The 144,179-nt window shown below is 41.6% G+C and overlaps 1 protein-coding gene across 1 annotated transcript; it reads right to left on the reverse strand.

Moving 5' to 3' along the window:
- Positions 1-16,074: 16,074 nt before the first annotated feature.
- On the reverse strand, positions 16,075-79,316 carry LOC126234652 (proteasome subunit beta type-4-like). Its single transcript, XM_049943383.1, has 4 exons — positions 79,206-79,316; positions 55,420-55,671; positions 39,379-39,607; positions 16,075-16,351 (listed from the first exon to the last, which is right to left on the reverse strand). Exons 2-4 carry the CDS (start codon positions 55,668-55,670, stop codon positions 16,196-16,198), a joined length of 636 nt encoding a protein of 211 aa, XP_049799340.1. The 5' UTR covers position 55,671; positions 79,206-79,316; the 3' UTR covers positions 16,075-16,195.
- Positions 79,317-144,179: the final 64,863 nt, after the last annotated feature.

Genomic DNA, 144,179 nt, shown 5'->3' on the forward strand with positions numbered 1-144,179 from the left:
GAAGACCATGGCTTTCAGTTGAGTGAAGAATTGAAGTCTGTGTTTGTGGATCATTTAACTGAATTCTGTGATTACTTTATGAAGTTCATCAACATTACTGGATCAGGATCCTTCCAGTACAGAATTTCCATATACACTTATCACTGAAGAATAAGAGTAATCTATTGATATATCTTCAGAACTCACATTGAAATCAAAATTTGTTTCCTCATTACTGTTTGAATGTTGGAGCTTGATGAAGTACCGCCGGCCGTGGTGGCCGAGCGGTTCTAGGAGCTACAGTCTGGAACTGCGCGACCGCTACGGTCGCAGGTTCGAATCCTGCCTCGGGCATGGATGTTTGTGATGTCCTTAGGTTAGTTAGGTTTAAGTATTTCTAAGTTCTAGGGGACTGATGACCTCAGTAGTTAAGTCCCATAGTGCTCAGAGCCATTTGAACCATTTTTGATGAAGTAGGAGAATCCTCAATTGGGTAACAAGGCCCTACGCGTTTTGATAAATTTTGCAAGATCCTACTTATGTTAGGTAGGCTTTTCAACATCCGCAGTCATCAACATAAAATACAGATTACGAATGAGGATGGAGAAAGAAACGCGAATCGCAATTTCCGATCTTGCGCCGTGAAGACGTAATGATGAAGAAGCATTCATCCTTCCCATAGGTTTCGTTGCAGGAATAAGACGTAGTAACATTAAAAGTTGATTAAAATGTTGTATGTCAACATTTAATAAAGAAATAACTACTCTTATTCATTTTTTCCCGAACTTAGGTTTATTTACCCCACACCTCGAGTCAGATTTCATGTGCGAAAGAAACCACGGGTATTTCACGTTCAGGTCAAGGGAGCCCATGGACCTGAAAAGGCTGAAAATCACTGCAGTAGACATTTATAAAGCTGCCTAAACCGCCATAGCGCTGCTACCCGATAGACAAGCTACAGCACAGGTGACATGACAATTTTTATGTTCATACTGAAAATACAACGGAAAAAAAGCAAACAGATGCCTAGCATTTAAATGCCAGCATTGTATTGTATTGAACTGGGGACTTAGAAACGACGGAGAGGTTTTGTCCCCGCCGTAGCCTCAGTGGTATACAACCCCACAACAGGCTACAAAAGTCCACTCACCCCTCCGCCACCCCATACCGAACCCAGGGCTATTGTGCGGTTCGGTCGGTAACATGACTGTAACCCCAATGTTTGCGTGGTAGAGTAATTATGATGTATGCATACGTGCAGAAAGTGTTTGCGCAGCAATCGCCGACGTAGTGTAACTGAGGCGGAATAAAGGGAACCAGCCCGTATTCACCGATACAGATGGAAAACCGCCTTAAAAACCATCCACAGACTGGCCGGAACACCGGACCTCGACACTAATTCGCGCTCGGGGCCGCCACGCCTTCCCGTCCGGAAAGTAGTGCGTTAGGACCGCAGGACTAACCGGAGCTCGTCTACAAAGAGAATAAGATGTTGAATGAAACGTCGAATGTGTCGTCTGATGTTACATTCCATCACCCGTCAATAGAAGTGGCATCAAATAATAATCAAAGCCATAAACTAAAACATTTCATCTAAAGGAAAGACATAATTATATAAACTATTAGTTTATTCGGGCACTGAAAGGGAATTGTCAACTGTGCCATTTCCACGATTAGATGTACATTCTCTTCCAGATTTCAGTCCAGATGTCACTGTGGTTATTGCAATAAAATGTTACGTTTGAAATACACGCTCCCTTGTTAACCTTAAAGTCTAGCTCCGTACGAAAAAATTTACAGAGGGACAGTTCTCTCCCCAGTACATTAATGAACATCGTCCGCGGATTGCATAATTTAAGCACTTCCTTCCACTCTCTGGAGAAGATAGTGTAATTGTACTCACCACTACTCGGTACTATCACGAGTTAAACTGACTGTCTTAGATAATAAGTATTTTAAAGTGTCGGAAGCATATTCTGTCGTATTTTTCACGCCCTCTTCTCGTCATTATTCAACTTAACAAAGTCAACATAAATCCGCTGCATCTGTCAGTGAATGCATTACCTCTTATCACGTGTCATGCCGGCTTCATGTATGCCTATTTTTTAGATTAACAACATGCCTCACTTTGCTTTTGAATGCGGAAGTAGTTATCTTGTCAAAAAGCTTCTACATCTACATACATACTCTGCAAAACATGATGAAGTGAGTGAAAGAGGGTACCTGGCTCATGTTATCGTTTCTTTCCTATCCAATTGTGTATGGAGTGCAAGGAGAATGACTGCTTAAGTGCGTCTGACTGCTCTGTAATTAGTCTAGTCTTGTCTTCACGGTTCTAATGGGAGCAATACATAATGGGCTGAAATATAGTTCTACATTCTTCACTTAAAACCGGTTATTGAAGCTTTGTAAATAGGCTTTCATGAGACAATTTGCGTCTGGCTTCAAGAATCTGTCAATATTCTCACTAACTCTAGGGGAGAAGGTTGTACCTGGAGGACAGTGTACCTAGGAACACATAATGTTTCATGGTTTGTGGTTCCCTCTAACGACTGATTTTAGAAGCGCCTGAACGGATGAGCACTAGGAAGCGCCAAGAGCAGTTTCCAGAATTTGTTACTGATTTTGTAGTTGTGAAACATGAGTTTTTTATGCAGCTTTTGTAAGTATTGTGTGTTCAACATGTGTTGTGTAACATACAAGGCATGATCAAAAAGTAACGGGCGTTCCTGTTAAAATATAATTCCCTTCACATAAACTACACTTGTGGCAGCACTTTTTCCATAAAACCTTTCTTCAGCCTCAGCATACCCATATATCAGAGGGTTGGATCCCCTCATTCGAAGGCGCCAGATTCCAAAGCCTGCGCTACTCTCTGGTTGGAATCTCCGCTTTCGAAGATTGTGTTCGTCTGTCTGTCTGCCCGTCTGCCCGCCGCTTACTGTTGTAGCTGTTCGTCCGTCCGTCCGTCCGTCCGTCCGCCTGCCTGCTCGCTGTCCGTCTCCGCTGCTGCCTGCTGTCCGTCTGTTCGCCGCCGCCGCCGCCTGCTGTCCGTCCGTCTGTTCGCCGCCGCCAGCCGGTGCTCGCCGCCGCCGCCTGCTGTCCGTCCGTCTGTTCGCCGCCGCCGCCGCCGCCGCCGGTGCTCGCCGCCGCCGCCGCCGCCGCCGGTGCTCGCTGCCGCCGCCGTCGCCGTCCGCCCTGGTCGTCCGACCCTGGTCTTCGTCCGTCTGCGTCTTCGCCTGTTCCCAGTTTGTGTCCTTTTCGTGCTGTGCGTTTTTTCTTCCTGTCGTCATGTCCGCCCCCACCACCACCGTCACTACTACCACCACCGCTATCGTCTATACATCCCCTTCCGCCGCCTCCACCACTATGACTTGGTGTGCCCAGTCCCACCCCCCTCCTTCCATCCCACCTCTCCTCACTCTCCCTTCACCCTCTATCTTTGTCGCCCCCTCTCCCGCTTCTTCCTCTCGCTCCTCTCGTTCCGATCCTTTCCCCCCACTCCCCCAGCCTGTCACTGCAGCTCCGGCTCGGGTGGTGGCCCGTCGGGCCACTGTCCACGCCCAGCTCTCCCCGTCACCTTCGCCATCACCGCCGCCACTGCCACCGTCATCGTCATCGTCGCCTTCGCCTTCACCGTCACCGTCACCATCTCCGGCGCCGACTCCAGCCCTGGGACCTGCCCCTCCCCGCCATATTCCAGTTGTTCCCATCCCCCACACCTCCTCCGCCGCCGTCAAGCGCCCCAGTGGCACTCCTGTCTCGTCTGCTCCAAAAAAGGCTCCGCCTCGTCCCCCTTCCCCCACCCCTGATGCCATGGTTGTCTCCCCGCCCGTCCCTGCCCCCTCCTCCTCCTCCTCTACCCCCTCCTCCTACCGCTACCCCCTCTCCCGTCCGGATCCCTCCCTCCTTGAAGCCCGGAACCTCACCCTCTTCCTTCGCCAGAATTGTCCTGGTGCCCCCATCTCCCTCCTCACTCCTCGCCGTGATTCGGTACTCATCTCCTCCCCCAGCCCTACCCTCCACACGGACCTCCTTTCCCGCATCCCTATCACCCGCTTTGGCCCTCTTGCCTCTCTCACCCCTGCTCCCTCGCCACCTCCCTCCCGCCAACCCCAACCTCCGCGTCGCCCGCCGACCCTCACCGCCGTGATCACTCGGCTCAGTCCAGTGATCACGGAGGAGGAGGTGTTGGCGGAGCTTCAGGCCCATCCACATCTGGAGGTGCGTGCGGTTCGCCGGATCCATAACGCTGCCGGCCCCACCCGCCTTATGCGCGTTTTTTCTGAGCACGCCCCCTCTATAGACCGTCTCCTGAAGGAGGGTGCCCTCCTTTTTAACCAGCGTTATAAGGTTGACCCCTCCCGTTCCCCTCTTCAATCCCTGCGCTGCCAGAGGTGTTTGCGCTATAACACGCACCCCACAGCTGAGTGCCGCGAGGCCCCCACCTGCCCGCATTGTAGGCAAGCGCACTTCCTCAGGCAGTGCCCTAACCTCCAATCCCCTCCTTCCTGCAATACCTGCAATCTCCCCCATCCCACCTACTCCCAAAAGTGTAAAGCCCGACCCCCTCCAACTGCTCCTGAACTCACCGTCCCTGTCCGTCCCCTGGACGCCCCCACCCCTCCTGGCAATTCCCTTCGTCCCACCCCCACCGCTGAGTACATCATCAGGTTCATCACCATCGTCCTTCAAAATGTTCATCCCTTTCAGCGCCCCCACACCCTCCAGCAGATCTCCCTTGCCGCCCGTTCCATCTTCCAACTCAAGATGTACGCCACCTACTCCAACAACCAGGCCCATTTCACCTTCTCCCATCTTGACACCCTCGCCTAAATCCCTGTCATGGCGCGACAGCAACGTATCCTTTTCAACAATATCCGCTCCCTCTCCGCCAACAAGAACCTCTTCCTGCACACACTTGCCACCCACCGCGTGGATGCCTTCCTCCTCAATGAAACCTTCCTCCAACCCCACCACTCCATCCACACCGCACCCTATCTCCTCCACCGCTCCGATAACCCCCTCCCAATTGCGCGTGGCGAAGTTGCCATTGGTCACCACAGCCAGATCCCCGTTCGGCTCCAACCTCTCCTTCCCGACCCCACCGAACACCTGATCCTTAGTCTCTTCTTCCCCGGCCTTACCGTTACCTGCGCCACCATCTATGTCCGCCCTAACGCCCCTCTTCCCTTCGACTTCCTCTCCCACATTGACCGTACCTTCTCCTCCTATGTGATCGCCGCCGACCTCAACATCCATAGTCGTTCCGCCGCCCAGTTACGGCGGTGGCATCGGTTCCTCTCCACCCTTCAAGGCGACCTCATCCCCATCCCCCAGCATACCCGTCCCGAATCCAACTCCACTCCTGATGTTATCCTCTCCTCCCCCAACCTCCTTGGCCGCATCACGGTGGATGTCCTGGAGCCTATTGGTAGCGACCATCTCCCTGTCCTCCTCACCGTTTCAGACGGTCGTCGCCCTCGCCCCGACCCTCGTACTGACCTTCCCCCTAAGTATGTCCACGACTATTCCCGTGCCGACTGGAATGCCTACCGGGATACCCTCTCCACCCAGGTCGATAGCCACCCTTTCACCTACCACCACCCCGATGATGTCACCCATGCTGCCTCCTTTCTCCAGCAGACCTTGCCTGAGGCCTCCACGGCCCATGTCCCTACTGTCGCCATCCACCCCCACCGTCCTACCTTACCCCCACAGGCCGTCCTCCTCCTCCGTGAATCCCGCCGTCTCTACCGTGCCTTCCTCCACACGCGTGACCCAGACACACTACGTCGCCACCGGCAACTCCAACGACACATTCGCAATTTGCTCGCGGCTAAGAAACGCCGGGACTGGCGACAGACATGCACCCGTTTAAATGCTACCCTACCAATCAACTCGTCCAAGTTCTGGTCAGCCTTCCGTCGCCTTACCGGAGCTAAACCCTCCCCCTACTATCCTCTCCTCCATGATGATCACCCCTTCCCTGACACCCTTAGTAAGGCCAACCACTTTGCCACCTACCTCTCCGATGTATTTTCCATCCCCGATGATCCCCAGTTCGATTACTCCCTCTTCCCGGATATCCGCGATCGAACTGACACCTCTGTCCCTCCCCTCACTCCTGGTTTCCAGTACTTGGACAACATTACACACACGGAACTCAATGCCCCTATCACTACACAGGATCTCATTGCTACACTCCGCACGAAACGCAACACCGCTCCTGGTCACGATTGTGTCACCTACCGTCACCTTCGTGAAGCTCCTGTCTCTTTCCTCTCCACCCTGGCCAGGCTCTACAATGTAGTCCTGTCCACCGGTTACTACCCCGACCTGTGGAAAACCTCCCGTATCCTCATGTTCCTTAAACCTGGCAAACCGCCGTCTCCTCCTACCGTCCCATCAGCCTTACCTCGGTCTTCAGCAAGGTCCTGGAATCTATCCTCACCCGCCGCATCCACCAGCATCTCCGCCAGCACCGCCTCCTTCCTGTTACCCAGTGTGGCTTTCGGCCATCCTTCTCTTCCGACGACCTTCTCCTTCACCTCACTCATCTCCTTTCCGAACAGCTTAATTCCCGTCGCTCCGCAATCTTCCTCTCCCTGGACCTCGAACGTGCCTATGACCGTGTATGGCATTCCGGTCTCCTCTTCAAGCTCCAAACCTTCACCCTTCCCGTTAACTATGTCCGTCTGATCGGCTCCTTTCTCTCCCGCCGTCCTTCCTATGTCACCGTCCATAACACAGATTCCTACACCTTTTTCCCCTCTGCCGGTGTGCCCCAAGGCTCCGTCCTCTCCCCCCTTCTGTACCTTTTGTACACGGCGGACATGCCGCCGCCGTCAGCCCCTGTCCACCTTCTCCAGTTTGCCGATGACACCGCCTTCCTTGCCCTTGCCCCCACCCTACAGCGCTCCCAACACCTTCTCCAATCCCATCTTGACCGGTTCACCGCTTGGTGCAACCAGTGGTTGCTCAAGGTCAATCCCTCCAAAACCCAGGCGATCATTGTAGGCAAAACCACCCCTTCCTTCCGCCTCCTTGATTTCTACATCACCATCTATGGCCATCCTATCGCCCTCACTCCCACCCTTAAGTACCTTGGCGTCACCCTCGACCGTCGCCTCTCCTGGACTCCCCACCTCCGGACAATCCAAGCCAAGGCATGCTCCCGACTCAGTCTCCTCAAGCTCCTCTCCGGCCGCACGTGGGGTCTGGACCCCTCCACCATCCTCCACACTTATAAATCCCTCATCCGCCCTATCCTTTGTTATGCCCCCCCTTCCTTTTATAAATCCCTCCAAATCCTTGAACGCCATGCTCTCCGCCTCGCCTATCGCATCCGTCTCCCCTCCCCTACGCGGATCCTGTACGATCTCATCCCCTTCCCCCACCTCCTCCTTTTCCTTGAAAGGATACGGATCCTGTACACCTCCCGCAAACTCGATCCTCCTCACCCGCTCGTCACCCCAATCCTCTCCCACCCCCGCCCGCTGCCGCGCCTGTATGCCCACGTCCCACCTGGTCTCCATCTCTCCACCCTCCTTACCCTCTCCCAAGGTGGCTTCCGCCAGCTCCCCCTCCCTGATGATGTCCTCCTCCCCTCCATCTACCCCTCCTATCAACTTTGACCCTGCCCCACCCCCCACTTCCGGTGTCCTTTCCTTTAGGTGCCCTCCCTCCCTCCCTTCTCTTCCCTTCCCTTCCCTTCTCTTTCCTTTTCCCCCGTCCCCTCCCTCCACCCCTCTTCCCTCCGGGCTTCCCCTCCCCCTTCCTCCCTCCCCTGCCCGTGGCATCTCTGCTCTCCCCTCTCCCTCTCCCACTCCCCTTCCTCCTCCTCCTCTCTTGGCAGGTCCCCGGACTCGCACACGCATAGCGAACATTCGCGCGCCGGAGATCATCGCCATCAGTGTCTAGTGTGTGTGCTTCGTGCAGTTACAACTCAACTGTTCACATGTGCCGTCGCCGTTCTCCTTATTTTGTGCGCCGTGTCAACAAGTGTTAGTGTTTTTATCGTCCAACGTGAACGGCTTCTTGTTTTTTTGTTTTTTGTAACTACTTTCTTTGCCCGCCATTTTTTGTATTGTCTGTGTCACCTATATCATATTATTGTACCCCATAAGGCTGAAGAGCAGCGTATTAAGCTGCTGCCAGCCCGCCTTGTATGAGGTGATTAAAATTACAATAAAGAAAAAAAAAATCAGCATACCATACACACACCGCCCTACCTCCTCCACAGCTCCGATAATCGCCTCCCGATAGCGCGAGGCGGGGTAGCCATCGGCCACCACTGCCAGATCCCTGTTCAGCTCCAATCCCTCCTTCCCGACCCCACCGAACACCTGATCCTTAGTCTCTTCTCCGCCGGCCTTACCATTACCTGCGCCACCATCTATGTCCGCCCTATCGCCCCTCCTTTTGACTTCCTTTCCCACATCGACCGTACCTTCTCCTCCTATGTGATCGCCACCCACCTCAACATCCATAGTCGTTCCACCACCCAGTTACGGCGGTGGTATCGGTTTCTCTCCTCCCTCCAAGGCGACCTCGTTCCCATTCCCCAGCACACCCGCCCTGAATCCAATACCACTTCAGATGTCGTCCCTCCTCCCCTAACCTCCTTGGCCACATAGCAGTGGATGTCCTTGACCCTATTGGTAGTGACCATCTCCCTGTCCTCTTCACTGTTTCAGAAGGTCGTCGCCCCCGTCCCGATCCCCACATCGACCCTCCCCCAAAATATGTCCATGATTATTCCCGTGTCGACTGGAATGTCTACCAGGATACCCTCTCTACCCAGGTCGATAGCCACCCTCTCACCTACCACCACCCTGATGATATTACCCATGCCGCCTCCTTTCTCCAGCAGACCTTGTCTGAGGCCGTGGCGGCCCACGTCCTTTCCGTCGCCATCCACCCACACCGTCCCACTTTACCCCCACAGGCTGTCCTCCTCCATGAATCCCGCCGTCCCCACACTAGCACACGTCAAGTGAACAATCGCGCGCCGGAGATCATCGCCATCAGTTCTGTGTGTGTACCGTCGTGTTAGTGCTTCAGTGTTTTCACCACCCATGCTCCAGCATTCACGTGTGTCATCTCAGTCATCAGTGTTCATGTACAGTGCCAACCGTTTTTTTTTTTAATTTTACTACACCTGCGAACGGCTCCTTACTTTTTACTGTTTTTTGTCCACCATTATGTTTTGTTTTTCTGAGTCTTCCTTGTTTCTATTCGTACTATCTGTGGCCGAAGAGCGGCGTAATATTGCTGCTGCTGGCCCACCTTTTGTATAAGGTGTTAAAATAACAATAGAGGAAAAAAAAACTATTTTTCCAATCTTTGAAGCACTTCTCGAAGTCACTTTTCGTGATGGTGTTCAGCTCCTTCAGCGATTCTGTTTTTATGAGGGACATTTCATAAATAATGCAGAGGTTGGTATTACTTTGGACTTTTTGATGCAACAACAATGGAAATTATGACAGATGGAGTTGGGAGCCTGAAAGGAAAGCATGTGTTTTTGTTTCTTCGCTGTGTATTCTAACAAAAAATTGGCGAGAAGTAGAAATGGACCCAGGAATAGTCTCAGGTACTGTGACTGTTGAAGACCAGAGGTCATACAACAAGCCAAGACCCAAAAGAAATCCACTGTGTGTTAAGTGAAGCTTGCGGCGAGTTTACAGTGGACCATACTACAGTTTGAGGTTGGTTAATCGTTAGCATCGTGGTCGAGGGGGGGGGTGTGGGGGGGGGGGGGAAGATGGCAATCCAAGACCTGGAAGGCCAAAACTGTCAACAGTTGAATGAAGCTAAAAATTGTGGCAGACACTCTTGAAGAAGAGCGCACTGCAACTTGTGAGGAACTTACTGAAGCCACGGGAATTTCCGCAACGTCAGTATTCTGTAGTCTAACAAATGACTTGAAGAAGAGAAAAATTTCTGCGAGATAGGTCCTACACTGTTTGACTACCAAAGAGATGTGGAAACACCTGGACACTGCAGTCTCACTCAAACAACGATTCGGCATGAATGTCAAGGAGTCTTGTGTCAAATTGTCGCTACTGATGAAACATGGATTAAAGACTTTGAACCAGAGTTGAAATCACAGTCCAGTGAGTGGAGAGCTTCAGATTCTCCACGTCCAAAAAAGAAAAAAAAATGCAAATAGCTTCAGATCGCTGCTCACCCTGGCCGTCAAATCATTTATCTACATACATAACATTTAAATCTATCCTCTGCATACATATGTAGGAGGAGACAATATATTGGTTGACTCTTCTAACAAGGGAACCTATCCATCACACCCACGTCAGATTTATTCGTGAGATGACCAGTGGATAGCCCGTCAAAAACTGAACACAGATCAAGGATGAAAACAGGGAGAAGGTGTACTGAACTATGAAAAAAAGGCAAAACAGAAGCCTACCAAGTACAACATCAAATAACACAGCAAGGCTATGGCGTAGTGGTTAAGTGGTCACAGTGATGCACTGCAGGGCCAGTGAACAGGATTCAAAACTCTCTCGTGCCATTTATTTCTTCTTCTTCTTCTTCTTCTTCTTCTTCTTCTTCCTCCCCCCCCCCCCTCCCTCACAACATTATGAACTGTCAGTCTGGTCATTGGAATGTTTGTTCTCTTCCTGTAGTCTTGGCAGTTGTCATACTATACATTGGTTATTGAATGTGAGATGTGTGGTAAGAATACATTACCATCACAAGTAAATGTAATGAATAGTGAGAGAAGACGAGATACCATATATATGCCTCACCAAAATGACAACAACAAATAAACAGATGTGAACTATGTTACACGAAATGAATTCAAGAGTCAAAACTCCCAAAACAGAACGCAACTTCAGAAACATTAAAAACATATGTTGTGACAGAGCACAGAGAAACTGCTTGATTGTGAAACTGTTACATTCATTTGTTGCAGCTTATGTGCCCGACTATTATGATTTCATCAATTCCTTGGGACGGTGATGACATTCACATTCATACGACACCTAAATCGGGCAAGGAGGCTTATCTCATTCACTCACTAGGCATACAAATTAGGTGCATCGATAAGAGATTCCTATCATATGACACACATACTGTCATTAATGCCATGTATGACACACCAGACTTGTTTTCCAGTGGAGGATTCGGTTGACTTATCACCTTATCATCAAAGGTCTGTGGTTCCCATTTGAAAGCCAGTTCCTTTCAACTGCTAATAGAGTAGTTGTGCAGAAAAATTTTTCATTACAGATCCCTTCCTTACACCTCGGTGTTGCAAATGGGCAGTACATGATGACACACACACAAAACTGAATACAGTGAACAGCGAGGAAGAAAAAAAAAATTAGCACAAGGGAGCTTTGAACACGGCACACTTGCTTTGCAGTCCCCTACCGTGACCACGTAATCATGATGCCATTGCTCTTCAGTGCTGCTCTATGATGCACTTCTCGCGCTTCAACCATTCACTGTTTCTAATTTGCTGTTTATCACATTTCAGTACATCTTCTTCCTGTTTTCCTGCTTAATTTGTGTTCAGTTTATGACAGGCTGTCCACTGGGTCCTCTTACCACTAAATTTGAGGAGGGTGTGATGAGGAGTTTCCCTTGTAAATAGTACGCCCTCAGAACTTTAACAGTGGATTATACCAAGATGCAGAACACTTCTCTTGCCGCGTCCGTTACTGGGAGTTGGTTGAGCATGTCTGTGATGCTTTCAAGCTTACTAAACGAACCTGTAACGAAATATGCTACTCTTCTGTATCTTTTATATTTCATGTATCAGTCCTATCTGGTACGGATCACACACTGACAAGCAATATTCACATTGTTCAAACGAGTGTCTTGTAAGCTACTTCCTTTGTTGATGGACCACATTTCTTGACGATTCTTCCAACGAATGTCTGGCTTACGCTTCACTTGTGATTAATTTTGTGTAGTCGTTCCACTTCAAAAACTCTGTTCACGTACTCTACATATTTTATGGAACTAACTGTTTCCGGTGATTGTTCTGCAATTCATATAATGAAGAGTCCTTCTGTCTATACATTTGTAATACATTACACGTGTTTATGTTGAGAGCCCATTGTTACTCCCTGCAGAAATATCGATCTTCTGCAGGTCTTCCGAGATTTTGCTACAATTTTGTAGTGACGCAACTTCTCTGTATACAGTAATATTACCTACAAAAAGCCTCATGGAACTTCCAGTGTTGTCTATTATGTCATATATTGTGAAAATTAATGGACGTACAACACTCTCTTGTGATATGTCTGGAGTCACTTTTACGTCTGAAGACTTATTTCCATTGAAAATGACTTGCTGTGTTCTGTTTACTAGGACCTCGTCAATCCAGTCACACAGTTTGCCTGATATTGCACATATCCATATGTTGTCCATCAGATGACAGTGCAGACTTGTATCAAATGCCTTCTGGAAGTCAGGGGACACGTCATTCACCTGGGCACCTGTATCTATCAACTTCATAGAGCATGCTGCATCTCACATGATTGTTGTTTATCGACCTCATGTTGGTTCCTACAGATGTTTTGGCTGCCAGACTGTCATAATATATGAGCATAAAATATGATCTAAAATTCTACAACAGACCTTCAGAGATATAGACCTATAGTTTTATGCTTCTCTTCAATGACCTTTCTTGAGAATGGGATTGATCTGTGCTTTTTTACAATCATTTGAAATGCTTCACTTCTCTAGAGACCAATGGTTCACTGCTGCTAATAGAGGGGCAAGTTCTTTCGCATTGAACTGGTACTGATGTCAGGTCCAGGGGCCTTTCCTCAGTCGAGGAATTTCAGTTGCTTTTCCATCTCTTCGTCAGTTACTTTGATACCAGTATTTTCTCATTTGTGAATGATTTAAAGGAGGGACTATAGTGTGATATCTCTCTGTGAAAGAGTTTCTGAAAAAGGTGTTTAGTATTTCTGTCTTTTCTGTGTTATTCTCAGTTTCAATGCCATTATGCTCACAGAGTACTTGGATAGATGGCTTTGATCCCCTACTGTTTTAACATTAAGACCAAAACTTCGTAGGATTTTCTATCAGTTTGGTAGATAGAGTTTTACTTTCATATTCGTTGAGTGCTTCACACATAGCCTTCCTTAAGCTAATTTTGATTTATGAAGTTTTTGTTTGTCTGCGAAGCTTTGGCTATGTTCACATTTGCAGCGAAGCGCTCTCTGCTTTCATAGCAGCTTCTTAACAAGGTTGTCAAACTGTGATGGGTGCTCTCCATCCCTCAAAGTTCTGCTCACTACAGACTTGTCTAAAGTGTATCATACAATCCTCTTGAACTTTGTCCATTGGTGCTCAATAATGTCAATGCTGAACATGAATTTTTCGTGATGACCTGTCACGTAATCTGAAATCTGTATCTTCTATCTCCTTCTAAACAAAAAGATCTTCCTGCCTTTCTTTGTATTTCTTATTTACAATTGTATTCAGTGATGCTGTAATGACCCTTATCATCAATGGTTCCGTTCTACACTAACTGAGTCAAAAAGATCTGGTCCATTTGTTAATAGCAGGTCTACGATGTTACCTTCAATAGTGGGTTCTCAAAGAATACAATAGTCCTATCACACTTCGCTACGACACTCCCTATGACACCACTGTCCCTGATGAACACTCACCATTGAGGACAAAGTACTGGATTCTATTACTTCAAGCCAACTTACATATAAACTATTCCAAATGCTCATCCTTTTGTCAACGGTCTGCAGTGGGCACTGTGTCACACGTTTCTCAAAAAATCTAGGAATACTGTATATGCCTGTTGCCCTTCATCCATGGTTCACAGGATATCATGAAGGAAAAGGGCAAACTGAGTTTCACACAAGTAATGCTCTCTAAATTTTTATCTCATTGCTGTAGCAATGATGATTCTTCAATACTCAGAAGCTTTGAAGCTGAAACTATGCTTTTAAATGTATATTTCACTATTCGATGGAATTATGCACATAATTTTCCATGCATCTCATTATCTTGGGCTGCCAAGAATAGACCCTATAGAGTGGGACTCATATATAGGCCTAAGAGCACACACCATACAAAAAATTTAAAATAAAAATGTGTATTTGTTTTGATACTGTGACGCAGCAACACTTGTAACCATAAAAAATGTAGATGTAATTATTTTATAGACGATTATTCAGCTGTATTTTTCAACGGACAGCTGATATGAAATAAGTCAGCATTCACCTCTCCAAATCTGCACTTTCTCGCATCAAATTCCCAGTGCCAACAGTTCCACTTTATGAAATGTATTTGCAAATTGTGGATATGATTGTATAGTGGCTACACAATCTACTAGAAACATATCAAAATTTGTGCTAGACCAGGGCTTGAACACGGAGTTCCTGCTTTATGCGAGCAGTCCCCTTAACTGCTTTGGCTATCAGTACATGACTCACAGCCGACCCAAACTTCCATATGTCCTTGTGCCTACATCCCACACTGCTCGTATGCAAATCATATGATTCCCATACAGAGAGAGACATTGGGTTTTCTCATCTTATTGTCTTGCTTTAGCATGAAATACAGTAGGGCAGTGTCTGTATTTTACAGTTTCTGTATAGTAGAATGCAATGCATCCTTGTCCAAAGGAACATTGCATCATACGATGCAATGCATGCATGTGTTTCCACATTAGTTGGCAAAATGGCTAAAATTTTTAAAAGAATGGTTAACAAAATTTTGGCAATTTGATGTGAGTTCAATTTCACAGGAAGCCGATTTTTCCATAGGTTATTTCATTCAAACCACATCGTATAAAATGCTTTACTTTCTGTCACCAGATAGAGATTCTTCAGCTCTTGAGGCTTGGTTAAACCATGTTCAGACAATTTTGTTTACAAGATACATCTGCCAGATCGCTTACCGCTTTGTGACATCACAGAAGAAATTTGAAAGTCAATTAACAAGATTCATTACTTTTTTCTTCATATTTCTATCACAGTGACTACAGTACAACCAATTGGAAACAACCCAAAACTTATGTCAACAGCCAGTCAACATCATTATGATGGTTGCACCCATCATTTTAGCACAATACAATGTAATGTCTTGGTGGCTTTATCCATAGTCATAGTCATATAACAACACTGTAACACAAATTAAAGCTACCACTGTAATAAAGCTTTTTTTATTTATTTGTCTGTGCAGTCTATTATTAAGGGACCACCATAAAATACAAACTAATACCGGTAAACAGAAAACATTTTTTTTAATCTCAGTATTCAATTAAACCATAAATTGTGTAGTAAAAGTTTATATAATCAAACAGTAAATCTTATGTTGGTTCTCCAGAAGATACACAACACAGCCATACACAGAAGAGTGCTGAGCTGTGTAGTACTCAGATGCAGCTGGGTCAAGGCTAGTGTCCATGAGAGGTTATAACACGGCAAGGGCCATTTTATTCTTCTGCTACACATCATAGAAATAGTTCCCAAGGGGATATCCAGCTGTTATAAGGAGACGCACGGCTCTACTCCACACAGTAACCACAATGTATCAATGGAAACTCAAGACTGCATGAGGACTATGAGAGCAGTCTATACCAAGTACAGCCGAACTGGACATTCTGCTTGTGATTGTAGTTGTAATTCACTGGATTCAGACTAGAATGATCAGTGCAAGTCAACACTGAACTATTGCCAACACTTTAAATACCACTACTTAGGCTCCAAATTCAAAACTTGCTATTTCTGCCAGTGAATTATTGTAAAATTCCCCCTAGTAGGGCCAGCCTAGGGGTCTATGGATACAAAATATAGCCCTACCTAGAGATACCATTAAATACAGTGAATATATTTAAAGGATGCAAACGAGTTGCACAAAAGAAATTTTATTACTGTACTGGTTTCAGATATCTAGCTTCCTTTTTCAGAAGTTTAGATTTAACACATTCTAATCTTCTGAAGAAGGACAGTCACACAAAAGAAATTTTTTTTCTTTAACCAGTTTCAGAAGGTTCAAATTATTGGACTCTAGTCCTCTGTCAAAGGGCATTAGATGCCTGAAACCAGTAAGGAAATAAAATTTCTTTCATGCAACAGGGTGCTGCTTTTTTTGAAAAATATACTTACAATGCTGAAGATGGATAAAGTACTACACACTAATTACATGTTTTAGAATATTTATCTTATCAAAACACAGATCTGACAATGCCATCTGCCGGGAACAGTCAGACAGAGTGGGCGACCTGCCAGTTGGCATGCAGCTTGCGCGGAGGCTCTATGGTGACTCCTGTGCCATCTACGACTGCTAGCTGGAACTCTTCACAGGAGCGCGCATCTCGTAGTAGCAGCACTCGCATCTTGTCCTCCAGCAGCTTTGCTGCCTGTGAAAACATGTCAAACACATACAACAGCTTATTCCAATACTGTCAGCAAGGGCACTTTTCCATTGTCTCTCACATGTTAACCTCTGTTTAAAAGTAAACTGTAGTAGAATATTTTTGTCAGTGTAGATATCAAATTTGTAACATTAATGTAGTGTTATCAAATATTAAAAGCTTTATGTGCCACAATATTTTTCATGCATTTGGGGCAATGTTGCCCTCACCTGGAGTGACTTCATCCCATATGATAAATTCTGTTTACAGTTAAGCTAAAAATGCACTTATCCCATGTTAAAATGACTAAAGCAGCTCTTAAATTTAACATAGTAGTATTAAACATTCATTTTCCAAAACTATGCTAATTAATTAAAATTTAAGAAACAAAATTATCATAAAATATACTAGAATGTTTATTTTATTACAGTAACCATTAGAAAAGCACAACATAACACACAGTAACTGATTAAGCAAAAACAACTAGTTCTAGGACAAAAAATTAGTTCTGTTTAGGTATTTTTTGTGGTGGGTTAATGTTTGATACCACATACTCTCCGTTACATATCGTCAGATTGTAACCAGAACCAGGTCCAGATCTTAAAAGGAGGGTGATCAGTGAAGTACTGAAAACATGGACGGTTTGATTTGATCTGATTTGATTTGATTTATTAAGAGCACCAGCGTACAATCAGAATAGAACTGACATCCTGTATGAAGGCTGCAGCTAAGTTATACAAACACTGAATACTCCAGAATATAACAGCATTACAAGATAAGAAATTTCGAGAAGCCTCTGGACCTGCTAAATAATAAATGATAAGCAACTGCGGGTTGTTGGGTTGAAACTGTTGAGGCACAACATGCTAGCCAACAATGCTAACCGCTACACCAAACAGCTGGCAGCACAGAATTTCTTGCTCCTTCCCCTTTAGAAACAGCAACCCACTGTTTCGGTTCTCACTGGAGCCAACTACAGCACTCTGCATTTAGATCTTCTCACTACTCCTTTGTATAGGAGCGCGGGCAGCCAAACACAGCATGTCATTGCATCTGCTGTATTTGGTGACTCAGTCAAATACTTTCAGCATTCTGTTGGGTGCACACTATTGTCTCCAGAAAAACTGACGGATGCCTGATATGCAGCTGACTTATTGCTGGAATCCAATGGTATCCTGAAGACATGAACTGTGGGAACGATGTACAGCTTGTATTTCAGTTCCTATCTGTGTAGGCAATGACTTTTATGTTGCCTAATTGGTGCCACGGTGATGTAGATGTTCCAAAGTACCAGATGCCTGCATAATACAACATCATATCATAATGACAATGAAGAACAACACTTAGCACTGAAAGCAAGTTTGTTACAAACACCAATGTACAGCCAGAAAAGAAGTGAACTCCTGGACAGAGAGTGCAGCTATTTACATAAATATTGAATATTCCATTAAATGACAAATAATTGTGGGTGTTGGAGTTGAACTGCAAATATGTGTGATTTATTCTCCTCAAACATCTTTCGGGACAACATTATGTCATTATCAAGTTCTATAAAACAAAGAAGCACAAATCATTACTTAGAATTATTATGTATATTAACTCACATTTAAGTATGTGTGTAAACAGCCAGTATATGCAGTAATATGACGTAATAATTCTTTTGTTTTTTGTTTTTTTATACAATTTGATAATGGGATAATATAGTCCTGAAACTTGTTGTTGTAAATAAATCACAAATTTTTGACAACTGGTGCATAATATTCTTAGCATTGATTCACGGTGGCTTCACAATAGATACTTCTGTTGTAGGCTTGGGTAGGTGTCTACTTGAAACTAGTAATTGCTGATAGGCACAAGCATCTGTGCACCTTTTTTTGCTTTCTCTGGCAGGATCGTCAACTTCTGGAACCTGGCCATACCCTGTCTATTAAAACTAATTCCATCTCTACTAAAGCAGACATGTGATACCATCTCCATGCTTAGCTGTGGCTTTAAGGTGTTGTCAATTATACCTCTTATACTGTATTTTGTTTTCTCCCCTAAAATCCTGCCACAGTTACCAAAAATACTTGATTTATTTTCATCAGGAAACAGCCCGCCCATGGTAGCTGAGTGGTCAGCGCGACGGAATGTCATGCCTAACGGCATGTGTTCGATTCCCGGCTGGTTCGGAGATTTTCTCTGCTCACTGACTGGGTTTTGTGTTGTCCTTATCATCATCATTTCATCCCCATCAACATGCAAGTCACCGAAGTGGCGTCAACTTGAAAGACTTGCACCAGGAGAACAGTCTATCCAATGGGAGGCCCTAGCCACGCGGCATTTATATCAGGAAACAAAGGCAGGTAACCATTCACTGGAATCTGGACACATTTTCAACAATAATTTCTGTTTATAATTTTCATCCAGTTTTGATTAACTACACCACTGTAATCACTCTGCGTCTTGGTCTGTCAGTGTAATAGCCATCTCCAAAGAAGAGCAACAGTGGGCACTTGCTAGCATGTAATCTGGAGTAAAGACTTCCTATTCACTGTATGCAAGATACTCGTGCATTTCCAGAAATGGTTTTCTGTGATTCTGTTCAGTCACAGTTTTAGTGTATTCTGGAATTACATTACTGGGCACGATCTGAAATACTGTGGTGTTTATAATTGTCATGTAATTTAAATTCCTTATGAGGCAAATATCTTCCACTTCTTTTAGCTCAGTGGTGATTTTGACATTACTCTGTAAAGAATATGCGTGGTAATGCTCAAAACAATGCCAAAATTGCACAAATGAAGAGGTTCAACAATCAGTGAACGGTATTGGTAACAAACTCCCTGGACACATCTCTTCTCCCTCACCAACACTACATAATCATGGTTGTTACATATGTGGCCCACATCAGCAGGCACTTCCACAAGGACATCTGTTCCGCCCTTGTATGGCTTAATCACTGCAGTAGCACAACTTTTCTCCACTCAGTGCCCCAGCCTGTTGAGACTGCAGTAGAGCCTGATGAAAATGATTACTTGATGTGGTATGTACACTCTTCTATGCTTCATCTGTAGACTTAAATGGATTTGTGTAAAATACAACTTGCAGTTTCCTGCAGTAGAAGTAAACAATAATCACAAAAAATAGAAATTTGGAATTTCAAGGAAACGTATTGTAAGGAAGTTGCCACATTCTGTAACTTGAAAAGGTGACAATGCTTCTCATAATGTAGGAAAGGAAATATAAATTATACAGTGCTCTGGTGTGGCTGCACAACAGTTTGTCAAACTGTGGATATGAACGCATCTTGATTTAGTTATAAACTGATTCCACTGGGCAATTTCACTGTATGTCCAAGTTTACAACTTTTATCTAGATCAGGATTGGGCAAACAGCAGCCCTCAGGCCACATGCAGCCCACTAATGGTCATTTTGCAGTCCACCACGACAGTCAGAAATATCAGTCTTGGACCGAGCTTTCCTTACGGTGTGCGATCAAAGATTCCCACTAAGGGGCCACATCAATACACATGCGCAGTGTAGATACTATTCGCACAAACCAAGTTGAGACCAGTGCAGTGGCTGAAAGCAGCACTCCCATCAGCAGTGCTTTTCTGGTTGATCTGGTTTATTTCTACTTTATCTGTGCGACAGTAAATATATCATTTCCAACTTCACTGAAAACATGGACCTCTAAAAAAATGTAAAATGAGTGATGAATGTCATATGTTTAATGAAGAATGGACAAACACAATTCTTTGTTGATACAGGGAATACAGCAATGCATTTATTGTGTCATGAAACAATAGCCATGTTTAGGAATAAAATCTAAAACATTAGAAAACTAAACATAGTGAATTTGGCTGCAAACATTTCAAATTAAAATGCAAAATAAAAGCTGTGGAGTGTGTGAAAACAACAAACAGTATTTAGAAAGCAACCAACACTTCACAATGACACTACAAAGGCAAATTCCAGGGTACCCTATAACGCAAAGAATACTAAGCAGTGTATGGGAGAGAGTGCAAGCATATAGTGTCCTAATGTTAGAAGCAAATGTGAAAGGATTTCATTGTCAAGAAAGACTATAGTGTGGCACATTGACTGAATTATTCATGAACTCACAGAACAACAGAAGGCTATGAGCAAAGATTTTCTTTAGTTTTCCTTTGCAGTGGATGAGAGCACAGGTAACAAAGACACTGCATAATGACTGATCTTTATCTGTGGAATTAATGAACACTTCATCATCAATTAAAGATAGAACTGCTGGTCAGGACTTGCTTAAGTGTGCTGTGAACTGTGTGGAGAAAGTGGTTTGCCATGGAACAAAATGGTAAGAATTACAACTGGTAGGGCCAGAGCTACCAATGAGAGAAATGTATGTACAGTAAAGCATTAAAAATCAAGTTAACAAGCAGAAGACACAGAAAGTGATATCTTTTCTTTTCATTGCATTTAGCACTATGAGAGCCTTTGTTATGCTGCACTGGACTTGAAGCATGTGGTGAATCCTGGAGTTGGTGTTCTGAACACAAGTGGAGCCAGGGCACTCCACCATTGACAGTTCAGATCTCATCTTACGGATGTAGGGGCAGAGTAAGAAGATGTAATTTACCACAACAGTGTGAGGTAGTTGATCATGGCCAAACTGTTAAAAAATGTCTGGGAATTGCAGAATAAAATTCTCTTATTTTTGGACATGAAGGAGATAGCTCATGATTTTGTTAAAAAAATAGTATGTGAGGAGTGGTGATATGAGATGATGTTTGCAGATGGTATATTTAAGAAACTGAATGTGACATTTGAGGGAAATGAATTGTCTGCACATGAAATGTGGATGCATGTATAACCCATCAAAGCAAAACTAGGTTTATTTGCAAGGCGAACAGGTGAAGGAGGTTTTTGTCATTTCCCTTTATTAGGAAAACAGAAAGAAACTGAAAGTGTCTCTCCAAAGATTAGGGATCATCTGCAGAGTTTGGTGGATGAGTTCACAAAAAGATTTCAGGAGTTCAAGAAATTTGAGCTGCAGTTTAATTTGTTGTCTTATCCCATCACTTGTGATGATGACATAGTGCCCAAGGATCTGCAGCTTGAACTTACTGATGTGCAGTCATATCATGCTATAAAAGAAATATTTAATGCAGTAACATTGGATGACTTACATATCTTTGTCAGTTTAAAAATTTCCACACATGAAGAAATTTGCTGAGGAATTGTTTACCGCACTTGGGCCTAAATATTTTTGTGAGCAAAGTTTTTCTTGGTTGAAGATCAAAAAGGGTAAATATCAATATTCTTTGACAGACCATAACTTGTAGACTGTGATGAGAATCTCAACAATCAATCAAAAAAAATTGTATAAAAGTATGATAGTATATATTTGTCTCATTAAACTGGTTCTAAAATTAAATGTACTGCTGTAGGTGATATGAAATTAGCAGAATAAATAAACTAAATAAAACTAAACTACTTTATTTATATTTATTGATTTTTATGGTGCAATTTATACCTTTCCTGAAATGTAAAATTAACTAAAGAAAGCAGCCATTTTAGAAGGTGCAGCCCTCTGCTTCCACAAAGTGGCCTCTAAGCCAAAACAACTGCCCCTCCCTGATCTAGACAAATTCTGGGCCTGTGTTACTATTTACAATAACAATTAATACCATGTAGCTTTCAACACGAGATTGGTCAACTTTAGTTATGCCAGTCAGTGCTATAAACAGCACAGGCTGTGACAGAAATACTTTCATTAACTAATTTTTGGAAACAGGGGGAGGGAGAGTGAGGGAAGGTGAATTCTGGGGGGTGGTGGGGAGAGAGAGATTCCTCACACTAAGAGAAGAAAAATAAATTTTGTACAAACATATAACCAAAAATATTTTATATCTTACTTATTAAGGAAAGAACATTTTTCTAAATTCTCAAGCCACACCTGATAGCAAATGTTCAAACTGTTCTACAGTTGACTCAACATGCCCATGCTGTCATGAGACCATAGACTATTGCACACATTCAAAAAACCCTAGATGGTTTAAAACTGAGTACCAGTCCTGGTGGGATAGCTCAGTTGGCACTGCTGCACAAGGCAAATTTCTGGTTTCATGTACCAATCCAGCACAGTGTTTTAAGCTGCTAGGAAGCATCAAAACAGTGCACACTCTGCTGCAGAATGAATGACCTATTCTGGATCCCTGGACGATGTAGGCTTGAATGACAATGATGAAGCATCTCTGAACCAGGAATGTCTGCTGCACAAAGCGACTTAGGAGGTCCCACAGATATTAAACCACAGCACTGGTGTCAGGAGACCCTGCAAACCAAATGACAAATTCCCCCCTACCATCTGGCACAATAGGTATCATCCAGTGTATTTTGAACAGTTGACACACAAATGCATGACATTCTGATGAAGCATCTCTGATTTAGGAATGTCTGCTGCGCAGACCAACTGACTTAGATGGTCCCACAGATATTAAACCACAGCACTGATGTCAGGGATCCTAGAAGCCATGCAACAAATTCCCCCTATCTATCCATCTGGCATGGTAAGTATCATCCAGAGCATTTTGAAGTGTGACAAAAATGTGCTTTAACCTTGTCATGCATAAACCACCATGTTCCTCTTCTTTGCAGGGGCACATCCTGTAAGAAGGTTGTAACAGTGGTCTAAATAAAGTCACTGCAGACAGCACAAGGAAGACACACTCTTTGAAATTGCTGCTGATATTTATCAAAAAGGGTCATAATGGGGCTTTCACTATACCCACAAAAGTTGCGTCAGTGTATGCATATGAAAATGCACGTGAACATATCAAACAATTGTTATGAGCCTCCAATTCGGGAACTTTGTAAAACATTGCTGTGTTAATAATTAAAACAATGAAAGATTCTCAGACATTAGTTTACATGGACATTTATTATTGTTTTGGCACACGGATTACACATAAAAAATTGTAAAAGTATAAGGCGTGCTGAAAAGATAGAGAGAATTTTGTAATTTTGCTTGTTTGATTAGTCCAATTTGGGTGATATTTTCATTGCAGTGTTGGCAAAAATGACTAGAAAGTATATGAACAGTATTAGCCATATGGCATATTTAGCCTGTTTCCAGATGTCAAACAGACTAATATGCTTTAGTAGTATGGTGATCATTTATTTAGTATAAAAAAGGTCTGGGAATTTGTATTAAAATTTGCTATAAAAATGGATTGCAGCAAATTTTTAGAAGTGTTAAAAGTATTTATTTTGGTAGATCTTCTATGAGTAAAAAAAAAGGGGGGGGGGGGGGTTTGAGTGCTGTAGGCATTTCGAAAAATGCTGTGAAGATGAAGATGAAATCGTGGAGACAGGGACAGAAATGATTATGAATGATCACCAATCACAGAGAAATTGCTGATGATGACAACATATCAACTGACTCGTGTGATGGAATTTTTTTGGATGTTCTGGATATGGAATGTGACAGGAAAAAGTACACCTTAAACTGTTGAATTTTGAACGAAAACAGTGGTGACTGCAAGTTTCTTAAGAGTTGTTAGATGAACAATGTTTCAGCATGGCTGAAATGTGTCATAACTGGTGCTGAGACATGGGGTTATGGATACAACATCACAATTAAGGTTCAGCATTAGGGCTCACCAAACTCGAAAAAAGCTCACCAAATACAGTCAAATATGAAGATTACGCTCATGTGTTCTTCGATTACAATGATATAGTGCACCATGAGTTTTTGCCAAAATGTCAAATAATCAAAAACAAATGTCCAAATCTGTGAAGAAATTATTAGTGGCTTTTGCACCATGTTAATGCACCTATTCATACTTTGCTGCTTGTTTGAGAATTTTTAACCATATACAACACTGTAATTATACCCCTGCCCATATTTGCTAGACTTGGTCCTATGTCAGTATTTTTTGATCCCAAAAATAAAGAAAACCTTAAATGACCATTGTTTCACAAGCATAGAAGAGATTAAAAAAGCATTGCTGAGAGATCTAAAAGGGTGCCAAGAATGTTTTGGAGACAGAAAAAAAAGTGCTGACATATTGGTGACTATTTTGAAGGGTATAAAATTGTTGTGGACAAACTATATTTCCGTTATTATTGAACAAAGCTCATATTTCTGATAACTGGCAAAACTGGAAGAAAATTAGTGCATGGCGGATGAAGAAGGAGGGCATAAGAATACTGACAGGAAAATAGAGTATTCTTCACCAAAAGAAGTTTACTAACATCAAACATATGCCTTAATTTGAGGAGGAGATTTTTGAGCATGTGTATCTGGAGCACAAAAAATTATGGAAGTGAATCGTGGGCTGTGAAGTTCTATAAAAGAAATGTACTGTTTGAAATGTACTGTTGTAGAACTGTAGTGTAAATTAAGTGGACAGATAAGAAATGAGGAGATTCTCCACAAAATGAAAAATTTATTATTCTGGCCTTCAGCTAAAGTCAGACAGGGAACTCCTGTCCTCCTCGACATGAGTCCAGTGTCGCACCACTGCACTACATCATGCTGAATAATCAAGGGCATGACTTTCCATATACATTCTATTCCCAGATGAGGAGTTGACACAGGAGAATAAATTTTAGCAGGCCACATCAAACCAAACAAAAGACTGACAAGACAAATATGTAAATATGCTGAACCTTCATAATATTAGTAATTTCATCAAGCAGCTTGTAGATGTCCCAATGAATTTGCTTGCCTGTAGATACTCCTTTTATTTCTTCAGTTTTTTCGGTAATCTGATGCAGCCCATCACAGCTTCTCTTGTGTCGTCTTTTTAGTCAGAGTAGCACTATGCCAAATATCTAGCAGTGTGCCAGACACCATTCACTAATTGTTGGGTATATTCCTAGAGCTGTCTCTACTATGTTTCCCTCTACTACCACAGAAGTTAATCACTGATTATCTGTGTCACAATGTCAGTACAGAGATTTGAAGCTTACAAATTTTTGGCAGTACTTTTATGAACTTAATAATGGGACCACGTCTTCCTTAAACGTGTTATAAGTCACACATTTGGACAACTGGTTTTTCACAATCTCTGCACTTCTTTTCTGTTATCTTAACATACATCCTAATACACTGTCCCTTTTCTACTCAAGTGATTTTCATATATTCCTTTCCTCATCGATTCTGTGGAGCACCTCCTCATTTCTTATCACTCCATTTTATTTCCATTATTCTTCTATAAGACCAACAACTTTCCTAGCAGACTTCACAGCCCACGGCAAGGCAAGCCAGTATGCTGCCAATGGAATATCACTGCCAGGGCCAGAATAATACTGAGGCTGCATGGTGCAAGACATCAGCCCAGTGCAGCACTGAGCATGGTTACTTCATGCCACTCTTGATGCTGCGCTAACTCGGACCCTAGGTGACTAGAGGTATTTGCCACAAAGTCAAGCTCTCCAGGCATAGAGCTACTCCACGCCAAAGGTCAACCCAATATGGGTTACCGAGCCTCATCCGCAACTAGCGACCACCCACCACTAGCTGCTGTTCTACAGGCTTTTCCTTGGCCTGACACTGCTGGTGTCTGAGTGGCTGCCTCCAATTGGTGTGTCCTCCAGACCATCGTTAACTGGCTCCTGGACACCAGTAAAGTCCTGGATTCACAGTCCACGTCTGGATGCACCTTGCAGCTGACCTGCTGCTACTAGCTGTTGGCAACCAGCACTTGTGCCTCTTGCTTCAGTGGAATATCTGACCTGCCCATATGCCACAAGTTTGCTGATGTAGCAACTCCACCTGCTGGCATCTGTGCACTGCCATACACCACCTTGTGTTAATGCTGAGCTGAGCACTGCTACATAGGCTCAACACACACCATTGAGACGCCACCTGTGGCCATGTACAAGTCCTTGTTAAATCAAGTATGATGTTGGTTTTGCTGCATTTCTAATTTCATGACTACCAAGGAACTGGTCCCTCACACACCACACCCTGCACACCTTTCTCGGACACCTTCCTGACTGTCTGTCGGTCCATGCTGACACCATAACATCAGATGTTCCCAAAGTCCATGACTCAAAGTACATTTTTCAAAATTTCTTCTTCAAATTAAAGTATGTGTTTGAAACCAGTAGGACTACTCTATTTTCCTGTGATAGTCTGCTTCCTGCACCCTCCTCGGTTCACCCATCACGTGTTGTTTACCTTCCAAGGTATAGGATGTCTTCATTTCGAATATTACATGGCAGCCAATTTTGATGTTAAATATATTTCTTACCACACTGTTAATAGTAATTTAAATGAGAGAAATGTGTCTGCTTGTGTCTGTGTATGTGCGGATGGATATGTGTGTGTGTGTGTGTGTGCGAGTGTATACCTGTCCTTTTTTCCCCCTAAGGTAAGTCTTTCCGCTCCCGGGATTGGAATGACTCCTTACCCTCTCCCTTAAATCCTTTCGTCTTTTCCTCTCCTTCCCTCTTTCCTGATGAGGCAACAGTTTGTTGCTAAAGCTTGAATTTCATGTGTATGTTTGTGTTTGTTTGTGTGTCTATCGACCTGCCAGCACTTTCGTTCGGTAAGTCACATCATATGATAAAATAAGTTACATATTACAGATATCAGATCACAAACTGCACATATATCCTTGTTTCACTGGAGTTCATTTCAGCAAACAATCTCATAATTCACAGTGTGCTCTTCTAACTGGATTGTGTCAATTTCCAAGCCACAGGGTGGAATGTCTATCATTCTCAAAGTCTGTTGAATCCACCTGAATGGCATGAATTATGTCCCAGTCATGCATCCGCTGATGTCTTCATTGTTTACCACTTCTCATAAATGTCTCAGTGATGAGCTGTACTGATCTGCTGTTTCCAACATGCATCACCAACCATGTCACTGAAGCTGTTGCTGTCTCATAGGCATTCACATTACACTCATGTCATTGACATTGTCTGTTTCCCGATGTACGTCTGTCACATCTCCAACTTTCATTCATTAAATTGCACCCATATGTGGAGGTAGCTCTATAGCTCCTTGTGGAATACAGCATTTGCTATTTAATTTTTGTTCATTCTGAATGAATCCTTTTATCGAGTGTTTTTTCCTGAGAGGCTTAAGGCACGTTTTCTCTGGTGTTTCAGATGATACTTGCAGTTTCAGTTTTGCAATGTGTGGGAAGAACCAGCTCAAACAAATACTCATTACATATTTCATGGGATGCTCTGTGTCAAAGGAAAACATCAATTAGTTTCTTGTCACCAACATTTTTTAATATCTAGTCATCTTATGTAACACACCAAAAGTGGCCTAATGCGATAGTTGATTTAACAATGTGTTAAGAGGGGCAGCAAAAGAAGGAGAACAACCAGTACTGAGCAGCAGTGCTGCTTGGTGGTAGCAAACAGACAAAGTTGTGTGCTTCAGCACACAAGACAGAGCAAGTCAGGCAAGGAAGATGTTGCATACTAATGTTTATGGACATTTTCGTGTCTGCTTCTATGATAAAATGTATTAGAAGCTGACTGAGGGCAAGCAAGTACACAGGCTAATAAATCTGGGACAGTATTACTTTCAAGGTATTTTCATATAGCAGCCTAGTGTTTCATTTTCCGTGTCAGAATCAATCAATATTGAAACTGAGGTGATGTTTAATGGAATGTTTGGGAAAGTGTCTATATTATTACATTACACTAAAGTGTCACTGGTTGAATTTGTTGCAGTCAATGATGATATGAACAGCATTGATTATGCTAGACAAATACACTTTAGAGATCCTTCAGAGGTCATAAAGTTGCATAGGTGCACAAGATGCTAAACTTGACAATGAAATTAACAGTACAGTTCACATTCCCATCACATCTGAAATAAGAAACATCATTAGTATGTGCAGATATTTAGAATCACACTGGAATGAAAAAATAAATAAAACTATGAACAATATCAACCAATTTGTTTTTGCATTGTCTTTTCCCCATCAATCTTTCAACAAAGATTTATTCCTGAAAAAGAATAATATACTGTTGTATACAGGATACACACCTACAAAAGTAAACTTTACATGTACTCCACAAGCCACTGTGATGCTATGGTAATAAATAAGAATAAGTAATTGAAGTGTTTTTGACTTCTATCATTGTTGTAGGGTTTAGAGTTTGTACCTGTTGCCTTCTTACTAAAAAAAAAAATGCAAATGAATTCTCCCTGATATGCAAAATCAGAAAATAAAACTGTTACATTGGTTCATAGGTGCCACATGCAAATATAATTTCCTACAATGAGTCCAAGTTCAATATCATTCATTATTTATTGATTAACTGAGCACAAGAAATGACAGACAGGTGAAAAATATACTCACTGTAGCTAATCAGATCTAATATGACTCGAGTGCCCATGCAGTGGTTAGAAACCCACTATAAACTTTAAATAACTCTGACAGTGCTGCAAAATTATTTAACTCTGAGTAGCAGTGGTTTCTGCCTGAAAAGACCATTTTATTTATTTATTTGAATAAACCTTTTGAGGATATGATAAATCAACTTCTGTTTTGCTTCTTTGTATTTAAATTTCATTTCTACCAGACTTTCTTCATCCTTTAAGAGTGTTGTTCCTTTTATTCCTGTGTCCACTTTCTTCCTTTTGCGGACCTCTTTCTTTCCTAAAATTCTGTCTTTTGTCTTGCATCTCTAAAAAGTTTTGTTATCAATTATGTCCATTCTAATGCCTGTGTTTTTCATATCTTTGTCAATTCTGTTGAATCATGTGGGTTTGCATTTGAAGCTGCTTAGTAAATTGGAAGATCTGCATGGTTATTCTGTTATTATCCTTTCAGTAAATGTGGCCATAAAAATGTAGTCTTCCTTTCCTCCTTACATCAGCTTTCACATTTTCAATTAGAGCCCTCTATCTTGATCTAATTTTGCAATCAACATTACAATAACTTCAATATCCCAGTATTTTCTTTATAATTCTTCTTTCAACTTTTTCCAGTTTTTCAAGATCCCTGTATCTTACTAGTTTAAGTATTTCTGCTGGGTACAATGTTTCAGGCCCTACCACTGTTCAATAGTGTCTTAGTTTTGTGTTCCAGGACAAAGATTTTCTTGTTATATATATATATTTTCTTTTTTGTCATGTGGAATGGCTTTTTCGTTTTATGTACTCTACTTTCTATGGGTGTCTTTTCTTTTTTGTTGCTAGTTATGCATTCTCCTAAATGTTTAAAACAGTTTGTTTTAGATATTATGTTGTTATGAATTTTATGATTTGGAGGGGCATTATTGATACTTGTCATGAAATTTTTTTTTTTTTTTCCAAATGAAATTTTTGGTCCTATTTTGTCAGCTTGTTTCTGTAGTTCTGTGATTTGTTCTTTGGCACTATCAAGTGAGTCAGTAATTCATGGTGTATCATCTGCAAAAGCTACACAAGGTACGGTGATTTTATTTGGGTTTCTTCCAGGCTGAGCATCCTTAGTATTGATGCATTTTCTCCATTTTCTTGCTACCTTGTCTAATGCGCAGTTAAAAAATAGGGGTCTTAAATCATCTCCCTTTCTTACTCCTGATGTCATTTCAAAAGGTTTTGACTGTCCCCCCATAAATTTTACGTTTGATCTTGTGCTTGTTAGAGTTCCTTTATTTCTGCTGGCGATCAGTGCATTTCTATCAATTGAGTCATATGCTTTTTTAAAAATCTACAAAAGTAGTTCAACTTTATGAGTTTTCTCATTTCTTGTATATTCTTTAGATTTAGTATTTGTTCTGCATAAGCTCTTCCCCTTCCTAAATTCTGCTTCATACTCTCCTAGTTGTGGGTCGAATATTCCTTCAGTTCTCTTTAAAAGTGCCGTGGACAAGATCTTATGTCACCGGTAGATTGTATAATTGTTAGATCACTTTTCTTTCCTCTTTTATGTATTGGCTGGATTAATGCTGATGTCCATTCTGATAGTAAGCTGTTTGTGTTCAAATTTCATTAATGGTTTCTGTTAGACATAGAATAATGTTGTCAGTAGAGTGTTTCCATGATTCAGCACCAGTACTGTCTTCTCCAAATGCTTTGTTATTTTTGAGATGTTTGTGATTTCTCTGATTTCCTCTACTGTTGGTGGCTTTGAGTCTGGTTGTATTTGGATTATGTTATCAAAATGATATTCTTCTTTTGGTGGATCACAGTTGTGTAATTCTTTGAAGTATCTTGCAAGTATTCTGCAGTTCTCCATGTCATTATATGCAGTTTTTGGATGTATAAACAACTAATTTTGAATGTTTTATAAAAGTTCCTTATGTTGTTCTGCTTAAAATGTGACTCAGTTTACATTAGCTGTTCTTTTATATGTTTTACTCTGATCTCTTTGAGACTTTTTGATGCATGCTTCCTTCTTTCTATAAAACTTTTCCTGTTTTTATCTTTTGATTTGTGTTCCAGATATTCCAAGCTCATTGTCTCTTTATAATTAGCTCATCACAATCATCATTCAACCAGACATGTTTCCATTTCTTTTTAAGAGGGATAGTTTCTTCTGCAGTCTCAATAATGTCTTTTTGAAGTTGTTCCCAACATTCAGTTATCATTTTTACCACCTGCATTTTGTAATCATTTTCTCTAAATATGAGGGCTATCCGCAAAGTACATTGCGTTTTGGAGTTAAAAATAAATAAAGTATTGGAATTTTTTTTTATTATATACAGATGAAAGCCACACTTAAATACTACTTTTCTACATAGTTGCCATTTAAATTAAGGCACTTATCATAGCAATGGACGAGCTTGGAAATTCCTTCGTCGTAAAATTTGGCTGCCTGCGCCTTCAACCACGTGGTTACCTCTTCTTGAAGCTGTGCGTCATCATCAAAACGCTGCACAGCCAACCACTTCTTCATTGCTGGGAATAAGTGGAAGTCGCTCGGTGCCAGGTCGGGACTGTACGGCGGATGAGAAAGCAACTCCCACTTAAAAGATTCGAAAACTTCACGAGTGGCATTTGCCGTGTGGGTCCGGGCGTTGTCGTGAATCAGCAAGATCTTTGAGCCCAACTTTCCCCTGCGCTTGTTTTGTATTGCTCTTCTGAGGTTGTGCAGAGTTTGGCAATACCTTTGAGAGTTTATTGTAGTGCCTCTTTCCAGGAACTCCAGAAAAATCACACCTTTTCTGTCCTAAAAGACAGTCATTACGTGGTTGAAGGCGCAGGCGGCCGAATTTTACGACGAAGGAATTTCCAAGCTCGTCCATTGCTACAATAAGTGCCTTAATTTAAATGGCAACTATTTGGAAAAGTAGTATTTAAGTGTGGCTTTCATTTGTATATAATAAAAAAAATTTACAATACTTTATTTATTTTTAATTCCAAAACGTAATGTACTTTGTGGATAGCCCTCATAACTTCAGTATGTCAAAACATTATGGATTAGTATTGGTTCTTTTCTTCTAAATATTAGTCTAAGCTTGAATTTAATGACAGGTAATGGTCTGAATTCAAACCAGCACTCTTAGGAACTTTTACACTGAGTACCTCCATTGTGAAATGTTTATAGCTGGTTTTAGAAGCCTCCAACTCATGATCAAGCTGTTTTTCACCACAAATTGGATTTGATGTTACCTACATAGTTTATTTTGTATTGAAGAACATAGATTTTAGTACTACATTATGCTGCATGTGTGGGCTTAAGAGCCTTTCTCCATTTGTGTTGGTTCTTTTATATGCAGGGAACTTTCCTACAATTAATCTATGCTGACATTCTTTGCCAATTTGTGCATTAAAGTCTCCATGCTATAACAGCGTGTTTTTCAATGGAATGTGATCTAGAGTGTTTGACATATTTTGCCAAAAATCTTCTGTTTGCTCTTTCTGTATTCAATCCTGAATCAAAAGGATGTTCATCAGTAAATCTTGTTTCTTTCAGTGCTATTACTATTACATTTTTTCCTTTAGAAAATTTAATAAAGTTTTCCTGTTTTTAAGAGTGAATTTACATTAAAAGTGGCTAGGTAATTCATGTTTCTATGTTTGATTTTATGGATTTGTTGTTTATAGCTGGTTTCAGAAGCCTCCAACTTATTCTTTGCATGATGTTGTAGGCCCCCAGAATCTAAATGCCTATTTTTCACTTCCTTGCAACATCACTGCCTTTAGCATGAAATGAGACACTGATGTACTTCTCCTAACGTAGTGCATTGTAGCAGTCACTTGATTCACACTGAGGAGATCACTGACAGCGAAAGTAAGTATATCTAAAGTTATTGTAATATATCTAAAAACAAAGATGCTGTGACTTACCAAACGAAGCGCTGGCAGGTCGATAGACACACAAACTAACACAAACAAACACACAAAATTCAAGTTTTCGCAACAAACTGTTGCCTCATCAGGAAAGAGGGAAAATTTTAGGCACATTTTTGTTTGTTATTTAGGGCTACAATTTTTATTAGGCATTACGAATTCATGGACATTTCAATATGTTTAACTATGTCTTGGAAAAATATGAATTTTCTTTCAAACTTATCACATGAAATGATGGGTGGTTGAAAACAGTATGTCCTAATGGCTCCGAAGTGATCCCACCTCCTTAAAACAATTGAGTCCATACTTTTTGCCATTTTCTTCTTGTATTCATTAATTACTATGATAAATATATCTAAAAACAAAGATGATGTGACTTACCAAACGACAGTGCTGGCAGGTCGATAGACACACAAACATACACACGAAATTCAAGCTTTCACAACAAACGGTTGCTTCATCAGGAAAGAGGGAAGGAGAGGGAAAGACGAAAGGATGTGGGTTTTAAGGGAGAGGGTAAGGAGTCATTCCAATCCCGGGAGCGGAAAGACTTACCTTAGGGGGAAAAAAGGACAGGTATACATTCGTACACACACACATATCCATCCGCACATACACAGACACAAGCAGACAGAAAAACTTTATCAGTCCAATCCTCCAGCCTCCTAAGAGTCAGATGTAGTTTAAGTTAGTAGTTGTGAGACTGGAGGAAGAGCAAAATACCACAAAGTCATCCACAAATTAGGAACAATTAACTGGGAACTCCAGGTTGAACAATTGACTGAGTTCCTTATTGTGAAAGAGATACTATGAATCACTATAATAAATAGTGTTCTCACTTCCCGTGCACGGGGTCCCGGGTTCGATTCCCGGTGGGGTCAGGGATTTTCTCTGCCTCGAGATGACTGGGTGTTGTGTGTCTTTCATCATCATTTCATCCTCATTCACCCGCAAGTCACTGTAGTGGCGTTAAAGAACTTGTGGAGCGGCGGCCGAACCGCCCCGCGAGGGGTCTCCCGGCCACCAATGCCATACACTCATTATTATTGCTATAATAAAAAGGGTGACACTCAGAATGCTACCCTGAGAAACACCATTCCATTTAGGGAATGGATTGGAGTATGTAGCACTGACTCAATAATTAAAATATATTTCAGCGAGCTAGGACTGCAACAAGGCTGTGTGCGCCGCCTTAGAGGCGGGTGACCTTGAGTGTGCGAGTGAGAGCGTTGCGTAGTGTGTGAGAGAGAGGTGCCGCGGGCCCTAGTATTACTAGGCCCGCGGCGCGCTATAATCAAGTTGCCGTGAATGGGTTGCGCAACATCCGGCCACTGATAAGCAGCGCTGGGGACTGGGCGCGCTTCCTGTTTCTGCGTCAGTCGACTGCAGGCAGCAGCACGCAGCACATAGCCATGCCGTACCGCCGCAGGAGATACTCTAGGAGGAGCAGAATGCCTGTTTACAAGACTGTTTTAAGTTTTGAGGAGACACCAAATGCAACATCTCAAACTGAGATATTAGCAGGGCCAATTACATTTGTTGGCTGTAAGATTACGTTTTCTTGTACTACAAATGAAGTAGTCACAGGCAATTCATGGTTGTCTGTTGCTTTGGTTAGAGGCAGTGACAAGCCTTTGCAGGGATTGGAGGCTTACTATGACAGAGACATTATCTGTTATAAAACATTTGCCATTGGTGTTGTTGGAGACAGAAATTATGGTACTTGTGTTGTTACAACGGACAAGCCATTCTCTTTGTTTGTTATTTAGGGCTACAATTTTTATTAGGCATTATGAATTCATGGACATTTCAATATGTTTAACTATGTCTTGGAAAAATATGAATTTTCTTTCAAACTTATCACATGAAATGATGGGTGGTTGAAAACAGTATGTCCTAATGGCTCCGAAGTGATCCCACCTCCTTAAAACAATTGAGTCCATACTTTTTGCCATTTTCTTCTTGTATTCATTAATTACTATGATAAATATATCTAAAAACAAAGATGATGTGACTTACCAAACGACAGTGCTGGCAGGTCGATAGACACACAAACATACACACGAAATTCAAGCTTTCACAACAAACGGTTGCTTCATCAGGAAAGAGGGAAGGAGAGGGAAAGACGAAAGGATGTGGGTTTTAAGGGAGAGGGTAAGGAGTCATTCCAATCCCGGGAGCGGAAAGACTTACCTTAGGGGGAAAAAAGGACAGGTATACATTCGTACACACACACATATCCATCCGCACATACACAGACACAAGCAGACAGAAAAACTTTATCAGTCCAATCCTCCAGCCTCCTAAGAGTCAGATGTAGTTTAAGTTAGTAGTTGTGAGACTGGAGGAAGAGCAAAATACCACAAAGTCATCCACAAATTAGGAACAATTAACTGGGAACTCCAGGTTGAACAATTGACTGAGTTCCTTATTGTGAAAGAGATACTATGAATCACTATAATAAATAGTGTTCTCACTTCCCGTGCACGGGGTCCCGGGTTCGATTCCCGGTGGGGTCAGGGATTTTCTCTGCCTCGAGATGACTGGGTGTTGTGTGTCTTTCATCATCATTTCATCCTCATTCACCCGCAAGTCACTGTAGTGGCGTTAAAGAACTTGTGGAGCAGCGGCCGAACCGCCCCGCGAGGGGTCTCCCGGCCACCAATGCCATACACTCATTATTATTGCTATAATAAAAAGGGTGACACTCAGAATGCTACCCTGAGAAACACCATTCCATTTAGGGAATGGATTGGAGTATGTAGCACTGACTCAATAATTAAAATATATTTCAGCGAGCTAGGACTGCAACAAGGCAGCGAAATACCCACGAAATCCCCATTCATGCAGCTGATGAAACATGTTGTACTTCCAGGTGGTATTACGGGATTTCTCCAGATTGTAAAAGATACCAATAAATTGCTGTTTGAATAATAATGAGTCTTTTACCACACTCTGTAACTGGAGAAATGTCAAGCGTGGATCGGTATTTCCAAAACCCAGATTGGAAATGACTAGGCAAGACCCTGGTTTTGAGAGTCCACACTAGGCATTGGCTTATTATCCACTGAAGGGTCTTTCCTATGAAGTAGTGGTCACAACACTGAAGGGTCTTTCCTATGAAGTAGTGGGCACAACATTCCTGTGGCTATATAGAGATAACCTGTCCTTCCCTGGATTTGAAGTGATATCAGAATCACTTCCCTCCACAGACCCAGATAACAGCCATCATCCCATACCTGATTGAAGAGACGTAGAACTTCTTTTGCTCCTTACTTAGGTGTTGTAACATGCTATATTGAATACTGTCATGTCCAGCAGTAATTTCAAGCACAGCATTTAGTGCTGACTGTAATTCCCACATGGATAAATGGCAGTTATACGGCTCCAAGTTTTCAAAGGAAAAGTCTAGTCACCATTTCTCTATGTGTTCCCTATGTTGGCAGAATCAAAAACTGTTATAACAGGTAGAGTTCAAAACATAAAAGTGTTTCATCAATATCTGCATTATTTCCCTAGGTGTTGTTTGGAGGATACCATTCTTTCACATGACAAGTATTGAACTTTTATTCCCTGATAGCTTCCAAATTGATTCCCTTATCTTCGTTGCTGGTTTGGAACAGTTAATGGATGTTCAAAATTCTCTCCATGCATTGCTTTTTCTCCTTGATGATATGCCTAGCTTTAGCTCTCACCTAATAAAAGGCTGCAAGATTGTTCCTAAACTGACATAATGCAGCTCACCTGTACCAAATTACTAACTTCATTCCTTGACCCACCATGGGACAGTGTTTCTTCTAGGCTATCTAGAGTAATGGGGGTATCAGCAGCATGTTGCCTCACAACCTGGATGTTGTCCATTCACTCCTGTGTGCTGTCACAGTGTTGTAATATGGCCAGTCAGCTGTACAGTCGCCAGTTCGCCCAGCCGAACAGCCATATAGATGGCCTCTGTTCAGGCATTGCAGTCACAGCTAAGTGAAGCCATGTGAGTCAAGGTAGAGTAAATCAATGGCCTCTTTCCATGTAACAATACCTGCAATGGCAGGAGAGCAGAGGGAAAGATACAGCAAAGGACAACCCAGCAGCCATGCAGAAGTGCATTGCTTCCTCACTATTAAACATGCAGATGTCTTCTAACAACAGCAGCCTCTCAACTGCCCGACCCAAGGGGCAGGCAGTAGATGAGCCCACAACACATCATATGCACTGATGTCACCAAGTAACAGGAACGGGCGAGAGAGTTAGTACATGAGATGAAGTGCTGTACCACCAAGGGGTCCCTGTGGCAGGATGTACACAGAGCACTCTATAAGGCGAGATTGCACATACACTGCCACTGTATCCTCTTGTAACTCGTTGGTGAGGGTGATGGGTGAGTAGCGATGTGTCTCATTGATGAACCTCTGTGCAGTCAGGATTAGATTGTTCTTCCCATGGAGGTTAAATCTTGGTGAAACAGAATTATCCTTGGCCTTGAAGTGTGTCTCCTGAAGGCAGATGCAAGTGAGCCATTCTTGTACAAGCAGTTTTAATTTTTCCAAATGCGTCCAACAGCCATGCAAATTCCACTGAAGAATGGGGTTTAACCCTCAGTAAGTCCTGTCGCCTAGGAGGTGAGATAAAAAGTGGGCAGGAGGAGTAGACAGGCTCAGTGGATTGCTCAAACATACTCATATGTCTAGGTCCATCAGACAGTATTTCCCACCTGAAGTTACTACAGCACTATGGTTAGAAAGTTCAACACCTGCTTTATAGTCTTGGCCTTCCCACACAATGTTTTCCCTTGGATGGTAAAGAATTAGACATAGATGTCTTGTGACCAGATTTCTTTTTTGGTGTGGAAGTCATCTGCTTTTCTTTACAATTTGCCTTGGCAGGCACAGCTACAAGTACCACTAGATGTGCTGGCATTTAACTATGAGTTTGTGCCAAGGCATCAAACTTTGCTACTGATTGTTGCAGATGGTACTCATGCTAGCGTCAGTACTGGCTGTTTGAGTTCAGACATCAGACTTGGCAAGTGGTTCCTTGACAATGGTAGAGAATGAAGTTGCAAATGCTGGAGGTTGCACAGCCTCAAAAATCTTTCTTGCTCTGTGTATGGTAACCACCTGGTGACCTGAAACTCCTGAATCTTCTGTTCCTGCACATAAAGAGCATGTTCCTTTGGTGAGAGTGGATAGGGGCCAGAGCAGTTGACACAACAAGGTGGTTAGGTGCGCAGCTAACCTGGATCAGTAGCATCTAAACTCTATCTCCCCCATGTCAGCTTGTCTTTGAATGCTGGAACTATGTGCCCGAATTCCTGGCATTGAAAGCAACGCATTGTACTGGACTAAGACATAAGAAAGCAGCCTTTATATATTTAGGTAACTCAGGTGAATTACAGGTGAGTATCAAGCAGGGTACCATTCTGTAACCTTTCAGCAGATTTAGGAGCTCCAGCAATTCTCTCCACTCCCTTCTGTTTACAGAATGTGGATTTTCTCTCAGATATGCCCACTTACTGCTTCATGACAACGAATACATTATGCACTGGCATTGTTCTGTTACTGGTATTCAACACTGAAAGAGACGTACCAAATGGGCTACCCACCTGATGTCTCTTTCGCAGTGGATAGATAAACCCTCCAGCGGCCCACCCCTTCCACTGGGAGTTTGAATATTGTTCATGTGAGCTATTTTGGTCCCACCAGTCGCTAGGAAATCATCCGTCTGCCCAGACAGAGCTCTGTATGCCTACGTAAACCTTCTACAACTGAGGTGCAGCAGGTTTCTCAGAGGTTGCCTGTTAACAACTGTTAACAACAGTCATGGATCTTATTGGAACACAACACACCTTAAGAGTGAGGGTTTTATTTAATAAACGTTTGCACCTCCTCTTGACCCAAATGATCAATCCAAGACCCCTGTTCCCAGTGACATATAACATTCCACCGCCACACCGAACTATAGTCACTGAACCATGCCCAGACCTTATGTTTACAGAGATCTGACAATGTTGACTGGCAGCACTTACCAGTTCTCAGATCAGGAAACTCAGGGCTGCCAAGCCCATACCCAGCAAATGAATGCTCTGCTCTCTGAGGTGCTCACCATTTAGAATGATGCAGGGGGCACCTGTGGCTTATCGAGCATTAGTGACCCCCCTGCCCCCATGCTACTTTGCCTGCTGCAGCTGCGCCCTGAGGCAGCAGCCAGCAGCAGATGGCTAACCACAGCAGACAAAGTCTTCAGCTCTCGTGAAATGCAGCCAAGTCCTCCTGTGTCTACACACATAGTGCGAACACCCTACCCATCCTGCTATTAAAATTCAAATGAAAACAGTAGATACCAATAAAGATAAAATCAAGCCCTATCATCTTCCAGACAAAGATTTTTTCTATCAAAATTGTTAAAAACATGAATGCAAGCTACTTGAAAACATACAGCCTAGATCACTACACACTGGTAGACAAAATTTAAGTGAACTACTCTCTTTGTGGTCGACAAATGGAGGCTTGTGCCTGACTGATTTTAGCAGGAAATCTAATTACAGTAACCTAGAAAATTTGTTATATCTAAAACAGTTTTTTCCTAATGTATTTTTAATACGAAATTCTTTTAATATGAAAAAGAAATTGGATTTTCCCCAGTTTCATCTTGAATGCATTTCATTGTATTTGTTGCAGTCTAATACTGTGTGTTCTGGGCACCCAGTTCAGCAGTCACAAAATATCTTTTAAGATACTGAAGATACACTGTCCAACTACTATGATTTCTGTGATTCACCTGGATTGTTTCCCTCATAGAGGTAAGTTACCTGTTGGCGGCTGAGTGAAGTTCCAGCCTCCCGCAGGCCAGGCAATGCAAGATAGGCACCCATGGCAGTGGCCACCGAAGGTGCTGAGAAGGCAGTGCCACGCAGGTCTACGACACCCAAGAATGGTTCCCCGTCTGGCTCCAGACCTGCCACCACTGCGTCCATGCGCAGAGGCCTCAACCGGGTGCGCCGGTCATACAGCAGCCGCCGCAGCCAGCAGAACAGAGACCTACAGCACGTGGTTTCTTCATTTGTATTTCAAGAAGTTCCATAACCATTTAAAACATCAGTAATTCCAGAACTCAGGAATTAAATGTAGAATGGGAAGGCTAATTGATCTATACATAAAAAACAGGAATTTTCATGGGAAAGAAAACAATGGAACATAGTGAATATATTAAGGTTCTTTTTTATTTATTATTTTTGAAAACTGTTCAGAATCATGTACATATTTCTGTACAGTACACATTTTTAAGAAAACCAGATCAAACAGACTTTTTACTGTTTTTAAGTGTTAGAAAAGAGCTGTCTAATACTGAGTTGTTCAGTGTGATTTAAGTCCAGTCTTTAAATAAGAACAAAGAGAGTTCTTATTATTCCTTTTTTTTCATTCAAAAATTTAAACATTCTCTGTCTAAATGCACATACATACTCCACCAGCTACTGTATTGTGTATGGCAGGGGTATCTTGTACCATTTAGTCATTTCCTTTCCTGTTCCACTCACAAATAGAGCACGGGAAAAATTACTGTCTATACGCCTCTGTAAAAGCCCTAATCTCTCTTATCTTCATAGTTCTTATGAAGTACTACTGTTATACTATCAACTTCCACTGCCAGTTTGCTAAGTTTTCTCAACAGTGTTTCACAAAAACTACATTCCCTTCCCTCTAGGAATTCCCATTTGAGTTTATGAAGAATCTACATTATACTCATGTGTATCAGCCCTACTGGTAACAAATCTAGCAGCCTGCCTCTGAACTGCTAGGGTATCTTCATTCAATCTGACCTGATGTGGATCCCAAACATTCAAGCACACTCAAGAATGAATTGCACTAGTGCTCTATATGCAGTCTCCTTTACAGATAACCATACTTCCCTGAAATTCTCACAGTAAACCGAAGTTAACCGTTCACCTTCCCTACTACTGTACTACTGTCCTTAAATGTTTCTTCCATTTCATATTCCTTTGTAGTTTTTCTCCTAGATATTTAATTGATGTGACTGTGTCAAGCAGCATACTGCTAATGCTGTATTCAAACATTACAACATTGTTTTTCTTACCCATCTGTATTAACTTACATTTTTTCTATATTTAGAGTAAGCTCCCATTCATCTCACCATCTCACTCTGCCTAAGCCATCTTGTATCCTGCTACAGTCACTCAATGACAACACCTAGCTGTAGATAACAGCATTATCAGCAAACAGCTGCAGATTGCTCTCACCTTGACTGTCAGAGGTGTATGTATGCAGAGAATAAGATCAGTGCCTGGGGCACTCCTGATGATACCCTAGTCTCTGATGAACACTTGCCATTGAGGACAACATGCTGGGTTCTATTACTTAAGAAGTCTTCGAGCCGCTCACATATGTGGTAACTTATTCCGTATACTTGTGCTTTCATTAACACTCTGCAGTGGGCACTGTGTCAAGCAATTTTCAAACTATAGGAATAAAGAACCAGCCTGTTGACCTTCATCCACGGTTTGCAAGATATCCTTGGAGAAAAGGTAAAACTGAAGTTTGCACAGCAACAATTTCTAAACCCATGCCGAATTGTTGTCAGAAACTTTTCAGTCTCACAGCAATTTATCAGATTCAGTCTGAGAATGTGTTGAAGAATTCTGCAGTAAACTGTTGTTGCATACAAGAATCACCTGGGCTGTTTTTTAGTCCTTTGAGACTTTGTACTTGGTGAGTGATTCACAATAAATGCAAGCTAAGTAAGGGACCATTGTCACAGAGCAGCAATTCTCAATCTATGGGGCACCCCCCCCCCCCCACACACACACACCAGGGGAATGTGATAACACCAAATGCTTTCACAACAAAGTGGCAGAGTCTGAAGCCCTCACTCATGAAAAGCAGTGAAGCTCACATAACACTAGGTACAGAAACCTGAAGTTGATAGCAGTGAGAATTTGGGGAAGATTTAAGTGTATATCGAAAGGATAGACAAATGAGAAAGGGAGGTGCTGTATTTGTTGCAGAAAACAAGAAACTCAAATCCAATGAGGTAGAAATTGAAGCTGCTTGTGAGATTGTTTGGGCAAAACTCAGTATTAGGGGTGAGCATAAAACGATAATTGGATCCTTCTATCACCCACCAGACTCATCTCCTGATGTAAATGAAAACTTTAGAGAAAACCCTCAGTTCACTTCTATTTAAGTTCCCCAACCATACTGGTGGAGACTTTCATCATCCAACAATTAATTGGGAAATTTACAGTAGGTGTGATAAGACATCCTGCAAAACTTTACTAAATGCCTTCTCTGAAAACTACCTAAAACAGACATTTAGGAACCCTGCTTATAACGGAAATATAATGGCTCTAATGAAAACAAATAGACCTGACCTCCTTGAGGATGTCCACATAGAAACTGGTACCATCAGTGACCATAACACGGTTGTGGCAACAGTGATTACCAAAGTACAAAGGGCAACTAAAACAAGCAGGAAGATATATATGTTCAGTAAACTAGATAAAAAATCAGTCATATCTCAATGAGGAACTTGAAACTTTTAGCACAGGGCAGGAGCTGGTAGGGGAACTCGCTCAAGTTTAAAAGAATAGTTGACCATGCACTGGACGGAAATGTACCCAGTACAGCAGTTCATAATGGGAGGGAAGCTCCATGGTATACAGTCACTGTACTCACACATCTAAAAAACAGAGATTACTGCATAATACGTGTAAAATGAAACATATGGCTGTAGATAGAGAGATGCTGAATGAAACACATTTGGCTATCAAGAGAGCAATGCATGATGCCTTCAATGGCTACTGTAGTAGAATATTGTCAAGTGATCTTTCACAGAACCCAAACAAATTCTGGTCATATGTAAAGACTATTAGTGGCAGCAGAGTCAGTGTCCAGCCCACAGTGAATTAAACAGGAACTGAAATTGAGGGTAGCAAAGCAAAAGCTCAAATGCTTAACTCCATTTTCAAATGTTCCTTTACCAATGAAAACCCAAGAGAACTTCCCCAATTTAATCCTTGTACCACTGAAAACGTGAATGAAATAATTATTAGTGCCAGTGGTACTGAGAAAGAGCTGAAATTGTTAAAATTGAACAAAGCTCCTGGGCCAAATGGAATCCCTGTCAGATTCTACAGTGAACTTGCAGCTGAGTTATTCCCACTTCTAACTATAATCTATCATAAATCTTTGAATGAAAAACTATGCCCAATTCTTGGAAAGCAGCAGAAGTCACACCTGTCCACAAGAAGGGTAGTAGCAGTGATCCACAAAACTACTGTTCAATATCCTTGACATCCATTTGTTGTACAATTTTAGAACATTTTCTGAGCTCAAACATAATGAGGTATCTTGAACAGAAGACCTCCTAAATGCCAACCAGCATGGATTTTGAAAACATCAATCTTGTGAAACACCATTTACACTTGAATGAAATTTTCACTCTACAGCAGAATGTGCGCTGATATGAAACTTCCTTGCAGATTAAAACTGTGTGCCGGACCGAGACTCGAACTCGGGACCTTTGCCTTTTGCGGGCAAGTGCTCTACCGACTGAGCTACCCAAGCATGACTCACAGCTTCACTTCTGCCAGTACCTCGTCTCCTACCTTCCAAACTTTACAGAAGCTCTCCTGCGAACCTTGCAGAACTAGCACTCCTGAAAGAAAGGATATTGCGGAGACATGGCTTAGGCACAGCCTGGGGGATGTTTCTAGAATGAAATTTTCACTCTACAGTGGAGTGTGCGCTGATATGAAACTTCCTGGCAGATTAAAACTGTGTGCTGTAAAGTTTGGAAGGTAGGAGACGAGGTACTGGCAGAAGTGAAGATGTGAGGACGGGGCGTGAGTCGTGCTTGGGTAGCTCAGTCGGTAGAGCACTTGCCCGCGAAAGGCAAAGGTCCCGAGTTCGAGTCTTGGTCCGGCACACATTGTTAAAATTAAAATTCACTTTTACAGTGATACAACATACTGATAAATAGGATTTATCAGTACTGGACACTGCATTTAATAATTAACTTTTCAATACTAAACTAACAGCTGTTTTTGTAATTATTTGTTACTGCATTGGGCCTGGCTTGCAGAGCAAAGTTTTCAAAGAGTAGTTTGATATTAGAAATAGACACACTGAGTTATTTTCCTGTGTTTAGCTGAAATCAATTCTTTGTTTTCAAAGCAGCCAATACAGAAACCTGGTACTCCATATATAGGATGTTGTAAATGGTAACAGTTGATTAACTGCTCTAGTTTTCAGTGCAAGAAACTCATCATCAATCCACTCCTGCCCAGAATTTAAAATGCGATATATTACTAAACTGTCTTTTGATTCCACCACTTGCTCTGAAGTCTGTGAAGACTTATTCTTTACTAATTGATACACCCAGGAGTATTTTCACAAACGACCTGTAAGATAAAGAGCAATGTAGGGCCATTGATTATGGTTTTGTCTTCGTACAAGGAAAGAAGGTTTGGGGTGGGGGGAGGGGGGATGAAAATTACTATAGCAAATTGGATTGTGAATACTGAAAGACTGAGAAATATTGCCGTACAGTACTCTCTGTAAAACTGAATTCGAATTCCATCTGGACCTGGTGACTTACTTGTTTTCAGCTCTTTCAATTGCTTCTCTATGCTAGGGATGTCTATTACTATGTCATGCATGCCGGAATCTGTGTGATGATCAAACAACAAATTTTTTGTATGAGCCTCCTGCATAAATGAATTTAAAACTTCACTTTCTTTTTTCTGTCTTTTATTGCCACATCAGAGTGGTCCCTGAGCGACTGGGCAGAAACCTCCAAACCACTTAGCAATTTTACCTAGGACCAGAACTTTCTTGGGTTATCAGCAAGATCTTGCTGATGGTGGTTATGTTTCGCAGTTTTTTTCCCACTCACAGGTACAACAGAAGGCAAGCAAGAAAATTCTACTGGTAATGGACAAAGATTTCTCATTTCAGAATATAATGCTTCTTCCACTGAAGGAGGCCACATGACTTTTCTTGTAATAAAAGACTCCTTGATCTTCTATTGTGATCCACAATCTCAAAACCTACCTAATAACAATCATTGAGATATCTATGTATTTTCTTGAGGTATTGTGAAAACTGAAGGTGGCTTCTCATACTATATCTTTCTTGAGAAATGTTGGACTTCCCAATGACTCTTAGCCAATTCTCCAGCTTCCTTTCTCCTGGTGAACTGAAAGCTTGGGCATCCATTCCATGGGAAACATTCATCTAAATGGAACAATAAAATGAAACAGCAGTTAACTACTTTACAGTGAGTCACTGGTCTTGTACATAACCTTGAGGGAACCTAGAGCACTTCTATTCTTTGGTGTATGATATCTCTGACATTAATGGCAGCACCATCTGTTGGTGCTACAAAGGACTACAACAGTTTTCGGTTTTCATTTGAATCATGTACACTGGTTCGCTGGGCAAGTGGCATGGTAAGGAAAATATATGTGTGAAGCAGAGAGAAATGGGAAACATTCTACTGTTGATATGGAAAATACACAAACATATGCATCTTGTTACTGTTTTACACATATATGGGAAGTCATTGAAGGACAATGAAAGCACAAGTAGGTGACAAGTTCTTAGCTCAACACAGAACTTGAATGTCGGAGGCCAGCCCACTCTGTAAAGCAGGACTGGTGCCAATCTATGGTAGGTCTGATGAGAGCATACAATGCTGATGAAGGCACCTGTGTTTTGGAGCACACATTCTTGAATATGGGGCTTTACAGCACATGATTCCTAGAGTTTCCCCCAATGATATTGTCAATTACAACAGCTGTGTGCATCGGAGCATCAAGACTGGTCCGTGGATCGATGAGAACTTGTTGCCTCATCGGCACATCAGGTCAGTGGTAGTATCCAGAGACATCTTCCTCCAGACAAAACACATGTTCGACCTCTAACTTAGGCTTTTGGATGCAGTATTATGATATGGGGCATGTTCAACTGTGCTTCCTTGGGACTAGATGTAATAATCAATGAAATCATATGATCTGTGGACTATGTGAACACTATCGTGGTACACCTGCATCTCTTCATGATTAGTGTCTCTCCCAACAGCTACGGCATCTTTCAGTGAAATAAATCTTCATGTCACAAAGCCAGAACCTTGTCACTGTGGTTTGAGGGGCTTGATAGTGAACTAACACTGATGTTGCAGGGAGCACATTGTGCTCATGTGGGAGAGATCTGGATGCTTGTAAAACAATTAACTGGTAGCCAAGATTGCAGGAATTCTTGTTATTCCGCGTTCACTGGTTTCAGTGATACTAAAGTCGCCATCATCGTATCTTAGGACATATACAGGTTACAACATCAAGGCAAACAATGGTGATATTAATAGTAACCTGCAACACGCAGGCCTTACAAAATTGTCGGTAGCACATAGGCGTCCAAGAGAGATGACATTATAAATATTTAGTTTCTCTATCACATAAAGGCGCAAGCTAGGTACTGAAACTTCCTGACAGATTAAAACTCTGTGCTGGTCCGAGACTCGAACTCAGGACCTTTGCCTTTCGCAGGCAAGTGCTCTACCAGCTGAGCTACCCAAGCACAACTCACGCCCCGTCCTCACAGCTTTACTTCTGCCAGTACCTCGTCTCCTACCTTCCAAACTTTACAGAAGCTCTCCTGCAAACCTTGCAGAACTAGCACTCCTGAAAGAAAGGATACTGCGGAGACATGGCTTAGCCACAGGCTGGGGGAAGTTTCCAGAATGAGATTTTCACTCTGCAGCGGAATGTGCGGCGATATGAAACTTCCTGGCAGATTACAACTGTGTGTCAGACCGAGACTCGAACTCGGGACCTTTGCCTTTCCCAGGCAAGTGCTCTATCAGCTGAGCTACCCAAGCACGACTCACGCCCCGTCCTCACAGCTTTACTTCTGCCAGTACCTCGTCTCCTACCTTCCAAACTTTACAGAGGCTCTCCTGCGAACCTTGCAGAACTAGCACTCCTGAAAGAAAGGATATTGCAGAGACGTGGCTTAGCCACAGCTTGGGGGTTTGTTTCCAGAATGAGATTTTCACTCTGCAGCAGAGTGTGCGCAGATATATGAAACTTCCCTGTGTGTCGGACCGAGACTCGAACTCAGGACCTTTGCCTTTCGCGGGCAAGTGCTCTATCAGCTGAGCTACCCAAGCACGACTCACGCCCTGTCCTCACAGCTTTACGTCTGCCATTACCTTGTCTCCTACCTTCCAAACTTTACAGAAGCTCTCCTGCGAACCTTGAAGAACTAGCACTCCTGAAAGAAAGGATATTGCAGTTCTGCAAGGTTAACAGGAGAGCTTCTGTAAAGTTTGGAAGGTAGGAGACAAGGTACTGGCAGAAGTAAAGCTGTGAGGACAGGGCATGAGTCGTGCTTGGGTAGCTCAGTTGGTAGAGCACTTGCCCACAAAAGGCAAAGGTCCCGAGTTCGTGTCTCGGTCTGGCACACAGTTTTAATCTGCCAGGAAGTTTCATATCAGCGCACACTCCGCTGCAGAGTGAAAATCTCATTCTGGCAAGCTAGGTACTACTATTAATATCACCACTGTTTGCCTTGATGGTGTAACCTGTATGTGTCCTATGAACCGATGTTGACAACTTTAGTTTAGTCGAAAACGGTAATCACGGAATAAAAAGAATTCCTGCAATCTTGGCTACCAGTTTACTGTTTTACTAACATTCATGTTTCAGACGCTAGATTCACCTGATCTGAACTCAATGGAGTACATCTGGGAAGCTATTGGACACCATCTTCATGCCCACAAACCAATGGCTCATAATTTACAGGAATTGCATCATCTGTGCATTGACACCTGGTGACAGGTATCTAGCAAGGACTTCCAGAATCCATGCCACATATAATTGCTGCTTTATTGCATTTCAAAGGTAGACTGATATGCCGTTAAGCAAGCATTCATTATATTTTGGCTCATCAAAGTTGCTCTGTATTGGCATCAGTGTGGAATAAAAAATGCTAGCTGCCCAATTTCAGCAGATCAACTAGCTTTCCATTCTATAAATTATCTTAACACACCAGCCAATAATTTGACATATGAGCCTACATTTGTCCTGCACGTGAACCTACATTTGTCCTGTGCAAGATAACCTTCACAGTTGCCCATGTTGGATATGACTACAATAACAATTTATTAAAAAATATGCATGTAGTAATAAAATCAGTTCATGTAGTGCTGTCCCAGTTATACCAAATGTATATCACTTTTGGGTCATTCTATGTCAAGACATCCAGGCCACGACACACATTATCTAGTTGTTAACTGAGATTTCATGTACTGCTTTTGTATCTAATATCATGAACTTTTGCCAATTTTTATTGCTTTATATACATTCTGTTGGTAGCAATTGCTGGAAGTTTGATGCAGTTCGTTACTTCAAAGCAAACTGTAAAAATTTTAAAATTGGCTGCAGTTTTTAAACAAAAATGGTATGGTGACAGTTTTTTCCCTGAATATCCTTTCAGACATGTCATTTCTGAAAACGGTAGAATCGTCCAATTAAATTTTTGTAAATTGATTTTATTTTATTTTATTGTTAAATTAGAAAAAATATTTTGGACAATTGCCTCCCTCTGGAAAATACTGAAAAAATTAGAAAGTGATCAACAAATAATAAAGTTTCATCACACAAAAAATCAGTTTTGAGAAATGAATGGCACTGGGGGAAAAATTTAGAGTCAGATACAGTTGCTACCCAAGTGACATTAATGATGTAAGTACACCTAACAATACCCAAATTGAACAAAAGTTGCAATATATGAAACAAAATTAGACATTATAAAATATAGGACAACTTGTACATTACATGACATATGAACACTTTCTTACCTCTGGCATAACCATATAACTCAATGTTAAATTACATAGCATTTTGTTTATAATATTTAAGCATTTTGTCAAAAGCCAATATAGTCAACACTGCACAAAATGCTGGTGCTGCAATCTGCTTTCAAGTTGATTCGGAACTTTGATGCTTGGATAATATTTTTTTGTATGAGAACCACTTTTCTTCCACCAACTTTGAGAGAATGAGTACAGCCTGCTGCTGTGGTGATATCAACTTCACACAGAATATGAGTGAAAGAAATATCACAAACATCATTATCAGGCCAATAGAAGGAAGGCCAATAGAAGGACGGAGATGGTCCATGACGATGCATGAACCTTACTGTAACATCTCCTACTTCACAATTCACGTTCTCAACAATTCCCAAATACCAAGAAGAGTCATATGCACATGCAACATGGCAGTTGGGCTCAGTGCATTCTGGCATTAGTGGCGAAAGTGCATCTGAGAAATCATGCATTATACTAAAATCTGTATCACAGCTCAGCCTTTTTGTCCCAATCTTGTTTGGTGATATTGATACAATGTGATGCATAGATCGTGTTCCAGGAATCAGGAATTGTTTTTCACTTGTGAAGCACTGAGAAAGATAATATCTGACTTTTACATTTCACCTCTTGAAACAAAGAGAACTGAAATGCCTTGCAGGTTCTCATGACAGAATTCAAATACCTGTGAAGCTGTAAGTATTTGATTTTTATAAACTCTTTGCAAACTTGTTTTTGTGAAAAGTCTTTTAACAGTGCCACCAATACCCTCACAGGGAGATTTGCCATGGCTGGTAGCAAAAAAAGACCAGTTGCAGTTTACGTTGAAGTCGTGTACATGGTAGCAGATATTTCTGAAATTCTTACAATTTTTATACTGTGCAGCACAACCATCAGTGAAATGTTCAACATGCGGAAGATGAATTTCTGGAAATTCACACGTAAAAAAATTCAATACAGTCTTTTGAGTCTGGTACACCAAGGCAACATCATGTTCTAGATCATCAGAAATAATACTAATACTTTTGCATGCAACTGTTTGTTGTTTGCCCTTTTTGTAATATATATGGACAGTGTGAAGAGCGCAGCTGCCATTGTTCCAGTTGTACCCTGTACTTCATCTTTAACAACAAAATAGAGATTTTCACTGAAATCCATTAAAATTAACACTGATCATTCACCAAGTGTTTCCTTCTTCATTTTCAGGTAATCAGATTGTGATTGAGAAATAAGAGTGTGGAGTAAGTTTTTCCAATTTTCTTAATTAGTGTGTCACAGAATTCTGATAGAGAAGTGATTTGAACACTTAAAGTCATTCTATCAGTTAATACCCGCTGACTGTACTAAACCATCTCATCAGGATCATAGTCTTCTATTTCATTTTCTAAGTGGGTTTGAAGCAAAGAACTAGTGGGGCATTTTTCACACAGACGAAGCATACACGCTCAGTTATTTATATCACATATTATTTTAATTAGATCTTTGTATGTTTCTTTAATAGAAATGGAATTTAGAAGCAATTTAATGTTTTGGTGGTAAATGCACACACATATAGCATGTGTTCCTGATGATCCTACAAGTATACACTGTTTCGGTCAAAGAAAAGCAAATTTTGAGAATTTTTTGCCTTCAGGATACTTTTTTTTTACAGAGAGAATACAGTTCAGTTAAATTACATAAAATAAGACGCTTTTGTTCATAGGGAGTTCTGCTGGTGCTCACTTTGTCTTTTTTCCCCGGCATTATTCCTGTGTTTTCGTCATCCAAATAAAAACTCTTTACTTTTTGCACTGTGTCATGTGGCAATATCTTTCCTCTTTTCTGCACAGCCATCGATAAAATACCCTTCTTCATTAAAAAGAGCTCTTGCTTGTCGTACCAAATTATCAGACCAAGTTGTCAGCAGAAGCGTAAGTAAATGAATTTTTTCATGATTATTTGCATATTCAATTTTCTGTCTGATTTTGTCCATGAGTTCATCATGATGTTTTGCTTTTTCTTCCAGTTCTGTTAAATCACTGTCAGGGATAGTGCTTGCATCAGCAGCCAGTTCAGCTTGATATGTATGTGAAAGTTTAGTTTTCAGAGCCCCGGCTGCTGATTCCAATTTTTGTTTGGATGCTGCATACTGACTATGACGAGCAACTGAATGCGGCTTTGCAGGAGATATTCCTAAGCTAGTCAAGCTCGTATTGAGCACAGATTTTTTAGGAGTCTGCACCTTCACATTACTGTCATTTATACAGTCTGGTGATGAGTCGTCACTTGCTTGTTTTTCATTAATACATTTGATACAGGTTAGGCACATTTTCTCCCCAGGAATAATGCTAAAGCCTCTAATTTCACGCAATCTAGATGAAACACATTGTTTATGGCACTTGAAGGGATCACAGCAAATTTTCTTATGTGGAGAGAATCTGCACAGGTAACTGTCTTTATGTTTAACACACACACATCAAACACTTAAATCACAGTATGAGTGACTATTGCTTCGCCATGATAAAAGTTCTTGTTCATCACTGGTCAGTTCATTCACACAAGTCAGTGCATGATCACATATATCTTGCAGATACTGTCCAAGAAAACACTGCCTATTTGTACTTTCCATACTGCTTCAGTCATAAAACCAATATTTGTCGTAAATAATTCAAAAGATGATTGGTGTAACCTCAAAATTAATTAAATAATGAAAAATCATTTTATCCCATTGTTTCATACAAAAGTATTTCACATTATTATTGTAACAAAGGAACTGGATGATGCAATACACGTAGTGCCAATAAAACAGTGTTCTCAGATATGATTTGTTCCTAGGGAAATCCAATGTGGCTTCGTTACAGGATCATTTAGTAATCGCGAAAGTGTTACGGAGATAATAGATAAACTCCAGTGGAAGACTCTGCAGGAGAGACGCTCAGTAGCTCGGTACGGGCTTTTGTTGAAGTTTCGAGAACATACCTTCAAGTCAAGCAGTTCTGCTCCCTCCTACGTATATCTGCAACACACTGTGTACCAACAGATCACATGGAATAAATAAATAAATAAACATTAGGGGACTTACTTTGTTTTGGAATGAGTAGTTAAAAATGGCAACAACAGAATTTTTAACCAATAATTGACTCTGGGTACAACTTAGTGCAAGAGCTCAGAACTGCACTACTCAAAACAAAGGAACTGGATGATGCAATACACGTAGTGCCAATAAAACAGTGTTCTCAGATATGATTTGTTCCTAGGGAAATCCAATGTGGCTTTGTTACAGGATCATTTAGTAATCGCGAAAGTGTTACGGAGATAATAGATAAACTCCAGTGGAAGACTCTGCAGGAGAGACGCTCAGTAGCTCGGTACGGGCTTTTGTTGAAGTTTCGAGAACATACCTTCAAGTCAAGCAGTTCTGCTCCCTCCTACGTATATCTCGCAGAGAGACCATGAGGATAAAATCAGAGAGATTAGAGTCCACACAGAGGCATACCGACAATCCTTCTTTCCACAAACAATACGAGGCTGGAATAGAAGGGAGAACCGATAGAGGTACTCAAGGTACCCTCTGCCACACACCGACAGGTGGCTTGCGGAGTATGGACATAGATGTAGATGTAGATGTAGCCAACTTCAGCAATTTAGTGGTGACATGGTAGTAATGAATTAGCAACTTCAATATTTCTTTTACAACAACATTGTTTTTTACACTTTCCATTATTTCCACAAACTGATTCTTTTTGGGTGACATAATGGAATATTTATAATAATAATGTAAATTTTTCAAAGGTATCTATGAGGGGGCAATACCTTAAAACAATTATAGTGTCCATGCATGGATTTTGTTTAAAAGAAATTATTTACAATTTTTTCTGAGATGTTGGTAATGGAATATTCACTACAAGAAGCATGGCTATAAAAATATAAACCTTCCTCTTTAACTAAAAAAAATCACACTTCCACAGATAAAACTGTTGGAACTATTGCATTTTTAAATTATAAAGGAGCTCATCTATGAAAGCCTGAATTCCTGAATCTATACACCTTCTTTTTATCCTAAGTGAAAAATAATTGACCTCCAACATTTACATTTTGTGAATATGTCTAGGTAAACTTCAACTACCCAAAATTTCAAGGATTTGCATCATGATGGTATCATTTCCTAAAATTTCTGGATGGTTTGACGTGGAATGACCCTCTCCAGATTAATACATAAAAACACATTAACAGAGAAAAATCTCACCACAAAGCAGGCCTGGTTATCAGCTAACTGACTGAAACTTGCCTGCAAATTTCAGTGGTGTGCCAAATCTGGAACCTTGCAGCTACTCATATGTGACCCACGACTTGTCCTCACAGCTTCAATTCTGACAGGACTTCTTTCTCACTTTTAAAACTTCACAGAAGCTCTTCTCTCACTCCTGGGAGAAATATTGCAGAGAAATAGCTTAGCTATACTCTATCACTCCAGAGGACATTTCCAGAATGAATCTAGGCAACATTCAGGATTTTGCATTCAAGTTCCAAGCCAAGACACAGTTTTTATCTGCCAGGAACTTTCAAAACAGTGAAAAATGTCTACAAAGTGAAATATTCATTCTGGAAACAACCCATAAGTTGTGGCTAAATCATTTTCCACAATAGTCTTTTTTTCCAGGGTAGCTATTTCAGCAAGCTATCCATAAGTGTTTTCTGAAGAGCATTTTCCATAAAAGCCAAATTTGCAAGTTCGAGCTGGTGATCTAGCAAAGAGCTTTAATATACCAGACAGTTTCAAAATTGCACACACTCCACTGCAGAACGAATGACTCATTCTAGGCTATCAGGTTAATTAGACTGAGATCAAACTCTAGTTCTGCTGGATACTGAACTCATTTCTACACTATTGAACAAAATATTTCTCTACTAACTTTGACCTATATGTACTGAGCTATTTAATAACAACTACTGTTTTCCAACCAACACAAGACAGACAACAACATTGACTTAGTACTGATCATCATTGATTGTTCAGAAACACTGATAAAATTCAATTTTTGCAGTTCACAACTCATCCAAGCAAAACAAATACACTGGGCTCGGAATGCTTTAGATGAATATTAGTTAATTATTACGCAAGTGTAGTTTAATATGATGACTTTATGACTTAATCTGCAATACTTATGCCTTCAGTAAAGTGTTAGGAGTTAAATTGCCCAATGACTAACAAATACTGGCTCCAAAAGCGTGTAATGTTTCAAACAGGAGAGGCATCTCCTGCCTTACTGAGTCTGGCCTTCTGCTTTGTCCTGGCAACACATTGCCTCAACCGTAATTCTATTGCTTTTCTACATTTCTTAATTTATTTACAGCAAATAGACAGTGGTGATTCCAATTCAAATGATCATGTTTCAAAACATGGCCTGTAATGCCATTTTTAATGCCTGAGGATAGGCTGTTCTTTGATAGAAACTGATAATGTTTCAATGAAACAATGACATGATACTATTCTGCAAAATCATGATCTTTGAGAAAAGCTATGAAAAACTTGTACATCACTGCCTTCTCAAAATATTGTTATGGACTCCATTCATGTTCCCACATCTGGCGTCTGGTGTTCTTGCAATGGTATCTGTTCGTAGACAGATTATATCTATTGCCAACAACACATCCAATAGTCAGAATCCAAGAATCCATAGGTGGAACCAGCATACCACAAGATGTTACATTAGGCAAGACAGAAGAGGAAAGATCACCCACTTAAAAAAAAAAAAAAAATGTAGGTGGAAATGACTAAAAAGAACTGTATTTGTTTCATTTACACAGCCACATAGCATTAGCCTGCAAATCTGTGCTCACAATCTTAGTGCTCATTGAAATTATTTATTTATGCTTGGCAGAAGCCTAACATTACAATACATGAAGTTATACACAATATATACATATTTCGAAAGCAAAATCAGAAATATCATTGCAAATATATGGTCCTGCATTCAATAGATACATGAATAAAAAAGGTATTGATATAGGTTTTCCACAGTTCGTTCTTCTATGCACCCACACTTGCTGCTCTCTGATGTGAAACCCCACAGTTCAAGGGAGCACTTCACACTGCCGACACCCTACCTAAGTGATCTCCAAACACTCCACACCCCGTTGTAGCGGGCTGAAAGATGTCCTGCCAAGTCTTAAGGGAGATTCAAAAGGTTCTGCAGTTCAAAAGAGGCTTTACCTTACTTTAGCCTACAATGAGGTAGTTAATGAATGAACAGTGGGTGAACTAAATGTTTTCAGCCTTCAGTTGTTCAAGATTGGTGGCAACTTCTCAACAAATATTTGGAGGTGAAAAACTGACAAAGACAATAGATCTTCTCAACAGGGGTAGGTTTTAAGCACCCTGTAATCATCCTGCAAGTGTCATTCAGAGCAGAGTCGACAGTTTTGGCATGAGATGATCTCCACCAAACATGGACATACCCTCCTCCAGAATATCACAGGGAAAGCAGTGGTTCTAAGAACTTGTGTCTCTTAAATTTCTCAAGATGTTATTCTGAGCACTAGTGGTATGTTTGACATTGGAGCAGAGGTTTTTGAAGGTGATGGAGCAGTCAAGTGTTACTCCTAGTTAATTTGGAGGGAACATATGTTCCAAGGGGGAGCTGTTCCAAGACACTTATAATGGTGATTTCACAGTTCAATCTTACACCACATAAAGTATTAGAATGTCAAATTTGTGGAAGTCTGTTGCTGTTGTGGATCTTAAATAAACTACATGACATGTACTATTCACTTTTTTTCCAAATGATATATTTCTCTGAATAAAAGTTTCTTGGATGTTACGCTTAAGTGATGTGCTAAGCACCAATGAAAACAAATTATCACTATTACATTAAAATGTGTTGTACATTTTATTGTTACCATTACTAAAATCTTAGGAATTTGTGCCTCATTAAAAGTTGAGGAAACAGTAAGTCATTTTTATCTGTGTCTGGGTGGGGAGAGATACCTGGGTGCAGGAGGTGTGTCACCATCCACAGTGTCGAGATGAATCTTGTTTTCCAGGAGGTCCCGCACATACTGGAAGTCTGCATAATCTCCACCCGCAGCCAACAGAGCGCGATCTGTCAGCTGGACGATGCGCGGCAGTTTTCGGTATTTTGCCAGGCTGCCATATGAACCCAGTGTGTCTGTCGCTACACACACGCCATCCTCAAATGTAAGACCCACCACGCTTGAAGACGTCACGCCAGCGGACATCCTACAACCAACAGATCTGTACAGCATTCTCTGAAATACCAGGAGTGATTACTGTGTAATGGTTGCAAAGTGCAGAATTTTATTGTATTCATGATAAATTGGATTAGGGATAGTAGCTGTGATGGAGGGAGAGTGCTTCTGTCACTGCAGAGAGTGGAGCAGTTTAGCATGTCAAGTGGCTGATGATGTGTCTTCCATTTCTTCCTTATAAATAGATCAATATGCATACAACCCGCCTCCATAGCTGATGTCACTAATGCATGCCTGTGCAGTGGTGGTCAACTAGGAGACAAGCTGGTTCAAATTCCAGAGGACGGAATGTTCACGGCCGGTGTTTGGCTGGCAAGGGGAAGAGAGATGGTGGCATAAAGTTCTTTATTATCAGTCTTTGTGCCAAAACCCTGGATTAAATTTAAAACCTCCCCATAGTGTTTCATGAAGTGAGTACACGACATTGTTGATGGTGGTTCATTCATCGTCATGATACAACAAAAAATAATACTACACTAGACACGCATCTATTACACTCACCTACATTCTACAAATACTCTAAGACCTACTTGTCACATAATCTTAAGGAAAGGACTAGTTCACTTGGCTGAATCCACCAAATGGGACACCCCAGCCAACAATGCAATACGAGATTTAGATTTTTAATACACACAAATACATGGTCAACCAAAAATACATGCCTCTAGTTGGTTCACTGTAGTGACTTGTTTATATTTTCCAGTACTGAGAATGCAATACACTGTGGAGTCACTGAAATATATTGATCTCTTCCCTCACTTGAAGAGAATTAACTTTGAATTCATGAAAGGTTGAAAATTTAATTAATTGTAAATCAAATGCTGGGTGCCAGATGTTTTTGAATGGCATCTCTTAAGTAGACCCTTCCCTGAAATGAACATACATGCATTCAAATGTACAGCCTGAAAAAAAAATGCAATGCCCTCAAGGACTGTGTTCAGTGACACCCGCATGTAAAACTACTGTGGCACAGAATAGTAAGAGGTAGGAAACTAGAAATTTTAATTAAAACTTATTAACAATAAAGAAAGAAATTCAGTCTTCAGCTGCACAAGAAAACCTTTATTTGATTCACTTTACTGGTTTCAACAGTTTAAAATGTCATCTTCAGCAGTGAAATAGGCTCATATCAAGCCAACCTCAAAATAAGAATTGGATGGTGGCATTCCTTGTTACACAATCAATAAAACAGAGTGACATTACTAAAAATACGTGTTATGTGCGACGAGTGGAAAACATTCCAATTCCACATCATACATAGTATGTAGGACACATGTCAACCACCAGACTGATCATACAACCATAATGTAAGGGCCAGTTCGCAGGGAGGAACAGTTGGCTGAACCCACCACGTAGAATATCCCAGCCAACAATGCCATATGAAATTTACTTTTTTAATATACGTATATGTGTTCAACAACAAATACATGCCTCTAGTTGGGTCACTGTAGTGACTTGTTTATATTTTCCAGTAATGAGAACACATTAGATTGCATGGTGGTGATCTTTGTCATACATACTGTTTATTATGTGGAATTTGACAGGTAAATTTTTGCTACTCATTGCACATAAAATATATTTTAGTGATGTCACTCTGTTTTAATGATTCTACAGCAAAGGATCACTATCCAGTTCTTAATTTGACACTGGCTTACTAATGATTTGAGCCTTTTTCACTTATTAAGATGACAGTTCAAACTGTTGAAACCAGTAAAGTGAACCAAATAAAGGTTTTCTTGTGCAGCTGACAACTGATTTTTTATCTTTATTGAAATATTCTAAAACTGTTGAACTACAGCTAGGAAAAAAATCATAAAATCATTAACATTGCCACAGGCAAAACCAAGTCATGCCAGAGACAGATGCCAGCAGTATGTTGCAAGTGGTTCAAGCCCTCAGCAGATGACAACACCATCTGCTGAGTGAGAACATGCATTCAGCAGAAAGAAAACAGCAACAGAAAATGAAAGGAACTCAGACAGCCACATTCATTAGCTTTTAAGACATGGTGCAAGAAACTCTGTCTCTTACACAACAGCACTTAGCAAGGAATTTACACAGCAGTTAACAGCTTGTTAAGTACATACAGAAGATTAAGGAGGACTCATGCCGTCATTATGAACAGAGCCTCATGTCTTTGCCTCACAGTAGCTCCCTGTAACTACTCCGTTCTTCCAGCTCTTGCACTTATCTCTGGTAAGTTCATTGGGATTGATGGCCTTCACAGTAATAGCACTCTAGTCCATGATTACAATACTGTAGTGAATCAATGTCCCTGATGCTCCAGCAGAGTCTTTGAACTGGCCGAAGCTGTACTCGAGATGATGGTCTTCACCTGATTTCCTGCTGTTCACCACCTATCATCTGCTGACGTTCACCGCCTATCATCTGCTGACGGACAAACAGACTGCCCTCTGACAACGCCACAATGGAGAGTGCTGCCAGCACTCAACTTCAATGCAGAAGACAGTAACAGGGCCTCTTGGGGTCCATGTTTCTGTTCAATGGCTGGGCACCTCTGGGTGCTGAAATCTACCAGGCTGGAAGGGTGAGATCAACCAACCATACAACTACTGACACCAGATACACCACTGTTCAGTCATCAAGGATTGCTGTAGAATTCAGAGTAGGAAAAAGAACCTCCAGCAGCCAGCATGAGACCACTTTGTGCTGGCTGCCAGCTGAGGCACCTACATCAGTAACATCTTGCCTGGGAGAGCAGATGCTGGGCTGACTCAACAGATGTCAGCTACAATCCAACAGGAAGCTGAATGAAGCCTCAGCCAAGGCTGGTGCAGAACAATGAAAACTCTTAATCCATCGGCCCCTCTGCCTCTGTAACATGTATATAGTGAGGGGTTGCTGTATTAGTGATTCATTTGTCACGATCATTAGCGATCAAACGGAGCTCAAGAGGACTGTCCACATACCCTCTGTTTTGACTATGCAGACAGTAACTGTGCCAAGTTTAGAGATGAACAGTGTTTGCAAAATTCATTCTTGGTCTGTACAACCATGCCCCACAAATAATTACCTAGTCTCAAAGAACAGCTTCGGCCACTTGAAAGGATTAATATTATAGGCCTAAGGGAAGCTGTATGGGTGTATCAATCAACTGCCGCATGTTATGGGCACAATGTCTCAGCTGTTTGTTGCTGCTTTCAGCAGTGGTCTGTGGAAAATTCCCACACCTGTAGACAAGGTTCTGCATGTCTGTGTAGTACAGATGAACATCAAGACAGACACTTTCCACGAGCAGTGTTAGCCGACCAAACTTCATTCAGGGACAAAACCCGGGCACTTATTGCAATTGCTGTGTCTTCAGGGACTATTGGGAACTGTCTGCTTGCAACAGGATTAAGATCATGACTGCCTTTGGCCAGGAGACCACTGACATCACAGCACTGCCAAGCATGGCTAATCTGGTGTCATGAAAACATTGACTGATGAGTGGAATGGCGCTCTGTTGTCTTCAGTGGTGACAGTAGGTCCTGTCTGTACGTGAGTGATGGATGTCTAAATATGGCGTCGATCTGGTGAGCTGCCTATTCCATAGTGTATTCGCCCACAACATACGGATCCACAAGTCCATCCCAGGTTTCAGCGTTTGAGGGGGGGGGGGGGGAGGGGGGGGGGCGGCGGCTTCAGTTAAAACTCGCTATCGCTTTTGTGTTTCCGTAGAGAGTAAAGTAACCAGTGCCCACTACTTTGCACAGGCTTTTATCCCTGTGCTAGTGCTATTTCTTTAACAGGGAGGTGATGTGTTTTTTGAGCAGAACAACGCATGTCCACATATGGCTGCTGCAATGCAACATGCTCTTCATGGTGTACAAATGCCCTGGCCAGCAAGATCACTGGATCTGTTGCCAATTGAACATGGGATTGGCCATGATGGAGTAGGAACTTACTTGTTCTCCAGGGCCTGCAAGAATCATTCCCGAATTGCAACAAAAGGTGTAAGATGCTTGGGACCATTTGTTCAGAGTGCCATTCAGTACATTTATGATCTTTTGCATGTGAGAGTACATACATGTATTGCCACCAGACAGGCAATGTGTGTTTCATTTGTTCTGAATTTGGTATCACTGACTCCCACAAAGATGAACTACCTGTCACCTTACTTTGTCAATAAAATAATCTTATCCTTAAGGGTGTTGCATTTTTTTCTGCTGTAGTAATCAAAGTTACATTGGGATGGTGGTAATGAGAAGATTGGTGGGTTGGGTTTCTGGGTATCTCTAACTGGAGAACCATTTACTCAAAGAGTTTACTCCACAAATCACACATAAAATATCAATATTAATTACAAGTGCACTTGATTATGAAGTTAAATAGATAAATGCCCAACATTACTTTTATACTTAGGTTGCTTTACAGATGATACAGCTGAGGTGCATGTTACTGTAGAGAGGAAAAAACGAACTGGTTGTCTGTTACTGCATCTGCTTAGTGTATTCTTCAAGTCCGTCGGCATTTTTGTGTCTCTCTCATCACCTCAGATAGACGCCAAACAGCACTATAAACTGGTCATAAAATGTAGGTCACATACCTCACGATGTGGCCAGGGTGTGACTAAACATTCGTCAATAATCTGTGACAATGTCAGCGATTGGTTGTTGCTGCCTTCCTTTGTCTGCAGTGATTCCTGTTAAGTTTATGCCATTTCTCACCAGTGTACAAAAATTCTTATAGCCCCTTCTGGCCTCTGGGACACACAGCCGCTGGTAATGAATTTTGCTGCCGCAACAAATCTGCTTGCGCGACACCAAATGTATGAGCTCTTGGAGGATCCCTTCCCAGTGTGCCTCCTGCCCCCGTAGAAATGAACTAACCAACCGTGTGGCTCTGTACCAGACTTCTGCTGGCCTTTGAGTCTTCTTGCCACTATCGTTTCAGGTAAATGCCGGGATGGTTCCTTTGAAAGGGCACGGCCGATTTCCTTCCCTAACCCGAGCTTGCGCTCCGTCTCTAATGATCTCGTTGTCGACGGGATGTTAAACACTAACCACCTACCTACCTACCTTCTTGCCACTGGATGTGCCAACAACTTGCAGCTCTTCCCGACTCATGTACGCAGTGGATAATTAACACCAATCCAGTCTCAGCTTCTCATTAGCACGTTCTTAGATTATCAGTCACTATACTGTAATGCTCTTAGCTTTTTCCTGTCGAGGTCAGCATGACCAATATGCAAACATCAGTGCATTTGATCACAGCCAGATCATAGCACATGGAATCTCAGAGGCAGAGTCCTCATGAAGTGTAGTCAACCCACGAAGGAGGCAGCTCACAAAATCATTGATGGACCAATACTTGAATATTGCTCGTCAGTCTAGGACCCAAATAGTATTGACACATGTAACAAAGAACATCTAAAGAAGAAACGCATGTTACGAGGCAGGTTCTTTTAGTAAGAGGAAAGTGTCACAGAAATAGCCATTCAACACCAATGGAAGATGCTTCACAAGACGTGTTGTTCATTACAGTGTGGTTTTCTGTTAAAATTCCAAGCGTACCATTTCTAGAAGAGTCAACCAATAAACATATTGCTTCCTCCTACATTATCTCATGAAGAGACCATGAAGATAAAATAAGAAAGATTCTAGCTCATAACCAATAGTTGTTCCCATGAACCATTCATCACTGGAACAGGGAAGAGTGAAGTAACAACGGTAAATGAAATACCTCCGAAAATCACTATAACGCAACTTGTGGAACAAAGGCGTAGATTTTATAATATCTCACATTCATTTTTATGTTTTGTAAGGTGTCTTTCATATTTTGTTCATCCCAAACATAGTCATCATTGAAACAATAACATATCAATAAAGTCAGTTTGGGTAATAGGTTGCCTCATTTGCTCTTCAGTCCAAAGACTCTCCATGCTTGTCTGTCCTCCACAAGCTTTTCTTTCTATTGCCAGTCCGCATTTTATATCCTCTATACTTGGGCCGAGTCATTCCATGTCAAATCAACACACCTATTTTACCTCACCCTCTTAGATTTTGCTGAAAGTTGGTATACTTATAGTGGGCACTGAGACTAAGAAAAATACTAAATTTCAATTTTTTATCTCAAACCATTCCTGAAATATGGCTATGTAAACTTTTCAAAAACCAGCCAAAAATGTGTGAATGGACTTTTTTTAAATTGTCCTAGGAGCTGCCCTAATTGAGCTAGAGAACTGGGAAAGGTGTCATTTTGCAGCAGTTTGCATGCTCTTTCCAGGGATATACAACAAAACATAGCTTCTAATTAATAACCTTTTTCAAAATACTAATTAATATTTTGATTTAATTTTAATTTTTTTACATAAAGTACATAATTGAAAATTTTCAAAATATTTCCATAACTACTTCATACTATTGTAAATCACATGGAAAAATATAAATTTGAGATGATGATGGGTTCATTGTTAAAAAAAATTATTCCGGACTCTTGTTTTTCACTAACGGCCCTAGTTTGACCAAATTGACCTTTAACAAACAGGAATTTCTTTAAAATATACTGAAAGGTAAGTAAAAAAAGTATTAGAAATATCAAAACATCACCTTATTAAACCAAAACTAATCAGCGTATTTTATAATTAAGATGATTGCTTATTTTAATTTCATACAACTTAACTAACAGTATATTAACTGATATAACAAAAACAAGAAATTGAGCATTTAACTACAAACTGAAATAAAGCATGAATAAGTACAAGTATTTACATAATAGGTCTGGTCCATGATGTTTGAAATGGAACTATTAAACAAATTAAATACGTAATGCTTGTTTTTGAGTAACTGGTATCTGTACATAGCTAAATTCAACACAATAGGTACTAACAATAATTTTGAAACGACTTTCTATAAAATATACATTAACACTAACCTGAGACAAAAATTAAGTTTTGAGTTGAAAGCAGTTTCCCAATAAACCGTCTTGGAACTACACATATTACATTTTAATAAAGCTGACTGGGTTTGGTTTACATCACTTTCATTAAGAATGTATGTTCTCTCTGTCGAAGTAAATGGATTCACTTTTGTAGGACATCAACAACTGACACCCACAGGACATCTGCATGTGCAGGATAAGAGAATGACTTTGCTGGTTCACGTGGATGAAGAAAAGTTATTTTCACTTCATCAAGTTATTCGTTTTTTTCTAAAATGTACCCAAGCCACCAGTTTCTGCCATATGCGGTGGTGAGATAGCCTGATCTTGTAACTTCAGTTTGTCTGGTGATGTAGTTACTTCCCTCTCCCAACTCTGCATATCACCTGAGAAGTATTTCTCTATTAATTCTGATGTAGTGTTGGGAATGAAAGTGTGAAATTGCTGTGTACCTTTGATTGTCAATGCCTCTTCAAGTCGGCTTTTCAAGAATATTTCTGAAGCAGCGTAGTCTTCTTGAGTGGAATATGCAAAATCAACATTTGTGATATTATCTACTGCCCACTCAAATAGATCTCGTATGGTTTGGATCTGATTTTGGTATGGCCTTCGCAAACTTGCACGAGCTGCCAGTCTCTTTACTGAACCCCCTACTCCATCACAAGGCCCTTTCCCATGTGCTGTGGCTGAAAAGTGCCACTCAGCTTTTATGTTGAAGTCTTCCTCATGAAGGCAAAGGTTCAGGAAGTTTTTCTTATTTTTATACTGAGCAGCAGAACCGTCAGAATAATAGTATATCTTTTTTGGAATCTTTTGAAATTTATTTGTTAAATATGAAATTAGCTTCTTTTGAAAGGTGTAAACCACAGTTGTATTGTGCTCCAGGCAATCAGAAACAATGACAAAGCTCATATGCTCAATTTTGTCTTCCTGTTTGTAATATATCACAAAAGGATGAATGGTAATCTGTTGTCTTGTCCAGTGGAAACTGAGCTTCATCCTGTAGAACTCTAGTATAATTTTCTGAAAAATCACATATGAACAACAAATTCAGATTCCATAAGGTTTTCTCTTGTGGAGTTAAGGAATGTTCGTTGTTGCTTGGCAATGGAGTCATGCCGAATCAAAGTCGACATCTTACTACAAAATAAATCTATGAATTCTTCAGAAGTTTTCTGAACAATTTCCATATTACATTGGTCAATTGACATCCACTGTCGGAACTGCACTTGTTCAATTAAGTTTTCATGAAAAGAGTCTTTTAAAATTTTACGTATGACAGTTTCTCCTGGGCAGTATTCACAGTTTCCCATGTTGCAATCAACTGATGATGGGTTGCAAAGCATTTTTGCTATGCACTGCTTATAATTGTTTAAGCTGCTGTTTATTACTGTATTTAGTGTGGCATTTTCTATCATTAATTTCATGTTTTGGTGAGTTGTGCACATGCAGACAGTGTGTGTGCCACTCCGGCCAGCTAATACACAATGTTTTGGTCTCAACTCAGCAAATTTAGAGAAACCTATTTTTATGTTAGGAAACTTGTCTTTAAACTGCTTGTAAGCTTCTTTAAGGTTACACAAAATAATACTTTTTGATATTTTTGTTTTATTTCCACTTGATTCTGTAATTGTCACACAATCTTTAATACCCTGCTAACTTCATCATTTTCATAAAATGAATGTACAGTTTTGATAGTTTCTGTTGGTAAACACTTCCCTGGTTTTGGGTTTGGACCTTTCATGAATCCTTTCTCTTTCAAAATTTTTTTGGACTACCGAACAATGTAATTAGGAGCATTAAATTCCCTCATTATTTTCCTGACACTCCACTTTTCAGGTAAACTTGTAAGAATCATTAGTTTTTTTGCTCTACTTATAGAATTTTTAAACTTTCTTTTAAAATTTTCAAGAACGGATTCATCAATATCAGTATATGACGAAGAAGTTTCAGGAGCAACAAAAAGTTTACGTGTCATTGATGAGATTTTCTTCACTTTTGATTTGGCGTAATGCCTAGATGTTAGTTTTCTCTTGTCAATTGGGGACTCGCCTAGTTCTTGAAGTGTTGTGTTAAATGTTTTAACAGCTTCTGAAGTTGGAGTGAAGTCAGGGTCTTGGTCTCTGATGATTATCTCTGATCCAGAAGATTCTTCTTCGACACTTTCATCAGTGATGGGCTCTGGTGTGTTTTTCAATTTGGTTACATCTTTCCTACATTTATCACAAATCTTGGCACCACTTAGTATTTGAGAAAATAATTTGGGCATCCATGTTGTGACATTTCTCAGTTTTTTTCTGTCTCTAATAAAATGATTTGACTTCTTCAATGGATTACAACACTGCACTCTTACAGCACTGCACTTTTTACTTGGTTCCATATTTATACAAAAACCACTTATAAACTGTCCTTCAATGTATAGATTTACTTGAAAATGAACTATTAAATATAATGGATACAGACTGGTCAACACAGAGGTAACAACTGATTTGAACTAAAACCACAGTGCACAATAATGCTGTAGGCACACAAAGCCTTAAGGGTAACAATGCAGACTACATCATCTCAACAATGGCTCCAGTCTCTGAATTATTGTACAGACATCAAGCCCTATGTATACGGTCCTCTACTGACGTACTACCTTAAAGGTCAGTTTGGACAAACTACGGCCGTTAGTGAAAAACAAGAGTCCGGAATAATTTTTTTTTTTTTTAACAATGAACCCATCATCATCCCAGATTTATATTTTGCCATGTGATTTACAACAGTATGAAGTAGTTATGGAAATATTTTGAAAATTTTCAATTATGTACTTTTTGTAAAAATATTAAATCAAAATATTAATTACCATTTTGAAAAAGATTATTTAGAAGCTATGTTTTTTGTCTGTCACTGGAAAGAGCATGAAAACTGCTGCAAAATGACACCTTTCCCAGTTCTCTAGCTCAATTAGGGCAGCTCCTAGGGCAAGTTTAAAAAAGTCCGTTCACACATTTTTGGCAAGTTTTTGAAAAGTTTACATGACCATATTCCAGGAATGGTTTGAGGTAAAAAATTGAAATTTGGTATTTTTCTTAGTTTCAGCACCCACTGTAAGTATACCAACTTTCAGCAAAATCTAAGAGGGTGAGGTAAAATTTTTATTTAAAGAGTGTTGATTTGACATGGAATGACTCGGCCATCTCGGTTATTTTGCAGCCTAAATAGCATACCTCACCTACCACTTAATGTCTCATTTCCTAATCTAATTCCCACAGCTTTTCCTGATTTAATTCAAATACATTTCATTACCTTTGTTTTACTTTTCTTGATGTTCATCTTATACTGTCCTCTTAAGACACTATTCATTCCATTCAGATGCTCCTCCAAGTACCTTGCCTTGTCTCTGAACTTATATTCCCTTTCTAAATTATCATTGGTTTCTTTCACAGCCTGCTCAATGTACAGACTGAATAACACTGGTGATAGTTTACTACTCTGTCTCATTACCTTCTCAACTAAAGCTTCTCTTATATGTCCTCTGACTCTTAAAACTGCAGTCTGGTTACTGTATAAGTTGACAATTTTTCGCTCCCTGTATTGTATACCTGCTATCTTCAGGATTTCAAAGAGTTCAGTCCAATCAGCAATGTCTAAAGGTTTCTCCAAATCTTTTCTTCAACGTATATTCTAAATCGTAAAGTCAGTATTGCCTCATACATTCCTTAATTTCTCCAGAACACAAACTGATCTTTTTCAACACAAACTGAACTCTGAGGTCAGTTACGTCATTATTGAACACTGAAAGCAACTAAAAGACTGACGTTTCGAAAGTCTTTGCAATGGTCCTCACAGGGTGACTTCAGGGTGCCCTGAAGAGAACTGCTGCAAAGACGGCCAAAACGCCCTCATTTAGTTGCTTTTTAGTACATAATGAAGTGGCCTAACACCCAAAATCATTTCATTCAAAAGGAATGAATAAAGATTTTAATTGTTTGTAATGTATGTGACAATATCAAGAAAACATGATATTATAGACAGTTTTAATAATACCATTTCATAGATGATGCCGTTATCTTCAATGAAGTACTGTCTGAAAAAATTTGCAGAAATATTCAGTCGGATCTTGATGATTCAAACTGCCAACTTACTTTAAACATTCATAAACATAAAACTGCACACTTCTACGGATGTAGATGTCACCTACAGCACTGAAAGTGGCGTGCTTGGCTGTCATAGTGCAGAGAGTGGGTGCATGAAGATGTAGCTGTAGGGGTCGTGTAGGCACTACGCTATTCGTACACCACTGTGACAAGGATTTATCAAAATTAAATCCACTCGGGCAGAACTACAGCTGCCATCATCAGTTGCCATGTGCAGCAAAGTGTTGACTGTTGTTATCTTAGACTAACGCATATTGTAATGGCTGGCACAGGAGCCACTTGTAGAAAATTACTCGCCAATTGCATGCTGGATAACAACATGAGTGCGCAGCTACACTATCCAGAATCACCACCATGCAATGGGCTAGAGAAGCTTTTGCCCCATTCCGCTAACTGCACGTCATGTGACAAGGCACATAGGTTAGCATGGGTGCAGGAATACCGCAAATGGACATTTGAAGAACGGAAAAATGTCAAACTGATCAGTCACAGAAAGTGTAGGTACAAACTGAAGATACCCTCGCACAACAAGTTTTGCTTGAAGAAAGTGGTATCCCGGGTTTGACTGGGAGTCAGAGAACCTGTTACTGAGTCTTCCTCCTCCCCCAATTAACTTACTGCAATATCCACATATAACGTACCACAGATGCCTATATTTTAATATGCAAATAAAATTTATAAAATGTTGTAATATAAATATAACAACATGTTTACATCAGTGGTTAGTACAGTGTTTTTTAAGGTGGGGTGATTCCACGACCCCAATGACCTCCCCTTTCCCAAATGGATCTGCGCCTTTGTATGTATCACATAAGAAGTTAATTACATGTACTGTATTTCATCGAAAACATAAGAATTCGATCGATTTATGTTTGTTTTTCTTTGACCCATGAAATTTTATTTAAATGTCTTTATGGATTCAAAAAATTAAATGTTTGACACATATACCAGCGGTATTTATGCAGCGATGCGGTTAGTTTGCAAAGCTTTAATTTTCCCTGTATCACGGTCTCTTATGCTTATTAATTTTCCCTGTACCAAGTTCTCTCAAGCAACAATGCAGTTTGGAAGTGCAGAATGAGCTAAATAATTTCCTTCCCATATAACCTACGTCATTGCACACGTATTCAATAAATTGCCTTTTTTAATTTCTTCACAAAGAAGCAAGTTTCCTACTAATGTGAAATTTTTCTGCTAATGTCACTGTGATAAATTTAGTCCCAATGAGCACAAACTGGCTTGTGGCAGTTCAACGAGAGTTAATTTATCAACGCTGTTTCTCGTTGTTAGACTTTGACTCATTCTCCACTCCTGATGATTTTCCTTCACGATGAACAGGTGCCTACAACGGAACATGATGGATGAATACAAGCGAATGTGTAATACTATCCTCCCCCACTAAGTTCACGAGATACGGTAATTATCTTGCCTGGGTATCTGTGCCTACGTTACACAGGGTGGTCCATTGATAGTGACCGGGCCAAATATCCCACGAAATAAGCGTCAAACAAAAAAACTACAAAGAACGAAACTTGTCTAGCTTGAGGGGGGAAACCAGATGGAGCTATGGTTGGCTAGCTAGATGGCGCTGCCATAGGTGAAACAGATATCAACTGCGTTTTTTTTTAATAGGAAGCCCCATTTTTTATTACATATTCAAGTAGTACGTAAAGAAATATGAATGTTTTAGTTGGACCACGGCTCACAATTTTAGACGAGAAGTTGGTAACAGGTACATTTTATAAATTAAAATACAGAACGTAGGTACATTTGAACATTTTATTTCAGTTGTTCCAATGTGATACATGTACCTTTGTGAACTTTTCTGAGAACACATGCTGTTACACTGTGATTATCTGTAAATACCACATTAATGTAATAAATGCTCAAAATGCTATCCGTCAACCTCAATGCATTTGGCAATACGTGTAACAACAATCCTCTTAACAGCGAGTAGTTCGCCTTCCGTAATGTTCGCACATGCATTGACAATGTGCTGACGCATGTTGTCGGTGATTCACGATAGCAAATATCCTTCAACTTACCCCACGGAAAGAAATCCGGTGACGTCAGATCCGCTGAACGTGCGGGCCATGGTGTAGTGCTTCGACGACCAATCCACCTGTCATGAAATATGCTATTCAACACCGCTTCAACCGCACGCAAGCTATGTACTGGACATCCATCATGTTGGAAGTACATCTATTTATTTTTTTATTTATTTAGTCCTTCAAATCCTATATGTATAGAATATATACAAGGATATTGGACATGGTTAGGTATTTACAAGATAAAATACAGTTTGTCTTGCAATCCTATGGACTAGATATTGAAGTAATTTAGCACAGATTCATAAATACAACAAACATTACAAGCAACATACAAAGTAGAATATTAATAATGCATCTTTATTTTTGTTGTTTGGCTTTTATACATTCTGTCAGACTGTAAAAGCAATGATCAATTAAATATTCCTTTACTTCAGCCTTAAAACTACAGAGTTTACCTATTGATTTAATATGTTTAGGTAGATTATTGAAAATCTTTATCCCAGTATGTAGTGTGCCTTTTTGGCACAATGATGTTCTCACCTGTTTCACATGAAGGTCAGATTTTTGCCTTGTATTGTGTGTATGTATATCTTTTTTTTTAATAAGATATCTGGGTGTCTATCAATATATTGTTTGATGAAAACTGATGTTTCGTAGATAAAAATGCAAGGAAGAGGAAGAACTGACAGTTTTTTTAATATGAGTCTGCACGATTTCATATTGTTTACCCCTTCAATAATTCTTAGTATTCTCTTTTGCATCCTGAAAAGTTTAATATTTGTTGTTATATTGCCCCAGAAGATTATGCCATATTTAATTACAGAATGCACATAGGAGTAGTATACATTTAACAGGCTGGCTTTGCTGCAACAAGTTTTTAAGATCCGTATCATGTAACAGGTTTTGCTTGGTTTTCTTTGCAAATATTCAATATGTACCTCCCATTTTGTGTTGTTCTGGAGCCAGAGTCCCAGAAATTTAGTGCTGTCAACACTTTCAAGAACTCTGTCCCTAAGTTCTGTTTCTATGTTTGGGTGGTGTCTTCCTTTTACATTATAGAAGTTTAGTGCTACTGTCTTTTCTTTGTTTATAATTAGCTTGTTGTAGCTGAACCACTGTTCTACACTGTTCATTGTTTGGATAGCGGAGTCTTTTAGTTTTTCTTCTGTTTTACCACTAATAAGGAAACTTGTATCGTCTGCAAACTGGAGGGTAGTTTGGCAATACTTGTTGTACATAAGATCACTGACATAGAGGAGAAACAAAGTGGGTCCTAATACTGATCCTTGAGGGACACCATATTTCACATTTTCATATCCTGAATAGTAGTAGGTGATTTTGTTATGGTCAGTATATTGCACTTCAACCACCTGTTTGCGACCACATACATATGTCTTGAGCCACTCATTCGATATACCTCTAATTCCTAACTGGTCAAGCTTCTGCAGTAGGGCATTATGGTCAATGACGTCAAAAGCTTTAGATAAATCAAGACATATGCCTGTCACAAACTCACTTGCATCCAGTTTAGTATAGATTTCATTAAGAAATTCAAATATTGCACTTTCAGTTGAATAGCCTTTCCTGAAGCCATGCTGTGAAAGAGAGAGAATTTCATTTTTATTTAGGAAATCAGACAATCTCTTATAAAAAACTTTTTCTAAAATTTTAGAAAATACAGGCAGTAGCGCTATTGGTCTATAATTTGAAACATATTCTGGATTTCCTTTTTTGAACAGTGGTTTCAGATTTGCTGTTTTTAAGCATGAAGGGAAGGTTTCTGATGCAGTGAGCTGTTGCACAAATGTGTCAAGAGTTCAGCTAAGGCAAGGTAGCATTTTTTAATAATTGCATCTGGTATTCCATCAATTCCACATGAGTACCCTGTTTTCAAGGTTTTTATAACTGATAAAATTTCTTCAGAATTTGTGGGTGAAAGGAATAAAGATGTAGACACATTTCTCACACTATTGCATGATGAAGGTGATATTTTGTTGTGTTCTTCCAGTCCACTCACCAACCATTCACTTACGTTTGCAAAATATTTGTTGAAGGTCCCTGCAATTTCTGTTGGGCAAGAAATCATTTGTCCTTCATAACATGAGTTCATATTTTTATATTGTTTAGTTTCACTTGTTGTTTGATTTTTTATAACTTCCCATATAGCTTTAGATTTGTTCTTTGAATTTTCAATGTATTTGTCATTTGCCATTGTTTTAGCTTTCCTTACAACATTTTTGAGGATCCTCTTGTAATTCTTCAGGTACAAATGAAATTCATGAGGCATGTTCTGTGTCTTTGCTATATCGTGTAATCTTCTTTTCTCTGCACAAGATATTCTAATACCTGTTGTAATCCATTTGTTCTTTTTGAAGTTAGGTTGACATTTTTGCTTTTTTAATGGAAATGCAGTTTCAAAGTATGACATGAAGATTTCCATGAATTTTTCAAACTTTTTGTTAGTATTTTCACAAGTATACACTTCATACCAAGTTTCTTCACTTAGTCTCTGCACAAAAAGGTTTATTTGTTTGTTAGTGAATTTCCTTGCTTCTTTTACAAGTTCCTCTTTCTCAGTTGTTTCACTTGGGGTGTGCAAAGCAATAAACTGTGCATAGTGATCACTGAAGCCAGTATTAAGATTTCCGGCACAGAAATTGTGATTTACATTTGTGTTTATTAATATCTGATCAATTGTTGAGCTAGTTGTTGGTGTAACTCTTGTAGGAGAGTCTATGGTGGCTTTTATGTTATATGTTTCCAGTAGAGTCATCAAGCTTTGCTGGTCTTTTGAGATGTCTTGAAAATCAATATTAAAATCTCCACATATGATCACTGTTTTGTTGAAGTTTTCTATAGTATTTAAAGCTGATCTAGCTGGTGACAGAAATCATTTAAGTTCCCATCAGGGCTCCTATATACACAGATGATTATTAATTTTAATGCAGAGAGTTCAACTGCGGAAACTTCAAAAATTTTCTCTTCAGCTAACAGTTCAATGGGTTTTATGTTACAATAATCAATGCCACTTTTAACAAATATACATGACCCTTCATGACTGGATGTAATTCTAGAAAATGATAAAGAAAGATTGAAGTCTGCAAGTTTTGTGACTGACATTGCATCTTTAGGCAGCCAGTGTTCAGTTATACACACTACAGAAACGTTTTTTAGCTCATCAGTGCATAAAATTTCAACTTCACTTAATTTGTTTAGCAATGAATGGACATTTTGATGAATCAGCATGAAATTAAAGGGTTTGTTAGGCTTTGGCATATTGTTAGACTTTGGCATATTTAATTGATCACTTACCGTTACCTTGTCAATAAAAAATCATTCAGGTGTGCTGGAAGTACTGCTTTTCTTTTCCCGACTGCACCTATTCTTCTATTATCATCTGCAGCAGAATTTTCTTCTGTGTCTGGCTTCTGTGTTAGTTGTCCAGCTGCTGCTCCTACTGTTGATAATATTGCTGCTGGTGTTAGAGTTGGATCTGCAATTGGTAGAGCTGTTACTGCATTCACTGTGCCTGAATATTGGAGGCACCTAGTTCCTTCTTTTGTTGTTGATGTTGGTGAGTGAGGTCTTGCTGGCATTGTTTCCTTCGAATATTTGGGGGGCCAATCCAGGATGATTTTGCTTTTGAGTGTTTGATGCCTCTTGGTGATAATTTCTTCAATTTTTCCGATGAGCAGTTTTTTCCCCATGTTGTTAACGTGCAATCCATGTAATGTGTGGAATCTGCGCCCAATATTATTAACGTTTACGAGTTCTACATTTCTGAAATGATTGCAAAGTAATGAAATTTGTTGGTTGGCATTGATTATTTCTTTATTTACGCATGACCAAGACGGTAAGTCATGCCGATGTGGAATGTTCAGCACTAAAACATTTGTGTGTGTCAACTGTCCTAAGCACCTTTTTAGTTCTTGTTTTGCTTTGTGGGTTTCGTTTTTATATACGTCATTTGGCCCACCAATTAGCACAACAAAGTCTTCAGAGGATAAGTCAGCAACGTCTGTGGAGCGTACATGATTGCAAACTTCCGACATAGAAGCACCAGGCTTTATGTAAGCAATTGTTTGTAAACTGGACTGACCGTTCAGAAGGCGAGCAAATCCACGACCATGACTGTCTGCCATCAAAACTACTTTTCTTCGTTTAGGTTTCTCTGTCTGTTTAGAAGGTCCACCGTCGTTATGACCAAACAATTTAGTATCAGCGCTGGACAAATACTTGATATTTCGGTCACGCAAGTGTTCACTTCTTTCAGTTTCATTTCCTTTCATAACAGTAGTTGAGTTGTTAAGCATTCTTTTAGATGTATCACTCCGCGTATTTGTAGTTTCATATTCAGCTCGGAAGTTAGTTTTATCACATGCACAATGTTTCTTACCTTGCACGGTTGACTGCACACTGAACCTGCTTGTAAATGCGGTATTAGGCTCATACAATAACCTTTGTTGAGAATGAGGCACTTTGTTTTTCACTTTGCCTGGAATTTCGTGGTTACTGTGAGGCACGTTTGATGTAGGTTCACACTTTCCGGACGTAAGTTTATTTAGTTCGCTCATCAGAGTATTAATGGTTAGTTGCAGACTACTTAAACGATCATTTAACTTTCTGATTTCATAACTATAATTCGTGCACACGCGCCATTCTGTCATGCAGTGAAACATCTTATAGTAACATCGGTAGAACATTACCTAGGAAATCAACATACACTATACCATTTAGATTGTCATCGATAAAATGGGGGCCAATTATCCTTCCTCCCATAATAACGCGCTATACATTAACCCGCCAAGGTCGCTGATGTTCCACTTGTCGCAGCCATCTTGGATTTTCCACTGCCCAATAGTGCATATTGTGCCGGTTTACATTACCACTGTTGGTAAATGATGCTTCGTCGCTAAGTAGAACACGTGCAAAAAATCTGTCATCGTCTCGTAATTTCTCCTGTGCCCAGTGGCAGAACTGTACACGCAATTCCTGGTGCATAGAAATATGGTACGGGTGCAATCGATGCTACCTCGCACAATTTGTCTGCTACTGATGTGTGGATTAGCTGTGACAGCAGCTAAAACACCTACTTCGGCATCATCATTTGTTGCAGGTCGTGGTTGACGTTTCACATGTGACTGAACACTTCCTGTTTCCTTAAATAATGTAACTATATGGCGAACGGTCCGGACACTTGGATGATGTCGTCCAGGATACCGAGCAACATGCATAGCATACGCCCGTTGGGCATTTTGATCACAATAGCGATACATCAACACAATATCGACCTTTTCCGCACTTGGTAAACGGTCCATTTTAACACGGGTAATCTGTCACGAGGCAAATACCGTCTGCACGACGGAATGTTTTGTTATACCACGCACTTATACGTTTGTGACTATTACAACGCCCTCTATCACAAAGCGAAAAAAGTGGTCCAACTAAAACAGTCATATTTCTTTACATACTACCGAAATATGTAATAAAAATGGGGTTCCTATTTTAAAAAACGCAGTTGATATCCGTTTGACCTATGGCAGCGCCATCTAGCGGGCCAACCATAGCGCCATGTGGTTTCCCCCTTCAAGTTAGACGAGTTTTGTTCTTTGTAGTTTATTTCGTGAGATATTTGGCCCGGTCACTATCAATGTGTAGTTCTCAATAAAGTATGTTCAGTATCCGAACTTCACCACCTAACGTTTTCTGTCATTTAACGCTCAAGGAGTTGAAATTACAGTCAAGGAAAAGCAATTAAATTGCCTTCACATTCAGCTAAGACTCTCTTTTCATAGTTTTACTGGGTCATACAAATAAAATAATAGTAACAAAATGAAGTCGCTGCATCCACACCGGATGTGCCATGTCGCGCACAAACGCGTGGCGCACAGCATCACAGAACTGAGCATAATGAAGCAACAGTGTTCGTACGTGCACAGCAATGTTCCAATGTGCGTGGGCGTTGCGGCAATAAAAATGGAAAACGACAAATGCCGTCGAAACAGATCCACGCATGAAGTACTTCACTTGATGTACCGACACTACGCGGAACTTGTTCGTCGCTGGACAGAGCGGCGCTGCGCCGAACCTCTTCTTTTGGTTTTGGGCAGCACAGCGCAAACAGTGTAGACACAGCTTCAGAAGTTTTTCATTTTGTCTCACTGATTCTTTTAAAGTATAACGACGAAGGGAGAGTGAATAAAAATCGAGTTCTCCGGTTCTGACCAAGGGTTTCAGGATTTTAAACCAGCTCCTCGTCCAGGCCTTGAAGCCCCAGAGGATGCGACCGGCCGCTGTTTCGTCCTATGCCAGTTGGCGTTATGTGCACATGGTATGCGGGGGAAGGCGGCTATGGTGGGCTATGTAGTCAGCAAGCCGCTCTCCAGGCCGTTTTCCAGACCTTCCAGACCTTGCAGCCGACATTTCTCAATGAAGTAGTCCCTCAGTTGGCATCACGAGGCTGCTGGCACCCAGTACCAGTTCTTCCACCAAAGAAAAATCCTTGGCAATGCTGGAAATCGAAGCCAGGTACTTCGAATGGCAGCTATCAACGCTGAATTTTTTTCTTTCTTTCAATCTATTTCTTCGTCGTATTTCCATCAGTCGTTTTGTGCACATGTTGCATAACACCTTCAAATTCAATCAATGAGACAGTTTTTTTTTTTTTTTTTTTTTTTTTTATTACAGAGGGTCCCCAGTTCTCTGACCCAGCACGATGAGCTACCATGCCGGCTCCACTCAGCTACAGAGGTGGGAGGGGTTCAGGATATTTTCTTTAAAATCGGTGAAATTCAAATAAGTTTGATTTCTTCGGTCGAATCGACCAATGTTCTCAAACACGAAATATGTAATGTAAATTCTAGAACTAAAGCCCATTCCGCGAATTTTCAAATGGTACCCTATTGCTCCACTCCAGATCTGCTGGGACTTGCTATGTTAATCTGCCCTGCTTAAATGTGTGGATATCATATCTCAAAGCCACTCATTCACCTGCAGCAATTTAAGCTGTGCTATTAGGCCCTGAACTAACTACCACTCTGGAAATCGCTAAATATTCCAAATAGAGCTGTACGTCATAAACCACTTGAAACCACGTGACGAGGTATCTCTACAAATCAAAGTTACTGAATTTTACGTAACAGCATCCTAACAAATCCTATCTAATTCATATATTTTCCGCAATAGGCGCCACATCTGCAACTGTTAGAAACTAGTTTGTACGATATAGTGGTACCAAAAGTACCCTCCACCACACACCATTAGGTGGCTTGCGGAGTATGATGTAGATGTATCCGAAAAAGATGCTGTTGCCTACAGTGCCAGTACGAGAACTTTTTTCAACGCAAGTGACACTTGATTTGACGGCCTCCTTTTTCCCTTGTACACTATCACCCGTGTCAGTCTTTTGCTATTAATTTTGAGGCACAGTGTATAAAAATCTTGCACTTGCCCCTCAACTTCACGCCCCAAGTGGCCACTACTATAATTGTGATAACGCCTGTGTAGAACTGGTCACACTGGCTCCGATATCGGTGAGTTCCACCGACGACCGACTTCGATCTTTTCAAATCAGGATGCCACAACGTGCGCGGTCAGAATGTAACCATCTCTTCGCTTGAACATACAGACTTCGGATGACAATCGGTTAAATTCAAATAAGTTTGATTTCTTCGGTCGAATCGACCAACGTTCTCAAACACGAAATATGTAATGTGAGAAATAAAATGTAAATGTTGTGTGACTAGGGCCTCCCGTCGGGTAGACCGTTAGCCAGGTACAAGTCTTTCGATTTGACGCCACTTCGGCGACTTGCGCGTCGATCGGGATGAAATGATGATTAGGACAACACAACACCCAGACCCTGAACAGAGAAAATCTCCGAGCCAGCTGGGCCTTGAACCCGAGCCCTTAGGATCGACATTCTGTCACACTGACCACTTTTTTAAAATCTCATTTTGTTCTATGTATATGTTCGGGGCGGACGTCTCATGACACCCGTTCAGGTTGTTCGTTGATCTGTTAGCTCAGCTTTTTTTTTTTATTTTTTTTTTATTACAGAGGGTAGCAAACCCTCTGACCGAACACACTGAGCTACCGTGCTGGCACCACTAGGTTACCGGGGGCAGACATGCGCAAAATTGAAAGTTTGGTCCAAGAAAGGAGTTTGTAACATCCTGAGAATAAAAAATAATAAGCAGGATATAATTCGGAATCTACAAACTGAACTCGCAGATTTATTGTAAACAATAAGTAGGCAAAATCTTTATCATAAATTTTATTCTTAAATAATAACTTCAAAATATAATTAATTCAAGTGAGAAGGGTAGCGCATCCAACGCTTAAAATTACTGTCGCCGATCGTTTCCTGGGTTGTTCTAGGTAGGCACTAGACGTCTGCGAATTATTATTACAGCTTACTGGTGCTTTTGTGCACGTTATTCTGTCATTTGCGATAGTTTGCTAATGTTCACATGTTTCTACTTTCCGGTGCTCCAGGCGTTCAGAGAATCTCATTCTACAATTTATGCATGCTGAATCACAGTCATTAATGATTAATGTCTATTTTGCTTATAGCAGCCCACAGGCCGTAAATAATATCGCACAATAATACTGTGCGATATTATTGCACACACCTTATACGTACCAATAATATTATTTATAATATTGTGCCATAACACTGTGGTTTGGAATGTTAGACGGTAAAGATGCTGCTGCTTTGATAACTGCTCTATTTCTTTCCAAGTAGAAAAAAAAGGCGGACAAAACTTGGTTCAAGGAGCGTCAAGGGTCACTCACGGAAGCTTGTTGAGAGACTGTGATAGAAAGAACAAAAGAAAGAAAAAACTATAGCTTTGCGCGTTGATGGTCCAAGAGAAAATTTACTACAGAAAACGGTTCTACCCATACATTGGCACTCCTATGGCATTTGCCCCCTCCTCTCTCTTAAATTTCTGCGTACACCTATATCCCCACCATAAAAAAACAAAACAATAAAATGACAAACGCAGTTCCAAAATGTCAGTGTTTATCCTGTTACTGGTAGTTCTTTCGAAGACATGACACTTGCTAGTGCAATATCACCTTGCAATATCTGAGACATAGCTCTGGAAACGTGTCATGCCATAATACATGGCTTATATTTGGGTAAATAACGTATTAGTCAAGTTTTTAACATCTTCCTTTATGGCCGTTCCCATATTATCTGGGCAAGAAATTATGCGATTCATCATTCTTAACAACTGTTTTTTTACTCATCTGTCCTGACATTCCACAATGATTTACACATTTCGACGCACTTAGTAATGTTCTTTCGTCTCGTTTTGAACTCATTTCCCAACAAGAACAACCCTAACCTGCTCGGTCTACTTAGCATGCAGGGATTGTTAAGGATATTGTTAATACTGCATTTTTATGTTCTCAATATAGGAAAGTTGTGCAATATTATTGACCTTCTAGGGGCCGCTTTAAGCTAGCCCTGGTTGCTTATTAACTGCTAACAGCTGTCTAACTTCCGTTCAGACTATAATTACAATTTTGCCAGTGAACTTTCCGTAAGAGGCAACATGGCTTATTGTACCTATACAATCGATTCAATAAATTTCGGGACTGATTCTTTTTACTTTTTTGTAGCGGTTGGCAACAGTATTTCGGGATTTCGAGTAAGCGAGATCTGTGATGGTGCGCGCTTACTCTTAATAGTGTTCGCCCGCAGATGCTCTTGTGAGATAGTTTTTTGCTCAAAAGAGAGGTAACTCCTTACCACCGCCATTCACAGTTTTCGAATGCTTTGGTACCAGCTCTTGTGCGAACTGTAGTCTGCCCCTAGGGAAAAGGGGTCGTTTTTAAAATGTTGAATACATTCAACGGAACTTGACAGCGATTTAAAAATAATTCTCGAAGTTTTTACCAAGATGTTCAGAGCCTCCACGATCGGTTGTGGCAAGGGGAGGGACGTATGGTGGAAACTAATACGGTACCTTAGTACTTTTTAACATAATTTTGTATTTTATTTCGAGGTTGTCATGGAACTTATAGACGTACTGTATTGTCAGTAACAACATGAGGTACCACATGGTTTTCCATATAACTGCATCATTAAATATTTCTCATGAATGAAACAGTATTTGTCAACTTTCTAAGCACATTTGTTAACAAAGATACGGTGCTACGATCGCCCAATGATGACGTGAAAAATAGTTCTAAATAGCAAGCACATGTTTCTCGAATGATTGTGCCTAAATATGTTTCTCAAAACAGAAAGCGCATTGCGGGGAAAACTCACCATATTCAAGAAACAAAAATTCCTATGCTTCTGTGAGACTATCCAAGAATCTTTCATACCGTTACTACATACAAAGCTACAATGTTGCAGAAGTTTAATGTCAATCTAAACGCGCTAATCTAATAACTGAAAAACCATAACTATTTACCTTAGTTCTCGAGCAGATGCTTTGTCTCCGTAAGTCAAGTCCCTCAGTGATCACTAAAGCACCGCAGCAATACCACTCGCAATAATGACCACGCATCTTCAACAGACAGACACGTGACAACAGCATCCAGCGATGATACAAACTGAAAGCAAAACAGAAACAATGGCTGTGTCATCCTCAAACTGAGAACTTATAATGTGCGTCAGCACCCGTAGGCAAATTGAAGAAATGTCGTCCACATAAAATAATTCCGTCAAGTAATGTTTTTCATTTGTTTTATCTCTAAGTTACTTATTCTGACTGTTGTTTGGTACAACGGAAAAAAAATAAGTGCTTGCGATAAGCACTGCAATACAATTTCATGGCATATTGTGTTAGCACAAGTAGCCTCGCCCCTAATTCTGTAAAGAATCGGACTTACATGCATAAACAGCATCAAACGGCTAATTATTTTGCAAGTAATTAATGTGCTAAATGTTGACGTTGAGCATTTTAAATATTGAGGTTGAAGACGCATCTCAAATTTTATGACATATCTCCTGTGACCGACTTTGTATGATACAATGAGATAATTTTGTAGGTACTTTCAGCGGTTTATGTGGATACTACCGTATCTACAAAGTGTGTTGGGAGTAGAGTTAGTGGTAAATAAATAATAATTAGTCGTGCCTGATGCTGAAGTGTTACTTCGTAAACAGCGAAAATGTTTTCCTTTCAGTACGCGATAAACATTTACATATGCACTATGCAAACCACTATGAGGTGCATCGCATAGTGTACGTCCCATTGTACCAGTTATTAGGGTTTCTTCCTGCATCATTCACGTATGGAGCGCAAGAAGACTGAATATTTGAATGCCTCTTTTTGTGCAGTAATTATTCTGATCCTATTTTCACGATCCCTATGTGAGCGATACATTGCAGTTTGTAGTATATTCCTAAGGTAATCATTTAAAGTCGATTCTTAAAACTTTGTTAATAGACTTCAGTGCCTCTGTGGCACTTTCCCGCGGATTAAACAAATCTACGACCATTCGTGCTGTCCTCTGTAAATGTTCAATATCTCCTTTTAGTTGTATGTGATATGGATCCCACAAAACTTGAGCAATCTTCGAGAACCGGTGATTTGTAAGCATTCTCCTTTGTAGATTGACTGCACTTCACCAGTAAAGTGAAGTCTACCATATGATTTACCCATGACTGACCCAATGTGAACATTCTACTTTATATCCGTATCAAGCGTTACACCCAGGTGTTTGTATGAGTTGGTCGATTCCAACAGTGACTCACTGATTTTATGGTCATAGCATACTAGGTTTTTTCATTTTGTGAAGTTCAGAATTTTACATTTCTGACCATTCAAAGCAAGTTACCAATCTCTGCAGCACTTTGAAATCTTATCAAGATCTGACTGAATATTTATGCAGCTTCTTTCAGATAGTACTTCATTATAGATAACTGCCTCACTGGGAAAAAGCCTGATTTTACTATAATATTGTCTGCGAGGTCATTTATACACAACATGAACAGTCTGGGACCCAGCACAATTCCCTGGGCCACACCCAAAGTCCAAGATAACATGTTGCCTCTTTCCTACCAAAAACTCCTCAATCCAGTCACAAATTTTACTTGATACCGCATATGATCATACTTTTGTCAACAAGTATAGGTGTGGTGATACTCCATATTGTCAATAAGTGTAGGTGTGGTACTGAGGCAAATGCTTTTCAGAAATCAAGAAATCAATTCTCCTGGGTTTTCTTTTGCAAAGGAACATTTGAAAACACAGTTAAGCCCTTCAGCTTTTGCTTTGCCACCCTCTATTTCAGTTCCTGCCTTACTCACTAGGGGCTAGACACTAACTTTGCTGCCAATAACAGTCTTTACATATAACCAGAATTTCTTTGGGTTCCGTGAAAGATCATATGATAATATTCTGCTACAGTAGTCATTGCCTTCTTAACAGCTCTATGCTTTGTTTTATACCTATTATGCAGTAATCTGTGTTTCTTTAGAAGTTTGTTTGCAGTGACTGTATACTGTTGAGCTTCCCTCCCATTGTGAAATCTTCTACTGGGTACATATCTATTCAGTGCATAGTCAACTATTGTTTTACACTTGAGCCAGAGTTCCTCTACATGCTCCTGCCCTGTGCTGGAAGTTTCAAGTTCCTCATCGAGATATGATACTACTGATTTTTTATCTAGTTTACTGAATATACATATGAATGTAATGGAGGGAAACATTCCATGTGGGAAAAATATATCTAAAAACAAAGATGATGTGACTTACGCAACGAAAGCGCTGGCAGGTCGATAGACACATGAACAAACACAAACATGCACACAAAATTCAAGCTTTCGCAACCAACGATTGCTTCATCAGGAAAGAGGGAAAGACGAAAGGATGTGGGTTTTAAGGGAGAGGGTAAGGAGTCATTCCAATCCCGGGAGCGGAAAGACTTACCGTAAGGGGAAAAAAGGTCAGGTATACACTCGCGCACACATACACATATCCATCCGCACATACACAGACACAAGAAGACATTTGTAAAGGCAAAGAGTTTGGGCAGAGATGTCAGTCGAGGTGGAAGTACAGAGGCAAAGATGTTGTTGAAATACAGGTGAGGTATGAGCGGTGGCAAATTGAAATTAGCGGAGATTGAGGCCTGGCGGATAACGAGAAGAGAGGATATACTGAAGGGCAAGTTCCCATCTCCGGAGTTCTGACAGGTTGGTGTTAGTGGGAAGTATCCAGATAACCCGGACGGTGTAACACTGCGCCAAGATGTGCTGGCCGTGCACCAAGGCATGTTTAGCCACAGGGTGATCCTCATTACCAACAAACACTGTCTGCCTGTGTCCATTCATGCGAATGGACAGTTTGTTGCTGGTCATTCCCACATAGAATGCGTCACAGTGTAGGCAGGTCAGTTGGTAAATCACATGGGTGCTTTCACATGTGGCTCTGCCTTTGATCGTGTACACCTTCCGGGTTACAGGACTGGAGTAGGTGGTGGTGGGAGGGTGCATGGGACAGGTTTTACACCGGGGGTGGTTACAAGGGTAGGAGCCAGAGGGGTAGGGAAGGTGGTTTGGGGATTTCATAGGGATGAACTAAGAGGTTACGAAGGTTAGGTGACGGTGGAAAGACACTCTTGGTGGAGTGGGGAGAATTTCATGAAGGATGGATCTCATTTCAGGGCAGGATTTGAGGAAGTCGTATCCCTGCTGGAGAACCACATTCAGAGTCTGATCCAGTCCCAGAAAGTATCCTGTCACAAGTGGGGCACTTTTGTGGTTCTTCTGTGGGAGGTTCTGGGTTTGAGGGGATGAGGAAGTGGCTCTGGTTATTTGCTTCTGTACCAGGTTGGGAGGGTAGTTTTGCGAAAACTGTTTTCAGGTTGTTGGTGTAATGGTTCAGGGATTCCGGACTGGAGCAGATTCGTTTGCCACGAAGACCTAGGCTGTAGGGAAGGGACCGTTTGATGTGGAATGGGTGGCAGCTGTCATAATGGAGGTACTGTTGCTTGTTGGTGGGCTTGATGTGGACGGACGTGTGAAGCTGGCCATTGGACAGATGGAGGTCAACGTCAAGGAAAGTGGCATGGGATTTGGAGTAGGACCAGGTGAATCTGATGGAACCAAAGGAGTTGAGGTTGGAGAGGAAATTCTGGAGTTGATCTTCACTGTGAGTCCAGATAATGAAGATGTCATCAATAAATCTGTACCAAACTTTGGGTTGGCAGGCCTGGGTAACCAAGAAGGCTTCCTCTAAGTGATCCATGAATAGGTTGGTGTACGAGGGGGCCATCCTGGTACCCATGGCTGTTCCCTTTAATTGTTGGTATGTCTGGCCTTCAAAAGTGAAGAAGTTGTGGGTCAGGATGAAGCTGGCTAAGGTAATGAGGAAAGAGGTTTTAGGTAGGGTGGCAGGTGATTGGCGTGATAGGAAGTGCTCCATCACAGCGAGGCCCTGGACGTGCGGAATATTTGTGTATAAGGAAGTGGCATCAATGGTTACGAGGATGGTATCCGGGGGTAACAGATAGGGTAAGGATTCCAGGCGTTCGAGAAAGTGGTTGGTGTCTTTGATGAAGGATGGGAGACTGCATGTAATGGGTTGAAGGTGTTGATCTGTCTCTGCCTAAGAAGTCGCAGCCCAGCTTGTCACAGACCTTTTGAAATCTTCATGGTTCAGTCCCATTCGACTCAGAACCAAAGGGCCATGATCAGTTCTGGGGACAATGCTGCAAATTGCAAGCTTCAATAAAACATCATGTGCAAGACTGGTCTTAACTTTCTTTGGCAGTCACTGGAATGACCCATGTATGACCTCAGAGCCCAGACGACAGGCATGATTCGTTCCAACGTGTGCTACAGTCTGCAGTTGTTTGCTTAATGTTTCATCAATGGCTGCTGGAATAGCCTCTTCAACATGCTGAACGAGGTCCCCAGACATACACAATGAGTGCGCTTGTTGCGATAAGTGTTTTTCATTACTGAGAATTTATGAAAAAGTTTGAAATTATGTGTCAAGTTTGTTGGAAGTCGCTTAAAAGCTCTTTCTCAAATAGTGGATGAATATAGCCTGTATACCTTTAATGTAAGATTATACTACTTAATGAGTAGATTATGGCAGTGTTTTAAACTCAGGCAATAATTATCTGAAATGCTGAAAATCAAATTTTTGTTGGCCCCGGAAGCTGTCAGATAGACAACCTGCAATGGTGCTAGGGTAACAGTTTTAGATGTAATGACATAGGCAAATAGCAAATTGGTTTCCTCCAAATTTCATATGCTGGCACAAATCCAGTGCTTCTTCACTTTTTCTGACTTGTATACTGTGTCACTGGTGAATAATTCACTAGTGTCAATTAGAAATACGGAGTAGGTATTCTGGGTGTTTGGGTAAATTTGGGCAGAAAAGCTGCAAATATTAAACACACAGCTTTCCCTACAAATATAAATTATTTTTTTGTTTACTCTATCATTCACATGGAAGGGCACAATAGACATTACTATCTTTTGAAACAGTCAACTGATGTCATTACCGGAACGTACTTAGTCTAGTTATAAAACCAGCAACATGTTGATGCTTGTCAGAAATGTTAATTATCTCTTTGCTAAAGGAAAACTAAAACATCTATATGTGAGAAAAAACATAGGGAAAAAGTGACGTGCATGTTCAATGTCTTTGTTGACCAACCTGTTGTTGGAAAAGCACGCAAAGGTGCAAAAAAATCATGCTGAGGTGTAGGTTGTGCACTGCAGATATCTGAAAATACACAAATTCGTAATTATTTATTTATTCGTCCATCCAAATTCCTTTGTGTGGATGTCATTGCAATACATGACATGTGCAATAGGCCTACTTATAACAGGGGTAAGTTAAGAGTAATGGGGGGGGGGGGGGGGGGGGAAATTAAAATGGTATATAAGAAATTCATTAAACAGACATATGTATTCTATTTATCATTGAATTACGTAATTCAGGATTTGGGGATCAGAAAGAAACATTATTCAAACAAGTGAAATGAGTTATAAGACTCCTCTGGCAATAAACTTTGGATTTTAGATTACATGGAGTAATTTATAAACAAGACATGTAGGCCTATTGTGTTGCTTGTTGCATACTCCAACCTGTGTGACTATTTTGCTGTTGAACAACCTCATTATTTGTTTGTAATTATTTGTATTGCATGAACTTTTTAACTGAGTAAAAATTATTTTTAGTCAACGTACCAGTACTTCAATACATGTTTTAAATTTACATGTTATTGTATGTCTTTGATCTCATTTGGCAGTTTATTATATACCACAACTCCTAGATAAAACAAAGTAGTTTGTTCTTAATTTTAATTTTTTGTAGTCAGGTACAAACAATCACTGTATCTGGTTTGTTGATCATATGTGGAGGTGTTAGCTGCATATTACTCAATGACTTTCTGTACAAAAATTGTAGTTTCAAAGATGTATTCATTTAAAACTGTCAAAATATAAAATTTTTTTACTAGCTTGGTGCAGTGGGTACTGTGGCAACTCTTGCTCATTATTTTGATGGCCTTTTCTTGCACTTTGAACACATTTTCCATATCTGATGATAGAGTGTATGTGTGCAAAGTATGTTATTCTTAGACATGAGCTATTACACAGTGTGCTTGATATAGGGCATAGCGTGCTGTGGTAATTTTTTTTCCAAATCAGGGAAGTCAGGTTATAATGACATACCAAGGTAAAGTGGAATAGCAAGTCTATGGATGAAACCAGATGAGTGGCACCACCTGCACTAAGCTGTATAGAAAAGTCGATTTGCAACCCTGTTCCTACGTATATAGCAATGAGCTGCCAGCTTCTGTCTTGGTGCTGTGAAAGAAAAGCTTGATGGTAAACATCCAACTTTTTACTTTTATTCACATATATTCCTTGATTAGTGTTGTAGGTAATTACATGTTTGAGAAAAGCATAAGTTATCTTGTAAAGCATACTTTTAGCTGTTTTTTGAGAGGCAGGAGATTCTGCTAGAGCACGCAGTAGTGGAACATTTCTTGAATGAATCAAAGAAGGTGTTCCAGGCTGCAGTGAATTACCATGTGTCAGTATAAAGTGACTCAGTATGTCATTTTACCCCGATGTGGATTGTATTCTATTCTGTGTGATCTTTGATATTAATTAAGCTATTTATTTTACATATCTGTTTAAATTTGTCAACAATAACAGTAGGTCACTCTAGAATAAAATAAATTAAACAAAACATTAAACATGAGTTGATAAATGTGCAATGATACAAAAATACAGTGAATTTACTTAGGCCAAATATAAGTATATGAATTTCCCCTTTCTGACGGCAGGCAATAAAGTAAGGAAATCATCAAGATAGTCTTGGGATGCGCTGCAGATGCAGCAGGTTATATATGCTGTTACCAGAGGCAAGATGGGATGGCTGCACACATCGAAAGCATTCGGAGTTCCCCAGGCTATGTTCAGAAGATGAACTAGGAATATGAACAAAGTCTTCAGTGACATTGACAAAGGATTGTGTAGATTCCAAGCAACTTTCAACACTGAATTGGAGCATGTATTAGTACAACACCTGAAAAATATTTGGGTTGTGCATGTTTGGTATGACCATGAAGGAGGTGAGACAACTTGCACTCCAAATAGCTGAGAAAAATTGATTTGTGCCCAGATTCAACAAAGAAAAGAAGATGGATCTGTGGGACTGGGTTGCTAGCTTCTTAAAGCAAAATCTAGACATTAGCCTACGTAAACCTGAGGCAACATCAGCAGCTAGGGCAGCAGGTTGTAACAAACCAGTTGTCCGAAAATTCTTTTCAATTTTTGAAGAAGTATTAGAGAGTGAAGGTATTTCAGCATATAACACTTATAATGTTCATGAATCTGGTCTGTGTAGTGTCCAGAAACCTTTGAAAGTACGAATATTTGCACAGAGAGAAAAAACAGGTAGGTGCAATAACCATTGCAGAAAGAGGTGTTCATGCCACCAATGCTGATTTACCCCAGAAAAAACTGGAAAAAAGGAGTTAACTGACATGGCTTCATTAGGAGTTGTCCAGGAAACAGGCTGGATGATAGGAGACTTTTTTTTTGCAGTGGCTTGAGCATTTTTGTTCTTTTGTGAAGCTGTCTCTAGACAATAATGCACTCCTCCTGCTAGATAGACATACAGGTCATAAGAATGTTGAAGTGTCTGTTTTGCTAAGGGGAATGGTATCACTATGTTTTGTTTTCCTGCACACTGCATCCATAGGCTCCGGCCACTAGATATCTCATTTGTTGGCCCACGAAGAACTAATTTTGATTCAGAGGTAACAAAGTGGCTAAAATGTAATCCAGAAAGAATAGTTTCCCAGTATCAAATGTGTCCTCTATTTACTAAAGCCTATGGGAAAGCAGCAACCCTTGCTAACATTGTTAGTGCCTTCCAACACACTGGTCTCTGACCTCGTAGCCATGACATATTTCCAGGACACCTCTTTGCTCCAGCAGCAGCTACAGATATTCCAGTTGTGAACGTCCAAAGACATCTGAAGTGTTTGCTGAGTTGACCACCTCTCTTTGTGAAACCAAAGACAAAGAAACAAAGAAAGATGTTGAAGCCTTGGAAGTGAATGTGACTCCCACTCAAATGGCAGTGGCAGACATCATCCCCATTCCTTCCAGCTTATTTGGAAATGAATTCCAAAGAAAAAAAAAACTTAATTTGCTCACCAACAGTGCCTACTTAAAACAACTTCTCCAGAGACATGAAGAGAAATGCAAGAAAGGGGAATGTGCTGCAAAGAGGAAACTTAGCTTTGGTAAAGAAATGTTATATGAAAAAGACTTTCTTGGTGACACTGTTAGTACTGCTTGGAACTATACTCATATTCAAAACCCAGAGAACATTGGTTAAGGCGTCAGCAGCATAATTTGTGAATGTGCTGGAGTGAGTCACAGAACAAAAAAAACTTTGTGATGTCAGCTCTTGATAATATTTGAAAGTGGAACAAAGATTGATAACATGTTTTAAATGTTCAGAAATGTAAAACTGCGTGTTTCACAAAATGCAAAAACATAGCATCCTGTAACATTGACATCAATGGGCTATAACATTATCATCAGTGGGCCACAAATTTAAGCAGTCATCTCATACACATACAATACTTGGCTGTGATAATGGCTGAAGATATAAAATGGGCGCAATAGCTCAGTAATGGGCAAAGTAGCTGGCACACTTCATTGTATTGATAGAATATTGGGAAAATGCTGTCAGCTTTCATGTCTATCAAGGATTTTTTGTCAGTCTTCTGATTGGTGTGATGCAGCCTGCTACAAATTGCTCTCCTATACCAACTCTTCATCCCAGAGTAGCACTTGCATCCTGCATCCTCAATTATTTGTTGGATTCCTTGTCTTCCTCTACAGATTCTTCTTGTACCATGGTATTTATTCCTTTGTGTCTTAATACATATCCTATCATCCTCTTTCTTCTTTCTGTCAGTGTACTACAAATGTTTCTTTCCTCACCAATTTTGCGGAGAACCTCCTCATTCCTTAACTTATCAGTTCACCTAATTTTCAGTATTCTTCTCTAGCAACACATCTCAAATGCTTTGATTCTCTTTGGTTCCAGTTTTCCTGAAGTGCATTTCAGCCCCACTCTTGAAACTTTCTTTTATTTCTGTCACTGGTTCTTTGATGTGTAGAGTGAACAGCAGGGCTGAAAAATTGCATTTCTGTCTTACTGCCTTTTTAATCAGAGCACTTCATTCTTGGTCTACCTGTCTTAATTTTACCTCTTTGATGTTGTACATATTGTATATTACTTGCATTTCCTCTTACCTTACTCCTGTTCTTCATAGAATTTTCATCATCTTCGACCATTGTATGTAGTCAAACATTTTTTCCAGTTCAGATTTTTCTTCACTCATGCTTCCATTATCAAGTGAAATACCACACTTTCTCTCTGGTGTCTTCCTTTCCTAGAACCAAACTGATCATCAACTAACAGTAATCAGTTTTCTTTTCTATTCTGCTGTATACTGTACTTGTCACCAGCTTAGATAGATGGAATATTAAGCTGATTGTGTGATAGTTCTCACACTTATTTGCTTTTGCTGTCTTCAGAATTGAATGGATGATGTTTTTCTAAGAGTCTGATGGCATGTCTCATAAATTATACACACCAGCTTGAGTAGCTGTTGAGGTGCCACTTCCCAGACTAATTTTAGAAATTCCAGTGGAATGCTACCTACCCCTTCTGCCTTATTTAATCTCAGCTGGTCTAAAGATCTTTTAAATTCTGATTCTAATACTGGATCCCCATTCTCTTCCATATCGACTACAATTTCTTCTTATGTCATGTCATCAGATGATTCCTCCCCCATAAGGGATGTTGACCTTATTTAAAAATGGGCAGTGTGAATGGCCACAGGGTGTTTGACCTGTGGAAGAGAGCCACAGATGCTTCTGAAACCGTTACTGAGTGAGGATCTAGGAATACGCTACAGAATGCTGGTCCCATATGGACAGCAAAGAAAAGTTTGGAGTATAGACTAATTACAGTGTGGGCAGAGGCTTTTGAGCATTCATTCTCCCAGAACTTTGAATAAATGGCCCAGAGTACAGCAAATCACTCTCCAGTTCAATGCTGGATCACAAAATTCAGTGAGCAGTCATACCATTTAGGAACTTGGACACAGAACCATTATCATTGAACACTCTAAGCTTGGAGAAAGATCACATTAACTGATGAACTCTGCTACAAGTTGGTATACACCAATGATAGGAGGTAAAAACACCATGTAAGGCGATATAACCACTTACAAACAAAAAACCATTTAGTCAGTTCATGGAAGTAATCTACTCTAATATTCTCATCAGGGGAATCTTTAAATGGATTGAAAGGGGTTCTCTAATATTTTTCGATTTCTCTCCCACTACCAAACAGTACAGACTCCTATTTCTAATAATGAACAACAGTCGGCTTGCCTACTGCTTCCCATGTCACATTTACCTTCAGGAAGATAATGCTACACACCATTACTCCAAAATTTTGAAGAATACCCCATTGAAATGAGGGTCTGTATGTAGCATCTCATATAATCAAATCAAAAAGTTACTGAGCTTGTTTAGAATGCCATATTGCAATATGTTCTTGCCTTGAATCCAGCTCAATCCTGTCTCCGTAAGTTCTGGGTAGCCATTGAGCAGTCATAAATCATGATGACTCCCCAATGCTTTTGATGTTTTGTGATGTCCATATCATAATGCACCGTTAGCTTGGGAAGGGACGCTGATGCTACTAGTGGTTGTGTCTAATTCATTTGCTTACTGTGTGCAATTTTCTTGTGTATCTACATGCACACCCACCGGTTAGGCTGTAATTTCAAAGCTAGTAACACACATGTCAGTGCACATCTATATTCGTTTTTATTCACCATTTACATTCTATACAGTGGAGGAATAGGCATCATTCTTGTACATAACTGAAGATATACTTAGTTAATGAAATAGTTATTTGTTTTCCTAATTTCAGATATTTAGTTATATGTTTTTAAATTTAACCTATCTCCACAATCTGTGTATCAAAAAATTATGTTATTTTATAAAATGGATTATCACCCAACCAGTTATACAATTTTATTTGAAGTAATGTCAAAGATATGGACCACTCTGAGGGTGATAATTTATTAGGGATTTTTGGGGAGCTGACTCTGTATGAGTGTGTTGCTTTAAGCAGTCTGTGCCTTGGAATGTCCTTCCCCCCCCCCCTCCCCCCCTAGTGTTATGCTGGTGGATAGCTCCTCTCATTTGAAATTCTTTTACATTCACTTTAATGTATAGCAGTGAGACATATGAAGAGTGTTCCCCATGCCAGCACTCCTTAAGAAATGTGAGACTAGAATAGTCCAAAATATGCCAGTCTTAGATATTCATCAGTAACTAGATATCTCGACTTCAACAATAGGTATGTTGCCCTTGGTATTCTTTTGCAAATATGGCTGATGTGTTTTCTGTAAGTCAACCTGGAAACAGTATGAGGTCTTAAAAGTTTAACTATCCTATTTTTCTAACAGAAGATTATGGGTATTGTCTGAACTACACAGAAATTTGTAAGAAGAGAACCAATTTTGCTGCTGCATCTAGTGAGTCCAGTGAAATTTGTTGCAATCCTGAAGAGTGTTGATTGGTGCTAACTGTTGTTGTATCAGACATGTAGCGTATGACAGAATGGGGAATATGATGTGGCGAATCATTGATTGCAGTTATGAAAAAGAATGGTCCAATAACTGACGCTTGCAGTATCCATGTATCAACAGAGACATAATTGTTTTACTTTGCTTTTATTGATGTGTTATGTACCCCATAAAATTCAAGCTACTCAAGCATTATGTCATAAGGTATACAATCAAAGGCTCTACTGAGGCCAAATTAAACAAATGAAGCCATATTCTTACACTAAAGAGCAGTGATTATCATGTGAAGAGCTGTTGAGTTGTATTTTTTCCTCACTTGTAACTGCACTGATTCTTCGAAAGGAAGTTATTTTATTCAAAATAATCACTTAGTTGGAAAAATATATCTAAAAACAAAGATGATGTAACTTACCGAACGAAAGTGCTGGCAGGTCGATAGACACACAAACAAACACAAACATACACACGAAATTCAAGCTTTCGCAACAAATGGTTGCTTCATCAGGAAAGAGGGAAGGAGAGGGAAAGACGAAAGGATGTGGGTTTTAAGGGAGAGGGTAAGGAGTCATTCCAATCCCGGGAGCGGAAAGACTTACCTTAGGCGGAAAAAAGGACAGGTATACACTCGCACACACACACACACACACATATCCATCCGCACATACACAGACACAAGCAGACATTCGTAAAGGCAAAGAGTTTGGGCAGAGATGTCAGTCGAGGTGGAAGTACAGAGGCAAAGATGTTGAAAGACATGTGAGGTATGAGCGTCGGCAAATTGAAATTAGCGGAGATTAAGGCCTGGCGGATAACGAGAAGAGAGGATATACTGAAGGGCAAGTTCCCATCTCCGGAGTTCTGACAGGTTGGTGTTAGTGGGAAGTATCCAGATAACCTGGACGGTGTAACACTGCGCCAAGATGTGCTGGCCGTGCACCAAGGCATGTTTAGCCACAGGGTGATCCTCATTACCAACAAACACTGTCTGCCTGTGTCCATTCATGCCCCATGCACCCTCCCACCACCACCTACTCCAGTCCTGTAACCCGGAAGGTGTACACGATCAAAGGCAGAGTCACGTGTGAAAGCACCCATGTGATTTATTAACTGACCTGCCTACACTGTGAAGCTTTCTATGTGGGAATGACCAGCAACAAACTGTCCATTCGCATGAATGGACACAGGCAGACAGTGTTTGTTGGTAATGAGGATCACCCTGTGGCTAAACATGCCTTGGTGCACGGCCAGCACATCTTGGCGCAGTGTTACACCGTCCGGGTTATCTGGATACTTCCCACTAACACCAACCTGTCAGAACTCCGGAGATGGGAACTTGCCCTTCAGTATATCCTCTCTTCTCGTTATCCGCCAGGCCTCAATCTCTGCTAATTTCAATTTGCTACCGCTCATACCTCACCTGTATTTCAACAACATCTTTGCCTCTGTACTTCCACCTCGACTGACATATCTGCCCAAACTCTTTGCCTTTACAAATGTCTGCTTGTGTCTGTGTATGTGCGGATGGAGATGTGTGTGTGTGCGAGTGTATACTTGTCCTTTTTTCCCCCTGAGGTAAGTCTTTCCGCTCCCGGGATTGGAATGACTCCGTACCCTCTCCCTTAAAACCCACATCCTTTCGTCTTTCCCTCTCCTTTCCTCTTTCCTGATGAAGCAACCGTTTGTTGCGAAAGCTTGAATTTTGTGTGTATGTTTGTGTTTGTTTGTGTGTCTATCGACCTGCCAGCACTTCCGTTCGGTAAGTCACATCATCTTTGTTTTTAGATATATTTTTCCCACGTGGAATGTTTCCCTCTATTATATTCTAATCACTTAGTTGATTATATATAAGAGTTTCAAATATTTTGGGAACTATTGGGAGTGGGCAGATTTTTTCCTCCTTTTATAAAAACTGGTATAAATTTTGAAATTTTTAGTAATTCAGGGGCAATTCCAGTTTGTAAATATTTGTTAAACATGAATGTTAAAGGTTCACAAAAAAATGAACAGCTTTCTTAATAGTGTAGTTGGCTACCCAGTAATTATCAATAGCTTTATTAGGGTTAGGAGTTTTTTTATCTGTATCATGACAACAGTGGAAGTGATAGTTTTCCACGAAAAGATTGTTTCACTGGCAGCTTCTTGTAAAGTATTTCACTTGCAGACATGGTGGTCCAGTTCATTCTGCTTCCAGAAGACACAAAGAAGTCATTCAGTTGGTCTGCTTCAAGTGACATCTGGTGTGTGTGGGTAGCAGTGTTCTTGTGTGATAATCTGCTATGCCACATTGCACTTGTTTGGAGCAGTTTTGATATATTTTTGATAGGCTAACTTTTTTGCATGAAGAAGCTTAGTTTTATAAAAAAAAAAAAATATGTCCTGTTCTTGTGCAATGTTGCACTTATGGTAATTTTTATATACACCCGCAGAACATTTTTTTCGCTGATGCTTTCAAGTTCTTTATCGTAACAGATTCATAACTTCCTTTTAGGCCTCCATTTTACATTAGTCTTTCTTAGAGGTGAACAAGTGTACCACACAGCAATATATTTGCTAAAGAATGTATCAAACACAACTTCAGCATTACTTTCTCCAATCTGTTTTGTATACAAAAATCCTATGTTACGTAACTTAGTATATCAGTAGGAAAGTTCAGCAACTCATGTTTCTGACCTCTCATCGTAGTCACTACATCTTTTTCATGGATAGTATCATTGATGTGACATGAAAATTCGGTGTAGAGCATAAGGAGGAATGGTTTATGGTTGGAAGAACATCCATCTGCATGGCTAACAATAAAAATTTCACTAAAGAAGTTAACAATAATATTATCTAAGTAGACATCTTTACGAGGATAACGTTTTCCTGTGCAGAATAAATTTAATGCCTTTAGGATACTGAAAAAAGATCTTGATGCTTGCTTGTCAGAGACTGAAATTTCTATATTGATGTCACCGCATGTAATTATGTTCTCTTTTTTCCATGATTTTTTTTCACAGGTTCAAAATTTGTGAAGAATATTTGTATAGCTCTGTGTGGAGCCCCGTTAAGACTTACAGCTATCATATTTTGGTCTGTCAGCATTAGGCAGCTGGCCTCACTATCTAATTTGGAAGAGAATAGGTTTACTTCAACTTTTGTGAATTTCAGACCATCTTTGATAAATGTTACAGCTCCACAGTTTCCTTTCTTTCTCTTGTTCTTCTTCTTCTTCCTTCCTTCCTTTAGAAACAGAAAAGTCTATTTCAGGTTCAGTTATCCAGTGTTGTGATGTAAAAACTATATCCAGTTTCTTACTTCTGCAGTAATGTTCTAATTCTAGTGTCATATTTCTAATGTTGCATTATTGAACTATTGCACAATAAGTACTTTATACCTGTTAGTACATGGTTCCACTGAGCTGGATGTTGTTGTTTCTTTCAACATACTAAAGGGCCCATTGTTTGCAGAGAAGGAAGACTCTTTGTAAAGATATGACACTATTCGTTATTAAGCTGGGCCACATTACTTACATATAGGATAGACCTTTCCTCGTTATGCCACAATACCATGAAGAACCCTCATTGTGTATTGTGGCTCCTGTATACTGTCTTTCCTTGATTGTTGGCTCTCAGTCAGAAAGTATCATTTTGATGGTGTTAACTTTAACTGGCTATTGCCATTTGCAACAATAGGTTCAGTACACATTAAGCTAGCTTTTGTCAGTGTTTTGTCCTGCTTATACTTTTCTTTGTCAAACAGTTTGTAATTAGCCCCTGCTTACTTCCTGCTTTGTGAGTGCCTGTAGTTTTTAGTAATACTAGAGCAGAGGTTATTTTCATTGCCAAAAACTGTTTTCCTAAGTATTTAAGGTGTATTCCATGATTGGTATGAAATCTTCTTCCCAAGCAGCTTATATCTTTAATTTCTTCATTCTTAAAATTCCTGCAGCATGTTAACACACAAACCTGACAGTAAATACAAATGTTAATGATCATTACAGTCACATATGTTAGCTTTTCTGCACAGTCTTTCATAGCTGTAACACCCATATGCAAATCATTTCCATGTATTTCATTTCAAATGGCTATTAACACAAAAAATTGTTTGAACATCAATGATAACTTTGTGTCTGCTGCTTGGAGTGCTGTGTTGATGTTTGTTACTTACTCTTTGGAATTGTAACTCATTTACTTTATGTTTATTCTGTTATCTGCTAACTGTTTATTGACAAGTCACCTATAGCAACTGATTCTTTTCATTCTGTTATTTTGATAAAACTGTTGAAGTCTATTCTCAGTGTTTGATCAAGCACTTATTAAGTACGGGTAACACTGCATGATTTAACATTCCTATCAGTGGTGGTCCCAGCCCTGAGAAGACTGGCCTAGCAATAATACTGCTTACAAGATGAAACACCGGCAGTATCGCCTGGCTGTTTGCCTCCCACAGATGTGGCCACATAATACGGTTCTCTGATATGCCCTGGTCAAGGCCAGCTTTTGCTATGCTGGAATTACAGTGGATGCAACTAAATTTTCTTTGACAGTCAGCTTGATCAATGTTACACATCCAAAGTTTAGGATATAATCACATCTCCATGAGCAGAGACCATCCTCAAAAGATCAAACATTGAGCTTATATGTAGAGTACCAGCATTGCAGGTATACTGTATCAGACAAATGCTGACTCAGGAAGACATGGGTGACAGAAAACTGTACCAGTACCTGTGTCAACTCTGCAGCAAGGTGCACTGCCTGACAATCTCCTGAACACTTTATGGAGCATCTGTCTGCCACCACAGGTAAAGGCAATCATTGTGTCACAGGCAGAGATGTCTGGATGCTATTGCACAGTGGGCTGACCAAATCCACGAAGCCATCGCTCTGAATCAACAGATTAGTGCTGTGACAATGTCTAGTAGTGGCACATCCATGACCCTTCCTGTCTGCTGCACAAATCACGATTATCTGTCTGCCAAAGTTGATGCACCGAGCACATAGATCGGCACATTGATGTCACAAGGATGTGGTAGTCGCTTCAGAGGTCTAGCTGCAAGCAATTTAGGAGCTGTTACTTGACTCAGTCCAAATCAGAGACTGGTCAGCCAATCTGCTGGTACCACAGGAAATCCAGAGAGAAAGTTAAAAAGTGCACTATCCCTTGCACCTATCCTGTTGCAAATGGCAGTCAATCGTAGGTGCCACTGACTGTCCACATTATGTCCCAGTGCCTGTTCGTTACCGACAGGGTATCAGGCTGGAAGTATTTAATAGACACAGGGTCTAACATTAGTATCATGCCCAGAGCATCACAAATAGTTCAGCAACTGTAGTGTATGGCACACAGTGTGAAGAGCTGAATTTGGGACCCAGTTATAGGTACAGGTTTCCTACCTCACTACCAGCTCCTCACAGACGTAACAAATGCCAGCCTGGTGATCAATATTACAATGAGCCCTCCAGGCATGCTGCAGCAAGTTTTGTATGATACAGTCCATCACACAAAAACCCCTCTGTCTTGCCAGCTGAGAAGATTGGCTTCAGGACGCTTCACCATTGCTGAAGTGAAATCCGACATGATGTTGCAAGAAGGCATCATCCAACCGTCCAGCTGCCCACGGGCCTCTGTGCTGCATTTAGTACCCGAAAAGGGAGGAGCCTGGCATCCGTGTGGTGATTGCAGAGCCCTCAACTTGTGAACTGTACGTGATCAATATGCAGTGTCGCTATTAAGAGATTATAGCCATTCACTGCACAGAACCACTGTATTTATTGTTAAGTGTGAAAGTGTATACCCAGACTCTCATGGCAACACAGAACAATCCAAAGTTGGTGATTATTATGTCATTTGGGTTGTATGAGAGCAACTTTATGACTGTCAGCCTACGTAATGCTGCACAAATCTGGCAGCCATTCATAGACTCTGCCTTGTGCTGGGTGACCTTTTATTCTTGCCTGTTTGGATGACATGTTAGTGTATTCATAGTCCAAGAATCGACATTGCAGGTAGTTGAGAGAAGTTTTGAGCATTTCAAGAAGTATGGTGTGGTGTTGAACAAGGTAAAATGTGTGTTTGGACAATCTGAAGTTGGATTCCTGGGTCACTGAATATCTTCAGTAGACTCATTACCACTCACTGAGAGGATTAAAGCCATATTGTAGCTACCTAAGCCGTCGACAAGCAAGAGGTATGTGGATACTTAGGAATGCTCAATTTTTACTGCCAGCATTTACCGTGCTCTGCAGAAAAACAGCCCCATTGAACACAGCACTAGCTGGTAACAAGGTTAAGAGCAGTTCTCCTGTGTGGTGGATTTTAGGATATGAATTTGACTTTTGAAGTGACCAAAAAGAGCCGGGCACAAGCAGCATTGCTGGCACACCCCAAGCTCGAAGCTCCACTGGCATTAGTGGTAGACACCAGTTAGTTAGCCACTGGTGCAGTCTTCCAGCAGTGGGTGGACAATGCACAGCAGCACATGGCTTATTTTTTGTACAAGCTATCACCCACCATCTCCCCCTCCCCCCCCCCCCTCCCCATGAAACATGGACCTTGCCATTGTTGGGTAGGCTTGTGTGCCTCAGAAATATGGATAGCCCTACCTTAGGTGCAACCACAATGGAGGCATAGCTGTTGAGAGGCCAGGCAAATGTGTTATTCCTGATTAGGGGCAGCAGTCTTTTCAGTAGTTGCTAAGTCAACAGTCTGGGTGACTGACTGACCTGGCCTTGTAACATCAACCAAAACAGCCTTGCAGTGCTGGTACTGCAAACAGCTGAAAGCAAGGGGAAACTACAGTTGTAATTTTTCCTGAGGGTATGCAACTTTACTGTATGGTTAAAAGATGATGGCGTCATCTTGGGTAAAATAGTCTGGAGGTAAAATAGTCCCCCATTCAGATCTCTGGACAGGGACTACTCAGAAGGACACAGTTATAAGGAGAAACAAAACTGGTGTTTACGGATCAGAGCATGGAATGTCATATCCCTTAATCGGGCAGATAGGTTAAAAATTTAAAAAGGGAAATGGATAGGTTAAAGTTAGATATAGTGGGAATTAGTGAAGTTCAGTGTCAGGAGGAACAAGACTTCTGGTCTTAGGGTAATGCAGGAGTAGGTTTATAATGAATAAAAAAATTGGAGCGCGGGTAAGCTATTACGAACAGCATAGTGAATGGATTATTGTAGCCAAGATTGACATGAAGCCAACACCTAACACAGTAGTACAAGTTTATATGCCAACTAGCTCCACAGATGACAAAGAAATTTAAGAAATGTATGATGAGATAAAAGAAATTATTTACACAGAGAAGGGAGACGAAAATTTAATAGTCATGACGGACTGGAATTCAATAGTAGGAAAAGGAAGAGAAGGAAAACTAGCAGGTGAATATGTAATGGGGGTAAGGAATGAAAGAGGAAGCTGCCTGGTAGAGTTTTGCACAAGGCATAAATTCATCATAGCCAACACCTCATTTAAGAATCATGAGAGAAGGTTGTATACATGGAAGAGGCCTGGAGACACTGGAAGGTTTAAGACAGATTATATAATGGTAAGACAGAGATTTAGGAACCAGGTTTTAAATTGTAAGACATTTTCATGGGCAGATGTGGACTCTGATCACAATCTATTGGTTATGAACTGCAGATTAAAACTGAAGAAACTACAAAAAGGTGGGAATTTAAAGAGATGGGGCCCGGATAATCTGAAAGAACCAGAGGGTTGTAGAGAGTTTCAGATGGAGCATCAGGGAACGGTTGACAAGAATGGGGGAAAGAAATACAGTAGAAGAAGAATGGGTAACTTTGAGAGATGAAACAGTGAAGGCAGCAGAGGATCAATTAGTTAAAAAGATGAGGGCTAGTAGAAGTCATTGAGTAACTGAGGATATATTGAATTTAACTGATGAAAGGAGAAAATATAAAAATGCAGTAAATGAAGCAGGCAAAAAGGAATACAAATGTCTCAAAAATGAGATTAACAGGAAGTGCAAAATGGCTAAGCAGGGATGGCTAGAGGACAAATGTAAGGATGTAGAGGCGTATATCACTAGGGGGTAAGATAGATACTGCCTACAGGAAAATTAAAGAGACCTTTGGAGAAAAGAGAACCACTTTGTATTAATATCAAGAGCTCAGACAGAAAACCAGTTCCAAGCAAAGAGGGGAAGGCAGAAAGGTGGAAGGAGTATATAGAGGGTCTATACAAGGGCAATGTACTTGAGGACAATATTATGGAAGTGGAAGAGGTGCTAGATGAAGATGAAATGGGAGGTACGAGACTGTGTGAAGAGTTTGACAAAGCACTGAAAGACCTAAGTCAAAACAAGTCCCTGGGAGTAGGCTACTTATAGCCTTGGGAGAGCAAGCCCTGGCAAAACTCTACTGTCTGGTGAACAAGATCCATGACACAGGCGAAATACCCTCAGACTTCAAGAAGAACATCATAATTTCAACCCCAAAGAAAGCAGATGTTGACAGGTGTGAAAACTACCGAACTGTGAGTGTAATGAACCAAGGCTGCAAAATACTAACACACATTCTTTACAGACAAATGGAAAAATTGATAGAAGCCGACCTTGGGGAGGATCAGTTTGGATTCCATAGAAATGTTGGAACACATGAGGCAATACTGACTCTACAACTCATCTTAGAAGATAGATTAAGGAAAGGCAAACCTACATTTCTAGCATTTGTACACTTAGAGAAAGCTTTTGACAATGTTGACTGGAATACACTCTTACACATTCTGAAGGTGGCAGAGGTAAAAATACAGGGGGCGAAAGGCTATTTACAATTTGTACAGAAACCAGATGGCAGTTATAAGAGTCGAGGGGCATGAAAGGGAAGCAGTGGTGGGTAAGGGAGTGAGACATGGTTGTAGCCTATCCCCAATGTTATTCAGTCTGTATATTAAGCAAGCAGTAAAGGAAACAAAAGAAAAATCCATGGAGAAGAAATAAAAACTTTGAGGTTTGCTGATGACATTGTAATTCTGTCAGAGACAGCAGAGGACCTGGAAGAGCAGTTGAACGGAATGGACAGTGTCTTGAAAGAAGGATATAAGATGAACATCAACAGAAGCAAAACGAGGATAATGGAATGTAGTCTAATTAAGTCGGGTGATTCTGAGGGATTTAGATTAGGAAATGAGAGGCTTAAAGTAGTAAATGAGGTTTGATATTTGGAGAGCAAAATAACTGTTGATGGTAGGAATTGAGAGATGTAAAATGTAGACTGGCAATGGCAAGGAAAGTGTTTCTGAAGAAGAGAAATTTGTTAAATCAAGTATAGATTTAAGTGTCAGGAAGTCTTTTGTGAAAGTATTTGTATGGAGTGTAGCCATGTATGGAAGTGAAACATGGATGATAAATAGTTTAGATAAGAAGAGAATAAAAGCTTTTGAAACGTCGTGCTACAGAAGAATGCTGAAGATCAGATGGATAGCTCATGTAACTATTGAGGAGGTACTGAATAGAATTGTGGAGAAGAGAAATTTGTGGCACAACTTGATCAGAAGAAGGGATTGGTTGGTAGGACATAGGCATCAAAGGATCACCTATTTAGTATTGGAGGGCAACTTGGAGGGTAAAAATCGTAGAGGGAGACCATGAGGTGAATACGCTAAGCAGATTCAGTAGGATGTATGTTGCAGTAGTTACTTGGAGATGAAGAAGCTTTCACAGGATAGAGTAGCATGGAGAGCTGCATCAAACCAGTCTTTGGACAGAAGACCACAACAACAACACAGAACATCACCTTTGAGCAAAGTTGGAGCACATGTGATTGGGAACTTTTAGCTGTATGTCAAACAACTTGAGGTGAGAGAGTTTGTGAGATACACCAACCATGAGGCCTTAAAATTAACCTTTCAAGAAAAAGAGCAACACTTGCTCCCTGTGGCAGTACAGCCAGTTGAAATTCATTAGCAGTTCAGTGCGGACATTCGCCACATATGGGGCATCACTAATGTGCTTGTGGACAGTCTCTCTAGAGTGGCCATTGTCTCATGGCCTGTGAGTCTGATAGTGCTTGCCAAGACACAACAAGAAGGTCCCAAGCTGCACATCATGTACATGATGACACTATGGCGTTTAAGTTACAGCTACTTGACATGCCTGGCAAGAATACAAAGTTGTATTGTGAGATATCACGTGGCAGATCATGCCCTTTTGTCCTTGGTAGACTTCACAGCCTGGTGTTTGACACCTTGCTTAATCTTTATCACCCTGGAGTCTGATCAACATTCAAGCTAATATCTCAGCAGTTCATGTGGCCAGGGGTAGAAACAGACTGCTGTAAGTGGACGACAATTTTCCAGTATTGCCAACTTTGCAAAATCACTTGCCTCATTCATTCCCTACTCCGAGTTCCCAGTAGCTTCTTCAAGCTTCACCCTCATTCATCTTCTCATGGTGGGACCACTTCCTTCATCAGATGGCCAACATTATGTGTTCGGAATGACTGATAGGTAGTATGCAATGGCCTGAGGCTGTACCTACACACATCTGTGCAGAAACATTAGCCACTGCTTTCACATTGACCTGGCTGGTGAGGTTGGGCTGTCCACTTCACAGAGGCCTACGTTTTGAGTCAGACTTGTTGGCTTAGTTCTTTTTCTACATCCATGATAAGACAACCAATTATTATCCAGCCACTTATGGCATGATGGAACACTGGAATCAGATGCTGAAGGCTACACTAATGCGCCATGGGACATCTGCACTGCCCACACTCCTGCTTGGCCTACAAGCCACATATAAACTGGGTGTAGAGTCCTCAGTAGCAGCACTGGCTTTTTTGGAGAGGCTTTGCGGCTGTCAGGGGAGTTAGTTGATGCCTGCCTGCTGTCAGAAATAGACGACTAACTGGAGTTCCTTTGCAAGTTATGAGAGCATGTAAACCACATCAAACCTACAAATGCCTTTAGGCAAGGTTGTCCATCAACTTTTGTGCACAATGACCTCGACAACTTTTTGTACGGCATGTTACATACAGACTGTGGCAAGCCACCACTGCAGCCATCCTATATTGGACTCCACTGTGTCCTGTGCAGAGACATACACATGATGGTCTTCATAGTGAACAGAAAACAGGCCACCATGTCTCTTAGCAGAGTGAAGCGCACTTAAATTTTTGATAAGGTATCACCCTGTGGTCAGGAGCTACATGCCGGACAGATGTGACACCCCAATATCCGACCTTGTCACCACAAGAAGTCAACACAGAACCTATGGCCACCACCAGCTCCAGACAACGTGTCCGGTTCCCAGCCTGGTTTAGGGAAGATGTTCCATGCTCAGCTTTCACCAAAGTCATATGCATTAGGTCCTTTTGCACCATTGAGCGATGCAATTGTGGCAAAAGTTGAGTGACTCTGTAGACACAAATTAATGGCGTCAACCACCATGTTTATTTCCATCACTTGGAGCACTGTGTTAATGATTATTACTTACTCTTTGGAGTTGTATCTCATTTCCTTTGTGTTTATTCTGTTCTCTGCTTGCTGCATATTGATAAGTCATCTGTATCAACTGATTCTTTCCCTTCTGTTATTATGCTTTAATAAAACTGTTCAAGCCTATTCTCAGCATGGTATTGAGTACTTATTACACGAGTAGTACTACATGATCTATTATTCCCATTAATATCTTCAATCTCCATGAACAGTTTATTGTGTTATTTTATGCCCCAAGAAAATAGTGCTTTGATTTTTTTGTTTATTTGTTCATGGTAAATTTGTTCCTGTTAGCCTGTATCAACTTGTTCACAACACCTGTAATATCCACAACTAGCCTTTCATTTTGCAGTAGCAAATGAGCTGTTATGAAACTTAATGGCAGGTGAAAACTGTGTACTGGACAGGGACTCAAACCCAAAATTTTTCTTTTCACAGGCAATGCTTTCACAAACAGTTATTCAGGCAAGATTCATGACTGACCCTCACAGCTTCACTTCCTGTACACCTTTCCTACCATACAAAATGCACAGAAGTTCTCCTGCATATCTCGCTGGAGTAACAATCCTGGATGAGAGCATACTGCATGGAACTGGCTTAGACACAGATTAGGGGAATGTTTTCAGAATGACTCTTTCATTCTACAATTTTGCAAAAGTAAACATATGAGGATGGGTTGTGAGTCATCCCTCAATTGTATGCAGAGCATTGCCCACAAAAATCAAGGTTCTGGTTTTGACGCCCAATAAAGTACACATTTTTAATCTGCCGGGAACATTCCTTGTGAAATATATTTGAATTTTGAAATTTTGCTTATGAGGCAGTAATTATGGTGATTATCTTTTTGTTATGATTCCATTTCTCTGTTTACTAGCATCCTAAATGTTTGATTTTGTTTATTTTCTCAGTTACATTCCCATTTACATTGGCAGCACCTTTATCCAATTTCTTTATGATGAATGCCAGTGTTATTTCTTGGAAGATGATGGTGGGCCCAAACTCTTTGCCGGTGATCTTAATTCTTTGTAGAAAAATTTTGAGATTTTAAATGCATTCCTTTAAGTTGATTAATGAAATTAGTCAACTTAAAGGAATGCATTTAAAAAATTACATCATAGTATAAGTTTTACATCATAACCAAACTGCATTTGGTCCGCTGGATCACGGGGGTCCCAGGTTCGATTCCCGGCCGGGTTGGGGATTTTCTCTGCCCAGGAACTGGGTGTTTGTGTTGTCCTCATCATTTCATCATCATCATCGTCAACCTTCATGGCAGTGGCTAGATTGGACTGTGGAAAACAACTGGACTGTGTAAAAATTGGGACTTCGTACGGGTGCTGGCGACCATGCAGTCGAGCGCCCCACAAACCAAACAGCATCATCTCATCAGACTACATTTGGCCTGTTTAATTCAAGCACAATGTTTTTCTTAATTACATTGATGCCTTTAAAGTCAACCCCTATTAGTTGAGGCTGATCAGCAAGAGTATGGTGTCTCACTACGTTAAATGCATTTTCATCATCACTAATTCAAGTATAGACTGGTCAAGGCAATTTTGGACTAGGTCACGAATAGGAAATAGGGCTTCCTTTAAAAGACATAGGCCTATTAACTTTTCACCTATGCTGTATTTATTGATGAATGTGCAATTATTTACTCATGACTGGCCAGTTTTGTCATTAAGTTGATTTCAAGTAGACAGGGAATGTATTTGAAGCACCATGGCCTGGGTTTTCTTTCATGACCCATGTGAAGCAGAACCATGAAGACAACGTACCTAGTTTGACAGACACCATTTGAAAAACAAAGTCATTCCTAAATATTTTGATATTATAATGAAATCAGTCAGTGAAGTGAATACATTGAAACATTGTGGATTAAAGGTGAGACACATGCAAAGTTTAAGTGCAGAACATACTGAATCATATGTTGAGCCTCATTCGTATAGGGCCTTAGAAAATGTTGAACCCCATTGCAGTTTAATCTTAACATGCAGACAGTTAGTGACTATGCACATCTTGTTAGTAAAGTAATGAGGAATAGATAGTGTCTGAAGTTAATGAATCTCATGGATAAACAATGGAGTGGTATAGAGCATAAAGGGGAAATTGCTAAGAAAAGTAATTTCAAATACTGCAAAAGAGTAGAAAACCTAATGCAAAAATGTATTGAGAGCACACACTGTTTCAGAGTAATTCGTGGATCCAAGATGTTTCACTAATGTTTCAGCTCTCTGAGACTGCAGATGTGTGTGCAAGTTGCGCTTGCGTGAGTGTGTGTGTGCGTGGGCAGATGTGTATGTGTGTCTACTGCTGACAAAGGCCTTAATGGCCGAAAGCTATGATTGTGTGAATCTTTTTATTGTGTCTGTCGCAGCTCAGCATCTCCACTATATGGTGAGTAGCAACTTTCCTTCTCTCGTATTGTTAATGTCTTCTTCTGTTTTTCAACATAAACAACTGTGCAGGATTCTCAGGAACACGTTGAGGGTATCACTCATTAGGCTGTTCAATCTACATTAATTTCAGTGTCAACACTGGACTTCTTTGGCAGGGCTCTGTAGACTGGTTTCAGTCTTTATGCATGTCTGTCTGCTAAAGGCAGCATACATAAAAATTTTGTGTTGTAGAAAATACATCAGTAAGACTGAGAAATTGGCTAATTTTTGAAGAATCTTGTTTTGAGCTAAAATAGTCATACACAATGGTCAGCCACCATTCTTCAACCATCCGTCCCACTTTGCAACTCATTCCTTTCCTCACAGACTCTGTCCAGCCCAACCGCTCACACCAGTTATGTTGCAGTTCTGGCACAGTACATTCTGCCGGCACAGTGCAGCCATAAAGGTTTGTGTGTGTGTGTGTGTGTGTAAAAAGATTTGCCCAGAGTTAGGGGAAGTTCTCAGTCTTGTTCATGTTCCTTGTGATGACTCAATTCCTGGACTATTTGATGAGTTGTTACTTTTACTCCTAAATTATTTACATTCCACCAGGACATTCCATTATCAAACTGTATAAATTATGGAACCATCAGTTTGTCTATGTCTATAAATTTGAGGCTTTTTGCTGCTGAATTTGTAGTTGTATAGCTTTTGTTCTGTCCCTTTATATTTTTAGCACAGTGCTGTGGAATCTGCCTTGCAAGCTATAGACTTTTTTATTTATTTATTTATTTATTTTTATTTTATTTTATTTTATTTTTTCTTAGTGTCAGTTGTGTAGAGTAGGAAGTGTTACAATTCTGTGTCAGTTTCTCACTTTCCCATAGAGTCAGTTGATCTCATTTTATTGGCAAGAGAATCTTTATCATCAGTAAAACTTGTGAGTGCTGGCATATATTTCTCAGCAGCAGGTTACTATGCAGCAAGGGGTGGTTTCATGTTGAGGAATGCAGTGGTGCAATTGGCAGGGTGTTCATTAGTCCACCTACAGATTTGGGTAAATCAGCGGCAAGACCAGGCTACCGAAGAGGTAGAAAGACAAGATCTGTACTATTCAAGGAGTGCAATGGGATGCCACATAAAAGACAAGTTTAGAATGGGAAATGGGAGAAGAAGAAAACTGAAATCTGATGGAAATCATGTAGAAATAAACTGTTCCCTGTAAGCTATAGTTTACAAGTGACAAATAACTATCACTAGGTGTTAGAACAGAGTGGAGAAACAAGAAACTGTATGTTAGGTCTATAATTGATCTGGTCTGATACAATTTTTATTTTCTAGTATACAACATGAGGCCTGCAATAAAGGCACTACCCAATCCAATATCACTTTTTACACAATACTAATTTTTTTAATTTTAATTTACATTCAAGCAGATGGTAAAGTATAATTCATTTGTATTCAAATGTAAAATCATGTAATTAAATGTTTTTCAGACAGAGGATTGTAATACTAAAAATGTGTCAAATATTTTATAATACATTATTGTTATTATTGTTATTATTATTATTATTATTATTATTATTATTATTACTAAGAAATTATTCAGATAGTGAAGGGAGACGAAAATTTAATAGTCATGGGTGACTGGAACTCGATAGTAGAAAAATGAAGAGAAGGAAATGTAGTAGGTGAATGTGGATTGGGGCTAAGAAATGAAAGAGGAAGCCGCCTGGTAGAATTTTGCACAGAGCTTGACTTAATCATAGCTAACACTTGGTTCAAGAATAATAAAAGAAGGTTATATACATGGAAGAAGCCTGGAGATACTGGAAGGTCTCAGATAGATTATATAATGGTAAGACAGAGATTTAGGAACCAGATTTTAAATTTCAAGACATTTCTAGATTAAGGAAAGGCAAACCTACGTTTCTAGCATTTGTAGACTTAGAGAAAGCTTTTGACAACGTTAACTGGAATACTCTCTTTCAAATTCTGAAGGTGGCAGGGGTAAAATACAGGGAGCGAAAGGCTATTTACAATTTGTACAGAAACCAGAAGCAGTTATAAGAGTCGAGGGGCATGAAAGGGAAGCAGTGGTTGGGAAAGGAGTGAGACAGGGTTGTAGCCTCTCCCCGATGTTATTCAATCTGTATATTGAGCAAGCAGTAAAGGAAACAAAAGAAAAATTGGGAGTAGGTATTAAAATCCATGGAGAAGTAGTAAAAACTTTGAGGTTCGCCGATGACATTGTAATTCTGTCAGCGACAGCAAAGGACTTGGAAGAGCAGTTGAACGGAATGGACAGTGTCTTGAAAGGAGGATATAAGATGAACATCAACAAAAGCAAAACGAGGATAATGGAATGTAGTCAAATTAAATCGGGTGATGCTGGGGGGATTAGATTAGGAAATGAGACACTTAAAGTAGTAAAGGAGTTTTGCTATTTGGGGAGCAAAATAACTGATGATGGTCGAAGTAGAGAGGATATAAAATGTAGACTGGCAATGGCAAGGAAATCGTTTCTGAAGAAGAGAAATTTGTTAACATCGAGTATAGATTTAAGTGTCAGGAAGTCGTTTCTGAAAGTATTTGTATGGAGTGTAGCCATGTATGGAAGTGAAAAGTGGACGATAAATAGTCTAGACAAGAAGAGAATAGAAGCTTTCTAAATGTGGTGCTACAGAAGAATGCTAAATATTAGATGGGTAGATCACATAACTAATGAGGAGGTATTGAATAGAATTGGGGAGAAGAGAAATTTGTGGCACAACTTGACTAGAAGAAGGGAGCGGTTGATAGGGCATATTCTGAGGCATCAAGGGATCACCAATTTAGTATTGGAGGGCAACATCGAGGGTAAAAATCGTAGAGGTAGACCAACAGATGAATACACTAAACAGATTCAGAAGGATGTAGGTTGCAGTAGGTACTGTGAGATGAAGAAGCTTGCACATGATAGAGTAGCATGGAGAGCTGCATCAAACCAGTCTCTGGAGTGAAGCCCACAACAACGAAAACAACATTATTACTATTTCTATAATTTTTTATGATCTCTTATAAAATTTACAATGTCAATTACAAAAACTATAAATTACAGATAAAATGTCTTTGCATGTATACACTGGTTTCAAATAACATCTTTGTATAGCTACACATTTTGATGATCTCTTTGGCTTTCGACTAGTTTTCAACTCATGTAAGTATAAACAGCAGCTCTTGTCATCCAGAATTCAGAGCAATGCAGAGCGCCAGGCAGGCACGGATGGCACCAGTGTGCGATTTGCAGGGGGGAATGGGGGGGGATTTCCCCCCCCCCCCCTCCCTCTGCATCAGAACATCCCCTCCTTTGGTTTTAGTTTATGCATCCCAACCTGGGATGTTTATTTCCCACGCACTGAATAAAACTTAACATATAATTTAAATTTGTGGAGCCGAACACTGAAAGTTTTTAATGCAGTCTTACTATTAATACTATTAATATGTTTGCTTATTAATTTTGAAAAAGTCTTATGTAGTAGTTAAGCATTTCAAAACATTTAGAACTAAATCATCATTCTCATGTCCTCATTGTTGCTTTCGTCTAAGGTGCGTCATCCGTTTACTTGCGAGCTTGTGAGGGAAGTAGTGTGGCAGTCATACCGCAGCGGTCGTACCGCGGAGTTGGGTGAGCTAAGGGCTGAAAGTCCCACCCCGGGCCCTGACACAGGGTGGTGGCCGGCCCGGTACCTGTGGGAACATTCATCGTTAGGCCACCTTTAGGCAATGGTATGGCGCGGACTAACGCGCCTGGGACGAAAGCACACATTACTAAATAACGCATCAACGTCTTCTTCTAGTTACTAGGATACTATTTCGTGGACCTTCTTTAAATACTCTTCTCTTCCACCATCGTTTTCTTTTCCTTTGGTTTTCATTTCCGTTGTTAGCTGCATGTGCAAGTACCAAGTAGGCCGCCGCTGCGATGCTTTATCATCCTTTATACTGCAAGACCGACACACGTGTGGCACAAATTCTGTTGCTTTGGTATAAATTAACATGCAACGTACGCCGCAAGATGTTGCCTGTTGTAGCATGGTACAAGACGACGCACGCCACTTTTCCGTAGCATGCCACAATGTTGCAAGACGTCGCCCCAGCGTAAACGAGGCTTTAGAGACAGGTCTGTATTGTATGGTGGATGTGATGTGTTGCGTACGAAACTAAAACCTGCAATCAGATCCAAACGTCTGCAGCAAGATAACGCTCGCCCACATTCTGCCAAACGGACAGCCGACGCAATAAAGGAGTTGAGATTCGAGGTGCTGGAACATCCACCATACAGTCCAGACCTGGCTCCAAGTGATTTTCACATGTTTGGACCCGTAACGGAAGCGCTACAGGGAAGAAGATTTGAAAGTGATGAAGACGTCATTGCTGCGGTGCAAAATTGGTTACAGATGCAACCGAAAAACGAATTTTCTGATGAAATAAAAAAAAACTCGTAAAACGTCGGGAAAACTGCATTCAAGTCCAGGGAGGTTACGTAGAAAAATAACGCGTTTCAGTTTTCTATCATCAGAATAAGTGGAGCTTTTCACAAATGTGCCTTTACTTTTTGAATTCCCGTTGTATACCTGTATGTAGATGATTTTGTAAATAAGCTTTACCTATAATGTACTTTTAAAGATATAACAAGGGATGGCTTTTCTGATAGTGCATACGCGTGAATAGTGAGTTTCGGCATTAACATCTATTTATAAATGACTGTTTAACCATGGGTAACGCCACGGTCCAAGCTAGTAACATATGTAATTATACTAACCCCCCAAGACATCCCCCCCCCCCCCACACACACACACTGGTAAAAGCACAAATCGCACACTGGATGGCACAGAGAGCACCCAGCGCCCTCTGGGCATAAATACTGGACAAGATCCTCCAATAAGACAGTCTCAGGTAGCACCCGAAGAAGGCAACGAGTTACGTGGCCGAAATATTGTGCCAGAGCGTCACAAACATCCGGGGGTAGACCCGATTATTCCACATGTCAATGCAGAATCATTTGCATAAGACCTCACTTGATAAAACATGGGAACTAGAAGAAATTTATATTATTAAAACAGTAGCTAGGAACAATGGCTACAGTTCTTGCTTTACTGACAAATGTTCAGATAAAATAAAAGCTGAAACACATCTACCACCTCCTTGCTTCCAATGCAAGTTGCTAAAACTACCATCAAATATGCTGCTACACTCTTTCTATGAGGCTGGTTCTATAAGACAGCCAGTCTTCAAAAGTACCTTTCTTAAAAACAGTAAACTGCAGCATCAAGCTATTCATAATATAGATACATCCATTATACCCCTAAGAAATCTGATACACACTGTTGTAATTAGGTATAAGTACAACACTACCAGTTGACTGAGCACAAGTTTATTCCACAGAAGCGTTAAAAACTTCAACACAGTATTGAAGTAACATTCAACAGGAGCCAATTATGTACACAAAGAGCTGTAGCAGTACACATAGAGAACTGAAAGGTCTGGGGCACCCTCTGCAGACAACATAGCACTGCCGCAAGCACCCCCTTTTGAAAGTGTGTTTATGTGTCACTGCTTACACAAACTAATTTGTGAATCCTCTCCAAAATGCTACATTGGGAAGCCAGATAGAAGCTTTGAGATAAAATTTGATGAACAGTTCCACACAGTGTAGCTTCACAACCTAAGCAAGTTGTGAGGTAATGGGCGAGTTTGGTGCCCTAAAAATATTCTAAGTTCGGAGTTGGCGTGGCCGCTTGGAAAGCCAGGGCTCGTTAGCAATCACGTGGTGCCGAACACTATCCGGAGCAAGAGGGGTAGCCCCAGCGCGTGCACCAGGCCGACCACGTGGCTGGGAATTCCTAAGCATCCCGACCGAAATTGCGAGAGGAATTTCGAGCACAGGGTTCTACCTGCTGTGGCGTCGAAATATATTCAAAGTGGCTCATGCAACGTGCTCGTTGCCAATAGAAGAAGGGGGACTAAGTCCAGTGGGTGTAAAGACCAAATGTGCGGCGCTCCTATTAAAACGAACGCTCGCCATCCAGGACAAAAACCCTGACAGGATCACAGCCACAGTGATTGCAAGATACAAGTCCGCATCAGAAGATGTGCTCGTCAACATGGGCACATCCCTGCCTCACTATGTCAACAAAAGCTACGCTCTGTACACCATGGCGAACCCCGGCCACAGAATAGCCAAGAGAATATACTGGGCTCTCAGGGGGAACCCCGCGAAAAGCAAAATTGAAAACAAATTTCCGCAGTACAATTGGAAACAAATATGTCAAACTGTCTCCGAAAACGTGATTAAAGACGCAAAGGAGACATGGTACAAAATAGTAAACATGACGGTACCAACCAACAAAAGACTGGCGGAGATAAAAGTCGTCGCAAGTGACAAGTGTGACGTATGTGCCATGAGTGACACCCTCGAGCACCGTTTCACCTGTGGGAATGCCACCAACATATGGGAAGCGTGCCAGCAGATGGTGGCCCACATCAACAGAACGGCGCCGGGAAGCATCACAGTGGAAGCAATTACTGCCCCAGACTCCAAACCATTTCCACGACCAAAGCGGCTGGCGACTCTCTGGATCCTCGCCATGACGGACACGCCAACGTAGCGAGGAGGCGGACCGACCACCTGGCCTTTCTGATGGACCTCTGGGAAGAAAACATGTTACATGACAGTCCAGCAGCACACGCGCTACCGCAAGAACTTCAAAAACTTCCTGCAGATTCCACTGCAGACAGCAATCGGCAGAGTCCTCCCCAGCCTGTGACCCCCATCCCACCACACTCACCACAAGAAGAAAGTGTGCAGTGAAAGTGCATAAGTGCAACAGAAAAGATAAAGTGTTCCTCCTCTCATCTAAAATATTCAAGTATAGTAGTCCAAAGTGTTTCTTCTCGTGAAACAGTGTTACAAGTGCTCCCCACTAAACATATGTCATGCTCATGCTCACCTCCAAATCAGAGTCAAAAGTACGTCCAATAGTACTACCAGTGTTTTCTAAACGTGTGTTTGTTAAAAAAGACAAAATTTACTTTTTGTCATGCAGTGTTGCATAGCACCCAGGTATACTTCATTATTTGTACTATATTGTATTAGGATACAAGCATTACTTAGTGAAAAGTGCCTATTACTCACAAAATTTGAACGGTTTCCTTTATTATATGCTTTACAAAAATTATATTCTTTACTCACACTTACCTCTCTGCTACTTGTATAACATGACATCGTTTTCTTTCAATTTACCTTTTAGTTTGTAGTCTATGTAAAAATTTTTCTTCCACTTCTGCTCCATCTTTCATGCTGATGTTTTTCTCTCATACTGTCCCATCTAAGAGTACTGACTAAAGAAAGAAAATGAAGCCAGCTTGCACAACGTGCCGTGCCTGTGGCGCCATAAAGTGCATCACATACACAAAATTTGAAGTCATAGTCAATGATGTGTTGAGCCTAGATATAAATTGTTATGCCTGTCCTGCAAAGGTTTATCCACGAACAAAAAGGCAACAAATGGCCATGGAAACGGTTTCGAGGAACAAAATAAGGAAAAATCAAAAAGAAAAAGAATATACAAACGAAAAACTATAAAAACGACAGTAATGTTAACCAACCGTAGGAATATAAAAGCTTGTTGTTGTTGTTGTGGTCTTCAGTCCTGAGACGTTTGATGCAGCTCTCCGTGCTACTCTATCCTGTGCAAGCTTCTTCATCTCGCAGTACCTACTGCAACCTACATCCTTCTGAATCTGTTTAGTGTATTCATCTCTTGGTCTCCCTCTACGATTTTTACCCTCCACGCTGCCCTCCAATACTAAATTGGTGGTCTCTTGATGCCTCAGAACATTTTCTACCAACCTATCCCTTCTTCTAGTCAAGTTGTGCCACAAACTTCTCTTCTCCCCAATCCTATTCAATACCTCCTCATTAGTTATATGATCTACCCATCTAATCTTCAGCAATCTTCTGTAGCACCACATTTCGAAAGCTTCTATTCTCTTCTTGTCCAAGTTAGTTATTGTCCATGTTTCACTTCCATACATGGCTACGCTCCATACAAATACTTTCAGAAACGACTTCCTGGCACTTAAATCTATACTCGATGTTAACAAATTTCTCTTCTTCAGAAACGCTTTCCGTGCCATTGCCAGTCTACATTTTATATCCTCTCTACTTCGACCATCGTCAGTTATTTTGCTACCCAAATAGCAAAACTCCTTTATTACTTCAAGTGTCTCATTTCCTAATCTAATTCCCTGAGCATCAGCCGACTTAATTCGACTACATTCCATTATCCTCGTTTTGCTTTTGTTGATGTTCATCTTATACCCTCCTTTCATGACACTGTCCATTCCGCTCAACTGCTCTTCCAAATCCTTTGCTGTCGCTGACAGAATTACAATGTCATCGGCGAACCTCAAAGCTTGATAGAAAGAAATGTTTAAAAACGTACCATTGTTAATATTTTAAATAAATATATATAGTTACAAAAAAAAGTTCGATTCCCGGCCGCGTGGGAGATTTTCTCCGCTCAGGGACTGGGTAATGTGTTGTCCACATCATCATTTCAACCTCAACACCGGCGCGCATGTCGCCCATTGTGCCGTCGACTGAAATAAAACTTGCACTTGGTGGCCGAACTTCCCCGGATGGGGCCTCCCCGCAAATCATGCCATACGCTCATTTCATCTTTTGTTTCAGGTGAGCCCCGAGCAGTCTAACATTGGACTTGTTTAAGCCATAAAGCAAACGCTTAACCCTTTATTTGATAATGTGAATTTAATGTTTAAACTTAACGTTTTAATTATTCTTTTCTGGGTTGGAATGCAGTGGGTGTCTTATGAAAGGAAATCATCTTCCGGTATGCTCCGGTTAGTACAGAAAGGCACGTGTGGTGGTCGTAAACAGCAAGCGGGCGGACAGCTGATAGCGCACGTCAGAGCAATGGCCGCCGTGTGCCGGATGTAGGGGCGGGGGAGCCGACGCGCATTCGAATCTACGCGCGGGCGACAATGTAGAGTCGCTCGCCGTAGCGGTTAAGCATTTCAACCTTTCGTTAATATTTCCTATCAGGAGGATGGAAAGACATCTACCAGGAAGTCGGTATACGACCCTACGTTGTAGAAATCTTTAGTAACACGCTTATGGCAGTGGGCTGACGAAAATAAGCTGATCTTTATTAGCCTCCTGTTTTATAATAAATTTTCCTTACTACCAGATAATAATCAACAATCCTGAACTTAAATGGGATTGAATTGCTGCCTCAGTGTACGAAATCTGGGTGTAAATTAAATAATAGTCATTGTTTTGTTTAGAAGTATAGTTCTAACTCAGTTCGTGTAAGTGTTGTATACAACGTTAGCTGTTTTGGTGATCTGTTTCATCTTCGTGTAAATAACATTGGTTGACCTCACAAGCAATGGCAATGGATAACGTGTTACATTTGTATTGCACTCTGTGTAGACATACGTAGCAATTCGTTCGTGCCAATATAATTCATTGACTGAAAAAACATCTCGTAATACTTGTTAAGAAATAGAACTGCACTATGCGTGAAGCACTGTAGCAAGAGATAAAACAATTGTGTACTGGTAACAGTCGTTACTTGTAAATGCGAGATTTTTGAGTCTGGAGCTATCCAACGGTACAAATAACAGAGTGAGATGCCACTTAATTTACTCTGCATTTTCTAGGTGTTCAAATAGGCACAAGAATTAGTTTCCGACTGATTCTCAAGTGGAACATAACCTGTGTTCTTCTCCTGTATCATACCCTTAAATTGACTTGCGATCATATGTGTTTCTGAGGAATAGTTTACTATTAAGCATTCGAGAGTCTTTTGCTATATTTTGTGTCTGTTTCAGTTATAGTGACATTATGCAAACTGTTTCTGTTTCCTACATGTCTCGTGGAGGTCTTTTATCTCCTTGGACCTCCATAATTAAATTTAAGCAATGGGTTACCGTGAATTCGTAAAACTTATTCTCTTCAGCTTTTCTGTTCATGACCAAGTGTAAGTGCTAGGCAATGTCTAACTTACATAGCTTGTGACTGCTGCATCATAAACTGACTAATACTTTCATGTTTCCTTGTAACTGGCGGAACCTTGCCCCAAATGAAAGGGCATTTACAATTCGCTCGTTTATTATAATTTCGTTCTCATGACTTATTTTTCTCTGCTCTAACTGATGATGCTTAACTCTATGACTTATAACATGACGCAACTAGAAGCAAAAAAGAGCACAAGCTACCCTTGCAAAAAACAATTTTTTTTGTTTTAGCGGAACAGCATGCATCTCTGTTTCACTCAGTTCCGTCCGGCTAATACAAATACAAATGAATAGTTAAATTATTCGTATCTTTCTTGTCCTATTTTGTTACTTTCTTATCACCACATCTTTCTTGTTTAGTTCCTATACCTCAGGGCGTAGGGATGTTTGTTTCTTAAAGCATAGCGAGGCGTACTAATAACTGGTTCAAATGGCTCTGAGCACTATGGGACTTAACTGCTGAGGTCATCAGTCCCCTAGAACTTAGAACTACTAATAACTACCTATCTCTCTTCCTTTCCGCTTTTTCATGGCGACACCCTTACCCGTCTGAGCGACTTGAGGGTTAGAGGGTTAGAGGCACAGCTGGGCCACGATACGGCTTTAGCCGATCGAAGTGTTATTACGTTCCGGTAACTGAATTTCGGCGTTCACTGGTGAGGTGATCCGCAACAGATGATAGGGGCCCTCGTACCGAGCAGTGAAGTACTTAGTTCGTCCCTTTTTGCCGCGGGATTTCGGAGCAATACGTACGAAATCCCTGGGCTCATACTGACGGAGTTTAGTGCCTTTGTTGCTACGCTCAAGCTGTTTTTGTGTGACTTTGAAATTACTGTGTTCATCTTTGAGACGGTGGGCTTGCTTCGTATGGGGAGTATCCCGTTGCCTCATGGACACGACACAAATCTGAGGCGACAAATCCTGCACATGTGTCCCAATCCCACTGGGTCTTCCCTACATAATACGATAGCATTCGCACAACAATTTTGTGCACTCGCTCCAGGCGCCCGCTGGCTTTAGGGTGAACGCCATTTTTTTGATTTTTGACATTTTGCAAACCTCTACGAACAAAACTGACATGAAATATGAACCTTGGGCAGTAAATACAGTAGGTATTGAGTCGGGGCTCTCGAATGGCAAGACCAAGTGACTGACAAACGCGCACGCTACCGTTTCCTCGGTCATGTCCGCAAGTGGTACTAAAATTAGAAACCTGGAAAAGTGATCAAGGATTGACTGTATATTTTTGCTACCCTGATTACTTTGGGGAAAGGGACGTACGGGACCTGAGACCATGTTCTGAAATGGTTTTGTAGCTTCTGGCAATGTTTGTAAAGGTATTTTGGTTCTTGATGGAGGTGCTCTTTGCGAGCAGGCAGACAATTTTGTATATACTTCCAAACATCCGTTTGTCGTCCTTTCCATCAGCATCGTGAGGCTATGCTAGCATTTTTTGTCTCGTCGCCCCCTTAAGGTAGGCCTGTAGGCTGTCACGAAATTGTGCTATAGCATGCTGTTGCAATCCTTTAGGTGTTACTATCCTGCTACCCAGTGGGGTTTTGCAGTATAGTATATCGGTTTCTGTAACAAAATATGGGACTGTAGCATACCGATGGCAATCTACATCTCTCTCCTGTGTCTCTTTCAATTCATCGATTGAAACATCTCTAACGTTTCTGCTTAGACCGGCGGCATTGCTGTGCTGGCGGCCAGGCTTTTGCCAACTGTGTAATCATTTTCTCATAATTTTAATGCCCATCTAGTCAAAGACTACAGGGGTCCTTTAAACTTGACATCCATACTAAAGCAGCATTGTCTGTAGCACAGTGAACTGACGTGCAACACTTAAAAGTAATTTACTGCAAACATGAGAGCTAGCAACTCCTTCTCGGTAGTACTGTAATTTCTGGAGGCGTAACCAGTTGGTCTTTCCTCGCCATTATATTCCTGACTTAAAACAGCTCCGACAGCGTAGTCCGTCGAAAGAATTAAAGGTTTTTCAAAATACTTGTATATTAGTAAATCTGAACAGTCCAACTTTCTTCGATTTTTCTCGTTACTGCCTCGCACCCATCTGTCCATTCATTTCTTTCGTAATTTTGTCAATGGCCTTGCTATTGCAGCGTAATCTGTTCAAACCGCCTATAATAGTTGGATAAACCTAGGAACTTTTAACATTTCTTGGGGTTGGAAAATTATTCACTGCTTCAGTTAGCCTAGGATGCAAGAGAACATTTCTCTAGTTTTAAACTCAAGTATAGGCTTTGCAATCTAGACAATACACATCTTAATCTTTCAGCATGCTCTTCAATTGTTTTTGCAAAAATTATGATGTCGTCGAGATACACAGGACACATAGTAGGTTTTAAACGTCTCAATAACAAGTCGGCAAATCTTTGAAAAGTAGCAGGCGCATTTCTTAGACCAAAAGGCATGCGCAAAAATAGTCCAGACAGAACCACAAAAGCAATTTCAGGTCTATCTTGTGGTGCAATCGGAATCTGATGACATACGGAACGTATGTCCAAGGTCGTAAAATATTTACAGTTTCCTAACCTGCCTAAGGTCTCGTCGATATGTGACAGAGGGTATGACCCGGTGTGGTAAATTTGTTTACCGCTCTCACATCCAGTTTTCTTCCCATTGATTGTTTTCTTGGACACGATAACAATTGGACTGGCCTACAAGCTTTCAAAGGAATGAATTATCCCTGCAGACAATTGCTCTTGAATCGTATATTCAACAACAGATTGTAGTTGATGGGCTAAAAAGATACGACTTCTGCGCAATTGGTCCAGCGTCTCCTGTGGGAATTTTGTGTTGTACGACGTCAGTCACTGGAAAATATTGCCTTTTCTCGAATAACCAAGCATATGCCTCTAAAACTGGATACAAAAGATTTTGCTGTGACTGCAGCAAATGGTCCAACTTCTCTTTTCAATTGATTTCTTCCCGAATGTGCTATTACGCAAACCTTACTCACAGGTAAATGTTTATGTTTTTTCTCTTGTCACTGTTTCTGGTTTGAGACTTCTATCTGCATAACTTCGTCGCCATTGGCTTAATATTGTGCCACTTGGGATTTCTACGTCACTTTACTTCGGATCTACTTAGACCTCTTAACATGGATTTACAACATGTTGAGAAAGTCAGTCTGGGCGAGCAGGTCAACCAGAAAGTCCGATCGTGGTGGTACCTGGTCTTCGATTTCAATCCAGAGACCTTTTCCCGTCCCATCGCTAATTGTTACCGGTGTGATAGCTTTCAACGCTCATGTACGCGGGTCAGTTGGAGATTGTGAGGCAGGCCTCCCTTCACAAGTACCTCGCAAATGAGACACACGCTCACTGTCTAGACAGTGGTCTGTATCACCGAACCGAACAGTGCACGTCCTATGATCTACCATAGCCTGACGCCGTGTTAGGTAATCGTTCCCCAGGATGATATCAAAATCCCGTCGGCGTTTCCTCGCCACTTCCTTGTCAAATACGTATTTATTCTTTTCTGTGTGCAGGTCTGTTGTGCAGGAGCCTGCGGGAGTAATTACTTCTTCTCCAAATCCACTTATAGCGCGGCGGCTTAAGCGCACGCTTGTCAATGTGTGCAGCAAATAGAACATTAATCTGGGCTCCTGTGTCTATCAAAATATTTAGTCTTCCCTCTGAGCTATCCAGTTGTAACCAAGTTAGATACCTCTGTGGTTTTATCCTTCTGTAAGGGGTTCATAGTTTTTATAGGGGGCGGGGCGTGGCGGCGCCTTCACCACTCCCGTTTCCCCCTGAATTCTTCTTCCACTGTGACCTACCATCCTTTTTACCATTTGGCGGTGCACCTGGTTGTGGTGCGGACATAGATCTTTCTCATGTCCGACAGTATGACATTTCTTACCGCAGGGCGTCCTACAACTCTCGGCTATGTACTGGGTTCCGCGCACCTTTGACAATTAGTGTCATTTCCAAACACATGTCGCGCCTCGCTTGTGCGCGCGCAGGCGGACACCAAAATCGTCCGCTTCCTCATGCAATGAAGCTAAGCCGACCGCTTCGTGCAATGAGTTGGGGTGGAGGCAATTTTTACCTCGCTGCCAATGTGTGGCTTAATTCCGCTAATGAAGATGTCAGTTGTTTGCAATTCGGCTTCTGCGATTAGAGCTTCATTGCAGGTTTGATCTCTGCCTTGGGCATATGTCCGCCAGGTTACTGTTCTGATTCTGTCAGCCAACGCTTAGAAATCTTCACCGGATTTTTGTCTGAGAGTGGACAAACAATCACTGTAACAAGTGACTTAGCAAAGTAGCGCTCTGCTAACCGTCTCGCCAGGATTTCAAAGGTAGTGGCGTCGCGCAGTACATCTACGAATTCCACGTACATTCAAACGTCGCCTGAGAGCTTCAGCTTGGCTACATTCAACAGGAAATGGTCTGGCTATGCGCGAGTGCGGTCCACATCCCTGATGTTTTGCAGGAGTGTAGTCACACTTATGGTCGGTTTCCCTGCAAACGAGGGGATTGAAAGGAACAGCCGGGAAAGTACTGACAACATCTGACCTGTGTTTGTCAGGTTCTAGCCTAGGCGCTCGTGAAGGGCCTGGTCTTGTCCGATTTACGGCGGAGCGGGCTTCGCAGATTATAGCATTTTGCCGTTCCTGTAGCTCTAACTTTTTCAGTTTCAGAGTGTCAGTTTGTTGCCGTAGCAAGTCAAGGCGGTTAGGCTCAACATTAGATGCAACTGCAGCTTCTGAGGCCGGCTCTGATCGTTCGGCTGACTGGCAAGTCAGGCATGGTTACAAAATTAGATCAAGAAATTTTGGAAATTTTTGGTAAGGATTTTGGGACCAAACTGCTGAGGCCATCGGTCCCTAGGCTTACGCACTACTTAATCTAACTTAAATTAACTTACAGTAAGGACAACACACACACACACACACACACACATGCATGCCGGAGGGAGGACTCGAACCCCCGACGGGGGGAGTCGCGCGAACCGTGACAAGAAGCCCCCAGACCGTGCGGCTACCCCGCGCGGCCAATTAGAGAGAGAGAGAGACCACAACATATGAAGTAGAAGTAAGCGGCCCACGGCAGCAAACCACTGTCGCTGTGGTTGCAGGCACATAGGGTCGGTTGGAAAATATCAATTCGTATCGAACGGTGGGAAAAATCCCACTCTTGGACACCATTTGTGTCTAGTCAGGATGGTATCAGGAACTCAAGGGGGCATCAGGGGGAGGGGGGGGGCAGTTGCCCTACACGTAAAATGCGAGATGCTAGGGTTCAAAAATGGTTCAAATGGCTCTGAGCACTATGGGACTAACCTTAGGACGTCACACACATCCATGCCCGAGGCAGGATTCGAACCTGCGACCGTAGCAATCACGCGGGCCCGCATCTCGTGGTCGTGCGGTAGCGTTCTCGCTTCCCACGCCCGGGTTCCCGGGTTCGATTCCCGGCGGGGTCAGGGATTTTCTCTGCCTCGTGATGGCTGGGTGTTGTGTGTGATGTCCTTAGGTTAGTTAGGTTTAAGTAGTTCTAAGTTCTAGGGGACTGATGACCATAGATGTTAAGTCCCATAGTGCTCAGAGCCATTTTTTGAACCAATCACGCGGTTCCAGGCTGAAGCGCTTAGAACCGCTCGGCCACTTCGGCCGGCTGAAATGTTGGGGTTGAAAGAAAAACATGTTCTATTCTCAAGAACTACCACTGCGCATTGGCCACACCTGGATAACGCACAGCTATTTATTGCGCCGCGAGGTCAGCTTTGACTGTGGTCCACATCTCGTTGGACTGCCCGCTTTTAACTCCGCTCAGACAGACGTTTGCGCTGCCTGATACGCTTTGTGCACTTCTATCAGATGACGTTGCGATGGCGGATTTAGTTTTGATTTTTATTCGTGCAGGGTTTTTTTATCGCATGATCTAAGTGTTTGTCCCTTTTTGTGTTGAGTCTGGCCTTTGGCGTACGATTTTAGACTGGGGTTTTTAGTGCGTTTCTTGGTGGTTGGGTTTTCCTTTTTTGTTTCTACGGTCGGCCAACCACTGTCACACTCGGTGTGATTTTAATTCATTTTTTCTGGTCTCTGTCTGTGTCCTTCTTGTCCTGTGTCGTCTCTTGTCATCTCCATTGTTTGTTCTTACTCTTTGCGGGCGTTTCAGGTTCGTGCAAAAAGGGACCGATGGCCCTAGTAGTCTGGTCCCTTCAACCCCACAAACCAACCAACCGTCAACAATAGGAAGGACTGATGGACATGTCCAGAGGGTAAGGAAGCTGGCAAGCAAAAGCGCAGCGCTCTGTTGCGGCCGGTACCTCGCCAATTCTCTTGCGTACCTCACGTGATGGCACCCGGTCGTCCCACTGCCGGGTTTGTGACAGAAGGTTGGCGTCTCTCACTCAATAAAAGCGTGGTGGCGTCCCTAGAACAGCGTAATAGCTTGGGAGCCGGCCACTAGTACTGCGGAGTAGTTTACGTAACTGCTCGCGCTACTGCCTGAGACTAAATTAAAGTGATGTAATCAAAATATAATAATTTTTTTACCATTATTATCCGTTACCATGTACATCTAAAAAGGAGAAAACATTGGTGATGGAATATCACATGCAATCAAGCTGTTGAATATAGGGTTAGAGCATGGAATAATTTCAATAGTCATAAAACAACATAAAAGTGACAAGAATTCGTAGAGGTATGGAAAAAGTCTCTAAATTTATTCAACGACAAAAACGTAACTACAATAATAAGAGGCTGAACGAAATAGAAGAAGACTTTACATGCAAACGCAGCCTCTGTAATATCATTACACCATACCAGTAATAATAGTTAATGTCACGTACCACAGAATAAATAAGTAAAAGGCCTACATTTTAAAAACTGAAAATACTAAAATCCCAGCACTAACAGCAATTAATCCTTGTATATAAACGAACAGGAAGAATGCTTCACATTAATGGCAACAAGGTACCATCCTGATATAATGCGTTAAGAAAACAACATACGTCTATTGGTTCAGTTTTCTGGTCCAGCTGTACAATTTTCATATTTAGATTTCTGGTCCAACTGTACAATTTTCATATTTAAATGTGACAATACAGTTTTTCTCTTTCTCTTCCACATACTTTCCTTCGATGTCAATTCATTTCTAGGTCGTTTTCTACTACTATTTGGTGTGTGTCGTTGTCCCTGATCTGCCGTTGCAGCTAACATATATCACAATGAGAATTAGGGTTTTGTGCTACTCTAATGCAACGTTATGGTAGGCACGTTTGATTTTTTAGCACTTGAGCGCTAGCAGTTGTCAATTTTAAAGTTCTGAGCATTATAGCAGCGGGAGAGTGCCACATACAACCAGCTTCCACTCTTAACTCAATTTCGACTACTGGTGGCATTTTCAGCGTTATTATTTAGCACCCTTCATTTACTGAAATTCGCAAGCAAAATCCATTCTGTTGTTCTTAATTAGGCATATACAGAACAAAATGGAAGAAACACGGTTAGATAAATGTTTATCTTACATTCGAAATTACAGAATTTTCACATTGTTAGTTATCTTTAAGTAATACTCCTTCTTTCTGTCCACATCTGGGGCCACTATTTTACGTCTTTTCACTTCCATCTCCAACAGAAGTGAGGCAATTTACAGTTACAGCTCATGGTTATGCTATTCGCTACACTAATGGGCGTTGGTAAAATATTACCTTTTCATTGTAATGAAGAAGTTACTCTTTGCATTTAAAAATTCTGGCTTCACTTTCTCAGTAGTACACTGAATTAAAAGTGTTGCACCCTGCAACTCTGATGATGATTACATTCATATCACTGGTGCCAGTTCCATAACAATTATAACAGATTATGTTTTAATCGGCTGTTAGTACGTTTCAGTGGCTCTTGTTCATAAGTTATCTGTGAAGAAACAAAAAATTTACAATTCATTTCTTTAACAGTTTCTCATTCATCTTTCAAAGAAATTCATTCTCTGTTCCATATAATATTACGTTTACAAAATTTCAGTACCCACTTGCAGCTAAACTGCTCTGAAAGTGGAGACCAGTTGAAGTTATTAGTCAGAGCTAAAAGATACCACTGCTAATGTGAGATTGCTTATCCCATAATCCTCCTGCCCTCAATTTCCACTAATACCCCTTTCTCCTCTCACCTACTCCACCCTCAATATATTCCCCCAGCGCAGCCGAGCTGCAGAGCTGGCATAATCTAGTAAACCAGAGCAATGAAGCTTTCTAGATGTGTCTGTGTTTGTGTGTTTGTAATGTGTATGTGTATTCTACAGCTCTGAGAAAGGACTCATCTGGCAGCTAGCAATATTCTCAGACTTGTTTATGTGCCTATCAACTATTCAGTGTCTCAGCTATTCAGTGAGTTGTTACCCTGCACTCCTTAAATTACTGATATTTCACCAAGGACTTTCCATTACTATAATTAAATAAGATCACTCAGCAGATACAACAATTGCAGACGTTGACCATTGCAGATAGTTAATCGAAACACTGGAGAACTATATAATAAAAAATAACTGTCCCACATATAAATCTTGGCTGTGATTTTTTTCTGTTTCTCAAAAGCTCATCTTTAAAATGAATAAATAATAAGATGTTATGTTTTCATGTATTCATCAAACTGCTATTTTTTTCGAAATATCACACTTGAGTACACTCATGTTCAGAAAAAATAGAACACCTTGAACGACTAGAGATAGGGCTTTCATATTCACATTTCAGTCACCTTGGTTCATCATGTGTCCCGCTGCCTAGAAGGCACAGGGTCCGCCATCGGCCATGATAACTTATTCGATGCGTGATGGCATAGGCATTTATAAGGCGCGAATGGCGTCCTGTGGAGTAATCATCCTTGCTGCAGTCACCTGGTTCCAAAGTTCGTCTGAGGTGGTTGGCATTGGATCACAGCACTGCACCTGTCGTGGATTGTCTAACTAAAAATGGCGTTTGGTGTGTTGTACAGAAGGGGTATGGCCACGGGTCACACTGGTCATAGTGCCCTGACCACGCACCAACTGTGCTTTGTGGTTGTACCCAACAGCGCCCCATACCAAATATATATACGGTACTCAATGGTACGTTCTACATAGTGATCAACCTCAAGAGTTTCCTTTTATTATTGATAAATGCTTATAACAGAAACATGTTTTATATAAGCTCGACGGAATATTGAAGTGATGTCCGATATGTTTTTGTTTTGCGTTTTTTTTTAGCTTACCTTGTTTTGAAGACATTTTATTGTCTAGCTCTGTAGGACAATTTTTTTGACATTTCGATTTCACTGTAAATACTGTTTATTTTTAACTAACAGACAAGAGAATAACTATGTAAACGATAATGTTCTATAGGTATTGCGGTCCTTTATATACCCTCACTATTTTATAGACCGTCCACCGCTTCCAGTTTCTACGGGAATCTAGTAAGACACTGATCACATACGCAAAAAAATATTGAAATGAGGTAACGCTCAATACGTATGCAACACACCTAAAAGCAACACACCTAACATACAGGTAACGCGCTTACGATTTTAACTGACCAACGCTACTAGGAAAACTAACGTAGACAATTATGATAGCCTACGGTAGCCTGGGTAGATTTACAGGTCTAATCACGGAAGATGACCCCTTTATAGCTCGGCAGCACGCTGTAAGGCGAGATGACCACCTAAGTTCACGTTTAACATGCTGGCTCTAGCAGAGATATCTCCCGGGTGGACAGAAAAAAAAGTGGTTCAAATTGCTCTGAGCACTATGGGACTTAACATCTATGGTCATCAGTCCCCTAGAACTACTTAAACCCTACTAACCTAAGGACAGCACACAACACCCAGTCATCAGGAGGCAGAGAAAATCCCTGACCCCGCCGGGAGTCGAACTCGGGAAACCATGCGCGGGAAGCGAGAACGCTACTGCACGACCACGAGCTGCGGACCCGGGTGTACAGAACCAGTCACAGAGATGATCCGAGGGATTTACACTTCTTAGAACCCAGTATCTTCTCCTCGACGGCGAGTGTTCATCAGACACAGGGGTATCGTCAGAAGTGCCCCAGGTAAGTGTGATAGAACCGCTGTTGTTCTCTATATACATAAATGATTTGGCGGACAGGATGGGCAGCAATCTGCGGTTGTTTGCTGATGATACCATGGTGTACGATAAGGTATCGAAGTTGAGTGACTGTAGGAAGATGTCGAAGTTGAGTGATTGTAGGTAGGTATAAGGCGACTTAGACAAAATTTCCAGTTGGTGTAGTGAATGGCAGCTAGCTCTAAATGTGTAAAAATGTAAGTTAATGTGTATGAGTAGGAAGATGAAAACTGTAATGTTCGGATACAACATTGCTAATGTCCTGTCGTTTAAATAGCTGAGCGTAACGTTGCAAAGCGATATGAGATGGAACGAACATGTAAGAACTGTGGTAGGGAAGGCGAATGGTCGACTTCGATTTATTGGGAGAATTCTAGGAAAGAGTGGTTCACCTGTAGAGGAGACTGCAGGTAGGACGCTGGTGCGACCTATTCTTGAGTACTGCTCAAGTGTTTGGAATCCGTACCACCGAGCGAGGTGGCGCAGTGGTTAGCACACTGGACTCGCATTCGGGAGGACGACGGTTCAATCCCGTCTCCGGCCACCCTGATTTAGGTTTTCCGTGATTTCCCTAAATCGTTTCAGGCAAATGCCGGGATGGTTCCTTTGAAAGGGCACGGCCGATTTCCTTCCCAATCATTCCCTAACCCGAGCTTGCGCTCCGTCTCTAATGGCCTCGTTGTCGACGGGACGTTAAACACTAACCACCACCACCAATCCGTACCAGGTCGAACTGAAGGAAGACATCGAACCAATTTAGAGGCGGGCTGCTAGATTTGTTACCGGTAGGTTCGAACAACACGTAAGTGTTAGGAGATGCTTTGGGAACTCAAATGGGAATCCCTGAAGGGAAGGCGACGTTCTTTTCGAAAAACGCTATTGAAAAAACAGAGAGAATCGGCATTTGAAGCTGAAGTTGAAAAATTCTACTGCCGCCAACATACATTACGCGTAAGGACCACGAAGATAAGATACAAGAAATCAGGGTTCTTACGGATGCATATAGACAGTCGTTTTTCTTTCGCTCTATTTGCAGGTGGAACAGGAAAGGAAATGACTAGTAGTGGTACAGGGTACCCTCTGCCACGCACCGTACGGTGACTTGAAGAGTATCTATGTAGATGTAGGTGTAACCCGTCTGCTTAACAGCGTGTTGTCCAAGTTCGGAACGCATGGCAGCTTCTGCGTGGATTCGATAAGTCGTTGATGGGTTTCTGGAGGTATGTGGTACCAGACGTCTATGCACAGGTTACGCAAGACACACAAATTACAAATTACAATCTGGTGATTTGCGGGCGTGGAGCTGACACTCGATAGCGTCCCCCAGTTTCAGATCAGGCGAATTTGGTGGCCAAGGCATGAACGTGGGTCACGGTCAAGCTCCTCAGATCACTACAGCACGGTTCTGGCTTTACCACACGGATAGTTATCCTTCTGGAAAAGCCATCGCAGTCAAGCAAGACATCAAGCATGAAGGGATGCATGTCGTCCGCAGTAATTTCCCCCGTAGTCCACATCTGCCATGGAAGCCCAAATGAATGTTCCTCGTAGCGTAGTACTCCCCCCCCCCCCCCCCCCCCACTTGCAAGTGCTCGGATGACGGCGTATCCGGACAAGATCATCGACCTGGTGTAACAAGAAACGATCATATAGACTAGGCGACACTTTTCCATGGATGCAACGTCCGATCTCGATAAACCTATGCCCATTGCGATCCTAATTGGTGATGTTAGTGAATCAACTTGGTAGCGCATAGGAGTCGTCTGTTGCGAACCCCATGTTCAACTACGTGTGCAGAATGGTAATCTGTCCGACTAGGCGACACTTTTCCATTGATGCAACGTCCAATCTCCATAAACCTGTGCCCATTGCGATCCTAATTGATGATGTTAGTGCGTCGTCTGTTGCAGAACCCTATGTTCAACTACGTGTGCAGAATGGTGTACTCTGAAACACTTGTACTTACACTAGCACTGTGCTTTATGGTTAGATCTGCCATAGATCGCTTTATGTGCTGTTTTACACAGTGGGAAAAGATCTGACCTTCGCGTTCTGTGATGATGCGTGGACGCCCAACACTGTGTCGCCTACTCGTAGTCATTAAACGACTTTGGGGTCGCGTGCTCTTCTCGGTTCAGAGCAGCAAATTTAGTCTGAGTAGTGATTCTGGACATTATCGAATATGATCGTTTTTGTGATCCGTATGTTAATAGTGGTGTTCTGACCTCCAAGTCTTTGAACACAGTACACTCACTGGACAAGGTCATTGTGATACCGTACTGCTTCCATACACGACCACATCGTACAGCGCAGGTGGAGGAGATCCTGAAGGAGAGAATATTCGGTAAATGGACTGGCCTGTCTGTTTCGCCGATTTAAATCCCATCGAACACGGGTGGGATGTGTTGGAGAGAGGTACTGTAGCGCGTCAACAGGCACCAAAGACCACCATCCAGAAGCTGTGAACCGCACTGATGGATGGATGGAACGCCCCTCCGCAAGAACTCCTTACCAACCTTGTGGCCGACATGGGAGCACGTTGCAGAGCATGAAGTTCCGTCCGTGATAAGCACACACCCTGTTCAGAACCATGTCGCCTCTTTCGTAATGTCGAGGGCACCACCATAAATCCGACGACTTCAGTATAATAATTTCTTGTCATTTGTGTTCGTCTCACTGTGTATGTCTTTCAGTTACCTGATGTACTACACTGTAGTAATACCTTCCAAGTTTTATCGAACTGTTTCTTGGCAGTGACACATTATGCAAAATTTATATTCGTGTTTAAGTTTTGCAGACCAGTGTAGTTTCTTCAGAGATATTTGCAAAGACTCTTCAAAAATGGTTCAAATGGCTCTGAGCACTATGCGACTTAACTTCTGAGGTCATCAGTCGCCTAGAACTTCAGAACTAATTAAACCTAACTAACCTAAGGATACCACACACATCCATGCCCGAGGCAGGATCCGAACCTGCGACCGTATCGGTCGCTCGGTTCCAGACTGTAGCGCCCAGGACCGCACGGCCGCTCCGGCCGGCACAAAGACTCTAACTTAACTTGCCTTCATTATCTGGTAGAGGTCAGACGTAAATACTTGTTCTCCCGCTAGTCTGTACAATACAATCTGGACACCAGCTGCAACTGCATCAGTTTGCTGGGACAGCGACTGATCGGTGAGGCGTCGCATTCGCACCATTTGCTTTGCTAATGCATCGCTGATGACCTCGATGTTGAGCGCCCATAGCCACACACACACGCTAATGCAACCTAGGCGCGCCAGCGCCGGCAAGGCGAATTCTCGTTTCGTGTTCTCTCGTCGTGCAGCTCGTCTGCCGATGGTGTTTGTCTGGCTCCGGGTCGCATCACACGAAACTGTGCAGGCTGATCTGCCGCGGTTCTTGTAGTTCATCCGAAACTGGATGCTTGCTTTCGATGTATAAACTGTACGGGAAAGCAAGCTCTAATCTAGAACCCGATATCAGTTCTTTTAGTTCGTCCGAAACTGGATGTATAAACTGTACGCGAGATCAAGCTCTAATCTAGAACCCGATATCAGTGTCTTAATGATATTTAACGTCTGGATTTATCTCAGAGTTGGTGGCCTTAGCGGCCAAATGTCATTTGCACCCAAATGTCATTACTCTTACAGGTGTTTGCTAGATGTCATTACTCTTACAGGTGTTTGCTAGATGTCATTACTCTTACAGGTGTTTGCTAGATGTCATTACTCTTACAGGTGTTTGCTAGATGTCATTACTCTTACAGGTGTTTGCTAGATGTCATTACTCTTACAGGTGTTTGCTAGATGTCATTACTCTTACAGGTGTTTGCTAGATGTCATTACTCTTACAGGTGTTTGCTAGATGTCATTACTCTTACAGGTGTTTGGTAGCGCTATCTCAGAGTTGGTAACTTTTCAACCAAATGTCACTCTTACAGGTGCAGTGGCCGACTGGTAACTTTTCAACCAAATGCCATTACTCCTACACGTGTCTGCTAGATAGCTTTGTAGCTGTAGTTTTTCCTTGGTAGCTTTACTTTTTCAACACACTACCAGTTTGTGAGAGATATTTGCTAGGGTTACCTTTACGGAATACATGTTTTTTTAGAGCATGCTTGATGTGTTATTTACCTTTTTCAACACGGTCTTCTTTTTTCTAGACTTTTCCACATACTAGTGAACAGCAGTGTGTTTTAGAGAGGTAAGTAAAAACAAAACTTAAATTTTAAAATTTTATTGACGCAAGATTTGGTACAGCGAGCACTAGTGGGAGGGGACGACGACACAATTAGTTTTGCTGCATCGCATGCTGCGGAGGCTGTCCCGAGCCGCCAGACGTCTGGCCCGCAGCGGCGTCTACGCTGGCCAGGGACGCCGCCTCCGGATCGCTGCTGCAGCGGCGGCGGCGCCTCCTACAGGAGCGTCGGCGGCGGCGGCGGCAGCTGCGGACAGGATTAGGGGTTAAGTTTACATGTTCACCGCAAAAGTTTACATGTTCACCGCAAGGCGTGGCAGCTCGTGCCTATCCGCGACAGGGTTAAGCAAGTACCTTCGCCTCCTGCGCCGGCAGCTACGGCGACGCCGCCTGCGACAGCTCCTCCTCCTCCTGCGTCTGCACGAGCGGCGGCGGCGCCTGCGGCAGCTGCGGCGGCGGCGCCTGCGGCAGCTGCGTCGTCGGCGCCTGCGGCAGCTGCGGCGGCGCCTCCTCCTGCAGCTGCGGCGGCGTCTCCTCCTGCAGCTGCGGCGGCGGCGGCGCCTGCGACAGCACAGCTCGCGGTCGTCGTCGCGCGCCGCCAGCTTGTAGCGGCCGCCGCGGGCCGTCAGCACCCCCGCCTCCACGGCCCTCTTCAGCGTGTGCAACAGGCGCGGCTCGTCCACCTGCACAGAAGCGTCCGCCCCAGGCTCACACCTGCTGCTAACGTCCTGCCAACTGCGACAGAACAGAACTAAGGCACGGCTCGCTCAGCGATCGGCTTACCCGTTTGGCGACGGTGGGGTTCTTCTCCACCCAGGCGAGTATCTGCTTGGGAGACGAGCCGCGGCCGTCCCCCAGCTGCTTGAGCGCCTCCGAGATGACCGTCAGTAGGCGCTTCCTGCCGCCGTTCGGCATGCCGCCCTGCAATGTAGGAGCCATGGCTCAGCAGTGAGATGGATGTCCGGTCTGTCGATGGTTCGGCAGCTGCTGTGACCTCCCTGGTCTCGGTTGCTCGCTCAGAAAGCTGTTGCCCGGTGCCGCGGCTCGCTTACTTTTATAGCTTCTGAACAATGCCGAGGGCCGTTTCCGCAGAAATGATCCGTGCACGTCATTGTTTACCTCATTGTTTCTCGTCCGTAACAAACGTGTCATTTACTGCTACATGTTTTGCGTACGTTTCTCACCCAGGAATTATCGTAGTTCTGCGCGTAAACTGCAAAATTTTTTCTCGAATGGAAGCGTTGCAATTTCTTGTTTATCCTGTTGCCTGCCATTCATGTTATTTGTGTGCGCAACTCATACACGCTTTGCACGGATTTTTCAGACACGGATGACTGTAATTCAGCGCCTAATCGGTAGATTCTTTCCGGATGCAGCTCCTTGCTTGTCTTCTTACTAGCGAACCCGACAATGCCTCACAACTGCTATGGGAATTGTGTATACATCCTAAATTCGTTGCGCCTCCTCTCTGCCTATTTTCTCATCTTCCCTCTCTCCCCCTCCGTACATCTCCCCCTCCCCTCATCTCTCTGAACATTATCTCCTCTCCCTCCCTCTGTCGACCACCTGCCCCCCCCCCCTTCTCTATGCCCACTTCCGTCTGAATGTTCATAACAGAATCGCGTAAAAGTTTAAAGTAAATCCGTCAAGATCTTTTCGAGACTTCTCGTAACAACTTATCCCCTTTATACATTGAAGAACCAAAGAAACTGGCGCGCCTACTTAAAATCGTGTAGGACCCCTGCGGGCACGCAGAAGTGCTGCAACAAGACGTGGCATCGACTCGATTAATATCTGAAGTAGTACTGGAAGGAACTGACACCATGAATCCTACAGGGCTGTCCATAAATCTGTAAGAATACGAGGGAGTGGAGATCTCTTCTGGATAGCACGTTGCAAGGTATCCCAGATATTCTCAATAATGTTCATGTCAGGGGAGTTTGGTGGCCAGCGAAAGTGTTTTAACACAGAAGATTGTTCCTAGAGCCACTCTGTAGAAATTCTGGAAGTGTGGGTTGTAGCATTGTCCTGCTGGAACTGCCTAAGTCCGTCGGAATACACAATAGACATGAATGGATGCAGGTTGTCAGGCGCGTGTCACCTGTCAGAGTCATATCTAGATGTATCAGGGGTTCCATATCACTCCAATTGCACATTCCCCACACCATTACAGAGCCTCCACCGGCTTGAACATGCAGGGTCCATATTCATGAGGTTGTCTCCATACCCGTACACGTCCATCCACTCGATACAATTTGAAACGAGACCTCCGAACAGGCAACATGTTTCCAGTGATCAACAGTCCAGTGCCTGTGTTGACGGGCCCAGGCAAGGCCTAAGGCTTTGTGTTGTGAAGGATACACAAGTGGGCCTTCGGCTCCGAAAGCCCACATGGATGATGTTTCGTTGAATTGTTCGCACGCTTACTCTTGTTGATGGCCCAACATTGAAATCTGCGGCATCTTGCGGAAGGGCACTTCTGTCACGTTGAACGACTCTCTTCAGTCGTCTATGGTCCCGTTCTTGCAGGATTTTTTTCCGGCCGCAGTGATGTAGGAGATCTGATGTTTTACCGGATTCCTGATATACACAGTACACTCGTGAAATGGTCATAAACGAAAATTCCCACTTCATCGCTACTTCGGAGATGCTGTGTCCCATCGCTCGTGTGCCGACTATAACACCACGTTCAAACTCACTTAAATCTTGATAACCTGCTGTTGTAGCAGCAGTAACCGATCTAACAACCCCGCCAGACACTTGTCTTATATAAGCGTTGCCGACCGCAGCTCCATATTCTGCCTGTTTACTTGTCTCTGTATTTGAATAAGCATGCCTATACCAGTTTCAAAAAATGGCTCTGAGCACTATGAGACTCAACTGCTGTGGTCATCAGTCCCCTAGAACTTTGAACTACTTAAACCTAACTAGCCTAAGGACATCACACAAACCCATGCCCGAGGCAGGATTCGAACCTGCGACAGTAGCAGCAGCGCGGCTCCGGACTGGAGCGCCTAGAACCGCACGGCCACGACGGCCGGCTACACCAGTTTCTTTGGCGCTTCAATGTAGATTACACATATATTTATGTATGTAATATATTACAAAGATGTATACCGTATGTCCGTCCAAACGTTCATTAGGGTATCGCGTAAAAATCTGTAGAAAATCGGTCAAGAACTTTTCGAGATGTTACACATGTATTTATATATCATATACGAGGGTTGGAACTTAAATTGTGGCAACTATTTATTCACAACCGATACAAAAGAGTTACATGTTTTCACCTGTTACTGTCCTTCACAGTAGTCACCAGCGTTGTGTAGAACCCATTGCCAGCAATGTGGAAGGCGTAGTATACCGTTAGCAGAGCATGTACTGTTGATGGTGCGAATGCAGCGGTCTATTGCCTGTCGAATCTCTGGAACAGTTCTGAAGCGAATGCCACGAAGTGGTTCCTTCATCTTCGGAATCAAATCAAAGTCACAAGGATTTAAGTCCGGGGAGTATGTTGGAGGGTACAGTACTTCCCAGTCCCATCGACCGAACAGAGCAGCCACAGCTTGCGCTGTATGTGCCCGCGCATTGTCGTGCAAAATGATGGGTGGGTTGTGCAGAAGGTATCGCCGCTTCTTTCGCAAAGCTTGTCGCAAGTGATGCTCCAAAAACGAAAAGTAATACTGTGCATTGACGGTCTGCCGTGGAGGAACGTAATGCGTTAGGATAACACCATCATAGTCGTACACTAGAACTTTAGACCGCTCCATTCGCACCATCAACAGGCTAGTCTCTGCTAATGGTATACTACGCCTTCCGCATCGCTGGCAACGGGTTCTACAAAACGCTGGTAACTACTTTGAAGGACAATAACGTGCAAACATGTAACTCTTTGCCGGCCGCGGTGGTCTCGCGGTTCTAGGCGCGCAGTCCGGAACCGTGCGACCGCTACGGTCGCAGGTTCGAATCCTGCCTCGGGCATGTATGTGTGTGATGTCCTTAGGTTAGTTAGGTTTAAGTAGTTCTAAGTTCTAGGGGACTGATGACCACAGCAGCTGAGTCCCATAGTGCTCAGAGCCATTTTTTTGTAACTCTTTTGCATCGGTTGTGAATAAATAGTTGCCACTATTTAAGTTCCAACCCTCGTATGTAACTGTCAAACTGTTGTTTTTTTTTTTTCTACGAAAACATAAGACAGCAGGACTGTCTAACTGAACGCAAAACCTTTTTTATTTTCTTTTTCATACCAAAAATGTCACTACCGTCCACAGTTACGAACACAAAAAAACAATCAACGAAATCAATCCATCCGTTCTCAAGTTACGATCTTACACACCTGATTGTAATTTCTGACTTTTCTTGTGAATTTTCCAAAAAAATTTCTTTCACACAAACCTCGTCCTGACAAATACGAACACAACAAATCAACCAAATCTGTCGAGCTGTTCTTAATTGATATTTCAAACATGTGGCAATTTATGTTAATTTCCCACTTTTACGTTGAATTTTCCTTTTTCTCAGCCAAACGTTTCCTGACAATAGCGAACACAACAGCAACAAAAATCAACCAAATCGGTCAAGCATTTCTCAGGTGACGATCTTTCTAACATGCGGCAACTATTTTTATTGATGTAAGTTTGTCATTTGTGATACCCATGTACACCGCTGCTATTCATCTTGTACTGATGTTTCAGACACAGATGATCGTAATTCAGTGATTAAACTGTAGATTTTTCCCGGATGGTAGAGTTTCAAGTCCTTGTTTATGGTTAAAATGGCTCTGAGCACTATGGGACTTCTGAGGTCATCAGTCCCCTAGAACTTAGAGCTACTTAAACCTAACTAACCTAAGTACATCACACACATCCATGCCCGAGGCAGGATTTGAACCTGCGACCGTAGCGATGGCGCGGTTCCAGACTGTAGCACCTAGAACCGCTCGGCCACTCCGGCCGGCCCTTGTTTATCTCATTCTCTACCATTCACGATATTCGTGTAGATTACTGCTACATGTTGTCCGCATATTTTTCACACACATGTAATCGTAATCTAGCATCTAAACTGTACATTTTTTTCCGTGTGGGAGCATTACAACGCAGACAAATTAGTCAGATAAAGTTAAACAAGGCCACTGGATCCGATGGAATCCGCAAAAAAAAAAAAAAGAAAAAAAAGTGCACTAGATTTGGAAGAAACCACAGAAGACTGGTATCAGAAGCGATTCACAAAACTAGCGTCCAATATCTCTCACATTCATCTGTTGCTGAATCTTAGAATATATCCTGTGCTCAAACGTGTTGTGTTATCTCGAACAGAATGACCTATTCCATTCCACGCAGCATGGATTCCGACAAACATCGATGGAGCCGAACTCAAGCGTTTCTGACATTGATTCTGAAAATGGATCATGGCGTAAGGTGGATGCAGTATTTCTTGACTTTCAAAAAACATACTAACTTTTACTAACGAAGGTAAGATCATGTGGAGTATCAGATGTAATTTGTGACTAGGTTGAGCATTTGTTGGAAGGAAGGCTACAGCGTATTATCTTGACTGGAAACTCGTCGACAGAACTAGTAATTTCAGGCGTGCTCCGGAGAAGTGTTTGGGGCCGTATTAACTTGGCAGATAGCATTAGCTGTAATCTCAAACTTTCTGCAGATGATGCAGTTATCTAAAATGAAAAGAGATTCACGAATATAGAGATAGTCCCATGAGGATTGGGCAATATACTGGGTTACGACAAGAACGATCATTGGAATCAAAATTCTACTAAAAATGGACTCTAAAATGCATACCTTTAGAGCTATGAGCACTTCTTCGTCTTCGATACTGTGAAATTCATCTCTTCTACTTAAGAAGTAGTCATAGCTCTTAAGGTATGTATTTCAGAGCTCACGTTTACTAGACTTTTTTTGTTTTGGTCCATACGACCTCCTCGCAAAATGTGGAAAGCAAACTGTTTGCAGTAGATGGTATTTGTTTCACGGTGTCGAAGATTACGTGCTAATAGCTCTTAAGGTATGCAGATTACTGACTTTATTACTTCTATTGATCGTTCCTGTGATATCCCCGAATATTGACAATTTTTCTTGGGACACCCTATATAGTTTTCGGTGTGGTGCAAAGTTTGCCCGCCAGTGTGGCCGGGATGTTCTAGGCACTTCAGTCTGGAACCGCGCGACCGCTACGGTCGCGGGTTCGAATCCTGCCTCGGAACTGGATGTGTGTGATGTCCTAAAGGTTAGTTAGGTTTACTTAGTTCTAAGTTCTAGGGGACTGATGACCTCAGATGTTAAGTCGCATAGTGCTCAGAGCCATTTGAACCATTTTTGAACGAATGTCATGGGCATTCAACTTCGGCAACACGGCCTTCCAATTTTGCAGATGGCGCAACCAGAACCGCCTGTACGCTCAGTGCACCGCGCGTCTACGGCCAGTAAAGAAGCGACCCGAAAGCTAGCGGTGCACACGAACGAAATTTACCAGATTGAGGAAGGCGTGCTGTATGTTTCAGGCATCGCAGACTGATAGTAAGTCCCAAAAAACAGTAGAAACCCCTTGCCAAACATTAAACGCGTTTTGCTAAGAGTCACATTTTTTGTTGTGTTTTTGGATTGCCAAAAAGCTACTCAGCCGATTTTGAAGCCGCATAGCCATTTTTGTAGAGAACTGAAATAGCTGTGGTCGGGACCTCTAAAAGTTCAACAGTTTTCAAAGTATCGATCTTTTATGCCTAAAAATAATCGATTTTTTCACTGTTTTCAAATATCCGCCATTCTCTTAAAAAAGACATTTTTTTCACTTTTCAGAGGTTCGGGCCATAGCTACACTCATATATTTTAATAATTTTTTGGTTTGGTGTGTTTCAGACAACTACGTTTTTTGAACCAGGTCCACCCGCCTACCGGTGCACGGCGTGCATTACGATCTTCGACGCCCTTTTGTTTAGTAACACCATAATATTTCTGGACAAAAAACTTGATATGCAGCTAAAAGATATATGAATAAAAGGATATAAGCATTGCTTGACTTATTTTATGATTTCACCTCAAAATAAATGTTGACAGTGAGATAAAAATCGGTCTCCTAGACTAGAAAGCCACCTTAAACAAATATGAATAAATCTCCTTCTCGTCTAGTAATGGCAAGTGAAGAACGTCAGCTTGCACCGTTGTGCACAATCCGTGTCATAAGCATCATATCCCTTCGCTACCATCTAAGGCAGTACAGGTTTATGTTGGGCCGTAGCAGAGGCGGAAGTCGTGACTAACAGAAAGTCTGTCGCCAGTGAAATTCCTTACTCTATAAACTTCATTTTACTTAATGAGCCAACGGTCATTTCATGTCACAGGGCTCTTATTTTACCTGAACTTGGGATGTTGAAAAATTTGGTGCCGGACTGGAATTCAAATTCAGACTCATCTTTCGTTGTATCAGATCCACGCGGACCAATATACATTCATGCTGATAAAGTAACGATAATTGCAGAATTTGGTGCCACACAACGTGGCACTACCAATAAGTGGCACTAGTAGCATATGCACAAAAAAACACAGATCTGTAAGTCCACGGTATTGATAAGTTGAGAAAACCGTCCCGAAACACATGTGCTACAAAACGCCACTGTTTCCTGCGCATGTACCCCGACATCAACATGGGATATGATTACCATGCACTCGTACACAGGCCGCACAACGGGTTGGAGTACTCTGGATCAGGTGGTCGAGCAGCTGCTGGGGTGTAGCCTCCCATTCTTGCACCAGTGCCTGTCGGAGCTCCTGAAGTGTCGTAGCGGTTTGAAGACGCGCAGCGTGCTCGATGGGGTTTAGGTCTGGAGAACAGGCAGGCCACTCCATTCGCGTACTCTCCCACTTTGGTAGCTCGGTGGGGCCGTGCGTTATTATCCATTAGGAGGAAGGCGGGAACCACTGCACACCTGAAAAGGCGGACATACTGGTGCAAAATTACGTCCCGTTACACCTGACGTGTTACAGTTCCTCTGTCAAAGACATGCAGGGGTGTACGTGCACCAATCATAATCCCACCCTACACCATCAAACCACGACCTCGATACAGGTCCTTTCAAGGACATTAAGGGGTTGGTATCTGGTTCCTGGTTCACGCCAGACGAAAACTCGGCGAGAACCACTGTTCAGACTATACCTGGACACGTACGTGTAAATAACCTGGGACCACAGTTCCAATGACCTTGTACTGTGTTCTTGACACCCTGCCTTACGGGCTCTCCTGTAACCAGGGGTCAGTGGAATGCACCTTGCAGGTCTCTGGGCGAATAAACCACGTCTTTTCAGTCGTCTGTTGACTGTGTGTCTGGAGACAACTGTTCCAGTGGCTGCGGTAAGGTCCCGAGCAAGGCTACCTGCAGTACTCTGTGGCCGTCTGCGGGCACTGATGGTGAGATATCGGTCTTCTTGTGGTGTTGTACACTGTGGACGTCCCGTACTGTAGCGCCTGGACACGTTTCCTGTCTGCTGGAATCGTTGCCATAATCTTGAGATCACACTTCGTGGCACACAGGGGGCCCGTGCTACGACCTGCTGTTTTGACGAGCCTCCAGTCGCCATAGTATTCTACTCTCACAACGTCATCAATATGTGTTCTTTGAACCACTTCCAACACACAATCACCGTTAGCACGTCTGAAAACATCTGCACACTTACTCGCTGCACCGTACTCTGACATGCACCAACACACCTCTGTGCATGTGGACTACTGCCAGCCCCACCGTGCGACGACCGCAGGTCAAATGTACCGCATGGTCATACCCCGATGTGATTTAAACCCGCAAACCGCCCACCACAGCATTGTTTCACCATGTATCAGCATTATCCTTAATTTAGGAGCATGAGTGTAGTTCGATAATTTGGTTGTTTTCCCCACGATTGCAAACTCTTCTAGGTCTCCACGAAAGGCACATATGTGGGCTCGAATCCCTGTCCAGCACAAAAATATTCACGATTTCATTTGAAGCCCTAGCATATGCACATCGAACTATTTGTGATAAATAATTTTCGCTTTTAATGTCTCTTCGTGTGTTGTCAATAGTAACGAGAGATAGGTGCCGTTGTTTCTAGTCAAACACACACACACACACACACATCTCACTACTGGTGAGCAAACAATTCGTGGATCGAAAACAACGGTCCGCAGCTCGTGGTCTCGCGGTAGCGTTCTCGCTTCCCGAGCACGGGGTCCCGGGTTCGATTCCCGGCGGGGTCAGGGATTTTCTCTGCCTCGTGATGACTGGGTGTTGTGTGTCGTTCTTAGGTTAGTTAGGTTTAAGTAGTTCTAAGTTCTAGGGGACTGATGACCATAGCTGTTAAGTCCCATAGTGCTCAGAGCCATTTGAACCATTTTGGATCCCCGATCAGGAAAAAAATTGTATCCACATTTCACATTCAAACATCTCGCTGCTGGTGAAATAATTCGATATATAATATCTGATTGTACTTAGTTAAAATTATGATTACGTGCTGGGTTCGATTCCCCGTCGCAAAACTTCACCTTATGGCACTTCGTTTTAAAACGCGCAAACTTTTTATTGAAATTATATTACACTTTTTACGTTGTTAGTTAACAGGGGGATAAGGATCTGACCAGGATTCCAGGTAGTGCACAAAAATTGTCAGTTGTAATCTTCTGATCACCTTCCGGCAGGAACTCATGAAGCCACTCGCACAATGCTCTTGACAGTAAGGCAGTGATGTTGTCAGCAGAGTGGTTTGCTTTAACATGAAAATGCCTTGCTAGGGAAGGTCCTGTTGGAGGTGGTATCACGTTGATTGCCTCTGACCTTTTGAGTGATTTACCAAGTCAGTTAGGAGACGCACATTTTAACGTGGATTGCGAACCTTGACTTTTTCACATTAATCTCCAGCGTTCAAAGCAGTGAAACGTGACAGATAAAAATTATAGGAATGAACGTTCAAACGTACGGCCTATAGATCCAACGTCTGACAAGTTAACACCGTGCCATAGTACTTAATATGCTACTGCTTCTACAGGAACCGCCAGTGGATGTAGCTGTAGAAAGAAAACAGGTATTTGCATAGTGAATTATGTTAGCGGACAAGTAGGGCAGAAACAGGCTATACTAACAGGCTTTTAAAATCTGACAGCAGATTAGCACAGGCAGCGCTGGCTCTACCGTATGGATGTACTAGACAACTACTAGGGGAACAAAAATTCAGAGAACACTAAATAGGACGGAAATGCAGAAAATAACGAGAAACCGGGTATATTGTCAGCAGTTTCTCTTCCTCACCATCACAGTACAAGGTGTTTATAAAGTCCATACGGTTTTCCAGTTTAGGACTTTATTACGGACTAGAAACAACATGAACGTACTAGACCAGGGCCTCCCAACCTTTTCAGCTGGCGGACCCCTTCTTCAGTCGAAAATCCATGGCGGACTCCTAGTCAGTCAAGAGCACAGTAACTTTAAATTTCAGAGGAAAACCCATGGGAACTGAAAGCTTCTTAATGCAAGATGTTCCCAATGATCCCCCCCCCCCCCCCCCCCGAAGTATCAATAGTCTTTGGTTTAGAACAACTTGAAATTAACGATCCAATTTGAATTCCCATTGTATCCAGACACTTACTAGGGATTTACTCCCTTTGTTCAACACACTATAGCCTGATTAATATTACTTGGTAATTGACATTTCACACGTTGGAGCTGCCTTCCTCCAAGAGCAATCGACGTCACGTCCAAACTGTTCGCTGTTGACAAGCTACCGCCTGTGGTCTGTTCACCTCCACTGTTTGGAGGAGGAGGAGGAGGAGATTAGTGTTTAACGTCCCGTCGACAACGAGGTCATTAGAGACGGAGCGCAAGCTCGGGTGAGGGAAGGATGGGGAAGCAAATCGGCCGTGCCCTTTCAAAGGAACCATCCCGGCATTTGCCTGAAGCGATTTAGGGAAATCACGGAAAACCTAAATCAGGATGGCCGGAGACGGGATTGAACCGTCGTCCTCCCGAATGCGAGTCCAGTGTGCTAACCATTGCGCCACCTCGCTCGGTCCCACTGTTTGGCAACTGTTATGTAAGGAGCAGGCATATTTCATAACAGTCGTGTGTGTGTGTGTGTGTGTGTGTGTGTGTGTGTGTGTGTGTGGTTTTTCATGAAATCCGAAGAAAATGTTCAAATGTATGTAAAGTCTATGGGTCTTAACTGCTGAGGTCATCAGTCGCTAGTCTCACACACTATTAACCTAAGTTTAACTTCCGCTAAGGACTACACACACACACACACACACACACACACACACACACACACGCCCGAGGGAGGACTCGAACTTCCGACAGCGGGAGCCGCACCAATGTTTTGGTTTGTGTTGCCGACTGTCAAATATTATTGCCAAAAATCGAATGTTATTGCCAACTTTCGAGTGCTATACACATGATTTTCAAAGAAAAAAAATAGTGATGAATTTGATTTTCACATTTTTATTCAATAATTTTACTCATTATTTTACACGAGTTGGTGAAAGGTGGCCGCGGACCCCCTAGAAAGAGCCGGCGGACCCCTAAGGGGTCCGCGGGCCACACGTTGGGAAGCCCTGTACTAGACATTTCCTAACACAAATTTAGTGCATTTCAATGTGCTCACCCTTCAAATGTAAGCTCAAATACCATCGTTCCTGTGTAGCCCGGATCAATCTTGCTAATATGCCTGGCGATATTTGTTCAACAGCAACAAAAGTGTGGCTTTTCAGCTCGAACCTGATAAATTGTCCAGACGAAAAAGTCCATTGGAATCGAATCGGGCGAGCGGGGAGCACAGTCTTGGCGACCCAAGCGCAATCCATCTCCAAGGAGAAGTGACGTTCGGGTAGCACCGGACAAAACTTTTAAGTATTAGAACTCTAGCATAATGATTAACACGCAATAAGTTACAATTCTTGAAGTGAATAGTTAATGTTTGCAAACGATGAAATAGACTATCCAAAAGGGTTAAGTGCAGTAAGGAAATAATTGTAAGCCTATATTATAAATCAAAGTTCATCAACATAATACGGGTAGCCTAAATATGAACTGCGATGCTTTCTTCACTTTCTTTTTATGATACTTTACCAAAGCGTAAGCCACGCGGTGTAGCCGCCTAGTCTGAGGCGCTTTGTCAAGGTCTGTGCGGCTCCCCCCGTCGGAGGTTCGAATCCTCCCTCGGGTATGGGTGTGTGTGTTGTCCATAGTGTAAGTTAGATTAAGTAGTGTGTAGGCTTAGGGACCGATGACCTCTGCAGTTTGGTCCCATAATACCTTACCACAAAATTACCAAAGCTTAACTTCCATTTTGTAAATATTTCTCTGTGTATGTAGACAGTAATACCGTGCTAATTCCGGAAAGGCTATACTAATTACACAGAGCTGCCGAGCGTGCGAGGTGGTACAGTGGTTAGCACACTGGACTCATATTCGGAAGGATGACGGTTCGAACCCGCGTCCGGCCCTCCAGATTTAGGTTTTCCGTGATTGACCTAAATCGCTCCCGGTAAATGTCGGGATGATTCGTTTGAAAGGGGACGGCCGATTTTCTTCCCCATCCTTCACAAAATCCGAGCTGTGCTCCGTCTCTAGTGATCTCAATGCCGACGGGACGTTAAATCCAATCCTCTTCTTCCTTCAGAGCGGCCGTGAAGCAGATAGTAGATAAAGTTAACAATCAAAGAGGTAAGTTTGTGGAGATTTCTGTTGATATTGCAGGAAACAGAAAACCCAAGTGTACCGCCGATATTATTCTCACCAGCAAAAATGTGTGTGAATTCCTAAGGGACCAAACTGCGGAGATCATCGGTCCTAGACTTACACACTACTTAAACTAACTTATGCTAGGAAAAACACACACACCCATGTCCGAGGGAGGACTCGAACCTCAGGCGGGAGGGGCCGTATTCTCACCAGCAAACGTACCTTCATTATCTACTACCTCAAATGTAAGCGTACGGGGCAGTCAAATAAAAACGATGCAGACGAAAAAGAATAAGTAAACTGTTTATTATTTGAAAAGGTATCGCCATAAATTTATCCTACTGTGAGACAAGCCGGTAAATGCCTTCATGGAAAAACGTTTGCGGTTGCCTCTTCGTCCTAAGCAAATCGAAGGCCATGTGTGCCGTTCTTCAGGGCTCAAAAGTACAGAAATCGCATAGGGAGAGAGTGGGACTTCATGGAGGATGTGTAAGGCCTTCCCAGCGAAATTTATGCAGTGTAGTCCTAACAACCTTGGCAACATGTGGGCGATTTCCTTAGTTTTGGAGCCTTGAAGAAAGTCATTCGCGGCCGTCGATTTGCTTCGAACGAAGAGGTGCGCGCCTGGGTACAATCATGGTTTCGAGTGCAATCGCAAACGCTTTTCCATGAAGGATTTGACCGCCCTGTCTCACAGCGGGATAAATACACTACTGGCCATTAAAACTGCTACACCACGAAGATGACGTGCTACAGACGCGAAATTAACCGACAGGAAGAAGATGCTGTGATATGCAAATGATTAGCTTTTCAGAGCATTCACACAAAGTTTGGCGACGGTGGCGACACCTACAACGTGCTGACATGAGAAAAGTGTTTCCAATCGATTTCTCATACACAAACAACAGTTGACCGACGTTGCCTGGTGAAACGTTGTTGTGATGCCTCGTGTAAGGAGGAGAAATGTGTACCATCACATTTCCGACTTTGATAAAGGCCGGATTGCAGCATATCGCGATTACGATTTATCGTATCGCGACACTGCTGCTCGCGTTGGTCGAGATCCAATGACTGTTAGCAGAATATGGAATCTGTGGGTTCAGGAGGGTAATACGGAACGCCGTGCTGGATCCCAACGGCCTCGTATCACTAGCAGTCGAGATGACAGGCATCTTATCCGCATGGCTGTAACAGATCGTGCAGCCACGTCTCGATCCCTGAGTCAACAGATGGGGACGTTTGCAAGACAACAACCATCTGCACGAACAGTTCGACAACGTTTGCAGCAGCATGGACTGTCAGCTCGGAGACCATGGCTGCAGTTACCCTTGACGCTGTATCACAGACAGGAGCGCCTGCGATGATGTACTCAACGACGAACCTGGGTGCAATAATGGCAAAACGTCATTTTTTCGGATGAATCCAGGTTCTGTTTACAGCATCATGATCGTCGCATAGCGGTGAACGCACATTGGAAGCGTGTATTCGTCATTGTCATACTGGCGTATCACCCGGCGTGATGGTATGGGGTCCCATTGGTTACACATCTCGGTCACCTCTTGTTCACATTGACGGCACTTTGAAAAGTGGACGTTACATTTCAGATGTGTTACGACCCGTGGCTCTACCCTTCATTCGATGCCTACATTTCAGCAGGATAATTCACGACCGCATTTTGCAGGTCCTGTACGGGCTTTTCTGGATACAGAAAATGTTCGACTGCTGCTCTGGCCAGCACATTCTCCAGATTTCTCACCAATCGAAAACATCTGGTCCATGTTGGCCGAGCAACTGGCTCGTCACAATGCGCCAGTCACTACTCTTGATGAACTGTAATATCTTGTTGAGGCTGCATGGGCAGCTGTACCTGTACACACCATCCAAGCTCTGTTTGACTCAATGCCCAGGCGTATCAAGGCCGTTATTACGGCCAGAGGTGGTTGTTCTGGGTACTGATTTCTCAGGATCTATGCACCCAAATTGCGTGAAAATGTAATCACATGTCTGTTCTAGTATAATATATTTGTCCAATGAATACCCGTTTACCATCTGCATTTCTTCTTGGTGTAGCAATTTTAATGGCCAGTAGTGTATATTAACTGCTCTGGTGATTCTTTTTGAAATAATAAGCAGGCTACTCCTTTTTTACACCTGTCTCGCTTTCATTTGGCTGCCCTTTATAATTCAGAAGGTAGTGATTTTAGGGATTCGGTTACAGGTTATGAAACTACTACAGGAGAGGAATCTAAAGGTACAGAAGTAGATGAGCTGAACCCAGCAAGAAAATTGAGGAAGGAAGGTGGTCCATAAATATCAAAAAAGAACAGGAAACAAGAAAATAGAAAAAATTACTATGTGCAAACAGTTGC

The sequence above is a fragment of the Schistocerca nitens genome, chromosome 2, assembly GCF_023898315.1.
Source record: "Schistocerca nitens isolate TAMUIC-IGC-003100 chromosome 2, iqSchNite1.1, whole genome shotgun sequence".
NCBI classification, from domain to species: Eukaryota; Metazoa; Arthropoda; class Insecta; order Orthoptera; family Acrididae; genus Schistocerca; species Schistocerca nitens.

Coding starts and splice junctions, on each gene's coding strand:
- LOC126234652 (XM_049943383.1), bottom strand. CDS start 55,670: ATGTCCGCTGGCGTGACGTCTTCAAGCGTGGTGGGTCTTACATTTGAG. Junction 39,608..55,419: donor GACACACCTCCTGCACCCAG/GTATCTCTCCCC, acceptor CACGTGCTGTAG/GTCTCTGTTCTGCTGGCTGC. Junction 16,352..39,378: donor CTTCACTCAGCCGCCAACAG/GTAACTTACCTC, acceptor ATGTTTTCACAG/GCAGCAAAGCTGCTGGAGGA.